Source organism: Amphiprion ocellaris, chromosome 7, assembly GCF_022539595.1.
Source record: "Amphiprion ocellaris isolate individual 3 ecotype Okinawa chromosome 7, ASM2253959v1, whole genome shotgun sequence".
Lineage (NCBI taxonomy): Eukaryota > Metazoa > Chordata > Actinopteri > Pomacentridae > Amphiprion > Amphiprion ocellaris.
The window spans coordinates 19,285,662-19,397,263 of NC_072772.1; the positions used below are offsets into that span (position 1 = coordinate 19,285,662).

At 39.5% G+C, this 111,602-nt stretch overlaps 2 protein-coding genes, 1 long non-coding RNA gene and 1 other non-coding gene across 9 annotated transcripts in view; 1 reads left to right on the plus strand and 3 right to left on the minus strand.

Annotated features, from left to right (window-relative positions):
- LOC129349259 (uncharacterized) overlaps positions 1–137 on the plus strand; it is a 1,543-nt gene extending 1,406 nt beyond the window's left edge. Inside the window, exon 3 of the long non-coding RNA XR_008602191.1 lies at positions 1–137. This exon is cut by the window's left edge and continues 495 nt beyond it. This is a non-coding gene — a long non-coding RNA (uncharacterized LOC129349259).
- A 20,895-nt stretch (positions 138–21,032) lies between these two features.
- Positions 21,033–69,215, minus strand: LOC111582346 (SPRY domain-containing SOCS box protein 4). Of its 6 annotated transcripts, none has more exons than XM_055012426.1 (5): positions 68,921–69,215; positions 56,476–56,569; positions 50,267–50,544; positions 37,441–38,327; positions 21,033–22,435 (listed from the first exon to the last, which is right to left on the minus strand). In XM_055012426.1, the coding sequence occupies exons 4-5, from the start codon at positions 38,147–38,149 to the stop codon at positions 22,308–22,310; spliced, it is 837 nt and encodes a 278-aa protein (XP_054868401.1). In that variant the 5' UTR covers positions 38,150–38,327; positions 50,267–50,544; positions 56,476–56,569; positions 68,921–69,215; the 3' UTR covers positions 21,033–22,307. The 6 variants fall into 6 exon arrangements, with proteins under 6 accessions (XP_054868401.1, XP_054868400.1, XP_054868399.1 ...); XM_055012425.1 differs by having other exon boundaries at positions 68,916–69,215; XM_055012424.1 differs by having other exon boundaries at positions 68,911–69,215.
- A 12,437-nt stretch (positions 69,216–81,652) lies between these two features.
- On the minus strand, positions 81,653–100,673 carry LOC111582348 (solute carrier family 25 member 36-A). The gene is made up of 7 exons (XM_023290975.3): positions 100,227–100,673; positions 97,557–97,721; positions 94,523–94,600; positions 90,998–91,098; positions 88,135–88,201; positions 86,701–86,990; positions 81,653–84,860 (listed from the first exon to the last, which is right to left on the minus strand). The coding sequence occupies exons 1-7, from the start codon at positions 100,265–100,267 to the stop codon at positions 84,667–84,669; spliced, it is 936 nt and encodes a 311-aa protein (XP_023146743.1). The 5' UTR covers positions 100,268–100,673; the 3' UTR covers positions 81,653–84,666.
- A 343-nt stretch (positions 100,674–101,016) lies between these two features.
- trnak-uuu (transfer RNA lysine (anticodon UUU)) lies at positions 101,017–101,089 on the minus strand. Its single transcript has one exon. It is a non-coding gene; the product is annotated as a tRNA-Lys (tRNA).
- Positions 101,090–111,602: the final 10,513 nt, after the last annotated feature.

Sequence of the window (111,602 nt, forward strand, 5' to 3'; positions counted from 1 at the left end):
AATCGTTTAAATATTCCTTTAAACAATCCTTTTAGGTCTACATTTCCTTCACACTGACTTCTTGGTATATGTACAAGTATTTTGGGTGGAATATACCATTAAGCCCAATGTTCAAGGGTTCTTCTGGGAATATACCATTAAACCAAACTTTTAGGTAACTGTTCCAGGATGTTGGGTAGAATATACCATCAGATAAACCTTTTAGGTCTACATTGGAAGATTTTAGAGTAGAATATTACTCCAAACCATCCTTTAGGTCTACATTTAAGGTGGAATACTCCTTTACACCAAGATTTTTTTGGTCTCCATTGAAGGATTTTAGGTGGAATATTCCTTTGAACGAACTTTTTAAGTTTATGTTCAAGGATGTTGGGTGGAATATACCATCAGACCAACCTCCAAGGTCTACAGTAGTGAATTTTAGGTGGAATATACAATTAAACTCACCTTTTAGGTCTACATTGGAGGATTTTAGGTGGAACTTTCTTCCAAACCGTCTTTTAGTCTACATGTAAGGATGTTTAGGATGGTATATTCTTCCAAACCAACTTCTCAGGTCTACATTTCAGGTGGAATATTCCTCCATACTAACTTTTTTGGTCTGCATTGAAGGATTTTTTCTAAACCACCCTTTCGGGTCTATATTTGGGGTTTTAGGTGGAATATTCCTTTTAACCAGCCCCTCAGGTCTCTTTGACGGTTTTGGATGGAATACTTGGTTAAACCAACATTTTAGGTGCATGTCCAAGGAATTTTGGTGGAATGTTCCTTTAAAGTCGATGTCTGAGGACCTTGTAGGTGGAATACTCCCTGAAACCAACCTTTTAGGTCAACATTCAAAGATTTAAGGTGGAATATTCCTTTAAACCAACCTAAATTTCATGTTTTGATCATTACCAAGTGGGAAACCTCAATCCAGACTCCTCATAATGACGTTTGAGATTTATGCTGCTGTTATTTGTTTAGTCCAGACTAAATGACAGAATCCACAACTGTAATTTTATTTCAGGACTCGGATATTAAATGTCAAAACAATCCATGTGACTCTAAAAACTCAACAGCTTTACAAACTCTAAGATTAAACTTTCCACAAGGATCCAAAACAAGTTGGACTTCTATATGAGAGCTTTAATTATTCTTCATCTACTTCCTGAAAAGTTTGGTCAATAAAAAAGACAAAAACTAGTATTTTCAGCTGAACTAAAGACAGACTTTGTGATTTTTCTGCTCACATGTGTTGTTGTAAACTTCCTCTTTCAAATAAATAGCTGCCTAACCCCCTGGAAACCAGCGTTTGTCCTGTTTTTGTGTTGCTCCTCGGCGACCCTAGACAGCCGGGTCGTAATGTTTTTTGAGCAACACACCATACTATGACGTTTTTACAATGATGGTTCTACTATGAAGCCAGTTTGACATGTTCAGGCGTTCTTTGTGTGAAAACTCAGAGATTTCAGGTATCAGAAGGTGGTTTTCAACTTTCTTTGTTAACTTTCTGCTTCAACTTTAAACTAAATTTCCTTCACTAAGCCAGCCCTCTGGACTTCCAGTAAGCTGTGTTCCTATTGGCTGTCCAGGTGGCTGTGTTCCTATTGGCTGTCTAGGTGTCTGCTTGGTGTTATCAGGAACACCTGAGCAGCTCAGTGTCTTCCTGCTTTATTTAGCTGCAGACAAACATTTCCTCTGCTTCTCTTCACCAGTGAACCGGGTTTGGCTTCGTTGTTTTAGTTTGTTCTTTAGGCGTTGGCTTGCAGCTTCCAGCAGTAAAATCATCTTTAATGTGTTTCTTGGTGTGTTTTAGGGCTTTGTACTGGATAGTTGTCTTGGTAAATGTGGTTCTTTAGCCACAATTAGTACCTGGTGCTAATGTGTGCAGTGATTAGTGGGTTTGGTGCAGCTGAGTTGTGTCTTTATCTTGGCTGTAGTGAGTCTTTAGAGGTTTTTGGTCAGACACATTCTGTATTCTTGTTTGAGAACCAACGTTGGTTGTCCAGAAGGTAAGAGTTCCTGTCCTGATTCTCTGTTCTCAGAGGTTCTCTGGTAGGCTGCAGGAGACTTTAGCATTTGGGTTGTGCTAGTTTGGTTTTTGTACGGTTTCATTTGGACGACTATCTTGAGGCCCCTCCATGTGGTTTAGTGAGGTTTTCTACAACAGTTCTACAAAGCAACCTGCAGCAGAAGAGACTTTGAGAGTTTTTAAGAAGTTCTGGAGACCAGACTTTAGAGCAGCAGAAACATTTGTCAGCAGTTTGAGCAGGAGAACGTGAGGTTCAGAGTAGAAATGAGACGGAAACCTTCTTGACCCGTGTGGTGAGGTCCTGTACCAAGAGTTTGAGCAGGTTGTGAAGAGTCTGTAGTTCTTTGGTCTGAAGCACAAGAATTGACTCATTAAAGGAGAAAACAGGAGATATTGTTGGTTCTTCTGTCGCTCTGCTGTTTCCTTAGACTGAATATCAAGTTTATATTTTAAATGATTTCCCATGTGAGCCCAAGAAGGCTTCAATAAACTCCCTCCATCCCCTGGACACAACAGATTTTATTACGATGTTAAATTTTTTATTTTTTTTTTAAATATGTTTTTTAGTTTTAATCATAGTTTTAGCATAGTTTTTTCTCTTTGCTTGTTTAGTTTTGTCATCTGTGTAAAAGGTGCTAAACAAATAAAGCTGAATTGATAAACTGAATAATTGACTAACTCATGATTGTGACAACAGAAGTATTTTTATTGTGATTTAAGGGTTTGTTTCATTTCTAAGGTTGAGGTTAAAATCTTGACAGAAAAAAAGATTAAAGAAATAAACTACATTTTAAAAAAGCAATTAAATCAAAGGAAAAAAACATTTAATACAACAAAACTTTTAAAAAGAAAATTAAACATTAAATACAATTAAATTATATTAAACAAAGTATTTAATTAAATAATTAAACAGAAGATACAAAACATGTAATTATTAACTTAAACAAATTTATTAAACAAAAATATGAAACATTAAAGATTAAATATTTTAGATAAACATTCAAAAAATAAAATTAAACAAGAATATTAAACATTTTTAAAAAATACAAAACATTAAATTAGATTATTAAACCTTTAAAAATACAACACATTGAATTAAAAATTAAATGTTTAATTGGAAAATTAAATCTTAAAGACAATAAAACTTTAAATAGGAATTAAACAGAAAATACAATGAAGCATTTAAAAAGAAAATTAAACACTGAAAGGTGGTAAAACATTTAAAAAGAAAAACCTTAAAGATTTAATCGAAAAATTAAACACGGGGAAAGAAAAGGAAATTTTTCAAACAAGCTGATAAAACATTTGAAAAAACAAACATTAAAAAGACAAAACATTTGGAAATCAAATCAGACATTAGAAAAGAATAAAAGGTGAGAAAAGAGCAAAACTAAACATTTAAGAAGAATCAAACTAAAGACAAAACATTTGAAAAGACACCAGTTAAACTTTAGAAGATCAAATTAAACAGAAGAAACAATAAAATGATCAAAAGAGCAAAAACAGATAAAGGTCTTGAAGTGTTTTCTAGTCTGAAATGAAAACATCAAGTTGTTTCTTCAAACATTTCCTCTTTCTATGTTCTTGGTTTGATTGTGGAAAGATTTACTAAGAACTCATTCAAGAAAACTGCTTTCCAGATAAAGTCTACTAGTAGTTGAAGGCATTTATCAAACTAATGTTACCTTCTGATCTCCACAAACTTTACTGTTCAGTGAAGAGAATCAAAGTTTGTTGAAGATTTCTGAAAAACCCACAGGTGAAGGTCTGAGAAGAACTCAGATTGATGGTCTAAATGTGAAATCAAGACTCATGGTCACAAGTTTTAAGGCTTCTGTTAACCAGAAAGTTCAAACTAACAGAGAAGTACTGAGAAACTTTTAAAATTTCAGTCCTCAGACTGTCTAAAGGTTCAAACTAACAGATAACTACTCAAGAACTTTTAGGATTTCAGTCCTCGGACTGTGGAAAGGTTCAAACTAACAGAGAACTACTCAGGAACTTAGAAGATATCAGTCCTTGGACTGTCTGAAAGTCAAATTTAACAGAGAACTACTGTGGGACTCAGAAGATATCAGTCCTTGGACTGTCTGAAAGTTCAATCTAACAGAGAACTACTGTGGGACTTAGAAAATGTCAGCTCTCAGACTGTGTGAAAGCTCAGGTCCTGAGGACTCGGGAGGTGTGGAGGCTTTGGAAAGTCTTGGAACTGAGGGTTCAACCCTCCAGCACAAAGGCTGAAGTCCAACCTCCTGAGAAAAACGGTCGAGACTCGAGTTAAAAAAAACAAAAACTCAAAAACGGCAAAAAATAGATGATAAATGCGCAAAAAAAAGAAGAATTAGTATCTGAGCGAGTAGCTCAGGAGGATAAGAAGAGGACTACCAACTGGAAGGTCGCAGGTTCAAGACCCGCCACCGGCAGTTTTCTTTGTTTGTCTTTGTCAGGATTTTGATAAAACTTAAGAAGGGTCTGGTCTTGAACCAGCGACCTGCAGCTCCATAGGCAAATCCTTAACTCACTGAGCTACAGATCAGATAAAAAGAAATAATTTCGTCGTCCCTTTGGCATCGTAGTTCCTCAAGTGACCACATGGGTGGAGCTGAGGCGGAGTCTGGGTGGAGTCTGGGCGGAGAGTAGGCGGGGAGGTGGGTGGCGGCCTCCCCCCTCTACTCCCCCACCTCCCCACACCGCCCACCACACCTTCCCCCGCCTGACGAGTTCTTCGAGTCTCCACGAGTTCTTCGAGTCTCCATGGGTTTTCCCCAGTTTCTGGAGTTTCCACCAGGTCGGAGGCAGAACAAGTTGTCATGAAGAGGTGTTGATGTCGGCCAGGATGGAGTGACTTTTTACAGCAACTAGAAGGAAGACGACTAGAAGAGCAGGTCTTTAACCACCATCCATAAAAACTATGGAGTCGGCTCCAGAGAAATGAAGGAAGGTCAATTTTTATCAACCTCCATCCAGATGTTCAACTTTATATCTTTACTTTGACATTTTTAGCACCACAAACCTTTAGTATCACACTTTATTATCATTTATTAGGACTTTAATGGAATCCACCAGCAGATTTAGTTTTTGTTGAGAAACTTTATTCTTGTCGTCGCAGGACTGCAGTATTTAAAACTGTTCCTTCTATTTGACCTCATGTTTATTAGTTTTAGTGGAGAAAGTTATTTTAGTTGTCGATTAGTCTCTTAAAAACCAAATAATAAATTGGATTAGTCAAGAGGTTTAAATTTCTTACTTTGTCATATTTTAAATATGACAGAAAATGGAAAAATAAAGTGTCTTGAGACAATTTGACTTGTAATTGGCGTTATATAAATAAAATTGAATTCAAATTGTATGTATCTTGTAATGTTGGAGTAATTCAGCCATATATGTTGAGAAAACACATTTTCTTTGACCATTAATCTGTTGATTGTTTTCTCCAGTAATTCATTTCTTGTTTTGGTTTATAAAATGTCAAACCCAAATATATTCAGTTTACTGTCATAAAAACCAAAAAGATTTACATTCATGATGCAGAAATCAGGCAGTTTTTCACTTTTTATCTTAGTTTAGTCAGAAAGATAGTTGATAATGGGTGAATTGTTGCAGCTTGTGAGCCGTAAAAGGTTTTAATCTTTGGGGCTGAGTGTCAAAAAACATTCAGAAACCAACATCAACAAAACACTCAAAGATTTGAACATCATTTGCATGACAGTGTCAAATTAAAGGACATTTATTTCCAACGTAAATGTGTGATATTCATCCTCTGGAGCTTTCTCTTCACATCGTCTTCCACCTGGACTGGTTTGGTCAGGAGCATGTGCAACAAACATTTGAAAAACTGCACTTTAACATCAATGAATGACACTGAAGTTTAATTTCTACATAAATGAGAGTGAGTCTGGATGTGCTGCTCTGTCATTAACTCCTAAGTTTAGGGAAAGTTAAAACAAAAGAAGACAGTTCAGATAAGACATGAGAATGAGCTTATTTTGAGCAAACATCTCAGACTTTCTGAGCTTCAGCAAATCGAGCAAGATATTTTAACAACAAGCAACTCAAGAGATCCAGAAGTTGGAGAGAGTTAGATTTAGCTGAGCCAAAGAACATGTGGGATGCTAACCTAGCAAACATTTCAGACTTTTCTCTGTGAATTCTGAGAAATAATTTACTATTTAATGACAGAGCTACACATCTTAACTCAGTCTCATGAAAACAGACTCTAATTCAGTGTCATCCATCCATATTAAAGTGCAGTTACCCAAAATGTTTGTTGCATGAGCTCCAACAAAACCTGTCCAGGTAGAAGGCCACTTTGACAAACAGGAAGTGGAAGATTCCAAGCCGATTTATAGAAGGGGGAAGCGGACTGTACTAAGTGTGGTTGAGTATAGAGGGGTGTTTTGTGGGTTTTTAAGGCTGATAATGATTATTACTGAGACATTTGGAGTTGATATTCATTTGCAGTAAATGAAAGTATTTAAAATCTTGGAGTTAAACGTAGAAGAACACAAACTCTAACAGGAAAGTTTGTTGATACGTTTTTGTTTTGTTTCCAGATGTTAAGTTAAAGGAGTTTTATTCGTGACGTATAACCAATCAAATCACTCCAGAAGACAGAGCGACCACAGGTAGATTAAGGTTCAGAGCCAAAGTAGCACCATTTTTAAATGTATTTATTACCGTAAATCAGTAAAAAATAAAATACTGATAATCAGTAAATCAGTCAGCCCACAATTACTACAATTCTACAATGTATGTCTCTTTCCTTTGACTTGTTATTTGTACAATATACAATGTATATGATGGTGTTTTTTCATACCAAAGGCTATACTATGATGTTTTCAAAGAGACATACGATGCTACTCTGGTTGTTCTGGCCCTGGGCCGATGCACTCCTCCTCTGTTTTCTAGATTATACTCAGCTGCATGCCTTCGTCCACCCGGCCTCCGTTGACTCGTCCCGCCTGCCGTCTCTGGAGCTGAAGCTGGATTGGAACAGACCAAAGTACAGTCCAATCACGATGCCAGCTGCCTCTCAAAAGGCTCCTTCATCTGGCAGGTGGCAGCACTTCTTCTGAGGGGAAGCTGAGCTGGCCCAGCAGAACTTTGGAGATGTGTTCCAGTGGTTGGTGGATGTGTAGGGAGATAGAGAGGCACCTTTGAATTGTTCAGAAAGGAAAACAGGGAACCCATTGGTAGTTTTAGTTTAGTGTGCTACTGCGGTGTGTTTTTGGGCTTGAAGAGGTGAACAGGAAGAGTTTTTTTTCGTATTGATTATCTTTTACTTTGTTCCTGGTTGGAATGCCCATCAATGTCAACATGAAGTTCACTTTTAGTTCTGTTTATTTATTTTTATTTTACAAACACCCATTTGCTTTTAACCCCCTTACATGTTGTGTTGTTGTAAATTTCCTCTTTCAAATAAATACTCATCTAACCCTCTGGAAACCAGTGTTTGGACTGTTTTGGTGTTGCTCCTCACCTACTTCAGACAGCCAGGACAAAACAACGTTTTGTGGACCAAAGGCTATACTATGATGTTTTTAGAGCGACATGCTATACTATGACATTTTCAGAGAGACATGCTAAACTATGATGTTCTTTGGACGACATGCTATACTATGACGTTTTTTGGACCAAAGGCTATACTATGACGTTTTTAGAGTGACATGCTATACTATGACGTTTTTAGAGCGACATGCTATGTTGTGACGTTTTTTGGGCGACATGCTATACTATGATGTTTTAAGTGTGACATGCTATACTATGACGTTTTTTGGGCGACATGCTATACTATGACGTTTTTTGAGCGACATATTGTACTATGACATTTTAAGAGCGACATGCTATAGTATGACGTTTCAAGAGCAACGTGCTATACTATGATGTTCTTTGGATGAAATGCTAAACTATGACGTATTTTGAGCCACATGCTATACCATGACGTTTTTTGGGCGACATGCTATATTATGAAGTTTTTAGAGCGACATGCTAAACTATGACGTTTTTAGAGTGACAAGCTATACTTTGACATTTTTAGAGCGACATGCTATACTCTGACGTTTTTAGAGCGACATGCTATACTCTGACGTTTTTAGAGCAACATGCTATACGATGACGTTTTTAGAGCGACATGCTATACTATGACGTTTTTAGAGCGACATGCTATACTCTGACGTTTTTAGAGCAACATGCTATACGATGACGTTTTTAGAGCAACATGCTATACCATGACGTTTTTAGAGCGACATGCTGTATCATCATGTTTTTAGAGCGACATGCTATACCATGATGTTTTTAGAGCGACATGCTATACCATGACGTTTTTAGAGCGACATGCTATACTATGACGTTTTTTGGACGACATGCTATACAATGACGTTTTTTGGATGACATGCTATACTATGACATTTTTAGAGCAACATGCTATACTATGATGTTTTTTGGACGACATGCTATACTATGACGTTTTTTGGGCGACATGCTATACTATGACGTTTTTTGAGCCACATGCTATACTATGACATTTTTAGAGCGACATGCTATACTATGACGTTTTTAGAGCGACATGCTATACTATGACGTTTTTAGAGTGACATGCTATACGATGACGTTTTTTGGGCGACATGCTATACTACGACGTTTTTAGAGCGACATGCTATACTATGACGTTTCTAGAGCGACATGCTATACTACGACGTTTTTAGAGCGACATGCTATACTATGACGTTTCTAGAGCGACATGCTATACTATGACGTTTTTAGAGCGACATGCTATTGTATGATGTTTTTAGAGCGACATGCTATTGTATGATGTTTTTAGAGTGACATGCTATGCTATGACGTTTTTTGGACGACATGCTGTACTCTGACATTTTTAGATGGACGCTATACTATGACGTTTCAAGAGTAACACGCCATACGATGACGTTTTTTGGACGACACGCCGTACTATGACGTTTTTTGAGCGACATGCTGTACTATGACGTTTACAGAGCGACATGCTGTACTATGATGTTTTGAGAGCGACATGCTATACTATGATGTTCTTTGGACGACATGCTAAACTATGACGTATTTTGAGCCACATGGTATACCATGACGTTTTTTGGGCGACATGCTATACTCTGACATTTTTAGAGCAGCATGCTATACGATGACGTTTTTAGAGCAACATGCTATACTATGACGTTTCAAGAGTGACATGCTATACGATGACGTTTTTTGGGTGACATGCTATACTATGATGTTTTTAGAGCGACATGCTATACTGTGACTTTTCAAGAGCGACATGGTATACTATGACGTTTTTTGGACGACACGCTGTTTACATGAAACTCAACACATTAGCTTGATGCTACGTTAGCTTTAATCAGGCTATGACTGAGCAGCTAGCTCGGTTAGCATCGCTAACATTAAAGCTAATATTTACTATGCTAACTTTCTTCTCTGGTCAACACACAGTGAAACAAACTCCACCAACATCTGGAGTGCATGGCACACATTATATCTGACACTAAAGCTGCATATAAAGTGCATTAAAAGCGGCACCGATACGAAAATAAACATTTACTTACCAATCTATTAGAGTCCTTTCAGCATCTGCTGGTAGAATCAGCCGAAGGTAGAAAACTGGTTAAAACAAGCCAACGGGCAGGAAAACTGTCTGTGGAAAATGTTGTGCTGCTGCACCGATAAATAAACCAACAGTTATTATATCAGAATTAATCCAAATGAGGAGAGCAGTCTCTGCTGCCTCCTCCATCGGACCTATCAATCATTCCAGACCGGACTGTCAATCAAGTAGTCCCGCCCCCTGGCTTCGCAAAACTGTAACGCTCTATAAAAAAAAATCAATATTGATTTATTTTAAGATCTGCCACCTGATCTCTCATTTTGACCATGACAACTCACGAAAAAAAATGTATGTACAGTTTATGCACCGTACTCTGTTTGGCTCCACACTTGCTGATGACCACTTCCGGTCTTAGAAAATGAAAAAACTGACCTTTTTCGTTTCTGTCTCTTACTGATTTTACTTTCTTGTTATTCTAAATATAAAACGAAAAGCATTTTTTTTAAAAATCGTATATCCCTTTTTGATCATGAAAAGGAAAAAATTTTAATTTTTGTATTTTAAAACGAAAATCAAATAACCACTCGTTTTTTGTTTTTCAATGCCCATTTCAGAACGGAAAATCCAATTACCAGACCCGTACACGGACCCAGGTCCTTTATTCTATCATTGCAGTTTTTTCAAGAATTGTCATTTTTCTTCAAGACTTGATATCATGGTTTACTGCATCTCTATAAGGTAGTGCTTTTTAAAAAAAATACCAATGTCTTAAGGTTCTAGCGGACCCCAGTCAAAAGCAGCAAATTCAGTCTATTTACTGTAGTTGTAATAGATTTACTGGGTTGATGTTTGCTGATTTAAAGCTCTCTGTCATTTTAAAGTAGACAGACACAGGTGTGTTGTCTTTATTTAAATTCTATTTTTATTTATTTATTTATTTGATAGGGACATTGCACATTAATGAACGTCTATTTAGACAGCAATAGACGTACATATGCCAGATTATAGCAACAATGCTAATTTGCATCTGCAGTCCCTAGGCAGAAAAAAACCCCCAGAAAAAAACAGAACAGTGAAACATAGGACAATAGGTCACAATAAAAATGCATTACAAAAAGTACACAAAGAAAACATAAGAGTGAAACATACAATGAAACATAGGACAATAGGCCACAATAAAAGGACAATAGGTGGGTCAGTATATAATTGCAAGACTTTTTGTGTCATTGTTGATACTTTTGCTGTTTTCAAGTCTAAAATCAGTATGGCCGCCTATAACCAAACACCACATGGTATTTTTAGAGAAAGATTCTTCTAAATATTATATATACAATTTAGTAAACTGAAATTAAAAGTTATTTATAAATATATTGTAGTAAACCTGTTGACATGCGATAAATCCTCATTTGACTCACACACTACTTTATATTAAATAACTCAGAAAGCCTTGGAGTCTTGCCAGTCTTTTCTTCAGGAGGAAGTGACATCATGTGGAGCAGGTCATGTGATCTAGAATTAACTACACTTCCTTGAGAGTTGTTTTTGTCATGTGTAACTCAGTTGAAAGTGATTTCTTGGACACAGATACAATTTGTTATTTTCCATATAAAATTTAATATTGAGCCAAAAAATAAACATCTGTCATGATTATCTCAACAAAAAGAACACAATCAAAACTATTTTTGAATGAGCTCATTTCATTATTGTGTAGCTAATTAGAAGGTGATTGTTAAATTCAGACAGTTACTTAGTTGACATTTTAGTGATATCCAGTCATTTTTTTTATTAATAAATGATTGTTTCCATAGTAAATAATTATGGAATTTGTAAAGACATGATCATAATGAACATAAACACATTCGGTTTTTTTTGTTTTTGTTTTTTTTTAACTTTTAATAAAAATGTATGCAAGATATATCCCATGGACTTCAAAAGTCCCTCATTTATATATTGACCCAGGTCACAATAAAAGCACATTACAAAAAGTACACAAAGAAGTTAAGGGTCAGTGGTTACAAGACTGGTTCACTTTCAGCCACAGTTTAAGGTGAGTTCATAACAGACAAATTTAAAGTTTATGTTCTGTTACACAGGATAAGACAAAAGAAATTGGGTATCATGCAGTCGGAGCATGATCAGGACATGGTGTGAATGAAGGAAAAAAACACAATTGTGGTTGCTGAGGGGGGGAGTGAGAAGGAAGAGTATTTGCTTTTCAGAGCGCCACGATGTTTACCTAAAAAAATCTAGAATATATCTCTATAATAAAGTTTTGGATGCGATAAGTGTTGGATTTTAGGCAACAGCAAGCAAATCAAGACTGGAAATTAAATTATTCATAAGAAAGGGGTGTGAGAATCAACAGATGGTAAATACAATTTTAGGAATTAATGGGAATGGTACTTTAGATAAAAACTGCAATTTGCATTAAGACATTTTCCTTTTTTACAGTATTTAAATTAACGTTCCTAAAACAACAGAATTATTTTGGGGATGACATCAATCACATCACTTATAATGTTTAAAAAATAAATAAGCTAACATTTTGTTATGGTGGTTATTTCACATGGATGTGGGGAAAACCAACATCCATGTGATGAGTTTCAGGTACAGGGCAAAGCATTACCTGGAAAAATATAGTCCATATAATACATGACCATGACCACCAAGGAACGCGACGGAGTTATGTGACGATTGGCGTATATTTGTCGGTCTGTTTGTCTGTCTGTTAGCAACATTACTCAAAAACAGACCAATGGATTTGAATGAAATTTTCAGGGAAGGTCAGAAATGACACAAGGACCAAGTGATTAGATTTTGGCAGTGATGCAGCTTATAGTCTGGATCCATGGATTTGTTAAAGATTTCTGTATCATTGCGAGATAGCGGCACGGTGTCGCTGTAACTATGACAACAAGTGAACACTACGTCAGCTGCCTGCTGTTTTGGTCTCCATCACCTATATTTACAGTATGCTGAGGCTCTTTAGCTGCTAAATACCCACCAGCTTGTCGTTAATGATCACGATTGCGATCCTACTACAAATCCATCACTGTGGACTTATCAGGACTTATCTATCGGAAATCATACAATGACTGAGCAGCCTTGGGGGAGTACTGCACTCGCTGAGTGCTTTTCTTGTTTAATAAAGTATCCTGGGAGCATTTACTGTATTAATGTGCAGACTAAATTGGGATGGTGGGAAAAGGTGATGCAGCAACATACAGCCTGAGAAATCATGCTTTTTTTTAAAACATAAAAGCACATTAACATATTCTAATACATTCCATATTTCAAATTATAAACTTGTACATGCCCATCAGATGGTCTCTTAAGACATCCGTAGCTTGATTCCAGATGAGGACCCCTGATCACAGTTCCAAAAATACAGTCTGATGTCAAAAATGCTGCCGAAGTTAGTGTAACATTTCTTCATCAGCTGAAATGTTGCAGAGTTCAAGGCTGCTAATAATAGCGAGAAGATGTACTCTGATGATATGACTAAATAAAACAGTAAGGGGTCAACATGCTCTCAATGAAATGGATTGTATATGAGTGCCTTTGAGGAAAATCATTCAACAATGTGCTTTGTTGCCACTCAGAAGATAATAACAGTTTTATTTCATCACACTGCTGGACACCATTTCATATGAGAATACTACTTCTCTATGTTGCCAAAGTTAAACCTTAATTTTTCTCACCTGAAAAATTGAGGAGTCTTTCTTTAATATTTCTGAACAATACTCAAGACATCAAAACTATGAAAAAACATGTATTAATAAAATATGTCATATTTGTGTACCTTAGAACTGCCAATTAACAACGCCTTAAATAAGAGAACATATCAGTGTTTCTCAGAGTTTAAGTAGCAAACACATCTTAAGTAACTTTAACTGTAGGGAGGAGACTGTGCTAATTCGGTCTCTATGGTTTAAGTAAAGCAAAGAAACCACTAGTAAGAGGAATCAATTAACTTCTTCGGCCAAGGAATACAAGGAATGGACTCAGACGTGCAAGCCTGTGACTTTAGTGTGAGTTAAAATCTGAGATTCTTGGTTCCTTCTGCAGTGTCTTGCTGTGTGGTTCCCACTGTGAAGGATGGATACCATAATCAGCAGTCTACACCCAGCTGAGATGTCTGGGATGAGTTGGACTGCAGAGGGATTGAACAGCAGTCAACAAGTGCTCAACATATGAGGGAAATCCTTCAAGGCTGCTGGAAAATCTCCAGGTGACGACTATGCAGCTGGCTGGGAGAATAAGGAGTGTGCAAAGCTGTTATCAAAGTATGTAATGACTACTCTAAGGATTCCAAAATATTAAACATACACTACCATTCCAAAGTTTGGAGTCATTTAGAAATATACTTATTTTTGAAAGAAAAGCTTTTTTTCTCAATGAATATACATGAATCATAAATCCAGTCTATACATTGTTAATGTAGTAAATGACTTTTCTAGCTGGAAACAGCTCATTTTTAATGGAATATCTCCATAGGAGTACAGAGGAACATTTCCAGCAACCATCACTCCTGTGTTCTAATGCTACATTGTGTTAGCTAATGATGTTGAAAGGCTAATTGATGATTAGAAAACCCTTGTGCAATTATGTTAGCACATAAATAAAAATGTGAGTTTTCATGGAAAACATTATATTGTCTGGGTGACCCCAAACTTTTGAACGGTAGTGTAGGTTTTAAAAAAATACATTTATGTATATTACATAATTCCATATTGTATGACTAATGTTTTCAGGGAGGTTCTACTGTATAAAAAACAGTAAAATTAAACATTATGTGAAAATTTTTGCCTGGCACTGTCGATTCATTTTTAATTAAGCCAGTATTTGGTGCGGTGACTGTCATTGACGGACCTCTGCAGAAAGATGAAAGAGGAGATCAATCCTATAGCAGTCTCTTGTAATGTGTGGACATCATTTGCAGTGTACATAAAAAGTTGATTTCACTGGGGTGTGTGTTGAATTCTGAGCTTCTCTGTTCTATGTTGTGCAGCCAGTCCGACTGAAGCCATTGGAGAAAGACTGAAAGTGTCCAATCTCTGTGCTCCCTAGCAATTTTTCTGATAAGCATTGCTGATCAGTGCTTTTCTTAGATCTACGCAGCTGTTTAGTCCCAATTCCTTGAGTTTATTCCGCATTGTGCATGTGGAAATGCTTTTACTATCACTACTAAACATAGCCTTGAATTCTGCTGTTGACTTCCTACGATCATCCAAGAGTTTGTTCCGACCACATTTGTTCCTCGAAGATGATGGTTCACCATTATCTTTCAGTTTTTAATAATGCGTCGGACGGTTCTTAACCTGATTTTAGCAGTTTCAGAAATCTCCTTAGTTGTTTTCTTTGCTTGAAGCAGGACAATAATGTCACCCTTCTGAAACAGATTAACATCCTTTCCATGACCACAGGATTTGTCTTCCAAAATGGTTGTTTTATAAATGAGAAGCTCCTCACTGCATCAGCTAGGGTTAAATAAGTTGTTGCAGCTGAAACATATTCATCACTGCAGTAATTATCCAATGGAAGGCTCTTAACTATTTGCTTAGTTAAAGCCAAGTGACGATTTATTTTTGGACAGGCAGTGTATTTTACATTGTTAGTGTGAGCTGGAGAATGTTTTGCTGGGTCTCGTGTGCACAACGTTTCAGGTTGTGAATGAAAATGAATAGAGGGTATCGAATGGCCAATGTGCCGATTTGTTTTGGTCTGAGATGCTCGTGCTTTAGCAACATCCAGTATATCAGAATGTTGCATATATAAGCTTTAAGAAAAGCTAGAGTTGAAAATAATAAATTAAGTAATCTGTTGAGGTCCCTACAGAGCATTAAGAGTTTATAGATAATGGATGGAGCAAACAATCTAATATCCAGTTAGTTGGACACAAGAGCTATTTAAATGTTTAAACTTGGGCTTTGGAAGCTAGTAGTGTCTATTGCCCTCCAGTTTCTGACTATTTATCAACCAAAAAAGTTACTGATTAACTGAGGAAATAAATGAGCTATAGAGTTTATGTTTATTACAGCATCTTTCTACTGACTGTGTTGTTGCTTGTGAAGATGGCATCGGCCTACGTGTTGCCTTCACTTCATTAATTCTGTGTCCGTAGGATAGATTTGTGGGGGTGGAGAGGTTGGATAGCTGTCCATCTTTTTAAGACATCATTGTGAGCCATTCTGAAATCCTACCCTCAGTGGTTTAAAGTTCTATTAAATTTTACCCTTTAACAGCAACTATTTCTTGCAACGAGACACGGAAGAGTCTAACCTCCATGTTCAGTCATTTTCTTCATGTTCAGCTGAGTCGGAAACTACAAACCAGAACTCCAGAAAACTGGAACGGATAACGCATCTTTGATGTTGGTGCTGAACATTGATTGGACATAAATGTCATACAGTCCAATCCTTCTCATCTGTGGCTGTAAAAGCCCCCAAGTAGGTCAAAGAAACTTCATTTCTACTTTGAGGAATTATGTCCTCTGAAGATATCTCCATATGTGGTCTAGCGGAGGGAAACAGCAGAAATAACAAAATGTTAGCTTTTACATGACTTACCAAGCAAAGAAGACACAGGATTTTTGCCTCCATAAATTATGGATCTCTGCCGGTTTCTGTAGCAGACACCGGCCTTCAACCATCCATCTCCTCCTCAGCTCGCTCTGTCACTCTCTGTATATGCATATGTATAACATGTATGCCTAGATACATGCAGCCTTTCCCTCCCGGCAAAAGGAAAGGGATGAGGAAGAGCGCTTCATCACAGACACTTCTCATGGTTAAAAATCATTTTACTTACATTCAGTCAAAGCAGGTGAGGCAGAATAAAGCTCTGTGATGGAAACTGTGCTTTTGAGCAAAGAAAACAACGATGAGAGGATTTAAATAGCCCGAGCAGCGCAGTGAGACAGAAGAGGAGATGGCAGAATGTGGTGGAGGCAGAGGAAAAGACAGCGAGATGAATTGAAATGAAACCTCACTGTCAGGAAGCAGCTAAATATGGATCCAGCAAAGCCAAGTCAGTTCTAACCAGATCAAACAAGTCATCAGCTTTAACTTTCAGGCTTGTTCAATAATCCTTTAAAGGGTCTGCCCTTGCATTATTGAACAGCACTATATGCTGAGCCAGACACATGCTACAGTTTGGAATCAATTGCAGACAGGAGCTTATGGCTGGTGTCTGCCCCGACGTTCATTTTAGCATTTTATCTTTGTGTTTTGATGTGTTAATAAGCATGTTCTTGTGCTCTTTGTTCAGCCAGTTATCGCCACAGTTGAACCAGACAGTTTTGTCATCATTATTAAAGCATTAAATATCCACATCCATCAGTTGTCTTGCATTGGTGTTGGCCATCCCCCTCTCAGATGCAGCTAAAAGCAGAGGGAGTGATGCCTCTCAGTGCGATTATGATGTTATCAACACAGACTGCTCTCTGCTGTACAACATTAATGGATTTTCTGCTGCCAGTGCCAGGAAAAGCCACACAGAGCTGAAGTTTGATCACACAACCGGCTTTGTTCTGCTGTTCAAAGCCTGTCCTGGGACGGGGAATCCTGTTTAGAGCCAGCTCATCTCAACTCTACACCAAAACCAGCATCTGGGCTTTTGACAGCAGCGAAGACCTTTGTAGTAACTACACGTTTTCCAAAGCTTGATCGGGTGTAATTTGTATTACTGGCATTCTGAGTGCTGATAAATTAGCATCTACTCTCTGAGAATAAATTAAAACAGAAAAAAGTGACCATTTGTTTGGCCGCGTCCCCCCGAGTCATGTCTGTGAAGCCTTCCGATCTTAAATATTACTTATACACTCTACCAATGACCAAAAATCACAGTAACCTTTGAAATAATTAGTCTTCACATAGAAGCAAACAAAGCAAGATTTATGATTAAAGGGCTGAACATGGAAACTGATTATTAAAATAGGACTGGGCAAGCTTGTGCAAAACAATGCTTAAAATCTAAGAATCCAGTCAAATGATGTTAATATGCACTACCGGTCAAAAGTTTTAGAAGGCCCCAATTTTTCCAGTTTTTTATTGAATTTCAAGTAGTTCAAGTCCAATGAATAGCTTGAAATGGTACAAGGGAAGTGGTGAACTGCCAGAGGTTAAAACAAAAGGTAAGGTTACCACAACTGAAAAATAATGGACATTTCAGAATTATACAAAAAGGCCTTTTTCAGGTAATAACAAAAGTTAACAACTTAACCCTCATCAGTACACCTGGGGTCCATGTGGAGCCCAGGGGTATAAAACTTGTCATATTTTTTTATTTGTAAGTTGGATTTTTCAGTCTCTTTAGGTAGCTGTCACCCACATAGTTGCCATCACATAAATCAAAGCTTATTTGATTCCAACCAGGTTTGTGGTGTATATATTAAAAAAATCATCTGGGGTACATGGGGACCCCCGCCAGCCCCAGCCGGACTGTGCATCTTTTATTTATGTATGTTTGTGTTATGTTGCTCTTCTGGTGACTGCTTCAGTTGCATTGTGTTTCATTTCAATTCAGGAGTTCTCATACCAATATAGTAAGCAATACAAGTCAGCAATCATCAATAGTAATTTCATGGTTTCTTTCATATTTGTATCTACAGACGACACACGTTTTAGGAAAATATGTATTGAGAGGACATGGACAGGTACAGAAATGTGAAACAGATGAAATACTACAGGGGTCCAGCTGGACCCCAATTGTGCGGATGAAGTAGGTTTTGCCACATGTACTGATGAGGGTTAAAGCTGTTTCTGCAGCAATGGAGGTTGATCAAGCCTTGAAAGTTGGTGCTACCAAATCCGACAGGTGTCCCAACTTTTCTAGATTACTTACAACCTCCTCTGTCTGCATAAAAGTAGTGTTGGAACACACCGTGGCACCAGACCCTCCAGAGCATTATTTGAACAATATTGTACTGCAGAAAGTAGTGTGCTGCTATAAGAATGGCAAGGAAAAGACAATTAACAACAGAAGAGAGACAGACCATCATAACACTTAAAAATGTAGGTCTTTCCTACAGAGAAATTGTGAAGAAAGTCAAGGTGTCAGTGAGTACAGTTTTCTTCACCATCAAAAGGCTCAGAAACTGGAGGAAACTCTGACAGGAAGAAGTCTGGAAGACCCAAAGCCACAACAGAATCAGAAGACAAGTTTCTGAGAGTCAGCAGCTTGGTGATAGGAGGCTCACAGGACAACAGTTTCAATCACAGCTTAATAGTGGTCATAGAAAGAAGTCTCAGTTTCAACTATGAAGAGAAGGAGTTGCAGGTTTGATAGGTGGAGTTGCAGCAGAAAGCCATTGCTAAGACGTCAGAATAAGAAAAAGAGGCTTGCCTGGGCCATGAAACACCACCAATGGACTACTGAAGACTGGAAGAAGTTATTATGGACTGATTAATCAAAATTTAAAATCTGTGGATCATCACTCAGGATTTTTGTACACCGTGGAGTAGGAGAAAGGATGGCTCCTCATTATGTACTACAAGTGCCACACATTTATGGGAACTTCTGCACCAGTTTGGAAAAACTTTCTCAAGAACATTTGATTTCCATTGTGGAAAGAATTCCATGAGTGTGTTCCCAAATTGATTATTTTTCTAAAACTTCATTTATTTGTTCTGCTTTCATTTCAGAGTACAATTAGACATCAACATGAATAATTTCCAATAAAAACTGGAGAAATTGGGATGTTCTAAAACTTTTGACTGGTATTGTACACTTGATGGCTACATAATTCATATCATGTTATAAGACTGAGCATAAAGCTACACATCCAGGCAACACTAGCATCTTCACAAGCTGATGATCCTTGTTGCAAATGATGAACTTTGACTTTAAATGCACGATACTGGATTTTTCTATCTCATTCTAGCCAATAAAAACATATGCACATATTTTTTCACCTTATTGCAGAGAACATCATCTCTCCTGTAGTTGAATTAGCATTATTATGCCAACTGTCTTTGTGAAGCACAGGTGCACACATAAAATACAGCGCTTTTCAAACATGCACACTCACTGGGCAGAATGAGAAAAGTACTTCAGATTACATGGTAAACTTCCAATCTTTATTTTTAAGTGACATTTTCAAACAAAATAGTGAACTTCTAGTGTGACAGGAGTTTACCGTCAATGCCCATATTTCATTTTAGAGATTTTATCACGTGATACCAATGATGATGGTAATATGTGTACATCCCTACTGTGTACTGCTCCATAAAGCTAGTTAGCTCTAGTCATGTGTCTGAACTTAACTGATCGATTTAGCAACACAATGCCTGCAAATGCAAGTTTAGCTACAGACACTGGGGTACTTCCATCATTACTCTGAACCAACAAAGGACTGATTTGTCAAACGTCTATTTGTAAAACGTGAAAAAGTTTACTTAAAAGTGGAGTCCCTCAAATATTTTCAGTTTAGCACCCTGTCTAAAATATCTCCATAAATCAAAATTGTGTGCTGCTGTAAAATTCAGCTGCACACAATTTTTAAAGGCGGTTTTCCTCAACAGTGCAGATAATAGAAATACCATTAATTGAGTTAAAGACTCGTATAGTCAAAACATGCACCATTATTCTTCTTTGGAGTTGGTTTTTAACTTAAAACCAACTTCATGGCTGAATTACTCTTGCCAATGTTTAGCACAGAGTTGTTTAACAGTATTTGAAGAGTCATGGGTGAGCTGGTGTGCTCAAGTTGCAGTGAGTGTGGAGTTGTGGGCTGGGAAAGAGGCAGTCACTTCATAGATCTGCACAGTCTACAGGATGTCCCTAAAGTCTGGACAAATAGGAAATCTCAAACTATAATTGTTTTTGCCTCCACCAATTAAATATGGCTTTGTCAAAAGAAGAAAGAGCTGACCTGGTACTTCTCAGTGGATGTGAAGGATGGACATATGGAAAGATAGGGTTAGGGAAGTGATTATTTTGGGGCTACCATGAATTTTAGCCATGACCAATTCTTTAGTTTGGGCTGATACATTTGGTCATCCAGAACGGGGTTTGTCCATGACACTGCCCATTTCTTTAAACTTTTTAACCACCTTCACCACCGTGGAAAAGCAAAGTGGAATCCTCCTTGGATGACGTCCATTAAATTCATCTGGTATCTTTTGATATATCCATCTTTCATGTCCACTGAGAAGTACCAGTTCAGCTCTTTCCTTTTTTGACAAAGCCATATTTAATCTGTGGAGGCAAAAAAAATGATAGTTAATAAGATTTCCTGTGTCCAGACTCAACAGTGTAGTTGCATCTAAGCCATTTTAAGGCAAGAAAGAATAATTTTCAGTGAAAAATGTTCTAAATAAGTAACTTTGATAGACAGAGATGAGTTTTTATAGGTTTAATGTATAGGGACTTAAAGTCAGCACAACTTTGAGGTAAAACAACTGTTCTGAACTTGACACTCAAAGAGCAGACAGCGAGACAGGGTTAGTTTAGCTGAGTTTATTCTTATTCACATTTAAAAGATTTTCATGGCAGCACATTCTTCCACCTATTCATGCGAGACATCCTGTCCCGCAGACAAATCTCAAAATCCATAAAAAAAAAAGAGAAAACATTAAAGGAAATCTCATCATAAGACCATCATTTTCAAAAGTAAATCGGGGATAAAAACCGACGGTATGACGTTGGAAGAAAAAGACAGAAAAGCAGCATTTAAAACTTTGGGGGAGGAAAGAAGTGTCTTCTGATATGACAGAAGTGTTGTGTGCTTTTTATCTTTTCCTGTGTGCGCTGTAGCAGAGCAGGCACATTAGCAGTTGAAGACACAGCTTCACCTTCGGATCAATCTCTATCAGCATTACAGGAGCTGGAGGGCCGACGAACAGCGGCCGCAGCCCTTTCAGTTCACTAAGCCTGATGGAGGCTTAAATCAAACTGGAGCGAGTGATCGAGAGAGAGGAGCCGGATGCAGAGAGGAGGAGGGTTTTAAACTAGGCTGGAGATGCTCTGTTTCCAAGTCTGTATGTGCTAGCTGCCTGCTTTTCAGTGAGTTGTCTTCTTGCTGCAGACAGCGCAGACTTTGTTTCTATACAGTCATAACACAGGCATCCGCTGTATATATATGTGATCCATGTGTGCTGCAGTTTGTACACACCAACAAAAATAGAACTCCCTCTCTCTCATTGCCTACTCACTCGGTCTCTCTCTTTCTCCTGTGGCTTTCAGGGATTGTTGTGTCTCCACAGAGCCTGCTGTGCTGTTGGGAATATAAATATAAATACCAACATGTTTCCGAGAGGCTTCCACAGAGTCTGTGCGGAACAGATGTCTGGGTAAACTGTTGCCCAAAAAAAACCACAGCATTTAAGGCCTTCCTAACTCAGGACATGTGCTCTGACTCCGTCTATGTGATTAGCAGGAAACCGGATCGAAACATGCTCTTGCAAATCTCTCACTCTCTTCATTTCATTAATTAGCTCCGCTAGTCATCTGTCCAGGAGAAAGGCAGAAGTCAGCAATAAGAACAAAAGGGAAAAAAAAAAAGCTAAAAACCAGAAAATAAAAACATCCTAAATGGAAAAACCCCAACTGGTGTAAACAAAACCCTTTGCAGCACCATCTAAACCACCTGTTCATAGTCAATGTCATCGCCTGCATCCTCAGCGGATGTCTGGTGGTGGTGATGAAGCTGTGAGGCTGGGTATCATTACAGCAAATGGGCCTCAATTTAATTCTTTCTTTCTCTGCGTGTGTGTGTGGTCACTGGTACTGGAGGTAGTTCTTGAGAGTCTGCGGCAGTGGGAGTGTGTCGATGTGATGGATGCGCTCTCTACCCAGAGCCAGTCGAGCTACTCGTCTGCACAGGTCCATGAGGGGGAGTGGCTCCGCTGTGAGGGATTAGAGAGAGGAGAGGCATGGTTAGAGTCCAAACAGAGTCCAAGCTGGCCCTCTCAATCTTATCTAAGCCCCTTTTCCCACACGGAATACACATCATTTCTTGCTTTGTGTATTTACACATACTGTTTAATGTCCTTTAGTTTCATTCAGAAATCACAGCATATTTACAGATTGAGCAATATCGTGCAATATTTGGTACCCACTGTGAGACAAGGGTTAGTTAACTTTTTTTAGCTGCATCACTGATGGATGTTAAAACCCAGTCTGCAGTTGAAGCCTTAATGACTATCATGAGCCTGTGGGAGTGAACCTACTGATAGATTTTACATAAGTTTCATCATAAGCAGTGCTAAAGCAGTAAACAAGTTCATTTTTTAGCAGCGGATTTAATTCACAGCTACTTTAGTTACATAGCCATATACACACATGTGAGCGCAACGAGACGCTGCAGCTAACAATGTTAAAATATTGACAATATGTACACGTCATCACTCTTGGCAATGTGTGCCAGCAGAACGTGCCGACATTCCCTCCCACCAATTTTGAAAGGCAAGTGATGTCTGTGTATGTCAGACAGACAGAGTCTTAACTGCTGCCCCTTTACGGATGTCAAGCTGCTCCACCTGGAAGCACCATCTGCTGGAGCAGAATTCCTGCTGCTCCGAGTCCACTTACACACTGTGTGAAGGACACGAGGAGAGGCTTTCACACTTGCATACAAACATAATAATACACACCCTAGATGACAGGATGAAGAGTGAAAAGAAAAGTTTCTCCTACTTTCTGTGAACTAGCCTGACCTGCAGGGTAGTGCTGCACTGTATATCAATTAGGGTGTTGATGAGTAACTTAACTGAATAAAAATGCATTATGTAATAAGGTAGAAGACAAGGGGAACACATGCCAGAGAGTGTATTGTATATTAGTTGTAGTACTAGTTTCAGCTACTGGTGGAGTAGTTTAGTGTTTAATGAGATGGAAGACTGTAGTTTGTGTTTAACATGGGCTGTTCCATATCACACAGAGAGCATTGTGGGAGATTCAGCTAGCAAGAGGCCACCATGACAAAGACTTCTGCAGTGGTTACATGCTCAAGAGTAATCACAGCCTACTAGGACAGTGTTCTCAGCTGAGTGGCCAATGTAACTGAGCCACTTCTGCAGCAAATGTCTCATCACCATGGTTAACATTAGGTCTACTGGCATGTGGAATAATGCCTACTGAACTTTATTCCTTCATCAATTGATCAATTATTTATTGACAGAGCCTTTGACTTTCTGTAAAGAAAAGCGTTTAAAATCTGCATCCCTAATACTGATTCTAGAAAGGTATTGCCACATCCTGCCGTTTAAAATGATACCATTTCTTATTAGTAGGAAGTTATGTGATGATCGGCGTATGTTTGTCTGTCTGTCTGTTCATCTGTTAGCCACATTACTCAAAAACGGATTAACGGATATGAATTAAATTTTCAGGGAAGCTCAGAAATGTCATAAGGACCATGTGATTAGCTTTAGCCAGTGATGCAGCTTATAGTCAGCATCTACAGCGTCACTGTAACTATGACAACAAGCGAACACTACCTCGGCTGTTTGCTGATGATCACATGATTGCGTTCCTACTACAAATCCACCGCTGCGGACTTATCCTTCGGAAATCATACCAAGAACGATGGATTAAATTGTGGGGGTGTTTCTGAGTCCCATCAATTCCCGCTGCCCGCTACATATTTAGATCACGCAATTCAGTATCTGTACATAAAGTACACATGCATAACATGCCTGTGCTCAGCACAAGGTCATTTTTTATTAAAGGTTTCATCCGTCGCAAATGATACGACTGAGCAGCCTTGGCGGAGTACTGCGCTCTATGAGTGCTTATTTCATTAGTACTGATACTCACAGAATGAAAGTGTTCTAATAGAACATATATTTCTTGTGAGTGACCTCTATGTGAAACAGCAGGACAGTCAAAGCTCTGCTTCTCTGCTCTACAGCTATATAGTGACAAATCAAACTTTTTCCCTCTCATTAGCATACTGCACCCTTCATGGTGATAAAAGAAAATTCTGGCTTCAAATATTATTATACTATATTATTTTGCCTACAGCGAGAAGGGAGAGATAGTCACCACAAACCTCAACTGCAAAAGACGTTTTATGGGTACAGACCAAGGGAGCTAACATGTCCAATTTAGCAGAGCATGCTCCCATCAGATAAGCTGATTTGTTTCAAGGATTCAAAGGGCAAAGAAGTTAACATTTTTCACTATCAGACTTTGATGGAGCACAAGTATACAGATCAACAGCAGAAGTTATAAACGAACTGAAGTAGTGTTGCATGAATATCTGCAAGGATATCTTCAATAAGCAGGAGTTTGGCATGTGAAGGTAGAGAGATGTAAATGTCTAAAGTGCTAATCCTAATAAAGAGCTCGTCTAGTTATGCAGATGGTTTGTTACACAAAGGAGGTTGTTCTTGGAAGCGGTTTGAGGAAGGGCAGGCATTTTCAATAAACACTTTGCAACCATCTGTCTATCAATGTCTATTACAGGCTGTAGCTAGTAGATTCTCATAGGATGCTGATTGAACCACAAGTACAGCAAAATGACTTCCCTTGTGATCGTGATCTTGTGAATCCCAGAAGAGTCCAGCTGCATCGCAAGGTAAACACTTGCAGCTTTGGTGCGAAAGTTCACTGACAGAGTGAACATGTTCACAATAAAGACACACACTGGGCCCCTGAAACTCTAGTATCATTAAATTATGTTATCATGGCTATAAATGTGTGATTCTGCATCTGTTCCATTGGCTCTCAGCTGCTCTTCTACAGTGTCGTGTGGCCCCCGATGTGCCTCTGAGTCTTCTTTGTAAACGTGCTTCAAAACTTCAATATCAGTAAAAATATTGTTCCAGCCCATAAGTTGAACAAACTATGTTTCTGACTGCAGGGGAAGGAGTTGTTTACAACACAAGTCTCACACTTCTATATACACACACATACACACAAATCCAAACAAGTCTCTTCTGTGACTGATAGAGCTGTTTCTATTAAAAGTCCACCACAATACCACAAACTGTGACCCCCCACCAAACAAATATGAAGTGAATTCGTGTCATCTAGTCTGAAGAGTGTTCATAGAACCAGAGGAGACCAACCCTGTCAACACACCTCAGGCATTCCTCTAGGCCTGAACTGCTGCCCTTATGCTGCATGACCACCGACTGATGAGCACAGCTAAAGGGAAACTGGAGCTCGTCTGAAGCGAGAATCAGACAAGAATCAGATAAAAATTGACCAAGATTCTAATTAAAAGCAGATTGCCGCACTTAAATTGTCTGTTAGAATTAAAGAGGATGAACTTCCTAACAGTAAATGTTTTCATGTTTCCCTTTGTTATGTTATTTGCAAGAAATTGTGAACTTTTGAAACAGCACTAAAGGGAAATGATGAAATCCAGCAGTGAACGGGGTGTACAGGAATGGAGTACAGCTATCTGGATCTTTTTGCCTGTCATGGGCTTAATGAAAAGTCTTTGAAAGAGCGCCTTGGGGACATGTAGCAGAGTGTGGATTCATTTGCAGCCAAATAAACATGCTCAAATCACAAAGACAAGGTGAATGAACTCTGAATATAGACAATGTGCAGTGATGTGTGCAATGAGACTGTACAGCTGATAATCCTTCATAGCAGCTAGAGAAATATTTGGCAGGACAATCACATCACATCCCTCCAACATCTTATTAACCTCCGTCTGCAAACGCAGGCCCATGCTTTAGCGCACCAGCTTACGAGATTACAAACTAAGACTGATATCACGTCCCGATTCAGCCTGCACCTTGTGACCGAATGAACTCCGCTCTGGTAAACAAGGGACCTTAAGATCACACAGAGCATGTGGAGCCTCTGTGGTAGCAACAATCAGAGATGGATGCACACTCTATTTGGCCTCACACCACCTATCAATCAGTCTACCATCACCAGCATAGGCCCAGTATATGGACAGTTTCCATAGTAACTAGCTCTTCACATTACCGATGTGTGGCACTGGGAGTGTATAGTCACAGATGCACATGTGCTACATGCACTGTATTGTGTTTTATAACTACCGCCTGTCTTGCTGCCAATTTAAGTGTTTAACAAAATCCTGCTGTTTAGTATGAAATGGGACAGACTGCTTTATCGCAGGAGATCCATTAATGGAGGAGAGAGCTGTACATTCCTCTAAGTTAGAGCCAAAATAACACAGCTTTAATTGAAACAGAAACAATCTACAAAATTGTGCACGATGTGCATGTTTACCGTATCTTAATGTACATCAATATTATACTTATTTTCTCCAACTGCGCTGCCGCATATGTCTGGATTATTAACAAGAAAAAAGTAAATTATCATTTAAAGTACAATGCTTTCATTAGGAGTGAAACACTTGTGTAATGCTGCCACAGACAGTAGCGTTACTCTCTGTCAGCGCTCTCCTCAGGGAGGTGGTGACGTGATTATTCTACAAACTTGCTGAAAACCAGCCAATCGCTGCTGGTACAAGCCGGTCTCCATGGTAAGGGTTGCCTGGGGCGACAAACGGTCCTGTCAGACGCTGCTGATGAGCACCAACAGGAGGTACACACTGTCCGTCAAATGGTGCAATTGACTTCATCACTGATAAATGTTCCGGGTTGTGGTTAAAAGGCGAGTTCAGGCGAGTTCTGTTCATACGTAAACATAGTAAGAACAAGCTGTTAACTGAAACTTTACTGCAATTCCATTGCATCCAAGCTCACATCTGATGTGCAGACATTGGTTATTAGTTTGTTCAATATTTGCCAACAAATTCATAATAAAATTAACAGGTGCAAAGTTTATCTCATTACAGTAGTGGTTAAAAAAATGTCTGAAATTATCTTATTTGTTCATATTCCATAGGAGTATTTTTGTCTTTCCAAGATAACTCTACCAAGCTGACATACAATCAATGGAAAAGATTATGGCCATCCTCTCACCAATGCCTCCAATGCCACCCATGTGCATTTTTAATATATATATATATATTTTGAAAATTATTTATTGCATGTACTGAATTATGATTTTATCAATAACTTCCAGAAGATGCTGTAATTATTCAACTACTACGATCAAATGTACACAAGATTCTTAATGTTGAAGACCTGCTGTGCAGACTTTGTGAACAAAATAACAGGTGGTCTAACAATTATTTACAAAGCTGTTTCTCTCTTTCAAAGTGACATCATTTCTGTTTCTTGTTGCTTGGGTTTCTACTATCTTCTCCCACTCCTTTTGTCTCTTATTTGTTCTCTTTATGTTTATGCATGTCTGGGTCTGGGCATGGCCACGTGTTCTATGCAAGCAATCACCTGATACATCTGAGAATCATACACTAATCACCAGCTGCAGGACTCAAACCCCAGCTCATCACTTCACTCCTTTCCAGATTGTTCTGCCTGCTCCCGTGGTAGTATCATTAGGCAGAGCCTGCTTACTGAATGTGCTTCCTATTGTTGAGCTCCTAGTTTAATCTTCCTTGTGCCTCCCAATACCAAGCTCCAGCCTGCAACTCACTGCATCAGACGCCACGTTTACCAACACCATCTCTAGATGACCAGTCACTCAACCACCATGCCACGCTCAGAGTCATCATCCATCAAGTATTCCAAGAGTCCCACAATGGCCACTCACCAGCAACAAGCTCCTCCTATCTTGATTCTCTCCTCAGTCTTCTTTCCACACCAAAATCTTTTAAACTGGGCGACAAAGTCTGTGTTCCACATTTGGGTCCAGAAAAACCATTGGCCTTAACAATTTCATCATATTTAAATTATATGTTCTTTCAAGTCTATATTATGACAAATGTTGAAAGTGAAGCTCGCGTGCCTATTTAGAGCAGCCTGCATGTCATCCTTCATGTCAAAACCCTGATTAACTCAGAATTAACAGACAGGTTTAATAATTAATCCACGCCAATTACTCGCAAACATTTCAGTCAGGTGACGAATGAAGCTTCTTGCACATTCTTCATCTCTCCTCCTCCCTTCAATCTGTCATGTACCTGTCTATATACGCCCTTTTCTTTTTTCTCTCAAGCACTCGTGTCTTTCTTGTAATGGCCAGAGACCAGTTCCTGACAGATTTATGGTGCACTAAAGAGGATATGGAGTGTGGGAAAGTGTGGCTAAGGAAGACCAAGTGCCTGATGCACCGCTGGACTACAGAGGCCTGCCAGGCTGGCAGACGTGCACACCTACCTAACACTTCATCGAGAACAAAGTGGAGGAAGGGGAGGTAAGTTTTAGGATGACGATGCGTCAGTTTGTCTGCCCTCACCGAGGTGAGACGGCTTATAAGCAACTGGTGATAGTTTCTCCAGCCTCTTGCACCTTCACGCCTGCAGCCCAGTGTATTTGTGTGGATATGAGTGCACTGCACAACTATCAGACCACTTTGAGAGACAACACGGCCCAGTTATGTCCTACTTAGGAATAAGGGGCAGGACCGGTTCATCTTTTTGGCACGTGTTCCAATTTACTGTGTCTTTACCTCCTCCTCGTCCTTCAGTATGAAAGATGTGCTGCAGTAACAGGCGTGGGTGTAGACTTCGAGCCATGCTTATCTCATAGTTTTGCATAAAACTATTGGGGCTGTCTGCCCTAGATTTGGGATGATGGGTGTATGTGTCTATGTGCATTACCCATAAGGTGTGGACACATCTCCAGACCCAAAATGTTGTTCACCGGCAGGTCAAAGGGGAAAACATGGAGGAGAAGAATATATTTAGGAATGGACAGAATCAGATCAGTGGTGCAGGAGATGGGAAAAAACTGGAGCAGAACAGTGAGGTGAGCAGGAGGGCGGGTACAATGGTGCAAACAGTCGCTCCATACCTAATTGGAAAGCAAGTGTTCAAATTGAATAATCCACTCAGAGCGGAAACCAATTGCTCGCTGAACTAGTCAGATACTGTCAGCGGAAGAATTCCCATCGGCTTCTGACTTCCTATTGCCTCAAACAGACAGTGAGCTCCAGACAGAAGCATGGACTGCCATCAATTTGATTTCCTCCTGGTGCCTCCTCACTCTACTCTGGAAATGGCAGCTAAACAGACAAGGTCATTAAGAGGACCACTGAAATACTGGAATGAGTTTATAAACAGCATACACACAGATTATACACATAAGCATACATACCCCATGTGACCATATGTACATATAAATGCTGGTGATGAGGAAATGATCGTTCCTTGGCTGGAGTTCAAGTTTTTAAAAGAAACTGAGTTCTGAATTGACTAATTTCATGAAAAATGAATATTAATGATTTTCCTTTCAGTTTTACTCTTGTTTTCCCAGCTCAACTACTTCCTAGTGGTTTATCTGGTCTTAAACTGTCTTACTTAGTAAAACACACTCACTGCCGTTTAGTCACACTGGGCATGTTGTTCAAAGAAATTTCATGATTTTTGTTCACTGGTTAATTCTGGAACAAAATCAACCCGGAGTACTTCATTACACTGCGACACACTGTACAAAATAAATGCAACAAGTCTTAAAAAATAAGCAGAAAAATGGTATAATCTTGCCAATGACAAACTAGACCTTCTTTCAATCACTGTTTTTCATGAGCTGCCTGGCACTGGACTTTAATCACCAATGTACCAAAACCAAACCTGTTCAGAAAAGGTTAGATGGTGAGATTGAGTACATCAAAACAGATGAAATTCTGACAGGAAATGGATGAATCATCAGCCCTTGTTCAGACAACAGACAGCTCTCATTGAACAGCAGCACAGCCAAATGAGCACAAATGAAGACTGGCTGCCCTGATAAACAACAGGTGGAACATCACATGTTTACCCAACAGTTTTTACTGGAAGTTAAATGATTACACAAATGAAACTCTGGCTACTGTTCTTTGTAGGTGGATAGCCAAGTTAGCCGCTTTGAATTCGTGTTTAAATCGAATGTTTCAGTTCTTCACAGGTAACTTATAATTCACCTGGTTGATTTTGCTGTTAGAGCAACAGATCAAATTCGCAAGCCTAACCCCGCAAAAGTGAAGGTTTACTTGCAATTAGCTACACAGGGTGAATTTCTTACAAGTCACTTAGCTGCACAAAATGCTGATATGTCATTATTGAATGCAGATAAAATAAAATAAAGGTTTATAACCGTTTAGGGATCAATACAGGCAGAAAAAAACAATTTTCATTCTAATATTATGGTTAAAGATTTGTCATTCGAGCATTAAACTACATGAAATATACCTGCAGCATAAGTCTATGTTTAGACTGAGACAGTTACCAGAACAAAAAATTGGAAACACAATCATGTTCACTCTACAAAGGAATTTGGAAGCAATCTGTTAGCCCACTGATTACAGCACATGCCACATATCCACAAAGTTCAATCCAGAAAGTGATGAATTTTGCATGTCAATATCATTTTAAATCTTTTTTGGTATGGTTCTATTTTCTAGCAAGGATATTTGTAAGGTAGGAAGAACGTGGGTGACGGGTTTACTGCAGACAGTACTACAGTGGCTGCATGCATTCATGTTGGGCAGAACCCATAGACTGTGTATAAAGATGGATAACATGAAAGCTCCCCAGAGGTGAAGTCATAATATTGCAGTAATAGGCACTACTATCTTGACATTTATGCTTCATGTGTGTACAGTGGGAAGTAGTGGTGATAACTACTTGTATTCAAGACCAGTGTCTTTGTAATCATAGTCACATGACAGGAGCGTGATGACTCATGGGGGGACAAGGAAAGACAGTTAAGATCAAACAGAAAAATAAAATGCATTATTGTTTCCATAAGTCTTCCTTGGAATTCTCCTAAAATGCTGAAGTAGTGCAGACATTCGACAAACACAGCAGAAGCTGTGCAGTTTAAATTGAAAACACATTAGTGTGGACGTAGCCTCGGATAAACATGAGTGCAGACCAAGGACTCCAATCATGTTTTTTTTAACTTTAAAAATAATGCCAAGAGAGCTGGATGAGACTGAACAGGATCATTGTAACCTGTTATTTGATCATAATGGGCCATTTCAGTCACTAATAATAATAATAATAATAATGAATTAGATTTATATAGCGCTTTTCAAGGCACTCAAAGCGCTTCACAATGAATCCATTATTCATTCACTCACATTCTCACTCTGGTGGTGGCAAACTACATATGTAGCCACAGCTGCCCTGGGGCAGACTGACGGAAGCGTGGCTGACAATCCATGCCTACGGCCTCCAACCACCATTCATACTCCAGTGTGAGCAGCAGCACTGGAGGCAAGGTGGGTAAAGTGTCTTGCCCAAGGACACAACGGCACATGACTAGGACAGAGCAGGAATCAAACCGCCGACCCTTTGATCATTGGACGAACCACTCTAACACCTGAGCCACAGCCGCCCCCACTAAGACAGATAAACTGATAATAAAATGTTCTACCAAAACATGGCGTAATTTCTAACAACCATAACAACACTGACTAAGTGATTTTTCATCCAAACTAGAAATCTGTAAAGCAGTGGATCAGTTCAACCTTAATTAATGCAAGGTCTAAGATTAAGTTACAGCTTGCATCTGTGCTGTGAATATTGCTAACAGCTCTGAACTGCAGACAGACAGGAGGAAGCCATCTCATTTACATAGGGCAAGCCCTTGGCCAACAAACTAGTGAGCAAGCTTCCTAGTCAACAATTAACCACCCACCTAGTCACAAAAAAAGTCAGCTAAATTGTTTCCACAGCAACCTGCCATCACAATTGGGTGTGTAAATACTGAAAGAAAGGATTAGTGCTGAAAAGGAAGAGAAGGAAAAGAAGAAAGACTGTAAAAAAAAAAAGAAGAGCGGGGGGGAGGTGACGAAACAATGCGAGTTGGAGTCAAATAGGGTTCATTTGCAAAAGGGGAGGGCAAGCATGTCAGTAGTGTGTGTGAAACACTTCCTCTTCTCTGGTGTAAATGAGGGTTGCTCAGCTCGTTGCCGTTAAACTGGTCGGGGCCACTGTGGCATCATAAGACCTGCTGCGGTAGAAAGAAAAAGATGGCTTTCCAAGAATCGAAGAACGAGGACGGTGGGATCCAGCAACCCCGTTGTTTTGTACTTAAAGATGATAGCAAGACAGAAGTATGAAAACTGATGAAGAGCATGTCTCAGTCGGGTTGGCTTTGAAGTATCTCTATGACTGAAGGCCAAAGGACTGAAGCGTTGAGTGGAACACAGCATGGATGAGAAACCTGAATTAATGTGGGATATTAAGGGACAATACAGACAGGAGAGAAGCATATAAGGATGCTTATCTCTTCTCACTTCCCAGGGAGTAAGAGATGGAGAATAAAGGAGCCTAAGCAGGAGGAGGAAAAAAAATAAAAGAACGTGAATGGACTACAAGACAAGGGAAAGACCAAGAATCCAGGAAGTGAACAAAAAGTGAATCCTCTTCAAGACTGGGGAATAGGGGAGCACTGCCATCTCCAAGCATACATATTGAAGCTGTCATTGTTCTGTATATCACATAGAGATGTGTCTTATGCCTGATATCATACACACTGATCTCTCATGTGCATTCTGTCAGAACACTAGTCCTTCTGAACATTTTTGACTTCCAAACTCAACTGATGTCATATACATTGCGCTAGGCAGGCATAAATGTATGAGTAAAGAAAAGATGAGAATAATGTTGATTGATTCATCAGTAGTCTGATGAAAAGGTATAAAAACAAATCAAAAATAAGTTGTGTGAGTTCAAGCTCATAGATTAGCACCATAAGCCATTTCCATTAGGAAAATGTTTTCCCATCTCCAAGCTTCATTAGTTTTGTAAAAACAGACTGATCGTGCTACACATGGAGCTTACCGACAGCACAGAATTATGTGTTAAGTGACGAAACAGTGCAGACTGTGTTTACATGCTGTACTGTAATAAACTATGAGGAAATGGTCCTAAGCAAGACAAGCAAACTGTCATTCAGTGTGTGACATGAAGACAAGTAGGCTGCTACAGTATGACTTCCTGCTGGATCCTGGCCAGGATAGATCCATTCTCCATGTTTTTTGGGGATAGTTTATCATCTCAATTTGATAAATAAATATGGTTACTGCCGCTGTCGTTTCAACAAATGTGAACTGCTGTCTGATGCTGCAGGTATTTAATCAGCTCAGAGATAATAGTTCTAAACAGCTGGAAGCAACAAATTTAGCTCCTAATAACATCTTGTGGGGGTAAAAAACACTTGGATTACTTTCATTGTTGGCGAGTATCATTCTAACCTGTAAGGGCCTGTTTTCATGGCAGTAAAGTTTTATTGTTATGGACATTTCATTTATTTGTAGCCTAACAGATTTGAAATTGTACAGTGAGAAAAATGTGTTGTGATTTTGACACACAAAAAGTGATCTCAGATGTTTCTGGACAAATATTGTATCATGAATAATCAGACAAGTCTGTCGGCATATACTGTACAATTAAAGGCCATTATCAAACATTTTGAGGGGAAAAGAATGTCTTAACCATGGTATGTTATAGGTTGAGTTACAATTTTCTAATATATTTTTCTAAAAATATTAGAAAATGTGAACCAGGGCACAAACTGAGCAACATTTCCTTCAATTCTCACCAAGATGCAGCCATCAACAGTTTTATATGTCATACATCTATAAAAGCAGCAGGGAACAGCATAGTGGATGCTGATTCCCAGTGTTATAAGTAGTACAAACTATCCAACTACTTAAAAGTGCTTTAATTGAATGTCAATATAAAAATATTGCTTGGTGCAAGTTTAAACGAACTGAAAAAAATGCCACAGTCATTACAGATGCCCCTAAATTAGTACCTTAATATATTTTGCATACTGGGTAAATCTTAGAATCACAGAAATGCTTAATTTATACTTCGCCACTGAATCTATGCGATAGCCTGAAGGTGCATCCTCCCCAGAAATGTAATGACATGTTAGGTCGATGTAGACTGCAACAACTGTCTGGTCCACTCAGTAGTAAAGTGCAAAGGATACACAAAGATAATTCCTTGGTAAAATGAAATGTAATATGCATTTGTGTCCGGCCTGCTCATAATGCATAAAGCAATGGCCTGTACTCTACTAATATAGCAACATACTTAGTTTTCATAGCTCTACCAATTCTTGTACACAATGAATCTGTTCCGACGTCCTCTCTTTCATTATTTTTGGTAAAAGTAACTTTTGCTTAGCTTTCATTAGTTCCAGCTCCAACACGATCCGCTCTATTTCAGATGCCATTGTTTGGAATACACAAAAAAACTCAGCATAGCATCATAGACTGCAGATTGCCACTGAAACATGAGTGTACAAGTACAAATGCTCCCAATGGTGGGGGTCTGCATTAAGTCAACAAAAGAGGTTAAATTAGGCTAAGGAGATGAAAAAAATTACATATAACACAAGGAACAATTATGAGCATCTGATCATTTGTACTGTATTATGTGTTTGTAGAAAGTGACTACAAGTGTTCTAGATCATGTGTACATGAGCTGCTTCAACACGTATACTCACACACCCTAACCTGAGGTTTCCCACTATGCAAGGCCAGACGCTGAGCTCAGAGGCACACTGGGACATCGTCCAAAACTCCCCCTTAACAGTCTGCTGTCCACAAGCACACATGGCTTGCAGCCATGGACACGGTGTCCACGCCACACTGTCGGCAACGCCTCCAGCCTGCTTTGGGTCTTTGTGCAACAAGCAGGCTAGAGCTGGAGGGACAACTGAAGGCTATTACACAATCTGAGACGACTCCTTGAGTTGGAGTGGTGACATTTAACAGAAAAGAACAACAAGGCATTGAAAAAACATTGAGAAAGGCAAGTTAAGACACACAGACACACACAAAGATCTTTATGGTGACTTTGGGACAGTGCTGAAACTAATTATGCTCTTTCATCAGAATCGGATGCAGTTTTCTTGTTTTACTCTGCATGAGTGAAAATTTGAGGACAACTGAATGCTTGAGAGAGGTCTACAAAGTGATAGAAGGAAGCGGAGTAGCAACAGTACATGTTAGTAGGGAGAGCATGTTAAAGCCGTTTCCTATTGGTAAACAAAGCAGCAGTCCCTCTCATTGTGGGCTTTTTATAGATCAGCGCAGACGAATGTACACAGCGTTTCCATCCTCCGTGCTCTCTGAAGAACAGAAAAACATGTGAAATTACAAATCTGCAATGAAAGCCTTCTCAGTCTTGCATCAAACTTTATATCCTGACATTTATAGAGAGCCAACACCAAATATTTGGAAAATATCGACATCATCACTATTCCAGGATGCACTTGTTGAAATTGTAAAAATCCTCCATATTTCACACATATTACACGGTAAAGAAGTACTTCAGCCACACTAAGGATTGCATGAGTGACTTCTCCAGAGAGTTAGCAGTTTGGTGAAGGCTGCCAAAATGACTCAGTTGCCTGATACAGACTCCTCTGTCTATCTTCAAAACAAGTGCACTTTGTGTACAACTAGTCACACGACTCGTCACAGCTCATACCTAATGTCATACCACTGGCTACACTTTACTTTTCAAGAACCAACATTGCCTCTCTCTTTCTCCTCTCCCCTGTGGTTCCACCACTGGACTCCAAAGCACAGCACAAAACACACCCCCGGGCCATTGCAGCCTTAAGGAGCAGGTCTTAATTTAAGTCCATCTTGAACTTAAGCCACAAACAAAACAATTTCACACCGTGAAAAGCTACTTTCCACATCTCCACATGTATGCAGTGACAGAAATGCAAATAGGAAGACTTAAATAGGGAATAGTATTCATATCTGAAAGATGATTCAGCGAACAGAGAGCTACAGAAATGGGGTTTACTGCCAGGATGGTCAAGCTAGTGTCCTCTCCTCCTGTCACCACAATCTCCCACAGTACTTCTTTTCTCATTTCCACCTCACCTCCCTTAATTTCCATTATATTTGCAGTACACTTCCCTATGCAGTGCAAGTTAATACATTTATATATAAATTTGTGTGTGCATGTTTACTGCAAATCAAGTTCAAGTAGGTATCACCACAGGGCAGTACATGAACACACCCTAAAAAGCAGCATGACAGGTTCTAATAACAAGGGGGGTGCTAAACTTAAACAGGGATTAGCCTGAAAAGTTATGGGATAAACAAAGTTTTGATATCAGGTGCAGGCAAGAAAGTCTAAGCATAAAAATGTCTTGAAGACATTGTACCATCAGAATAAATTTCCTGTACCATCAGGAAGAAACACTCTGACTTTGGAAAATGCTGCTCTAAATGTTGCCAATTAACGCGTCTTGATAAATTATACAGCGCCAATCGTCCACACTATGTCAGCAAACAAACAGCAGAAGGGAATAGCAGGTGTTTGAGCTGACATGTAAAGGCAGTGAAGGAAATGCAAACAAATGTGACAGAAGTTGTACTTTAAAATCATACAACATAATGGTGCTAATCTTTTGTGCCATTTAGCTAATAAACATAATTTAAGAGCATGAAAGGTAGTGAAAAACAAACAAACAAAAAACCCAACAAATTTACAGGCTGCACAGTGGTGCCTCACAGCTAGAAGATCCCTGGTTCACATCCCAGTCTGGGCCTGGGACCTTTCTGTATGCAGTTTGCATGTTCTCCCTGTTCATGTGTGGGTTTTCTCCAGGTACTCTGGCTTCCTTCCAGTCCAAAAACATGCTCAGGTTAACTGGTGATTCTAAATTGTCTGTAGGTGTGAATGTGAGTGTGACTGTCAGTCTCTATGTGTGGCCCTGTGACAGACTGGTGACCTGTCCAGGTGTCCCCTGCCTTCACTCTAAGTCAGCTGGGATAGACTCCAGCCCCCACGGGACCCTAATGAGGATAAAGCGGTGCATAGATAATGGACGGATGGAAACCAAATTCACACAACCCCTTACGGTTGCTTTATAAGTATTATACTTTAACTTCTTGCTAGAATGTATGTGGTCAGTGTTGCACTTACGATCTAGTCCGTTGACGTAGCGAATAGACACTTCACAGTGGCCCCACACAGCACTGACGATGGGATAAAGTCTCTTGCCCTTTAGGCCCCTAAAAGCCACTCCCAGGTACTGTCCATCTACCATGAAGCTCAGTGTCCCTTCGTCCATATCCAGTATTACTGTCAGACAGTCTGGAAGCACAAATGATTCATCTGGCTCCAGGAAACAGGGGTATGTAGGTGCTGATGATGAAACAGGACGATTCTTTCCATCGTGGTAGAGTCTGTTTCGGCCCAGGTCCCAGCCCCAGGACTCAGAATCTGAGCCCACCAGGGCTGTGTAGCCCACTGAATGTAAAGGTGCTTCAGCAGTGGCCACCCCCACAACAGCATGGGTGCCTCTTTGTCTGGCCGGCCAGTGAATCCTCCACACATGGAGGCCCCTGGTGTAGCCCACCTTGCCCCGGATACAGTCTGTACTCTGTGCTACGGGATGTCGGTGAAATGTCAGCTTGTCGTCCTCTTTAACAAAGACATTGAGTGATCGGTCATCGGGGTTCCAGGCATGGCGAAGTTGAGTCTCAGTGCTGGCTGGAGGCATGTCCAGCAGTAAGTCCAGCCTGGGGGGCCGACAGAAATCTGGGCCCCGTAGTTCACGGCGCACCGGCCGGTATGACGGCTCCCCACGTACATCCACTGACTTGATGCTGCCCGAGATCTTCTGGCCCATGGCTGGGTGGCTCCAAGGGAGGAAGGGGCAGTGGGGAGGGAAAAGGATGGACCGAGGGTGGTAATGAGGGGCTGGTAGATCCTGACGTTACCTCATGGGCACAATGAAAATGCTGTGAGTCCTGGATGGAGAGATGCTGATGGACACAAACTGTCTTCAACCAGAGGGAGCCACACTCCTGAAATGCACAAAAAGACAACATTATGGCTCTCAAGGCTTGCATTTCAAAACAAAAACAGGATATTTTGTTTAATTTGTCCAAACCTAACAACAAGGCAATGTTAAATTAAGTATAGTATGACAGTCAGAAACCCAAACTTTATAAACTAAAAAATAAAATACACATCACATTTTAAGGCCGTTACATTTTGTCCATTGACTGATTAGTCAATTGCCAGAAAATTATTATGCAAGTTTTTCAAGCAAAAATGCCAGATATTTGATGTTTCCAGCTTCTCACATTGACAGAATTTTTTATGTTACAAAGACATACCACAGACATTTGTTCAAACAACTTGGATGTTTACTTAAATACCACCGTAACTATTTAAGTAAACTGAATGTCAACAAATTTTACACTGCTCATTAAACAAAACAAGACATTTAATGATGTTATCTGGGACTCTCTGGAACAAATTACACTCACAACTAATTATTAATACATTTTTGGAGAAAACAACAGGTAATTATTGATCTTACACTTTCTATTTCAAATTTCCAGCCTGTTCTGAAGATTTTTCAGACCATATTTGACATCTGAGTACAATTAGCTAGAGGTTTCTTAAATGAATAAATGGTTTTAAAATCCATCTCTTAACATGTATGTTACATTCCAACTGTGCATGCTCCAATGTTGCCAATATTCGCAAGAAAATCTAAGCTCTAGGTACAGTTCAAACAAATCAATTACCAAACCCAGTGAACTTTAACACAAAGCTGCAATGCAAACACAGTAAACAACAAAGGACAGCAACAACATCTCTGCCAAAAGAGGAATTCTGCTACGGAACTTGTATTATTTTCCCTTAGCATACTGAACAAATGTAGTTAAATGCAAATATCTATGCCTGCAAAGACTCAGAAATGTAGGGAAAACTTTGAAGGGGCTTAATAGGTGAGCACCCAAAAATATGATAGTATTACCACTTCAGTGTCTGACCAAATGCAAAATATGGTCACAATATTTGCAGAACATTATGATGCCAAAGTGAAATACTATCACTTGAATAATTTATAGATATGTGTGAAATTTTGTTAGGGTCAAAAATGTGTTTTGTGAAGTCACAGTGAACTCTGAACACCAAAATCTAATCCTCAAGTCCAAATGAACATTTCTGCCAAATGTGAAGAACTTCTTTCATGGCATTCCTGAGGTATTGCAATAATGACAATGGGGCAGATGAATGGACAACCTGAAAACATAAAGCATCTGGATTGAAGGAAATGTTTCCATACTTTCCTTTCTTTTTTCCATACTTCACCAGACCTGCAGATTGCCTAAATCATAATACATACTTGTCTATACTGTGTGGGAACCCTGGAAAATTGTTAGCTGCAGTTCTGCTTGGCTTGGCTTATAAAACTTGATAAGAAAAAGACTTGTTTTTTTCCATCAGACAAACACGCTGCCAGAAACAGAAGCACAAATATGGCATCAACGGTGCTGGCTTCCAGTCAGAGCTGCAGAATGAAAGGGAAAATGACAAAGAAGGAATAATGAAAACTGAACTTCTCTATACTTCGAACCTTCCTCAAAAACTTTTTCCCCTCTTCACTTGCCAATTTCAAGTATGAACAAACATCTGGTTTCTCCTTGTGGGAATAGTATCAGTTTGCCACTTCATACATTAACTGCTATTTGGAAACTAAACAAAGATTGCAGTGAATTAGACATGTAAGTTTTCTTTCTTTAGTCTGAACGCTGATGGTCAACAGGCTGAGATGATGACACAGTCCAACAGCAGCCAGTCAAAACGGTCGGTTGAAATCATTGGTTCATAGACCACCTCACCAGCTCAGTGTTTGGTTACTGCAAAGATTACTCACTACCCCCTGAGAAAAGAGTGTAAATAGTACACTGTGCACTCAATAACAATTTCAAGAGCTTTGTGTCTTTTTGATGAAATTCATGACAAATCCTCCAATGACTAATAGGAGGATCTACTGAAATTTACTGCTGACTTCCTGTAAAGGCATGCAGTAACTACTCACTGTTAGTCACTCCCCTCTTCACCGAGCAAACAAATATGATGCAATTCATATTTTATAAGTCTATAAGAAAATGCAACATGCTGAGCTTTCCCAGCAAGCAGGCTGAAAGCCTCGAGCTGCTTCCAAACACAGGTGCAGAGTTTCCCTGTATGACCGAGCTGTTCCGGATCTGCTGCACTTACATTACTCTTTGTCCTCTATCACTCTTTCCTGTATGCAATCTCTCCAATGTTTTTCACACTCCCCTATAGTTTCTTGGGAAACAACTCTGCGTGATTTTTCCAGGGAAAGTACAGAACAATAACTCGTACTGACCCACCAGAGGAGGCAGATACAGATGCTGTGTGTGTACAACGGGTTGAAACACGTTAAACGATTAAAGGATCAGAAGAGGACGACATAATTTGAGGCTACTTCAACTTGATAATTTTGTGCAGCCATGCACAGAGCTCACCAAGTCTGTTCAACAGGAAACAGTGCTGCCTACTTATAAAGCAAAACTGCCAGATAGATGCTTTGTTATGTTTGAGATTATTGGTGTAATTGTACACTAAATCGATGATTTGCTTTGTACACAAAATGTAGGGTTACAGTTAATTTTTGGTACAGAAGGAATTTTGTGCTGAAGTTCAGAGTAGGCTTCACATTGTAGCTGGTCCACTGACTGGTACGGCATGAACAGAGAAGCTACATACTGCTGGTGAACATAACTCACAAAATTAAAGAAAATGGCACGTTGTCTGCCCAAGTTTAAAGGCTAACCCCACTGGCATTCTGTAGCCGATAACTGATGACAATTTGTGCACTGCTAAAAGTTTATGAAAGTCACAATCTAGAAGCTTCACGAGTGAGAGTACATGAACATCAAGACTATTGTGACAACTACTATTTGGATCTAAGTGCGTACTGAACCCAGGAAGTCTCTTATCAAGCGTAATGTACAATTACACCCCTATTAGAGACAGGTTTACATTTCACACATTGAGCGCTCCACACTTAGAAAGCCATCAGCCACATTTTCCTAACTGACAAAAGGCAGACCTAAATTAGTTTGGCCTCTGATCATGATGCACGGCAGCTAAGCCATTTTCACAGGTTATGGTGTTGCATTTCTTGTTTCCATTTAAATGCCACAAAGTAAATACAGAGTGAATTGTGGAGAAGTGAAAGTGGAAGCAAGAAAAAATGTCAGACCACAACATGATGAATGGGCAACAGCTCTGACAACAACACACAAGACTGAATACTCTCAACATGAAGCACTTACTGACAGACAAAATCATTTGCAGAACAATACCTCATGACTACAGCCCATGAAGACAGACAAGCTCTCCATTTCCATTTTAATTAATTTATACCTCGAAAGATGACGCATGGAGCCATTTCAGGATAGATGAGGGGTCCCATTATCATACAGCATAATGCATTCACAGACAAAGAGATTGTAGTCACAGAGGCTATCGATCATTCAATTGACATTTATGAATCTGTAACATAGATGCAAAATAAAAGTTCCGAGTGCTCATACACGCACAGATTTTGCTGGAATATACTCAGGCATTCACAGTCAGTGTGGAAATACTGGAGAAAACAATAAGAGAGAAAAAGTGAGTGGGAAACGTGATTCGTGGGGATCAAGAGAAGCAGAGGAGAAAAGTGTGATGAGAAAAAATTGTTTTAGATTTAATTATGTTCCAGATAACATTCACAGATTCACAGTGACCAATTAATCTCTAACACATAGAATGACATAAACACATGCACACTCAGTTCTAAATGTGTAATCAGTCAATACTGCACTTCCAAGTCTATTATTACATGATTACGTGAGAGTTTTTAAGCATGGTGCTGAGAACAGGACATGTTTGAAGTCCCCTGTTGCTCATTTAGATTGATAATGCAATAATATTTTACTAGAAATTAAAAAGCAATTAACAAAGGAAAATGTATTTGCAGGTGTTGTCTGCTGTGCACAGCCTACAAAATAGTATAAAACTGATTTTAAAAAATGTCAAAATCTACATTGTGATAGATTATAGCCATATCAACAATGCAGGAATCCAACCAGAGGGTTTTCTGGACAGAGAGGAAAGTGGTCCCATCAGTCTCTCTATAAAAACCCTTTGGGGATATTTGATGTCATGCACATTGAGCTGCTGACATCAGAGCGGCACTTCCAGCTGGTGAATATCAAACTTCAAATTAACTTTACCCCCAGTGCTTGAATGGCAGCACTGCCTGTGCCCTCCTGTGTAGAAAGCTGCTCCTCTTTCTGTCGTGCACACACATGCGTAACTGATTAAGCTCTTTATCAATAACACATGCAGTAAAAAACACAAACATGGTAGCCATACAAACTAGAGCTGTTTTCACCCTGACATTGCGACATACTGGTTAATAACTGGAAGATGAACTAAGAGACCATTCCAACACTGTCATCTGCTACCAAGCGGCCAACAAATCCTGACAGTACAGGAGGTATAGCTTCACATATTCAATGTACGACCTAAATCCCTAATTATATTATTGTTAAAATACAGGCAGTCCTCAGCTATTCAACAGCCGTGAAAGGCCTACACATAAAGAGCAGTTATAAAAGGAAAAATAGTTTTTTTTAATCTAAGAAATGTAAGAAAATAGTCAAACATTTCAGTTACAATTTTCTAAAGCCAAAAGTGTAGGAGTGGGTAATCATATGATCTTTTAGGGTAGAATCACAAGCTCAATCCCAATTTTCCCCACATGATTTCTTGCGCATATGGCTACTTGAGTACAAAGCATGCCAATTTAACTCAAGGCGAATTTCACAAATCTCCAAATCTTTGCATCCTGTTCCTCTCCGATTCGGTTTCTGAATGTTCTTACTGGATTTGATGAGTTGCATCAGCACTGCTTTGTCAGTTGCTAAACTTTTACCCATTAGAACTAGTTGGATAATCAATATCGGCCGCTACAGAGCGCACAGAATCACCAAATAATGTGCAGCTTCTGCACTCAAAGGGACTTCAACATGAATCCAGATGCTACAGACACATGGTAGTGGTAGTTTCAGAAGTTTAAAACTCATCAGTGGAAGATGAGAGTTGCCCCCTGAGGTGCCAAACTCTGACAATGTACTGCAAGATGTTTTTAAGTTACTATTTCAAATGTGCAGCCCCAATTAACCCTATACAGCACAACAATGACACCCCTAGCAGGAAGAACATCATAAAACGCACTATGTTGTAGATGAAGCTACATTACTTATCAAATTTATTAATGTAGGAAGCAAAAGCAACTTCAAAAATAAAATATAGCAAGAAAACAGCTTAAATATGACAGAGAAACTTACATTGCCTCTGACTTCTGCGGCGTAATGAATCAATTAAGGGATTAATAGAATGCCGATGAAGACAAAGCTCATGCAATTAACTTATACAATTAGTGTAAACTGTAACACACTATATTCACAGTCTTCACAGTATCAGATAAGAAGGATACCCAACAATGCTTCTTTCAGGCTGCTATTCTTCATTTTTTGGTTTCTATAAAATAAAAACAAAGCAAGTTACACCTCCAAGATGCGTAGCGTGTCCTGGTCGTCCTAGTTGTGTCACAGCCAATCATGACTTTGCTTAGTTCACATGGAGTAAGACCATTTGGACACTGCGGTTATTTATCTATTTAATGATGCGATCTGTACGTATCCTCTAAAAAGCTGATCTAATGCTAAATTGGGATTGTCATAAGATAACGTACGATCATCACATCACCCTCCCCTACAAAAAGTGACTTCTCAAATGTGTGCCCAGCCTACTGTCCCAAATTTCAAAATATTCACTTTTCATTGATGTAAACCTAATTAAAACCAGAGGATATCCACACTGCAGAAGCTGAAAAAACAAAGTGTTTGGTACTTTTGTGTGAAAAATGTCAAATGATTTCTTACTTGCATTTGAAAATAATTGCCAGTTACTTTGTATCATTCAACAAAATCAACTGAGTGCTTCAGCTCTAAATTAAAGAAGTGGCCACGTCCTTACACCAGCAGCAACAAAAAAGTGACCGAGAGTCATTAATTGTAAATGAGCTCTCGGAGATAGAGATATTTGGGGCATCAGGAGTCAAGGTCATGGTGTGGCAAAAAGAGGACATGACACTGCTGTCACATTTAAAATGTCAGAGTCATAAAATGGTAGTCTAATGTTAAAAAAAAAAAAACTAAAGCGTTTTCAAACACGTAATACACATTACCAAATATGAGCATGTGGAAATCTTTTCCAGAAAAAACAGACTGTCACCAGCTCAGGTATGACAATGTTTGAGCAGGAAGAGGAAAACAGCCTTTGCTTTTTAAAGTACAGCACACTCTGTAGATAAAAAATTGCCAAAGCAGAAGCAATAGGTTTAACATTAACATGGCAGGAGGGATGAAAAGCAGGAAAAGTAAACAAAAGAAGGTCAGGGTTGATGAAGAGTATCGGTGAAGAGATGAGAGCTAAGGACAAGTAAAGGAGGAACATGGAGGAGAGATGAGAGGACTTATGACAGAGGAGAGAAACACCGATAGGGCAAGTGAGTGATGGGTGATGATGGGAAACCTGAGAGGAAAAAAGAAAGTCCAAGAATGAAGTCATAAGATGTGACATATGATTCATGTGATTAAGAGATCTGAAGGTAGTGAAAGAACTTATCAAGTACTAAATACAGCTGCTACAAACCAAGAACAATCTCTGCTTCATCTCCCCCATGTTTGACTTCAGTTTCCATCTCCTCCACTTCTTTAAAAAGCAGATCTAGATATCAGCTCAGTTATTTTCCTCAGCTCTGAGCACAGAGATTGGATGCAAGGAAGAACTGGCATTATTAAAGATGCAGCTGGACCAGAATCCATGGTACAAACTTGTTATCTCTCGCGAGGGAGGCAGTGACGTGAAGGTGGTTGGTAGCATGACAACTATTGTTAGCATATCAAACACAAGCAGCCAATCTTAATGCAAGCAACCCCCACCATAACACACAAGCAGATATATACACATACATCTTAAAGGCACCTTAATGCAGACTACTAATGCAGGGACTTTGAAGTAGCACTAACTCAAACACACAAACAGTGTGCTATCTGCACCCCAGCATCAGAGCACCAATTGCTGGCAATGACTACATGGGTCTGAGCATTCACGTATGTGCACAAACAAATGATAACCTGAGATCTGTCATCTTAATATGTGTTACAGGGATGAATAAAATGGTTTGCTGCAGGCAGGGCCATATGGATAAAAACTCGACTGCAAGTTTGGCATTCACACTTTTACTGAGTGTGATTGCATTATCATCTGCACAGACTGAAGATTACACTAAAACATACTATATTGACATCGATTTTTAATTATTAGTAATATTGATTCAATGACAAAAGACTAGACAAGCCAAGAGAAAGACAAACAGAGGTTTAACTTGCTGTCTGACAGTCAACAAGGATAACAAGGGTTTAGAGATAGCTGTAAAGCAAACAGTGGTGTGAAAGGATGACCAAAGTCAGCCACACTATAATCCAGAGAATAAGACAGTGGTTAAATCCTGACGTGAACATATGCACTGCATTCCAATGTATGTTTCTCAGAGTTCTCCCTCTTTTTTTTCCTTCTACAAGAAGAAAAGCTGACAACACCCATGCAAAGCTAAACAAAAACAGCTCGAGTGTCAGTTGCAACTTTTTATCAACCACATTTCGAATCCATATTCTGAGCATGTAACAAGATGGTTGTGTCATTATGGATTCAAAGTTTGGTGAAAGTGTTTGTTTTTCTGCAATGTTGAGTCTGCCTTTGAGTTACTACTAATTTAGACTACTAACTAGATTTAGAACTTGACCAGAATGGACATGGTAAACAGGCTGGAGCTTTTGAGTGCAATTTTTAACACAGGAGGAGGGGTTCTGTGAAAAGACGTTGCATTTTTCAGCCCTTGTCTGCTTTAGTTATTTTAGAGGCTTCAGATGGTTGAAAGCATTGGGAATTCATGGGTTTTCAGTCAAGATCTGTGTTTTTTAATTACTTTTTATTCATTTAAGTTGGCATATATTTTTAGTCTACTTGTTAAGCTTGCAATATGCAACATTTTTTCCACAAATAAACCATTGATATAGCAGCAAACAACTATCTGTATGTAAAGACAAAGGAGAGCAATGGCATCTTCAGCATCCTGAAGTCATACTCCTTTTGTATGTGTTGTTATCTGAGATTCTCTGTTCTATGTTTGGGAAGCCAAATGCATGCATGCGAGTCCCTTTATTACTCCACCAAGGAACATGGCGGAGTTATGTGACAATCGGCGCACGTTCGTCTGTGAATCTGTCTGTCTGTCCGTGTGAAACATTACTCAAAAACGGACTAACGGATTTGGATGAAATTTTCAGGGAAAGTCAGAACTGACACAAGGACCCACTCATTAAATTTTGGCAGTGATGTGGCTTGTAGTCTGGATCCACAGCTTGGTTAAGGATTTCCCATTGGGAGATATAGCTGCCGGCACGGCGTCGCTGTAACCACAACGTGAACACTGTGTCAGTTACCTGCTGACGATCACATGATTGTGATCCTACAACAAACTGACTGTGATTTATCAGTTGGAAATCATACAAGTAACAATTGGTTAAAATGTGGGCTGTTTCTGAGTCCCATCAATTCCTGCCGCCTGCTACATATTTAGGTCACGCAATGTAGCAAACCCCAGCCAGACAATGATGAAGCTCTTGATGTTTCACAAAGCCTTTATTAACGCTCATCCGTCAGCCTTATTTTGAAAACAAATTCACCTTTCTGTCCTTCACTCCTTTTTTCAGGAAACACCATAGGAGCTTGTCCCCATTCCAGCTAGGTGCTTTTAAGTTTAGACACATCCTTTGCTAGACAGGAACAGCGTGGAACTGTTTTCTTTCATCTTTATGTGAATTTTCGGACTTTTCGGCAGCGTCTTGGTCATGTCAAGAAACCGCTTCTTAGATAAACACTTCCTGTGCTGCTGGAATGGTTACAAAATAAAAGCCTGTACCATTACAAATACGCCTCCAAAATACGAGCCTGGAGGGAACGGTTATTTTAACACTAGCAAAACAAAGGCTGGCCAAAAGTGATGAACTAGTAATTTACATGTGATTCGATGTAAATACATAACATGCACATGCGTAACACATGCCTGTGCTCAGCACAAGGTGATCTTTTATTAAAGATTTCATCCATCGGAAATGATACATTAAGTGAGCAGCCTTGGCGGAGTACTGCGCTCTCTGAGTGTTTTTCTTCTTTGAAACTGTGGGCTCTCCTGGCACTTATTAACAGGATGACAGTGGTCACCAACACCACATAAAAAGTGCAGCCCAGCATTTAGCCAGTATCCCTCAATATCAAAGCAGCATTTTACTTGTGTATCCAGTTTGCTCCAGTTGCTTGTGGAAACAGACATACATGGACTGGAACAGACTCAAGTGGAGTGACAGGGAGAGGTAAAGATAACAATACCTGAGTTAAGAAGTCACTAAAATCATACAATGTATTTTAGAATGCTAGTGTGAGCTTATGGGTGAGGCTTGTGTACACAACCTTTGTGGTTGTAAATGAAAGTGAAGAGAGAGGGAAGGTGTGGCCCGAAACGCCAATTCATTATGCTGTGATGCTCTAGCAATATCCAGTGGTTCTGAATGTTGCACACAGGACCTTTACAGTACTGTACTTAATTTTTTTTTGTTTTACTGTGTTCCTTTACAGACTTGACAAAAAAGTTTGCAAAGTGAGATATAAATATAGGTAGTTGTTATTTTGACAATTCCACAGAAGGCCAATTTAGAGCTTCTGCTTCCAAAGACGGACAAAACAGAAACTCAGGACCTGCTGCTCCATCCACATTTCCGACCCAGCCAAATAGTACCCGCAGAACCGACTGGCGAGCTAACACAATGCCACAGCTAAAGACATTAACCTCATTTTGCCAAATCAGCATTTCCTGGTGCCCGCTTTTGTTCCCTTCCTCCCCAGCCCAACACTTCTCACAATCTCTTCCTCTGTTGAGGATTTGTGGTGCATGAAAGTGGCAGATCTGTGGCCACAGCTTGTTTACTGTTTGAGACATTTTCCAAACACGAGAGCAAGGCAGGTGAATGATGCAAGATGATCACGTTTGACTTTTTCATATCAAACAGTCTGCATTAGATTACGTACTATCGCATCTCACATAATGTGACATGCAGTGAAATTGGATGATTGCTTTTGATTGCAAAGAGCAGGTTCTCTTAGTATATCACGCCTGTGAAACATCATCAGGAAGAAAAGGCAAGAAGAGATTGTGTGACTTCCAAATCAAATAGAGAGTGCTACAAGTGGACAAGTTAAAGTTTAGTTGAAGATGAAAAACAGCAGGGGACCTAATTTCCTCTGACTGAATCGTATTCCAGTTGTTATAATGTTTTGATCATTTGGTTTCCTGACACTTGACAAGTACCAGTGAGCTACCCCAAGCTTCGGAAAAACCATAATTAACATTGCAAAGTACAGACTGATGATAATGTTTAAAAGAGTTTCATCTCGTGGTTGAATTGCTTTGGAAACCCCTGAACGCCCACACCCCTCTGACACAGGAATTAGGAGGGTGTCTGTGACCAATCTTTTCTGTTCTTTTCAAACCCAATAATCCAACATTCTCACTTTGCCTTAAAATGAAGTGAGAAATAAGTAAGGCTTTAAGTTAGGTTATTTTATCAGCAGTTCTTTCAGACCCAAAAACTTCAAATACAGAAGGAATTGTCAGATTTTTAACTATCCGGCTCCTTAAACTGATGAGATGTGAAGTGCAGTTCTCTTCAGTGATATTTCTGTAACAATCACTTTGCAAAGAATAAACATGATTTTTAATAAAAATATCCCAATTTTATATGTCATTTAAAAATCAGCCAAGCATAAACCATGCACACTAACTTAATTCTATACAAAACTAAAAAGTCTGCACTTCTCAGCGCAAACAAGAAGTTATTAGTGTCCCTGCTGCATTTCTTATTCAGCTGAACTGGGCTGAATATATTGCAGTAAACAGAATAAGACAACAGTGAGTAAAAACAAAACGTGGCGGGAGCAAATTGTCCAGAAACAGCATGGGGTTCCGCACTTTAATCGACACTGCAACTCCATGCTACTTAAGATGAGTGGATTTTCACTCTGCCTTTTGAGAACAGCTGCTCTGTATTGAGACTGTTTTAAATTGTGTTGGACAACATGTCATATGTATCATGTCTTATCTAGTATAACCCGATGCTTAGGCCTACTCGGCTCAGCCTGCCAGGTTAGGTACAGTGTTGTTTGCAGTGTAAGACGATGCAGAAAATCCACTATCATGTGCCACTGTCCCACCGCTCAGCCACTCACATGTATGAAACACTACACTGAGGGTCCAATGCAACAGCCATGCTGAGAAGGACAGGATGAACAAATACAGTCCTTGCTGTTTTACATTCATAAATAAAAATTTCTAGTCAACAATGAAATAAAACAGAAAAAGTGACTTGAGTTCAATATAATTATTCAAAGTTTTATTCATAGAAGTAGTTTAATACACGAGTCATCTTAAAATAGAAACGAATAACACGAACAGCTACATAACTTTTCAACACACAACTACAGGAATTAGTGCCACATTGAATTTCATTTGAGACATGCCACAAGTTTGACATTTCATTTCATTCAGACACTTCCTCTGGGACAAGCGGACGCCCCGAGAATGCGTTAGCACACAGTCAAGAAGACTTCTGGAAACTGTCAGCGTGAAATAAGCCCCACAGCAGAGTTACTAAGAAAGATAAGGGATACCGAGAAAATATCATGGACACAACAAGAGGTCAAGAGACAAGAGTGGCCCAAGAGAAGAGAAGAGACATCTTACCATGAAAGCATTTCTACCAACAGTCAGGCGGCTCTCACACAGCAATGTGAAGGCGCAATCACAGCAGCCAAGCAGAAGATTGGGAATACTTGCTCCTCAGTCTGTAGTCCAAAATGAGGTCCGCACACAGTCAACAGCCAGACGAGTGTGGGACAGGGCAGAGACAGACAAAAAGAGTGTGTGTTTGTGTATGTCGGTAAGTCGGTGAGTTCCTGCTTGTGACGCGAGGATGGGGAAAAACAGCTTGGCTCCAGTTCCCAGCTAAGACAGGAAAACAGCTGCTGGAGGGAGGAGAGAAGGGAGAGAAAGATAGAGAGGGAGGACGAAGGGGAGGGCTTAGCGTGGAGCACACTCAAAGTCTTTCCCAAGCAGTGCAAAACCACCCACTCTCTCACAGATGCACTGACTGTGCTCCTCTAGAAGAGGAGACTGTGGAAAGAAATGTGGGCGCACGCACACTTCTCCCATCTTTGCAGATTAACAGCTCATATCCACTTGGCTCTGCTCAACTGGACAATGGACACTAAGCCAGTCAAAGCGGAGTGTTGAAGAAAGTGCCAGACCCTAGATATGTGCTGTATTAAATCCATCAATTGCATCTCAGTCTAAAGTCTAGCAAAGGAATCTGCTGACTGTCATAGCATTGCATCAACAGTGTCAGCAGCAAGCTAACTGTTGTCATTTCATTTAAGGGTTTTGCCCCACTTATATTCGGATAATTAACAAGAAATGCAGTCAAATAAGGTAACAGAGACCCATTGCCTGTATTGTGCGCAGACCAATCATGCTTACTCATCCCCTCAAGGCCCATTGTGAGACAGGAAAAACCCTGCTTTGTTTACCATCTGTCTTCACTGTAACTTCAAGGCAGAAGTCCATTCCAAAAGCAAGTCGCTTTCAGGGAGTTTATTTCTCATTTCTGTCTCTAGAGTGCTTTGGCAGCTCCTGGACTCCCAACCAGCTGACATTATATGCATTTTTTGTGACATCAAGCAGACTTCTTATTAAAGTTCAGAAAGACTGATGTCTAACTTTCCTATAGTCACATTCTACCTATTTTCTTCTCGACATGGACTTTTTCTAATAACTAGTACAGATCTAACTAGCACAGATCTTCAGCTGTTTTCACTTTGTCTTCATGTGTGTTCATTTCACTTCCCACTAGCACATAGCACTGCGTCGATTCACCATGTTTATTTTGGAACTTGGGGTGTATGTAGCATTTTCTATTAATCTTAAGGAGGACATTCACATTTATGTATTTGTTTTAAACAATTCTGATTTATTTTATGTCACCGCAACATGCTTTTTTTCCCACTGTAAAATACAGAAAAATCAACAAGGAATGTGGGCTTACACTAACTGGCAACAGTGGTTTTTGCCAGTTTATGCTGAATGCGGATAAACTTTTTTTAATAAACTATCCTGTGTTTGCGTTTTAGTGGTCTCACTAAAACTAATAACTGTTACATGTCTGATGCATTCTGTTTTTTTCTTTGCCACTGTGTAGGGCTTGTCACATTTTTTTGTGCCTTATAAAAGGTGTTTTGATTTAGGTTTCAAGAAAAATTCTGTGGCATTCCAGTATGTAAGATGTATTTATACTATAAGCTCAGTTATGACAAGGTACTCCACCCAATCCTTTTTTCCTCTTCCTCTCTCCTTGGTTTTGACACCATCCCCTGCTCTTTACCTATGTATCCATGCTTCTCTCGCTCTCATCTTTCTCCCCTGGGAGACAAGAAAGCCCTCTTCTCACTTGTTACCTCCTCCCTCCTTAGCAAACGCACAACAGCATTCCTCTCTGCCTGCTTGCACTCTCCAGTCTTACCAGGGTTTATGCTGAGTTCTGCATACATTAACGCACTACGCAAGAAAAATCACACTGGAGCTTTCACTGTACAAAAAAAAAAAATGCCCACTCACTATATTCATAACAGATTCAACAGCATCCACGCTGAAGGTTACCGCTGCTCGCCGCAGGACTACCTTGCTTTGACGTGTCCTGGTGTATTGACAGTGAAGCAAGATGCTGACAGACCTCAAGCAGAGATCAAAAAAGGTTGGTCAGAAATACACTCGATAGACATCTGTGTTTTGTCGGTTTGTATGCTCATTTCGAGGCACATATGATTAGAAAAAGTGAAATGGACATTTTAGTTGTCTTATTAACTGCAACACCAAGAATCAAGAAAAGACAGACACAAAAAAATTTAAACGTGCAAAAGAAATAAGGTGGTGAACATCAGCCAAGTTAAAGTACTGTAATACCAAGGTGGAAAAAAACAGAATAAAACAAACTGCATCATGATGGTACACATTAAAACCATTCTCCTTTCATCCATCATGAAGTAGATGGATGACTTTACAATGTGCAGATCAAAGAGTCCCGTCTGCCAAGGTAGTGAGTCAATAATAGGCCCATTTGTCAAAATGACTTCCTCTTCCTCAGACAAAGACACGCCCAACAGCCAAGGTTGAGTAGCAGTTTGCTGTCTCCATGTCTGCGTTTACCCAAGAGAAAAATCTGTTGGCAACCACGTGTTGGAAGCAGCAGCCAAAGTTAACTCTCTCTGAGAAAGCAGTTCTTTGTGTCCACACACACTCAATCACAATCCAAACACCACAGACATAAAAGGTAAACCTGCCTCCATGGTTCATCCCAAGAGCACAGGAGAGTCATTTTATGGCTAAGATTCATCACAAGATTAGTAGAGCAGTTTTGACTTTTTTAACCTCAAAGTGGCAAGAAAATGATTTTCATTACAACAAAGAAATCATGGATACAAACTGTGCATAAGTCACTGCATAGCTATCTCTATCATCAATGTAAAGAGATAGAATATATTTAAAATTAAGCATCTCAGCACTGATTATTGGCTTTGATGCTAAGTGGTTAGCATTTTCATCAGCACCACATCGGCACACAATCATTGTGTCTACATGGATGTTTTTAGACTACTTAGGTCTCCACGCACAATGTAATACCAAAATGAGCAGTAAACTCTGAATTCCCGATGTGCAGTATACCTATGTGTTAGCCCTGCGACAGATTGGTATTAAAATACTGGTGGTTTGTCCATCCCTGCCTTTAGACCTGTGCAGACTGAGATAACCTGCAGTCTCCCAATGGAAAATAAGCAGGAATGGGCAGACTGAGAGTATAAATATTTTTGCTCTGTTCAAAACTGTATTTTGGACATGGTTCACAATGCTTACCTATCATAATCTCATAGGTCTGATAATTCTTGCACAGTGCACTAATGTGTAGTCTACTGAGTCTCTGAGAACAGATTATTAACGTGATTATTATGCTCAAGTAGGAAGAGACATTCATTGCTCATTTCAGAGCATGAATGGAAAACAGTTGGAGAATGAATTAAAAAAAGACAATCAACATTAGAGCTCACTGTGAATGACTAGTTGATCATTCGATGGACAAAACCAATAAGCAATTATTTTTATATAGAAAAACTATTGAACATCTGATAGTTCCTGGTTCACAAATATGGCAAATTGTTGCTTTTCTTTCTGTACATCACAGAAAATTAAACATTTGGGGGTTATGAACTATTAATCAGACATAACATTACAACTCATGGGCTCTGGGATAGTATGGCAGACAATTTTACTGTATTCTGATGATTTATGGACAGTAGCCTTAAATTTTAGATTAAAAAAATTACTGATTCATTAATAATCAAAACAATCAGTTAATCTTTCAGCATTATTCCCCTGCTGACATCTGCAGTTGCAATTAAGGTATAGAGGGAAAACTTTTAGACTGGTGAAGCTATAAAGGTCTTCTGTTTAAACATAGCTGTGGAGTGAGACTGGAAACCTGGCAGGATGAGCTACTGGTTACTTCAGCTATGACTTGCATCTTTGTCATGCTTTCATCAGCCTGCACATGCACATACACACCCAGATCACAAACAGCCCCTTCACAAGTTAATGTGATTAGAAAATAGGCTGCACACATATTACAAGTGGGACTGCATAAAGCCTGCTGTCATTGTCTGACAGTCCACTTCCAACTACCGTATATTGGACAAAGTCTGGTGCTACTTTGGTTAGAATGATAGCGGAGGGATCTATTGTGAGCACTTCTGTCAATTAATGTGGAAAATAGGGAGAATGACTAGGTAGAGGGGGTCACCGGGTTCACTTTAACTGACTTTATCCTGATGGGGAAATTCCAGTTGCATTGCTGTCCCATTCTCTGTAAGGACACAAAGACAAGACTTGCTGGTGCTGAATGGTAGTTCTGGGTGCTGAAACTTCAGAAGTTTAATGTAGCCAAACGAAATCAACACAGTAGAAACACGTCTGCCATAGTGCATTGCAAGAACTGCTAATTGTTTAAGTTATCTCCACTGAAAATTAGATATTTTTCTAGTTGCGTTGGACTCAAAAACAAATAAACAATAAAGTGGCTGTCTATGATAGTGCCGGTTCAGAGTGCACCCTTCAGCTCCAAGTATAACTGCCTAAATGAGCTTGAGACTCCAACAAACCTCGACAACAGCTGCCTTGAGAGAGCTGCTATGCCTCTAAGACAACATCTGAGTAAAGCTAATTAGCTATGAGCCAGGGTACAGTAAAGATGCTTAGCAGGGTTCGGTCTCCCAGATAGTTGAGAAAAGATACACTAGCTTATGGGCGTTAACTTGAATGCATGAGTTTTGGACAATTTTGTGCAGACGTGTACTAGGTATTTGTGAATTCCAAACTAATTCTATTCTGTGGGGAAAAGCCGACAACAACAGGTCCTCCTGCACATGTTTTGATTGAGAGTGTGCATAGAGGGGAGGAGTTGTAGGAAGACAAGTGTGTTGTGTGTGTTCACACAGAGATGCACAGCTCTACAGTAAAATTGGATTTTAGCCATTTTAAGTAGTAAGAAAAAAAAGTCAATATGTGGCGGTCAGTGTTGATATTGTGACAGGCTGCCACAAATAAATAAATGTATGACTCTTTTTCAAATAGTGTTGAACACCTCCATCAAATATATCAGCAATCACCACTTGGAAAAATTCAGCCCTAGAAACAACACAAAATTTCTAAACATCATTTCCAAAGTTCAGACAAAAACATTTGTTAAAATTATTCACATATTGGACTGCTTTACAGTATACAGGGAATTGTGTTTTTCTCTTCAAACACATTTTTGTCACTCGAGAAGTGGTTTTGGTAAACTGATCTGGTGTATGCGACACATAGATTGATCTTACACCTTCAACATAACATTATTCAGTCGGCATTCAGCACAAACAAAGATTCCACTTGGTTTCACATTTCACTTAATGCTTTGAAACAATTCTTCTGTATTTTTCGTGTAGTTTTTAAAAGCTCTTCTGGTAAAATACAGTTTCTGGCTATAGGATTCGCTCATTTCTTTTCTACATGGTATTACATATTGTCATGGCAACCTTAGCCTTGTTGATTTGTTGTTCTGCAGTGCTTTGACATCTTTCTGTAATATTCATAAAGTGGTGTGTTTTTCTTATTTGCCTGATACACTTCCATTAGAAATGTTAAGATGTCCCTCTCCAAAGTCTGATATACTTCTTTTGAATAAAAATAATAATGACATTTGACATTGGCAAGAGAAAGATCAGAACAATGGTAATTTTTTCCAGAGTAACATGATACTTTCTGTAACTTCATATGCTGCACCTGTGCCATGTTGTCTCACAATTCTAAAGTATGCTTTAACAATTACGTTAGTGATGTAGGCTTCCGCAGGTTGAAACCTGAGCCAAAACTCTCCAAGTCTGCAGTGCCTATCAGCTGCTTCTGGGTTCAGACCTGTTGAAAAATTTAGCAGCCGGCTTGGCTCAGTTTCCCTGCGCCTACAGGTAAGTCCAGACCGCTGTGATCGGGTTTCCACAGCTGGGTTATGGAATGTGAGGCAGAACATTGAAATCAGTCAGTATGTCTTCACATCACTAACAATCAGCCACCTCCCATCAGCAGTGGGATACTTTGCCACTATCAAACAAAGGCATATCACTTGCTAGAGTCAGCATGTATTCAGGCTTTGCTGAATGGAAAGAAAGTCATCTTTCCATCAGCACTAATATCACCTAACACAAGGAAAGGCTTTGACTGGCTTTGAAGTTTGAAAATAGATAAAAAAAAACAACAGACAGTGCTGCAGTGTGTAATGAAGGTAGATGAGCAGAGTTGTAGGACTGGAAACAAACCTCTTAATCCATCTGAGTGCAGGGATCTTGAGAGAAGTGCATCTTTCCCAGGTCAACAGGGAGCGGGTCACACAGTCAAAGCCCGGGCTGGTTCCTGTTGAGAAAAGGCCCAATGGTTTGATCAAGGTGCCACAATGAGCTACATAACACACATTTGTCTTGCGGGTCACCACATGCCACTCCATTTACAGCAGCGCAGGAGATGATGCTATTAATCTGGCAAACGATACTTGGCAGAACATGTTAATAAGCTCAAAAACCGAACACTCGACAGAACAATTAGAGGCAATGGTCTGACACAATGTTTTGCATTATACATTCAAGAGCCACTAAAGTGCTGCTAGGTGTTCTCCTGAGAAAACCAGTGTTTGTTTGGCTCCTGCTAAAATTCAGGCCAAGATGAAGCAATTTCAAATAATAGGATGGTGACAAAGAGGGATAAGAAAGGAAAGAATAAAAAATGGAGGGGGGGGGGCTTGTTGTTCTGATTATTCATGAGCCTGTGCAATCTTAATGTTCATCAAATTTTTAAGACGACTCCTCTTCAAACATTAAAAAGAAAGGGGGTGTTGTGTAAAAGTATCCTGTGGATACGTTAGACCTCCAATGGCACTATAGAGCCATTTATATATGAGTGGGCTTCTGTTTTCTTTGCCATGCCCAGGGATGTGCACACATTTCTACCAACGGCTTTACACTATTCCAGTGATCAATAGCAGGAATAGACCAAGACATGCAGCAATACACCAGCATAGGCAGGACAGACGACTACTGACAGCTGGTAGACACTGATGTAGACAATGCAGTTGTTAAACGATCAAAATAGCTTCAAAGATCGTATATGAGGAAGGAAATACATTTATCACTCTAAGACGCCAAGAAGACATTTAGGTAGGTGGCACTGATGGTTGACATAACTTTCATTTAAGTGCAACTATGGTTCAACAGTGTATCAAAGTGGTCAATTATCAACATGCATTCAATATTCATTTTTTTTTTAACTGCAAACACACATTGCTTCCAAATATCAGTTATAAGTCTAGTTGAATCTAACATATCAGTCAATCCCTGGCTGCAGATACTAATTATTCATTTATTGCTCAGTCTATAAAATATTAAAAGAAAAATATAAATCACAACTTTGCAGTGCCAAAGTTGAGATCTTGAAGCATCTGGGTTTATTTGACCAAAAGTTCAAATACTTATAAATACAGTTTACAATCAAAAGGTGTAATTTCTAAAGCTGGAATCAAACAATATTTAGCTTTGTAACAACATTTTGGTTGAAAAATTACTGAAACAATGAACTGATTTTCACAATAGGAGTAGGTGTAGCTATCAAATTGATAAATGTGCAGTCTATACAAGATAAACCTGCATTTTTATAGTGCGATAAACGTTATGAATGTGGTTTTATTAATGAGTCAGTGCAGCCCAGAGAGTGGTGACAGGCAGGGGGGTGCACTGCGGTAGCTTCAACACCAACTTTACTCCCTGTGGTCAAGCACTGCTGCTTTACTCCACTAAAATTCCATCTGTTAAATAAAGCACTTAAAGTGCTGACTGCTCTTCCTTAACGAGTGTTGCGACACTAGAGTAATAATTCTGTCTGCTGAGTGTTCAAGTGCTGCCTAGCAAAACTTGGGACACTTGTACAGATTAGCAGCAATCAGTGCACGTATAGGTACTTAAACCAAAAGTATTTTTAGCCTTTGACAGAGGCACAATTTCTGAAAGATGTAAATGAGAATAAATTTCGTCGATCAGGGTAAGTGATTAAAAGAATAACAGATTTTTATTTCCATCATCCTATGCCCATGTTAATGCAGCCAAAAAGACCCTTTCACTGATTAATATGGACAGCCAGTCTAGAATCCTGATTCACTCCTTTCATGGAAACGCACTTTGGCAAAGGGTGTTGTCTTGACAATTATGCATTTAAATGAGCAACAGCAGAATGTTTGGCAATCAAAGTAGTGCTGGATTTTTGCACGGTGTGTTTGGAAAGCAGCAAACTTGTAAAATCAATCTATCAGTGGAGTCTTGTGGCTTCTCGCACTGATAAAAATGATTAAATGAACTACAGTGCATCAAAGCATAGTATCAAAATTTCTCTATAATCCTGTGAGAACCTATGACAACAATCTGCATTTTAGTGTCTTTTAAAGCTACATTACAGATATAACCATTTCAAAAATGTATTGTGGCAGGAAGGTGCATTTCTACCAAATTTCTCAATCCAATTGAGAAAAACAAGTAAACAAATGCATGCACACATACACACATCGAGCTGATCCAGGCCGTTATAGTCTGTGGTCTGATCAAACAGCACGTCGCTTACAGGGCTTACACAGCAGCCTTCTTTCCAATGACCCTCACACCTCACCACCTGTTTCCTCCTACTCTGGCTGCACACAGCTCCAGTAACATTCACTGAGCTGGTGCAGCCTGCCAGTGTGTGGAAACTAAAGTCAAGGTGATCTGAATGATTGATAAAGAAATATTCATCAGCAAAGAAATATAACCCTTGATGAAGCTCTGTGAAGCTTTCTTTACATTAAACACATTTATATTTTCAATTCGATATGATAAATGGCAATATAAGACACAGATAGGATTTTTGTAAGATGAGAACACCTCTAATTCAAGTCTTAACCTAAATTAACTCAATGTCAAGGTGGCAGCATACTCGATCAGCCCTGCTTACCAAGTGATTGAATAGTTTTGAAAACTCCCACTTTCACTCCTTTACAGTCCTGATCCATAGCGTGTGTACAACTATTCTGATAATATTGTGAAACATAAAACATTCATATCGACCTCATTCAGTCACTGAGGAGCTTTGTGGAGGTGAGAAATTGGCCAGGGTTTGAAATTCCCTCTATTAATGTGTCTCCCATTGTTTTTATATATTTAACCCTCTGAACCCAAAGCAGTTTCTGGATATTTTTTGCCACTGTTAAACCACTGACCATGTGCTCACTTTTCACTGTAATAGTCCTGGAGCTCTATAGAAACAGCACAATCATGACTAGAAGTACAGCAACTACAAAAATGTCTTCTGTGTAGTATGACGGAGTTATAATGTCATAAACACCAACTAATGTAAATTGAATGTCACCTTTATTTGATTACTTATATTTCAAAAATAGCAAATACCTGGAATTAAAATGTACAACAATTTTCCAAGTGTCCCCAGTGGCAGGTCTATTATATGATAGATATTTTACTAATTAAATTATTTTTACAATCTCTACAAATGAGCTAATTTTCACACCACTCTGCACAAGATATATCCACCATGCTGAATGTATCCTCTAACAATGTGCTCTTCTGTATAGTATCTGAGTTATGCTGCATTCATTTTATTTCTGGTGAAGTATGTTTTATTTTGGTCTCAGTCTTTCTAATTTATGTCCCTATTCATCTCCTATCTGCTCGGCGTAAACACATCCTGCAGTTCAGCTGAATAGTCCGCCAATTCATTTATTTTTAATCATGTGAGTTTTTGAATGAGATATTTACAATAAAGTAGTTGATGAAACTTTGATTTGTCTTATTTTTCCACAACAAAGCAGCATGGCAAACGTGATGAGTTCAATGACCAATGGAGAACTGAAAGTCTGCCCTCCCTGCCCTCTGTGACTGACAGCCTTTCACACTCCCTTCAACTGTGGCCATTCTGAACAGCTGTAAACACCTCTACCTTCTACCACAGTAAAGACATGTTACACAGGAGAGTTATTTTTGAGCAAAACCTGACTCCAATGCCCTCATTTCAAGAACACACTGCCCTTGATCAATGCCCCAAACCACAAAAGGCATCTTTTTAACTAGTGCACAGGTGTTTACGAGCATCTGCTTTACTGTTAGTACAGTTCTGCCTCGTCGTTGCCATTTTATCATCAACTGATAATTAACGGGACAATCAGTTTGCAGCAATTGAGGCACAATTCCAATTTGGCTCACTAACACTTGGGAATGCAATTTAACACGCTCCACAAGACAAAAGAAGAGGCCAGGAGATGTCTCTCATCAGGAAACAGGGTGGTGATTATGGAGAACTGCAGCTTTTAATGATTTGACATTTTTAATGATGGCTGCAGGGAAGACGGGGTGAACTATTTATCAGTAAAATGCCCCTGGGAGACCATGGCCTGTGATCGTTCCCAACTCTGTGTGCTTCAGTTCAAAACATTCTCAAGCGACAAATCACAACTATTGTCCGAGTCAGAGTTGTGCATGGGCTTAGGCTGAAATAGCAACTTTCAAAGAAGCCATTAAATACCACAATAAAAGTGCATGCAGGTGTGAATGTGGAGTGAAGATGAATAACCTTGTTAGGAGCCCTAAGGTGCTTCCCCACCCCCCATCCTTGTCATGCTGAATGTAACTGACTGCTGAGCTACCATAAATAGATCCCCACACACCCAACATCAAGTACAACCCCACCTCAGCCTGAAGATTGCTTAAATTATGAACCCAAAAACTCCCAGAACATTATTTCGACCCCTTAGTGCAACTGGCAGCTAATAAAAAAGGCTGCACTGAGAATGAAAATAGCACAATTAACTGCTGAAATAAAAAGCAAGGAGAAAGAAGTTCATATCGACCAATGGTAGCATGAGGCTGTTGTTGAGCTGTCTCCTTGTTCTGTGCTACTACCAACCTTATGAAAGTGTAAGGCATTTCAGAATTACCACAACTGAAGATGTCAATAAAGTGAATGATCACCACGTGAAATTTCAGAAAGGCTGTATAATTTGTTCAGTATTTGTTCAACTGCAGTGAGCCATCAGAAACAACATGCAATCAGCACATCCATGTAGCTCACTGCTTTTAAAACAGCAGCAGTGATCCTGAGTTGTAAATGTTCTGCTTTTCTTGTCCGAGTTTGCTGCTGTGTTGCTGTGGCTAAAGAGAGTGCAACTTATCATGAGAAAAAAACAATTACTTTATTCTTTGGAACGAAAAAACAGAAAAAGCAAGAAAATATATAGATAGACACCGACCAGCTCCAACATTAAATCCACCAAAAGGTGAAGGGAAGAACATTGATCATCTCATTATTTATTACAAAGCTATGTTCTGCTTGGAAACCTTTCATCCAGGCATTCATGTGGATACTACTTTGACACATAACACCCACGTAGGCTTGAGTGATAAAACAATATAGATATCAGGGAACAGACACCTCATCAATAGCAATAAAAAAAATAATTGTTCAACAGAACATTCAGCCGTTTGACCTGAATGCATTGGATGCAATCCACCATGAAAACACAACAAAAACAGTTCAGGTTTCTTGAGAAAATTCCACACATGTTCCCTCCTTTCGCTCATAAACAGCCTATAATATCCCTTGACAATGGAGTGTGCTAGTGTGTCGGTCTCTCCACGGCTTCCATGAAAGTCTCCTGAGTCACACAAGTCTGTTGCCACTGCCTGGGCCTCTAGTCACCCCTGTATGCACCCGCAGGGATTGTACCCAAGTGAGATGATTCCTTTTTTTTTTTTTTTTTTTTTACTGTGTGGTGTTCAGTGCCGTGTTACCATTTAACTTACCTGTGTGACTTTGTAAAGTGATCAAATGCAGTAAGTTAGTTAAATTCATAACAAAGCTTTTTTGACTAGTCTTTATCAAAAAAAAATATCAATACTTATCTAGACTCACTGATATTAACCATTATACAGTGGCACCTTTCAGCTACATCACTAAGCCCTATACCCATGCAAACACTGTTCCAGACCAAACACAGCGCAGGTCAGAGCTTTTTTTGGTAACACAGAGGGGTGTTACACAATATTAACCTGGTGCTTTTAATATTGTAGCTGATAATGTTCTATATATATATATATATACACATATCTGTGCCTATTTTTCTGTTATCAGTGATGAGAACTATGCTCATTCCTTATTCCAACATAAACACATACCAGGTCTCTCACTCATTCCCAATAGGGGCACACTATAAAGTTATAACAAAGGGACAAATTTGCAGAAAGCACCAGCACACCCAACTACAAATCTTTGTCACCCGTCTCAAGAATTGGCACAAAAATGAAAACTAAAAGTTGACAGTGTAAAGCCCTGCATTTGGTACCTGCAGAGCAAGGAGGACAGAAAGTGCCTGATTCCTTGACATACTTCTCCCACTGAAACAGCCGGTGATGTGCATATTTTAACTGCATAACTGGCCATGCTTAAAAATGACTTGACACGCACTGCATGTAGGCCACGGGATGGTCCTGATGACATGGAGCTTAACTAGGAGGCATGTTAGCAGATCAAAAGTGCCATGTCATTCTAGCTGCTAAATTGCATCAATCTGCCATAGTTGTGCTTGTGGCTTCATCTGCCCCTGAGAAAATAAGTCATTAGCTACAGTCAAACATTGTGTGACTTTACTGGAATAATTAATGGCGTGCTGTGCTCAAGGACTTGACTGAGTTCTAATTAAAAATGTATAACAAAATTTGGAAAACGGGGAGGAGGGGGCAGTGGTGCAAAAAGTGTCTGATCCATTTTTGTGTTGCTTTGATCTAACCCATTTCTTTCCCAGAGCTCCAGAAACATGCAGCCTCAAAGACATTCATTTGTCCTAAACTCAAGAGAACTCAGCAATGAAGCATTGTGCCAAGTTACTTTATCCAAACAACTAAGTAATTAGTCATGAAATAAGTCTACAAGTCAACATTTCTAAATAACTCATTTAAACATTTGCTATCTTTTGTAGTACATTTTGCTTTACACACACTCTGAACAGAATACATGACCTACATAACCTTTACCTATTCATGCAAAAGTACATTATAAGAGTTCTTTAGATGGAACCTACTGCTGTGAACAAAGATCCTGGTTTCTTGCAAGGAACGCAGCAGGCAACAAAGATGCTGAATGTCAGCAAAGCCACAGGATCCCTGCGGTTTACATCTACAAGCACACAGGACAACTCAATTATTCATGTCAATTGCAGTATGGCTAAACAATTGCTGAGCTCATGGGGTGGTTGAATCTAGAGGTATGTTTAAGTCACATCAAAATAACAGGAGGAACCACTGAGTTTGAAAAATGGGTACCAAAAACAAATATCAAGAGCTATTTTTACAATGTGTTGAAAGTTCTTAAGTATACTGTGCAAAGCTGCAAAGGGGACGGAGTGTATCCCAGCATGCATTGAGTAAAGGCTAAAGGCATAGTCTGGACAGGTTCAATCACCAGTTCATTTTACTTCATGTCTTTAGAAAAAAATCCAAATCTGTACATGCCAAGGTAAGCAGCATTGCAGTAATAAAAGCAGAAAGGAAGACTGTAAGGTGGTAAACAAAGATGTAAACAATGGAGAATTTTAAAAACTAGAAAATAATGCTTATTTTATGTGGAAGGAAATGCCTTGAACACATTTGTTAGAACTCAGTTTTACAATGTAGTCCCGGTGCACAACTCTGAATGTAAACATAACAACCATGTATTTATGGATCTCTGGTTAAAAACTAATACCTAATGGTAATTCAAGACTTATTTTTTAAAAACACGATATCCCCTTACCACTACACTTACAACACAAATACAGTTGCACCTAAAAAAAAACTGGAACAATAATGCTGTACTGTATTACAATGTAAAGCATTTCACTCTTGGTTTACTAACACACTTCCTATCACATAAGTCTACTTTTTAGTGTGCTGACGTGCATGCACGATTCTCCCGTTATCTCCCATTTCTGTTTCATTACACTAACAGGAGGCTGCCATGTGTGACTGCATTTTTCCACAAACATATATACACTGGTGCATAACCTGAGGTTACCTGAGGTGATTCACTACAGTTGTGTGTATGTGGTCTCTGCCCTCACACTGACCCAGTGGTTTAAGAACACTGTTTTGCATGGCTGATTGCTGTGGCAGGAAAACAGATGAGGACAAAGGAGAGAAGGCATACAGAGAGTAGGCAGTCAAATTTTTTTCCTACACGAGCTGTACGTTGCCAAAGACATGCCATGGGCTACGTTAGAGAAAATCTCGATGGCAGATCTGTGTCATTGCTATTAAGGTTGGAAATTATAGTATCATGCAAGGCCACGCTGAGTGGCAGTAGTGTATTTAATGAATACAAGGAGGACAAAACCTCTGTCAAGAGTAATTTTCATTCATAAGAGTTTGTCGCTCAATGCAGCATATAAAGCAGAGCTTCAGTGTACCATTATAGAAACATGTGGGTGGAAGCTTCTTCCAGGAGGAGCGCTTTATACCACATCCTTCTCAGATGTGAAAGATAAACAGCCCCAGTAACTTGTCTCTCTGTACCGCTGGGAGGAACATCCATCATCTGCCTGAAGAGCTGAGTGACAATCTGATTCTCAGCAGCAACGGGCAACACTGGCTGACAAGGGCAGCAACCTACTCTGTTCTAATCAAGCACACACTGCCTGAAGGAGGGAAACTATGAGAGGTACTGGCTTCAAATGGGTGAGCATATTAGAGAAACCCTTTTGCTGGAAAAAGGGTCTCATGTCCTATCTAATAAATACTGACAGTCAGAAGCCAGTGGCACGGTGTTACCATCAGTGACTTGCCAATGACGGGGTGGGAAGTTAGAGCTTAGCCTTTCCCATGATCCCTTCCAGCAGACAAAGCCCACAAAGTGACCCATCTGCTAGCCACTGGTACCCACGACTGAACCTGGTGGGAAATGCTGATGCACTGCATACATTCCCTGCTGTTAAACAGACCTTATCAGGACAGGGCAATGAAAACGACTGGTGGATATTCTTCTTGCACACACAAACACACAACAATGGCAAAAGCGTTTGGCCAAAACCATTTAGCATGTAGCCCTGTACCTCTTAAAACAATTATTCTCCATCATTAACACTTGCACAAAATCATTTAAATTGCATTTAAGAGCAACTAAACATGAGTGGCAGCAATTTAAAACAGCAGCTCAATTGAGTGTGAGCCACTCAAGTGATTAGACTCCATTACACAGTGCAAACACAAGGCCACTGCTGGCCTTTTAAAATGACCTGCTGTCCCGTAAAGCCCAAGCCTGGCCCTGCTCAGCACCGGATTGCTCTTAATGGGATTTCACAACATTAACATTCTACTGAGTCAGCATCAGACACACTGGCTACAGTCCCCTTCTGCTGAAACAGCCCGGACTCTGAGGCTCAACTACTGCTGGGGTGTGTGTGTGTGTGTGTGTGTGTGTGTGTGTGTGTGTGTGTGTGTGTGTGTGTGTGTGTGTGTGTGTGTGTGTGTGTGTGTGTGTGTGTGTGTGTGTGTGTGTGTGTGTGTGTGTGTGTGTGTGTGTGTGTGTGTACAACCACAAGCATCTACGTTGGAGCGAGTGTGGGATGAAGGGAATTGACTGGAGTGTGGAAGGGGTGGGTATTTATCCGACGTGATCTGATTACAGCAGAATCCCTCCATTAGTTAACTATAATATGTAGATCCTCTGATAGACACAGTATGGAATAAAAACGTCTCCTGACATGATGCAGCTAACTGAAATTGTAAGTATCGTGACCCCTGCTTTTGTATTTGTATCTGAGTACAGTGCTTTTTGTGCAAACCTTTTCTGAACACATTTGATTCACATGGTGAACTGAAAGACATTATTATGGGGATTTTATGGACCAAATTATAGCATAATTGTTTAAATAAAGCAACAGCAGCTAAATGTAATAAATGATTAAGAATTTCCACAATGGGGGTGTAGATTTTAAAGAAAAACTCAACCTACAGCCATGTTAACAATAATCAATTAAATTTCACTTCAATTACTGAAAAGCAGCAGCTGCTTCTCCATATGCTGACAAAACCATTGAACCACTGACATTTGCAGAAAAGTCTGCTTGCTTATATTAGAAAGTTAAGAAACTGGGAAACACCATGTTACTTAAATTATATATTAAATAGCAAAAAGCTGAACGTTAGTAACGTCTGTGCAAAAACACTCAGCTCCCAGGCAGTCGGTGTTTAAAAATCCTAGCTTTGTGTAAGGATCTATACCAAGCGGTTTCCAGAAACCATTTTCACACCTTGTTGCTTCACAGTTCTTCTACACAACTGCCACATTTAGCAGTTAGACAGCAGAGAGGTGCGCTTCTTTTATGCAGCAAACACACCTCTGACTCCATCTCATTAAACAGCAAGAGGCTCCAACAGCAAACCTACAAGAAATTTTCAGTAAGAAATTGCATGCCCCTTATTTTCTGCTTAATTGTTTAATATATTTGAACCAGTTAAATTATGAATAGCAATGATCAATTAAGAAATAATCATTAGAATCTCCAATTCCGTAAGGTTTAGCCCTTATTGGACAATTACATCAGTATCAGTCTCAAATATCCAGCATCGTTCAGTCTATGGCACAGATAAGTCAGAAGCACCAAAGCCCCATGTCATGACTGCCTATGTGTTTCTGCTCTGGGTAGTTATTGATGAGAGAATGTGGAGAGGACATGGATCCAGCCTGGGTCTGCTATATCATTTCTGCTTCTCCATGTCAATAAGTGAATGATGGTTGCCGTCTAAAGACAGAACATGGAGGCTACAGTGAAGAAGGTTGAGCTGTTGCAGGTGCTAATCTAGTTATCAGGATTAATGTTTTCCATGCGACCACCTTCCAGAACATTACTAAAACAAGTGAGGTCCGGAGCTGAAACTATTTGTTGTGGGTATTTACATCATATTCAAGTACCTCACAACACAACCAGTGAGATTCCTAAATGGCAATCTGCATCCAAGATCACATTCTTCTGAAAATTGATCGCGTCAGACCCACATCCAACACTAGTCATTAAGGAGGATCGACTGACACAGGTTCGATTCACAGTCTGAATGGGGTTTCCATGTGTTACCACACACACTCACAAGAGATGCATGCACAAAAAACATCAGCCCCTTAGCTGGAATCTTGTGTAAATTGCACAAGCTTGGAAAAATCCAGCTATTAGGAGTGACCCGCGTCCTATTATTTGCTTCTTGTTACTTTCTGGGTGAAATAAACACGATAACGGACGCCACTGTTGGCCTCTGAATGCCACGGGCCAGGTCACATTTATGCCACCCACCCACTCGCATGGTAACAGGGAGGTCAACTGATGTCACAATGACCACAGGGTCAAAACCCAGATGGTTGGAAGAGGAGTGTAGGGGTCAACAGCCTCTCTGTGATGACAAGATATGAGCTGGCTCCCACAGCATTGCCGGGCTAATTAACAGTCAGACCATATATCACACCGACTATGATAGAGTCGTCATCGAGAAACTTCTTACATGCTGAAAGATTCCGGTTTTTGTTTACTGCGCTAGCCACAGCTGAAGATGAGACCAACAACCACAACAGTTAGCCTAGCCACCACATCAACCAGCTATGTTCTCCATCTCACCATCTGCTGTGGTCCACCCACACAAATCTCTCATAACACTTGATCTGGACAGTAGCCTGCAAATTGCCCGGGAGGGCAAAGCAGATGGTGTGGTTACAGGCAAAGCATTTAGCCTTGAATAGCAGGAAGACTTCAGATCTAATGGGCACGGAATGAAGTCAAACAGCCCTATTCCTAGTGCATCTAAGGGATTAGGCTACCTTGTTTGCTCACCTGGAATCATGTCAGCCTTTATTTAATCAAAGCAAAAAAGGGGGGGAAACTCGTCTCTGCTGCTGTCCTGATTAGTTTAAAACTCTGCAAAACACAAGCAACAGAGCCACGCACTTTCCCAGAACATTGCCAGAGATGGATTCCAAGGAAAACTCTCACTTGATTTATGGTTGAACGAGGCACAGATAAAGAAATCACTGAAGGCAGCCAACTGCTTTGCAACAGCACGCACCTCTCTTCAATGGAGAAAAACAGTGAGACAGAGTCTATATTCAAATTCCGATAGTTTAATGTTGACATTATCCACACACGTTGCATCATTACAACACAGGGTGAGTCAATTAATTCAGCACTAATGCCTTTTTAATGTCTCTGCTAACGAACGACTTCAGTAAACAAAGGCAGTTTTAATTGACTCGCACCTATTGCGGCAACACCAGTCCTAGCTGTTCAACAAGTTAGACCGTTTTAAACAAATATCATAACCGACTCCATGCAATAATACCGTGCCGAAGTTTTGAGGCAATACCAAACACTCGAAAAATACCCCTAGTTTAGGTACTTTCGGTGTGTTTGTTCGTCACGGAGCAGTGACGCACTAAATCGGCACAATATCGAGTAGACTTTGGGAAACGCTCTCGTCTACTGGCTCTACGTGAAAGGAATGTTTCGCTGTTTTCGTCGCCTCAGAAAACACAGGGAAAAAGTTTGAGAGCTCTTCTGTTTCCCTGCAGTGAAAAGCGACGAGTGACCACAGTCTGGCTGCTCTTGCGCTTGTTTTCGACACTATAACTACCGCGTACCCGGGGAAGAAAAATCAACTTACCTTACCCTACCTTCCAGAGAGCGCATCCGAGGCAGGAAGGTATCAAGGACGACCCGACGGAAGCTCTCACGACGACAAGTTTCCCTTTTCCTCAACGAAAACAGCCAGAAGAACTTAACCCGCAGAGTGACATTTAGCAGCTACGGGGAAGTCTTTCTCCCACTGAGGACAAATACCCAGATGAAGTGGGTATTTGTCGGTGTTCGCGAAGTGGAAGGACGCTGGAGCGGCAGCGGGCGGCTTTCTTTGTTCCTCCGGGCTGCAGGCTGCTCCGTGGATGTTATCGCCGTTCATGTGTCCCTGACAGCCGCTGATTGGCTGCAGGGCTGGGATCAAGGAAAGGTGACTCCCGTCAAGGTAGACACAATAACACCGCGTTTTCCCACCGCGACGTCCACAAGGAAACACACTCCTAAAAACACTGTTCTGCATTAGGCGAATTTGCATCTCATCTTCGCCTGTTTGGTTGTATTTCAACTTAATTAGCCGTGTTTTAGAGTGTTTTGTGTGTCTTTTTTTTGTGACTGAAATCTAATTTTGGTTCACCGTGGTTGAATCCCGTGCTTTTATTTTGTATGTATCATTGCTAGATTTTCCGGTAAATTCTGGGTCTTGACAGTGAGGCAGGGTGGAGGCCACTTCATGCCTTACATAGTTTTATACTGAGCATAATCACGATCTGTCTGTTGCACTTTATTTACTTGCACTTGAAGTATAAACACACACACACACACACACACACACACACACACACACACACACACACACACACACACACACACACACACACACACACACAATTTTTATTTTATTTAATTAAAAAAATAAATAACCCAAACTAATGGATTGGGGAGCCAGTTTTCCTCCATCTAATGTCACTCATCACAAAAAAAGCATTTGTTTTGCCTGTTTGCTCAGAGCTGTGACCCCACCTACAGTACAATGTAAACAGTTGCACAATTGAACACTGAGTCTTACTCAGAAAGCAGAATGGCGCTCTAATGAACAGCATGTGTCAATATTAAATCCCCCTTCAACATCCCAGTCCAATTACATGTATCTCACCTACACCAGTATCAACAGCAGATTTGAACAAGAGCGTGCAGGCTCAGTCACTAATAAAGGCCTGGATGAAATTAGGCTCATTGTGAAAAGTAGACCACTGGCTCCCTGAGCAGCTGGCCTCAAATCAATTCCAAAGAGAAGCAGAGAATTGAAGTTGATGGGTTTAACACAGCAGAGATCACTTGCTGTCAGTCTAAGGAACACAGTTGATTTTCCTCATTTCTTTTCAGTTAGTCAGGTGGGAATAGTGCAAGATTTTTTGCTAAATACACTTCAGTGTCTTACTGAAAGTTAGATGAAGAGCTCAATAAAAACTCTCTTGTCTTTCCAATAAATATAAAGCCAGGAGATTGTTAACTTAACTTAGCATATCTATCTATCTATAGGCTGTCACCCCAGACAGTAAAATGTCTGTTAGTCAGAAAGTTAGAAAGCTGATGTCAGTGAGGCAGCTTCAACTGAACATGACTCAGAGCTCCCATGCAGTGTGTGTGCATGCAGTGAATTTCTGCTGTTGTGTAAGAGCCAGCCTCGTGCACACCTATTGTCTGTGAATGAAGCTGTGAGAGTTGCCTGCTTCCCTTTCAGAGCTGACTTCAGAGAAAGCTGCCATGGCTGTTCTCACCAGCCTGCACTCAGTCCTCGCCAAGTCCTCCGACAGACACTCTGCATCAGATGTTTTCATTCTCTGCCTTTAATTATGTCATCTCTCCCACCACCCTCTGCATCCTCCAACCCCTTCCTTTTCTTTGTCCCACCATTCACCCAGCTGTCAGTCTCCATCCAGTCCTCAAGTGTCACGGCTTCGTCCTGTGGCTCTTTCTCTGTGTGGACTGGTTGTGGATCCCGTCATAATTGGATGGTGTACTGACAGTCAAGCAGTGTCACTGAATCACCGCAAGGAGTTCTGCTTGTTAGAAAATAAAGGAGAGTACGTTGTTTAGACTTGGCTGAACTTCCCTTCACTTTGCATTCACATATGGAGTGATGTGTGTGTTTCAGACCGAGATGTTTCTGAATTCACCCAATTCTATCAGCTTTTTTTAGTCCCCAGGCTGATGTACAGGTTATATTTGGTCTGCCAGTAGGAAATCAATGGTGCACCATGTATTTACAGTAGCGCCACTGGCAATGTCAGCCCACCACTTTGGTGCAGACTAAAGTAATAAGTAATAACTATTTGGAAATGAAACTGTACGGCCCAGAGGATGGATCCTATATTGATTTTGGTGATCCACTGACCTTTTCACCACTGGCAAGCCAAAGATTTTACTTCACTCTAAAATATGTCAACATCTGCTATGTTGGGCTGGCACAAAATTGCGATTCCCAGACAGTAACTCATTATTTTCCCTCTCTCACCACCTTCGGGCTGATATTTGGATTCTTAAGCAAAAAATCTCAGTAATTATTTAGACATTTTCTGCTCATCCATAGCAAGGGTTTACCCTCTAGTCTGACATTGCTGGGTGGAATCTGGAGGGTCTTGGGGTGGCAGGAATGGGAAGGTTGTCGTAATTTGGATAGAAATTCCATCTAATTAACAATTAATTTTGTGAGGAGGCACAGTGTAGAGCTGGACACTGTTTTTCACTATAAGTAAAACTTTCTGAATGAAGCAATACTGGAAGCATTGAAGAAAAAAAAAGCAGAGAACTGACCGCTGCAAACCAAGGGTGTAAGTTTACGGTAGAAATGTGTTTATGTTAAGAAACCCCAAAATTCAGACACAATGAGTAAAACATTACAGTGTCATTTCAAAATAAAAGTGCTTTGTTTTTAATGGGCCAGGGACCAGTCCATGCAACAGTGCATACAATGTGTTGGTCAAGCTTTCAGTTCATGAAATTTAATAACCAAATACCTTCAAGACTAATGAAACTATGATTAGTCTCATCTGTGTTTTGACCTTTAGGACATTAGCATGCTAAACTAAGATGCATTAACTGTGCATAAAAGATGGCCGTGGCCACTGTGACAGTATCCACTGGTTGATGGACTACCATTTTGAACCCTCAAGTTTGGTATTTATCCTTCACCATCTCTGTTTTTGAAACCATATGCAGCAATTAGGAATTGATCTGATTAACAATTTGAGGACATTACACATACTTGGTAGTAATTTGGAAATAATTAGGAAGCCACACAATAAAACATACCCTGCTTTATTATCTGTTGTCTGTCTAAAAGGCACCATAATGAACACAATGCTGTGTTGAAGAAGTTTTTAAACCAGCGTTTGACACCATACACACATTACGAAAATGACAGATAAAATGAGAATTAAGGCCATATTTCATAGACTTCTATATATTCAAACTTCTTCTAGAACCAGAGGAGTCGCCTCCTGCTGGCTGTTAGTAACAATGCAAGTTGCCTTTACTTTTTTTTAGACCCAGTATAGTAACATCCATATTAGGACAGTCATTATTATCATAGTTGACATTAACTTCAGTGTTGATGTAAAACTCGCCTTACCTTGACTTAAATAAGCAACACTGTGGCTGAGCTTTTCTACACTGGAACTGCAGTGTGGTGTTTACAGTGTCAAAATATAGATTCAGGCTTTCAGGTTTTCATTCATTAAAAAAAAAACCTAAAGAACCAATCCTGTCATTCTACAGGATGAGATTTTCTTTATCATGATCCTGCTTTAAAATCAGTTTCTGGTTAGAACATGTATAGTTAAATTATTGTAAAATTACAAAACGCCACTGTATAGCATAGAGTAGTGTTACACCGTATGAGTAGAGTCGTAGGTGAGCTGCTGTGCTCGAGCTGCAGTCAGTGGCAAGTAATGAGTAAGAGGAGGGATTATTTTCATGGAAAAATTTCCATGGAAATTGAATTATGATATGATATGGGCAGAACTGAAAGAAAAAGGAAAAACTGCCAATTATTGTGGCTTGTGGGCGTTCATGGTCAGCCCAAATGGTAGTCATGCAGTCACACCAGATGAACAGTTGAAATACCTTTTAAATATTTTCTTTTACTGTTACAAGCTGAATTTGAATTAGCTAAATCAACTGTGTTGGGTTTAATATGGGTTTACATTTAAATTTTGTGTCTTTGCAGCTATGTTACTAGTACTCCTTTGACACATTACACAGTAGAAAACCCAGATATCTCCCATTTGGAATAGCAGTTTTGAAGTTGACATGAATGTTTTTTTTCCCACTCATACGGCTCAGAATTCAGAGCTGTATGCACATTCTATAACATGAATGCAGCATATGTGCAGCCTAACAGCTTAGAGCTCCATTGCAGCTTTCCTACCCCATGCAGGTGATTATAGTAAAAATAAATGAGGGAATGAAAAGCAAGAGAAGATTAAGCTTTAGGTCCTACATCACGAATAAAGAAAACCACAACTAAGATGGAGAAAAAGCTACATATTAGTTTGGAAGGCTTAGCTGTGTCCCTTAGATCTCAGAACAAATAAGAATTAAGTACTCAGAGAAGAACAAGAGCTCAAATAGAGGCAGATTGAATGCTTTCTCTTTTTAATCCATGCACACAATGCGGTGTGTATAATGCCCCGTGCATGTCAGCCATATGCTGCAGCTGAGGTTTCTACTTCAACAGTGTGGGCTGCAGCAGATATCTGAAGCAGAAAGGGGGAGGATTGTGTGTCTGAATGTGGAACCTTGCTGCTCATGAATCCGAGCTACTGACTGCTTCACCCTCGGCTACAGCTGCAGAAGACAGACAGCTGTGTGCTGCTGCACTGTTCTGGCCTGAGCTGAACTTCATGGAGAAATCGTCTGTAGAACCACAGAGAGCCTCCAGTTACTGGACTGTCGGGGTTACACTGGGGCAATGCAAGCGAGAACAGGGACAGAAGAAGAGATTTAATGATTTAATAAAAAAAATATGCACTTTTAATGCAGTCTAGATCAAACTACGATTGTAAGATCCTGCTGTAAGACAATAAAGAGACACTACCAGTGAAAACTTTGGACACACCTTCTCATTTAATGGTTTTACTTTATTTCCACAACTATTTACATTGTAGATTCTCACTGAAGGCATCAAAACTATGAATGAACGCATGTGGAATTATGTAGTAAACAAAAAAGTGTAGTAAAAGTCAAAACATGCTTTATATTTTAGATTCTTCAAAATAGCCACCCTTTGCTTTGATGACAGCTTTTCACACTCTTGGCCTTCTCTCAATAAGCTTCATGAGGTAGTCACCTAAAATGGTTTTCACTTCACCGGTGTGCCTTGTCAAGGGTAGTTTGTGGAATTTCTTGTCTTCTTAATGGGGTTGGGACCATCAGCTGTGTTGTGCAGCAGTCAGGTTGGTACACAGCTGACCTATTTGACAACTGTTAGAATCCATGTTATGGCAAAAACCAATCAGCAAAGAGAAACGACAGTTCATCATTACTTTAAGAACTGAAGGTCAGTCAGCTCAGAAAATTGCAAAAACCCTGAATGTATCCCCAAGTACAGTCGCAAAAAACATCGAGCAATTTTGTTAATCTACATAACAGCATTAATCCTTTGAACTCTAAACTGTTTGCAGGTGTCTATTGCTCCTGTCACATTTTTACTCACAGTGGGCTCATTTTTCACTGCAACATAAAGTCCTGCACTTCTGTGGAAACAGCACAACCTTGGCTAGAAGTAGAGGCAAATCTAAACATTGCAAGGAATACAAAAAAGACTAATACCAAAGTTGACTTTCTTTGATATCCTTTACAAAAATGGAAAAAAATAAAACCGGAATCAACATGTATGACATTTCCGAGAGCAAACAAGCGTTACCTGTACTGGACAAAATATGGGCTCCACATCCTATAGATAGGCCATTTATATAGGCCAATTTCCATTTTTACAATCATTAAAGTCTGGGTGTTTTTCACACTGCTTCAATTGAATTTGGTTGTATTGTATTTCATTTATATAGCACCAATTCACAACATGTGTCATGTTATAGGATTTAACATAGTAAGGTGAAGATGTCACACATTTTAAACAGAGAATCCAACAATCCAAAGATCCTACTGGATTCCCTATGAGCAAGCCGATGAGAAGGAACTACTCTACTCATCAACCAGAGACAGATGTTGTACCATGCAGGACGTACCTTCCAACATCTTGCCTTTGTGTACCATCTTAGTCATGCTGCCTTTATTTTATTGATCAGTTAAATTTTATTACTGTATGTATGTTGGTTTTCCTCTTAATCTATGTTGTTGTCTCCTCTTTGCTCTGTGCAGCTTAGTCAAAAAGTCTCAGATTTTGTCCTGGTTGCAGCTGAGTCACTCACAGTTCCTCAGTTGTGCTGAGAAAGTTCTTTGTTTTTTTACAGGATCTGGCACAAGCAGATAATCTAACAAATTTTGGTTATTTTTCTTGACAGAACCATGATATGTTTAGGTACCATTGGAAAGTTAAGACTGTCTGTACAGTTTCCTGTGTGATTTTTGTTTTGGAACTTAAAGGATTAATCATGATGGTGGGCTTAAAGTAGTACTTTCACACATGAAAATCTGTTTTGTTCTGTCACAATAAGTGTCATATATATCTCCTTCTTCTGTAGTGTTTCAAAGCAAGACATTATTCTATGCTTTAAACAAAGAAACAACACCTTCTTCCTGTTACATATTTATACGACAAATTCAGAAGCAATAGATGGCATCAATACACTGAGAAGTTTTGCTGCCACAGCCTTAATTAGTCTGGGACTACTGCAAATGTTTATATGGAGGATGTCCCGATCAAGTTTTTTGCCCTTGATCCAATCCAAGTTATTTAACATATACTGTAGTGTCAAATGTGTTTGCTCTAAATCACATTTGAATTAATGCAGATGCCACTGAGCTGAACATCAGCAATGTCTCAGGTTTTACAGAAAAAAGGATGGATTTTAATAGAACACTAAACAAAATTTTACTTTTGAATATTTCCGCATGTATTAGGGAGTAAATCAACAAGTAACTCAAGAACATGTATTTTAATGTGGATTTAAAGGCCCCATATGCTGACTATCCATTTATTATTGTGTTTAGTGGTTGCTGTGAACTCAGAGATGTAAAATAAAAAGCCCCCTAATGTATTGATAGGCTAATTCCTCATGGTGGTGTTCATGAATGCTTCACACTCACACACTAATGGTTTGAGTGACGCGTTCTTGCATATCTGCACAATACATGAATTGTGAAATAAAATTACACTGAAGCTGAGTCTGAGGTATATATTGTTGTTGTTCTACATATCACATATGGAGGATGTATGATTCAATGGAATGGCTATTAATGGGAAAGCCTTGAATAAATTTATGAGCATGTTCCTGCCTAATAATAAAAAAAAACATATAAATTAAGCAAAATGCCACATAAATGTGCAGTGATTAAATGTTCTAATTCTGGAAAAGGACTGTCATTCCTGTGCCCATAACACCCAGAAAGGTATCTGTAACTTTTCTATGATAGGCCTATTATATAATATACAACATATGTATATTATATAAAATCCTGGTGATGAGTTGTTGTTTCAAATGTGGCTTGAAATTTCAAATTTTAGAACAGAAAGCCTCTATTTTAATTTCAGTTTATCAAAGTGTCCAAATAGCTAATAGCGTAGTTCATTTATGATAACTAATACTTATAAACTGTGACTGTATGTGACAGCTGTAAACAGCTGGAAGCAACAAACTGAACTTAAACTCTCATTAATGCTTTGTGGGAAAAAAAAAGATTACATTTATTATTGAGTTTATTCAATCTGTTGGAATTTCTGTCTTCGTCACAGAAAAGTTTTTATTTTTATGAACAATTCAGTTTGAGGGCTGCACAGTGGCTCGGTGGTTAGTACCATCGCCTTGCAGCTGCAAGATCCCTGGTTCGCATCCTGATCTTTCTGTATGGAGTTTGCATGTTCTCCCTGTTCATGTGTGGGTTTTCTCCAGGTACTCTGCCTTCCTTCCACAGTCCAAAAACATGCTGAAGTTAATTGGTGATTCTAAATTGTCTGTAGGTGTGAATGTAAGTGTGATTGTTTGTCTCTATGTGTAGCCCTGTGATAGACTGGTGACCTGTCCAGGATGTCCCCTGCCTTCACCCTAAGTCACTCTAAGTCCAGCCCCCCTGAGACCCCAATGGGGATTAAGCAGTGTATAGATGATGGATGGATAGATTTCAGGTGGAAATACAATTTCACTTAGCAGACATTTTTATCCAAAGCGACATATATCTGAGAGTAGATACAACACAAGCAAGGACTTAGTCAAAAGAAAACAACCTGGATAAGAGCCATAAAACAAGTTCAAATTTGATAATAGGACCATGGTGCCTACAGGCAGTGCAGACAGAAATAGATGTGAAACTGTGGAGGAAAGTGAATGAGATAAGGGTTTAGTAATTTTGGCACCAACTATGTCTTGCACTGGGCTGCACAGTGGATCAGTGGTTAGCACCGTCGCCTCACAGCTACAAGATCCTGGCCTGGGATCTTTCTGCATGGAGTTTGCATGTTCTGCCTTTGCATGCGTGGGTTTCTCTGTGTCCAAAAACATGCTGAGGTTAATTGATGATTCTAAATCGTGTGTTTGTTTCTATGTGTAGCCCTGTGATAGACTGGTGACCTGTCCAGGGTGTCCCCTGCCTTCACCCTAAGTCAACTAGGATAGACTGCAGTGACCCTATTATGGACTAAGTGGTGTTTAGACAATAGATGGATAGGTCTTTCAATGCTTTTAGATCACTATTGGTGCTGAAATGTGGACACACTCTTCCCCAGATTGCTTCACGTTGCCTGTGCATGACAGCCTGTTAATGTGACTGCCTGTATTTTGGACTTGTGAAAATGGTGCTCATTCACACATGAAGCTGACACAGCCAGATGCTGTCAGATCAGCAGAAAAGAGTCCATGTCTGGGGTTAGAAAAGGGGTTTTGGTTGCATTGTGGGCAATGAAGCGTTCTGTGTTTTGGAGCCAGGATATCTCGACCTCAGCTGCATCAGAGCTGACTCTTCTGTTTTTAATCTCTCACTTGCAAATCAGTGTGAAAACTTAAATCACTGGGGTGGCCCTTTAAGGTCAGATGCATCCTTCCTCTCTCAGCAGGACCTCAGAGATGAGGAATCACTTCAGTGGAAGAGAAAATTGGAATGCATGTGCCAGACCAATGGGCTCCAAAAAGAGGTCAGAGCAAGAAGATGAAAAGCTTGATACATACGTAAAGACTGAAAAAGGACTTTCATCTTTACATGAATGCCAAATACAGATTGGTACTGGATTCCCTGTTTTTTTCAGGATTAAGTCAGACAACAGAACGGAGCCCAGGGCCTCTCAGAGACGGTGGAAATGGAAAGCAACATTTGCCTGACTATTTCTCTGCTCTGCTTTTCCTTCCACTCCAGTTCAGAGGTAAACAAGGTGCCACTCATAACACTCTACTGGCTCCATCAGGTCTTTTTTTTGTTTTTTGCTGTTGTTTCACAGTGAGTCCCCAATGCTCACTTTACAAGTGAGGCGCAACCAACACCCCCAAGGCACTTTGTACTATTCCAAGAACGCTGGCGTTGCTGGCAGATTGTGGTGCATGTTTTGGGAGGGCGCTCCTCCCTTTCAGTCTGACACAAAATAAATACATGTGGTGTGTGAGTCAGGCTGGTCCTGGCTGCTGGAGCTAATGTGATGATGTGCTGCTGTTGTTCAGGCCAGGAAATGAGCTGTGAATTAGGTAAGTGTGTTTTTCAGCGAGGAGCTATGCAATCACGCAGTTGGCATCTTTCTTGTCATTCATCGTGTATTTTAATCCCTTCATGCTCTGTTTTAATTGGCAAAATTCACATGTTGATTTCATCTGAAGTGTTAAATGAGGTGCTGCAGTTAAAAATGCGCTGTTTTCTTTCCCTCTCATGTGTTGGATTGAAGAATGAGGCAGCAGCAGGCTGTCATCTCTCAGTATCTGCTCCGTTGAGCTGATGGTCTGCTGGAAGAGGCAGCAGAAGGGAGCTGAGCAGGACAACAGTGCCACCTGCTGGATGGAAATGCACCTACAGTCTTCTGCCCAAAGTCGAGATTGCTTGTCCAAAAAAAAAAAAAAGAAAAAGAAAAAACAGTCGCCACCTGGATTTAACTAAGCAAATAGGTAAGAGCCTTCCATTGGATAATTACTGCAGTGATGAATATGTTTCAGCTGCAACAACTTATTTAACCCTAGTTGATGCTGTGAGGAGCTTCTCATTTCTTAAACAACCATGTTGGAAGACATATCCTTTGGTCATGGAAAGGATGTTAATCTGTTTCAGAAAGGTGACATTATTGTCCTGCTTCAAGCAAAGAAAACAACTGAGGAGATTTCTGAAACTACTAAAATCGGGTTAAGAACTGTCCAGCACATTATTAAAACCTGAAGGAACATGGTGAAGCATCATCTTTGGGGAGTAAATGTGGTCGGAACAAACTCTTGGCTGATCGTAGAAAATCAACTGTTGAACTTACGGCCATGTTCAGTAGTGAAAATAGGAGCATTTCCACACTCACAATGTGAAGTGAACTCAAGGGATTCAGACTAAACAGCTGTGTAGCTCTAAGAAAACTGCTGATCAGTGAGGCTTATCAGAAAAAAAAAAGACTTCAATTTGCTAGGTAGCATAAAGATTGGACTCTGGAGTAAAGGAAGAAGGTCATGTGATCTGATGAGTCCAGATTTACCCTGTTCCAAAGTGATGGGAGCATCAGGGTAAGAAGAGAGGTGGATGAAGTGATGCACTCATCATAGCTAGTTCCTACAAGCCTGTGGAGGTTAGAGTTATGATCTGGGGTTGGTCAGGTTCAGCAATGATATGTTCCCAAAGAATGACATGGATTGTCCTCCACAGAGTCCAGACCTCAGCCCCACTGAGAATCTTTGGGATGTTCTGGACAAGACTTTGCGGTCTGACTCTCCTATTATCAATATAAGATTTTGGTAGAAAATTATTTAACTCTGGAGAGAAATAAATGCTGCGACATTACAGAAGCTTACTGAAATGATGCCATGGCGAATGTGTGTCGTTCTCAGAACTACAGGTGGTCCAGTGAAATATTATAGGGTGCAACTTTTTTTTTGGATGGGCAGTGTATTTTACAATTTTTTATTTAAGATTAAGCGTTTTGCTGCCAACAATAAAATCAGGTTTGAAGAATGCTAAAGCTGAGGCAATAAAGTACCGGTATGACACTAAAACTGTTTCTCTGTGTCACTTCTCATTGAGAAATATTAGACTGTATGGTGAAGTGATGGTTCCAGACGGATCAGCTTCCTTATCACCTGTATGTGTTCACAAATTGTATGCAGTGGTTTTCTTTTCATCTCAAGTATTCTGTATTTTTTGTTTTTTGGAAGGAATTCTTAGAATCCCTGAGAGGTCAAACTAACAGGCATTTCTCTTATTTTAAAGTTTTGAGGAAGTGCAAGTATCCAGTAGCCTACCATTCAGACATACGTTGCGGACTGTCAATAATTATAGAGATCTGTGGAGATGAAAATACCCGGTGTTAACTTTACAAAAGAATCTTTCTGTAGTTTGATTTTAAGGGTTGACTTAAAAATATGTAGTGCTTTACTTTTAAGATTTTTAGGTGTTAGCAGGTGAAAATATCCAGTACTTTACTTATTTAAAGGACTTCAGAGATCTGAAGAAGTAACAATATCTAGTATTTTGCTTTTTTGAGGGACAATGTCCAATATATTACTGAAGAACTTCAAAGATCTATGATGAAAATACCCAGTGTTTTAAGATAAGATAAAGTGGCTTAACAGAAAAAATAAAAATAAAAATAAAGTTTAAAAGTGCAAAGATGTGCAGTGCAAGAATGTCAGTGCAAATTTTATGGTTTGGGGTGGTAATGATATAGTCCAGTTTATGTTAACATCAGCCAGTGATGCTGATGTTGTAAAGTCTTATATCAGATGGGATGAAGGACCTGTGATAGCGTTCCTTCTTGCAGGGTGGATGTCTCAGTCTGCTGCTGAAGGAGCTGCTTAAAGACCCCACAGTGTCATGCAGTGGGTGAGAGGGATTGTCCATGATGGATGTGAGCTTTGCCAACATCCTCCTCTCACCTACCTCCTCTATGGAGTCCAGGGAACAGTCCAGGACAGAACCGGCCCTCCTTACTTGTTTAAAGGGTTTTTAGATGTCTGAAGAAGTGAAAATATCCAGCAGCTTACTTACATTACTGTTCAAAAGTTTGGGGTCACTTACAAATGTCCTTATTTTTAAAAGAAAAGCAGTTCCAGAAATCCAGTCTAGACATTGTTTGAGTGGAAAATGACTATTCTAGCAGGAAACGGCTGATTTTTAATGGAATATCTACATAGAGGTACAGAGGAACATTTCCAGCAACCATCACTCCTGTGTTCTAATGCTACATTGTGTTAGCTAATGGTGTTGAAAGGCTAGTTGATGATTAGAAAACCCTTGTGCAATTATGTTAGCACATGAATAAAAGTGTGAGTTTTCATGGAAAATATGAAATTGTCTGGGTGACCCCAAACTTTTGAACAGTGGTGTACATTAAGGACTTTTTAGAGACCCTGCAAAGTAAAAGTCCAGTATTTAATTGAGAAAAAAAACAAAACAAAAACGTAAAGTACCAGTACACCAATCTATGTAAATCAGGTCTAAACTGCATTTCAAGCACACAGTAAAAAAGGATTTCTGACAGCAGAAAAGACTTGCACTCCTTCCATTTTATTGACATTTTGTTTTACAAAAACAGGTATGAGAGAATGCATAGAGCGAGCCACACTTCAGTCGGCTCATCAATGAGAACACGGAAAAACACAGAGGATGTCAGGAAAAGGCAACAATCTGTCTTAAAAGATAAAAACAAAAAAAACAAAACACTGTTTGCAGGTATTCAACTGAGTGCATACATACTCCGATGGTGTCGTACATAAAAGACACAACAGAATGGCATACAAGTCTCATTTAAGCAAGCACACACAAAACACACACATACACTCACTGGCACGCAACGCAAACATGTGGGTGCAACAGAATAACAAAGAGATGCGGGAGAGAATGTACCATCCGACAAAAAACTGATAGAAGTGGAGAGATGCATAGAAATTTACAGTTCCATTTTCCTCGCTCACCTTCGCCATTTTAATCTCCATGTTTTGAGCAATTAGCTGCCACGTCAACACTGAGTTTGTACTGAGGTGACGGCAGGAATCTGACAAGATTGTCCTCAAAACCTGGGAAATAAAACCAAAACTCTCTGCATGATTCCACAAAAGTTAAGAGAAGATGTTTAGATGTTGAAGATGTTTTTCCGTTTTTATTATATGGGTGAAATGACCCTTTAATCACATTGGGCACAGCCAACTCACAGTACCTGTCCTGCTTTACAAGCCACGGGAGTGAAGCCAGCACCATGATACAGAACCGCCCAATCACAACTAGCAGCAACAGGGGTCACCCATGGACTCACTACATCAATAGTGTGTGTTGATGGTGCTGTAAGCAAGTATTACTGCACCTCCAATACCATGAGACTAAACTGTCCTTGATGTGTTCTGTAAAACTGAACGAAAAATCTACATTTACATAGATGACTGCCTCAAGCAACTGTCTATGAAGCAGTTTCTGCCATTGAGAGCACAACAGCACTGAGAAAATGAGCCTATTATTTCAAAAACACCCTTACTGCTGCACTCAGCGTCTGATCTGCCAAGCAGGTAAGTGTTTGGATAAGTTATCAATGCAAGTTAAAACACAATGGAGGACAACTGCAACAGCTCAAGGTGAGAATTTGTGTTAGCATTGTGGGATAAGTCCTTTAAAAGTTCCCCATTTATGATGAAAATGCACACGTTATGAACAGGCTAGGTTGAAGTGGCATTGTGATAACAGGATGAGAGTTACTTCTGTGGTAACTAGGATAAGTAAGGTTGCAGTAAAACAGTTTCTGTAATTTGAAACATGACCAAAAAATGCTAAAAACAAATGCATAGAGCAAGCACCTTTCCATTCCATGGCAAAGACATCCACATACATAAAACACTGACCGGAAAAAAAGTTTCATTTTTAACAAGTTGAAATGCAACAATTTTGTTTTCTGTCACAACAACTCAACAAGGGGAAGGAATCGACAGAATGATTTTTTTTTTCTGACTGGTCTGCATTTAATTAATGTGCACTTATGATGAACATGTTCCCGACCACTTCCTCCACACGCTGGCTAAACTGTACAACACGTTTTCCAGTGTAAACTCAAGAGGATTGTCCTCACTTGCAAAAACAAGCCTGGATTCTCCAAGTGAGAAAAAAATATCAATGAGATGAGCATTCTAGAGAAAGAAAAGTGCTAGAAGAACAATACCTTGTATTTCTGAGATAAAGGTAACAGGAAAATCCCCTCTACTCTTAAGAAAATGCACTGAATGTCAGCATTTGGCCCAAACTGAGCTGACAAATGCAAAACAATCACGTTAGGTTGGTATTTCATATATATATATCAATATCAGAATTTGTTAAAATTCGTTAATTATATTTATTTTTACTTCACAGCATGGGTAAGTGTGTAACTTCCTTGCCTTCAGTAAGGTTATTCTCTTGTGTATTTACATTCCAGTAGTTAGAATGGTGGACTATATTCTGGTTTAGTTTGGTGACTTTGAACCTTCTGTCTAACCTTAGCAGCTACAATCGACCACACATGGTAAACACAAACACGTACAGGTTCTGAGGTCCGTATCATTAAGAAGACCTCACTTAAAATAAGTCAGCAGTTTTCAATCATGTAGGTATTTAGTGTAAAAAGCTGGAAATAAGGATGTCACAACCAATACTGTGGACGTTGAAAACCTTTAGGTGATTGTGTCTGTGATCCTGGTATGTCAAACTTTCACTAAGGGGACCTGAACTCACACAATAACCAGTGTATGACTTTCCATTTCTACATTTTATTGTGACGGGTCAGCCAGAGCTCTGCGTCCACCTACAGCTCCTGTGCATCTCAGTCTACTTCACATCTGCATGCAAGGCACATCTTCCATTTGCCTCCCTCCCCCCTTTCTACCCTCTGTTCCTCTGTTCATCCCACCTCTACAAGCCTCAAGCACCGATTCCTCCTTGTTCTTGCTGACTTTAGAACCTTTGTCATATACTAAGATGATGCATGGCAGCTGGCGTCTTTATATTCGGGCCTCCTGTGGTACTCTGAGGGATGCAGAGAATACTGCGTGCTACAAGTATAGTATTTTAAAAACTGCTTATCAGTATTAGAACAAAGCCTAGTGCTGAAGAGGGTCCTATATCCACTAGATATTAAGGATCTTCTCTTCATTATTAGTAATGTTAGAGGCAGAATATACTCTAACTCAGGTTCTTTCTTCAGCGCTCTGAATCTGAGTTTGCACAAGCAACGTATATATCCGAAGGGAAAAGGGGATGGAGTAAAAATGAAAATAGGGCAACCGTTTCTTTGCCACCATTAAACCAAGATCCCCAAATCAATGCAAGGATCCTTTTGGTTCTCCTCCTTGTGCCATACCCTTTGGCTATAAAACAAAACTCACAACTTTTTTTTAAACAACCACTTGTGTCACTGAGACAAATGTCAAGGTGCCGTCTCTGCCCAAGCAGGTTGTTAGCTGTGCTAGCTGATGTGCAGGTGCTCTCTTTTCTTCATCTCTGAACAGGGGCAGGGTTACAGAAACTGTCTAAGAAGGGGAAGACTTTAACCATTCAGGAGGTAGACCACTAACTCGTAGGTGCACATCATGATGGCGGTGTTGGGGATCTGGCGTACCAGGTGGGTGGTGAGGCCGCGGTACAGGGCACGGTAACCCTCCTCTTTGGGCACTGTTGTTAGAGTCTGGAAAAAGGAGCGGTACTTGGTGCCCTCTTCACGTAGCCGGGTGCGGATCACTTCTGCAAAGTCAAGAGAAGAGGAAGGGGTTAAAGAAGAATCAAAAAGGCATCTGATGACATTAACTGGCTGCTTATAAGGCAAGGCAGCTTTATTTGTATAGCACATTTCATACGCCAGGGCAACTCAATGTGCTATACATTAAAACATTAAGAGCATTGGAACCATTCAGACAAGCATAAAAGAGCACAATAAAAATGACAAATACAATAAAATATAGAAAAGAAAAGGAAAATTAGGAATATATTAAAAACTAAAACTACAATTTGCATTTAAAACAAGTTAAAATAAGCTATAATAGGAAAGCAGTGACTAACAGAAAAGTCTTGAGCTTTGATTTAAAAGAAGTGAGTTGGAGTGGACCTACAGCTTTCAGGGAGTTTGTCCCCCATATGAGACCGATTCTGCTCAAGGTTTCTTCCCGTTAAAAGGCATTTTTTTTCTTGCCACTGTTGCCTTAGGGCTTGCTCTGGGGGTTCAGGCATATGGGTTCTGTAAACGGTCTTGAGACAATTTGAATTGTAATTGGTGCTATATAAATAAAATTGAATTGAACTGAATTGTTCCAGATATGTGGAGCATAATGAGTAAACGCTGCTTCACCATGTTTAGTTCTAACTCTAGGGACTGAAAGCAGAGCAGTACCTGATGACCTCAGAGGTCAAGATGGTTGATAAAGTGACAGCAGATCAGCTACGTATTTTGGGCCTAAACCAGGGGTGTCAAACGCATTTTAGCTCAGGGGCCACATTCAGCCCAGTGTGATCTCAAGTGGGTCGGACCAGTTTTTACTATATGAGCAAAAAGACAAAAGTCAGATTTAAAAAAAAAAAAAAGACAAAAAAAACAACAAAAATAAGACAAGAATATTACGAAAATGAGACACAAAACGTCAAAAAAATTAGACAAATGACACGAAATAAACCAAAAAAAGAGACAAAAAAATTTACAAGCAACATAAAAATGGATAAACGCCAAAAAAGATACAAAAAAACCACACGCAAAACGAATCAAGCAAAACACAAAATGACAAAAATGACAAAAAACACAAACGAGACAAAAAGGAAACGCAAAACGACAAAAACGAGACGAACGACAAGTCAGAAAAAAAAACAAAAACAAGACAAAATATTACAAAAATGAGACGCAAAATGCCAAAAACAAGACACAAAACTACCAAAAAATTTGACAAGCAACACGAAACAAAACAAAAAAAGACAAAACATTCAACAAAAAAAGTTACAAAGCGACAAAAAAATGGACAAACCACAAACATGAGACAAAAAAAACAAAATGACAAAAATGACACACAAAACAATGAATAAAGCAAAACACAAACTGACAAAAATAAGACAAAAACCACAAGCGAGATGAAAAGGAAACACAAAACGACAAAAACGAGAAACAAAATGACAAAAACATGAGACAAAAGTCAGACAAAAAAAGACTAAAAAATAAAAAGACAAAATATTACAAAAATGAGACACAAAATGACAAAAGAACAATGAGCAATGTAGTATTTTACTTTAGGATCAAAACAATTTGTCATGGTCTGGAAATTATTTTAAATTTTTAGCTTAACAAAAATTACAATCTGCACTTAATGTCTTCTCTGGAATTATTACACTATGAGGGCCAGACTGGACTCTGGAGGGCCGCTTTTGGCCCGCGGGCCGCATGTTTGACACCCCTGGCCTAAACCATTCAGTGCTTTATAAACCATCAGCGGGTTTTTAAAATCTATATTCTGGCAGACAGGAAGCCAGCGTAGAGATCTAAGAACCGGACAGATGTGACTCGAGCAGCAGCGTTGTGTATGAGCTGCAGTCGTCTGCTTCTTACCATGAGGATAAGCAATAGATGTGGCACAAGTCTTGGAGGTGGCAGCAGCAAGCATCATCCCAACAAAGTCTGAAGCATCTTTCGATGTGTCCTCTTCCTCGTCCATGTTCTGTGGTGCCTTGGCCTCCAAGAGGCGCCGCTTAATGTTTTCATAGATCACAAAGTGGATCACAGTCTCTGAGATACCGGCGTAAGACGCTGACATTCCCCTGTAGAAGCCTCGCAAGCCATCTGCCTGATACACCCGCCGCACACACTCAAATGCACTCATCCGTCGCTCACCTCGATTCCTGAGAAAAGACAAAAAAAAGATACATTACAATCTGTACAGCAAAAGGAATTCTCTGACAATTCCGATAAGAAAAACCTCCCAAAAAAACTGAAAGGTGGAAATAAATGGAAGAAACTTCAAGAAGGGCAACTGAGGAAGAGTTGTGTGTACAGAATACATCAACAAATTAAATTCACAGTATGAACATATATTATGTCTATAAACACAGAATACAAGTACAATACAGTGGATGCACCTGAGCCATAGACCTGACCTACATGAACTCCTTCAAGTCAAAGTTTTCCTTCATCCAACTAACATTGAATGATAACAACAAGACTATTTCTTTACAGAATAAAAACATGAAGTCATGCACAGACAAACTCCTCAACAACTCATTGACTAATTTAAAAAAGTATCTAAAGATTAAACGATAATGAAAATAAGTACTAGTTGCAACCCTACTTAGCAATGCAAATAACAAACATGAGTCTGCGTTTTTAGTTTTGTGTTGGCTAGTGTTGTCATTTTGGACTTGTTGCATAAGCTTAAGAGTACAATGAGCCCCAAGGGACTATATTATCAAAGACAGGAAACACTAACTGTGGAGCAACAGAAGAAGACACTTATTTATGACTTGATTTAGTTAATAGAAAAACAGAACAATCTCTGCAAAAAAATGACTTTAGTAAATGTTTGCTTTAAGTTTTATATTGCTCCCAAGTCCGATTTGTAGGTGGAACAGAGCATTGTGCATGGCTGTCTGCCACTAGGAACCTACAGAGCTGGAAAATTTCTAATTCTACAAACAGGACCTTCATAAAGCTGCTGGGCATTGAAAATAAGGTAATATAAACTTCCTAGTTATACAAGATAAACCCCACCATGGTAGCAAGGGGGTTTAACATACAGGTGTGAAAGTATTTCTCACAGCTCCAAACAAAAGCAGCAATGTTTCTGGTTTTAACTGTAAATGGAGACACTACAAGAAAATGGAGGAGTGTCTCTTTACAATGGTATAAAGTTTTAACTTTGTGAAAATGCTTGGTACGGTAGGATGACAAGTATCTGCACTGAAGCTAAAACAACATTTTAAATGTTCGTACCTCCACTTGACAGCTGACATATATACAGCTCATACCACAGTACAGTGTCACGTTTACCTTGCATCAAGCTGTAGACGAGTCTTTATGAGCCATATTGGATTGGTTGCTGTGATGGCTGTAAAACCTAAGGAGGGAAAAAAACAACGGATTACACTTCCAGAAAGTAAACCACATGCTAACATCCAGCTAATGTGTAAATGATTTTTAAGCTGCATTCATGTTGGTAATGGAACAAACAAAAACAATGTAAACATGTTGTTTTGATAAAATAAAGTCACAAAAGGAGCTTAGAGAGGGAAAACGAGCCCCTTTACAGACTATCGTGTGTGCAACTGCATGTTCTAAAAATTGTATGTTGTGATAACAGCTGTAAAAAGAAAAAAAAGGCTCCATCTTATCCAATAACTTACATGAGAAGGGAGTAGAAGATGGAAATAAGGAGAGAGAAAGAGAAGAACCAGATATAAAAAGAAGCACAGATCTGTGGTGAGTACTCACGCAGACCAAAGTAACTCCTCACAGATGCAGCTAGAGACCCCTGGTGGTGTGGGGGTCTCATGCCCTTGCGAGAGGAGAGCTACGGTAGAGTAAAAGCCTAAAACAGACACAGGCTTGTGTGTAGCAAAATGACCGGCATGCAACCATTTAACTTCCCATTCCCACCATCATCCCACAGGATTTAACCCACCATTATCCACAACCTCACCCACACACCCTGACACAGCAGACCGGACATGGTGGAAGAGTACAGAGGAGTCCGTGTTCATCAAAACAAATGCCTTGACTTAAAAAAACTGGTATGTATAAGTGACGATTAAACACGCTAATGAAAGACCTATACAGGAGTTTAAAGGTGAATCTCCACACTCGAGGATTTAATTGAGTACATTTTTAGTAAGCAAGTACAGTACAGAATAATTTTGAGGCACTTGTACTTTCATTTTATGCTACTTCACCCTTTTACTTTACTACAGATTTCTCACCCTGTGCTCAGATTATCCACTCGTCCACTAACTCACTTGCCAGCTATATAGTGTTTGCCATATAGAACACTGCTACAAAATTTTGCTCCAGATATTCGTATTCATTTCTGTTGCATAAATAAACATCTGCACCACATTTGAGGCCATGATTTCACAATGTTGCTATTTTTAGATGGGTACGCTTTGTAATTTCATAACACTCTCTGTCCCCAAGGTTCGCACTGTCTTTGGCCGGACTTCCTTACACTTTGCTGCAGCGATCGATTGGAATTCCCTCCAAAAATCTCAAACTGTCACCACTTCCATCACTTTACATCTTTAAGCAGAAGCTGCAGCAGACCCTAGCTGACCACTGTGCATGCTGACTATTTTCACTGAATTGCTAGCATTAAATTAGGGTATTTGTAATCTCTGTTAAAACACTTGTGTCCTTTTTTTTGTATATGTATTGTCAATTTGTTATCTTTCTCCCTGCTGGGGCCTCTTGCCAGGTCATCATTGTAAATGAGAAATTGTTCTCAACTCATCTTACCTGGTAAAATAAAGAATAAAAACAAAAAAAAGGCATATCGCTCACACTACAGATTTTGAAATTGGAATGAATCATACACATATGGAGAAACTTCACAGAATTTCCTCTCTCTAATCTTAGTCCTGCACATGCCACAAGACTTGAAAATAATGGTGTATTGCACACTACAGGTTATTATTAAGATTATTGTGCCAGCGGGAGCAGTCAAGGAGCAGTGCACCTCCTCAAGTGATCGTTTGGGGAAGCAAAATGGAGACTGTGGAGCAACTTCTACGTTTCTATCGTGGGCAAGTGGGTAATCTGAACACAGACTATGTTTGTTTCTAACCTTGTTCTTGTGACCACTTGAGGTTCATGTATCATTCCTGATAATCTACTGTCAATAACATTTGTTGTACCACTGGATATCTATAATTACATCTGGGATAACAAAAAAAAATCATTTTTGGCACAACTCAAGCAAATTTTATAATGCAGAGGTTATGTGAATAAAACTAGCCTGAAAATATATTAGTAAGGCTCTAAAATTAACATCCGCACTTCCTAATTTCAGCTTGCCATTAGCCTTGACAGAAGACAGCTCTAAACTCAGCTGTATATTTCATGTGTTGGCAAATTAATCGTCAGACTGTCGACACCTCATCACATGTCAGCTGGGCTCAAGCAGCTCTCGCACCAAAGAACATGGGGTTTGCCACTGGAGGGAGATGTACTAACAAATGCTGACCTTGACTGGCTCGTTGAAAGGTCTAAGTCATGGTGAGCTAAAAGTGGCACTTCCGTGGACCTGTCATTCACCCATATGCGCACAGAAGCTCACTGTAGCTGGCCCTCTGACTGACTGACCTACATCATACTGGTTCGCCATCCCAGACTGGAACAGAGGCACAGAGGATCAGATAACCTACCCTTGACATGCAAAGCATCAGAGAAGAATAGTAAGGTATTTAAATCTGACCTCAACACATTTTTAATTAAGCTGTTCTAAGGCAGCGAAGCTGGCAGCACATTTGGGGAAAAGGTTAAAAAAAACAAAACAGGATAAGCTTGTTTTTGAATAAACAGAGTCCTCGAGAGAATGTGGACTGTCAAACTTTGTTTTATTTAAATCCTATAAATCTAACACAACCCAAACTAGTTCTGCCACCCTTTGTTCTCTACAGAGGGACCAATGTAAAAGCAAAGGCTGACAGCAGCAATACAGCACCTACATGACTCAAGCCTGATCTTAAATCTTACACCGCTATTTGTCAAAGCTTACCAGCACTGAACCAGACACGGCCCATTTGCTCAGAACTCCTGACAAGAATGCTGTAAACGTTCCCCAGGTTACAGCATTTGAAGAAAAAAAAAAAAACAGCACATGGTGGTGCATGGCAGTCTGCTACCTCAGATATATCATTACCTGCCAATCCAGCCGACACCATGTGCACTTGTGTGGAGTCAGGTTCCATCACGCTGTTCAGTTTCTCTTTGGCAGTGGAGTAAGCAGCAAAGTAGATTGCTCTGTCGGAAACAAAGGGCAAAAAGGGTCAGCTTTTGTTACAGTAGGATGAAGCAAAACAAGTAATAAATGCCATGCTTTTGTGTTTCAGCATGGACCTAATTAGTCTCTGCCACTGCCTCCAGTAGCAATGCAGCTTATCAATTAGACTACATTAGCAAGTAAAACTGCCCCCACGTCAGGTTCGGTTTAATGAGCTTTAAAGATTCATGAGGTGTAAAGCCAAGAGCAGAACTAATATTCTGAGTGTATCAGCAGAGTTGGACAAATGAGTTATTCAGTGGAAAAAGTACAGGCTTTCAATATATATTTTTAATAACCTTTACTTGATTTGACCAATTAAAACAGTCAGAATGATTATGTTCATACTTGTCTCTACATACGAGTGTTTGTCTTGCTTTTTCCCCTAGTAATAGCATTGTGCAGTCCGGTTCATTTGTTAAAATGTTAGTCAAATTTGCCTAGTCAGATCATTAATGACACTTGAAACTCTTCTGTCACTGAGACAGTGTTTGTGCACTCATTTTGAAATCAGCTGAGGAGACCCTCCCTTCTGCTACATCAGCATTCAATCATGTGAGATGTTAACAAAACACTCCACATGTGCGTAGCACTGGCACCTGTTTGCTGCCATTAGCCACCACTTCGCTCCACTCATATCACTCAGAGCAGTCAATGATAATGACACGTAACCGCAGTCAGGTACAATGTCTCCCAGACATAGACCCAACGCTGTTTTCAAAATGCTGCTGCTGTTGTTGCCAGGTTTCTAAAGAAACCTATCACTATGCAGCAAGCGGTGCAGAAACAGTTGAGAAAGTCCTGAAGACGAATGGCACCTTAACGACCATGGACCCCGAATGTCTCTTTGTCACCAAGTAACCTCAAGGAATTCTGTCATGGTTGCACAATACCACTGTTTGTCACAGCCACACATACAGTACAAGTAAGTACACTCAACATGGAAACTGGACTTTTTTTGAAATACTTGACTACAGAAACACAGGATCCTCTATGAAACGGTGCCTTTTAATAAGGGTGATAAACTTAAAGAAATGACAGTTTGAAACTGGTGAAACTGACATTTTGGATTAATTTTCATATTTTAAATAAAACAGGTATTTATGCCACTTTCAAATCCATCCAACTCAACTCAGGAGTGCCAGATTAAGTGTCAAAGATTAGAGTCTCTTTGGAAAGCAGTAGCTGGAACAAAATTTACTCAAGTTTCAAATGGTCTACATAAAGGTACACAGTATTTTTCTAGACAATGTTTAACCTTATTCTTACACTATCCTGAATTTTGAGTGTTGAGCTCTCAATTCTTCTTAATTTTAGACTAGTTGACTTGTCTACATTTAAATTTCCATTTAATCAATGGGAAATTAGTTGTTAGGAACAACCCTAGCATTGAGCAGAACTTTTGGACTACTGTGCTCTGGACAGACAAATTTAAGAGAAAGTTGTTTAGCCACAGTAACGTGTTTGGCAGCTTTTCAGGGGAAGAATTTCATACCAACTGCGTAGCATTGTGGTGGAAATGTTATGGTTTGGGGTTGCGTCACTGCCGCAGGGACTGGGCTGCTTTCAGTCATTGATTCAACTGTGAAAGAGTGCTTAAAGACAATACAAGGCTGTCGGTCTCAAAACTAAAGTTGAAACTGAAGTGTAACAGAATAATGATCCAAAATATACTGCAAATCTACCAAGGAATGGCCCCCCAAAAAATGTTAGGCTTGTAGAATGGTCTAGTCAAGAAAAAAAGCCCACTGAAATGTTGTAGGGAATTTAGAGTCAAAAATTTTTAAAAGTTAATGTCAGAGACTGGTGGACTATTATACATAACGCATACATGAAGTTATTTCTGTTACAGAGGGAAAAATAACCTTTTGATACCAATGATGTACTTACTTGTGGTTTCCTTGTGTTTTTATGCATACTATCTTTATTTGGAGGGATTGCACTGCAGAAGTTCAAAACTTTTCCTGTCTAAATATGTTAAAAAAGCCAATAATTTTTACTCATTTTCACCTATTCACTTTTTTATATATATATACAACTCTACCCATGTCTCTGAATCCATGCACCACCACTGAATGATAACAGTTGATATTAAAGAAATGTTTAGGCCAGATTAGACAAACAGATTTGTTTAGTATTAAGTTAGATTCCAATGTTGACTCACATAAATGTACACTACCTAGAGGTCAACTGTCAGTCAGTATCAGCTCATTGTAATTAGGCAGGTAGATTAAGCATTGGCAAACAGGTCAGCCAATAAATGATAAAAAAAAGAGTCAAGTACAGAAATGCCAAAGATTTTTATTTGAACTGTCGCACCATTTAAAGAAGTCTGTTTATTTTTTAACTGTAAAATGGGCTGCCCATTACGTTTATCTGTAGCGATTGTTTAAAAAAAGAAAAAAACTACATGGAAAACTATCTATTGTATTATATGTTGTGAAAAGAAAATGAATATCAGTAGATTTATCATTATCAAATCTGTCTATCTAAAGATGCTCATCTGTATCCACAGGGCTATAAAAATGCATCAACACCTATTTATTTATGTATACATTCATATAAACATAATTTTACATTGTGACATTTAAAGGTCTGATATGTCATTTGATCCAGTAGCCACTGCAACTGTCTTTTAAGAAGATCTGTTGATTACTAAAAGTATCTCAGCAGCAACTGGTTTATTAGTTAACTTAGCAGTGGTAGGGAGGTGGGTTGGACTATCATTTGAAAAACTGCTGCAAGCACCAAGTGTCAACATGCCGATATTTGATAGTTAACACGTGTTAAAACGGTAACTGTAGACATGTTAGCTAAATGTTTGCATTCATCGAGAAGCACAGCCTTGACTGAGTACAGCGGACGTTGTTCAGGAACAGTGCAGACTGATGACATTTGCAGTTAAGACTAAATATGTAAATTCTGACACTGATTAAGGGCTGAGACTTTATATAACAACATGGCCTTCCCTTATTTTTCTTTATTTGTTTAAACAATGTTGGTTTCAAGCATATAACAAGGATTACAGCCTCTCAAAGCTGCTGGAGTGGCTTTAGACTTTTTCTCTTGTTTAATTAGGGAAATGAACAGTTAGTTGTGAATCATTACTGGAACATCAGTGTAGGTACTTTTCTGTCATTAAAATCTTTCCTCTGATCTGGTTCTCAAACCATTAATGGTTGAAAAGCACTGAAAAAATATTCTAAATGATCACAACAGTGGCTGGATGTTTGGTCGTTTGCTTGAAACCTGACAAATAAATGATGAGATTTTCAGTAATAAATAAATATCCAACCTGTCAAACCTGGCTAGTGCTCGACAAACTTTCTTTTGTTGAGTACTAAATGTTCATTTCATACTCAAAGGGGGTACACATTACTAACAATATGATTGCATTAGGCTTACCTGGAAGGTGCCACACCCACTAAGTTTGGCCCCAAACCCCTGAAGAGAGAGCGAGGTCCTTCTTTCTCCAATATCAATCTGAGTAAACACATAGAAAAACACGCACAATAAAGGGTACTGTTTCATGTCAATGGATGCACAGGTTTCTATGAATGTTGTCCAGTCTACAGTAATGCTGTGTAGAGGTGTACAAAACCCAAAACCAGTGAAGTTGGCACGTTGTGTAAATCGTAAATAAAAACAGAATACAATGATTTGCAAATCCTTTTCAATTTTTATTCAACTGAATACACTGCAAAGACAAGATATTTAATGTTCAAACTGAGAAACTTTTTTTTTTTTGCAAATAATCATTAACTTAGAATTTAATGGCAGCAACACATGGCAAAAAAGTTGGCACAGGGGCATTATTACCACTGTGTTACATCACCTTTCCTTTTAATAACACTCAGTAAACGTTTGGGAACTGAGGAGACCAATTTTTGAAGCTTTTCAGGTGGAATTCTTTCCCATTCTTGCTCGATGTACAGCTTAAGTTGGTCAACAGTCCGGGGTCTCCGTTGTCGTATTTTACGCTTCATAATGCGCCACACGTTTTCAATGGGAGACAGGTCTGGACTACAGGCAGGCCAGTCTAGTACCCGCACTCTTTTACTACAAATCCACGCTGTTGTAACACGTGCAGAATGTGGCTTGGCGTTGTCTTGCTGAAATAAGCAGGGGCGTCCATGAAAAAGACGTTGCTTGGATGGCAGCATATGTTGCTCCAAAACCTGTATGTACCTTTCAGCAATCAATGGTGCCTTCACAGATGTGTAAGTTACCCATGCCTTGGGCACTAATACACCCCTATACCATCACAGATGCTGGCTTTTGAACTTTGCGCCTATAATTTGAACAATTTGAAATGTGGACTCGTCAGACCACAGAACACTTTTCCACTTTGCATCAGTCCATCTTAGATGAGCTCGGGCCCAGCGAACCTGGCGGCGTTTCTGGGTGTTGTTGATAAATGGCTTTTTCTTTGCATAGTAGAGTTTTAACTTGCACTTACAGATGTAGCGACGAACTGTAGTTACTGACAGTGGTTTTTTTGAAGTGTTCCTGAGCCCATGTGGTGATATCCTTTATACACTGATGTCGGTTTTTGATGCAGTACCGCCTGAGGGATCGAAGGTCACGGGCATTCAATGTTGGTTTTCGGCCTTGCCGCTTACGTGCAGTGATTTCTCCTGATTCTCTGAACCTTTTGATGATATTACGGACCGTAGATGATGAAATCCCTAAATTCCTTGCAATAGCTCGTTGAGAAATGTGGTGACCCTCGCCCCATCCTTGTTTGTGAATGACTGAGCATTTCAGGGAAGCTGCTTTTATACCCAATCATGGCACCCACCTGTTCCCAATCAGCCTGTTAACCTGTGGGATGTTCCAAATAAGTGTTTGATGAGCATTCCTCAACTTTCTCAGTCTTTTTTGCCACTTGTGCCAGCTTTTTTGAAACATGTTGCAGGCATCAAATTCCAAATGAGCTAATATTTGCAAAAAATAGCAAAGTTTACCAGTTCGAACGTTAAGTATCTTGTCTTTGCAGTATATTCAACTGATTATAGGTTGAAAGGGATTTGCAAATCATTGTATTCTGTTTTTATTTACAATTTACACAACGTGCCAACTTCACTGGTTTTGGGTTTTGTAATATAAATTAAAAATTGTGAACTTATCTGATACCAGTTTAAGTTTTTTTTTCCCCCAAACTCACGAGGGTGCTGATGACAGTCAAGCAGTCAATCCAAAACAAGACCAAAATATATTACTAGAGGTCCAGTTGTTTTTAGGGCTTGTATCGATATAGGGCCACCATCACGTCAAAGTTGAAAACTCTCTACAAGTGTCAGGAGAACCTTTAGCCTACATTCAAAGCCTTTAAACCAGCAGGGGATCTAAGAATAGAAAAACTGTCCAACAACACTCTGGGATTGTTAAGTGTAATGAACGCTACAGGTTCCAGGGACACATAAGAACACTTACATAAAGATGTATCAGTTAGTTTTTTCATCATAAGCTGCTTTCCAAGCAAGCAGTATAATTTAACTTATGGCCTAAAAAGCAGTCTCTCACTTCTTTCTTGTTTGTGAACAGATCACAAAAAGCTAATGAGTTTCAGTCTTCTTAGTCATGTGTCATAAATACTGCTGTGTCACTATTGCCTTAATTAGTTGCAAAGTGCCCAGAACTGGCAAGAAAACCTTGTTGAAATTTTCATACAGCCTCACCCACCACACCCTATTACCCACTGCTGGTATTGCATCAGTCATACCTGTATTCAACAGCAGCTGAAGAACATGCCAAAATGTAATTAGTTAGGGATACACTGCTTGCCTACAGGGCAAGGTTGCAACTGTTGTAGTGACTGGCAGTGCATGATTTAGCTCAGTGAATCTCAAAGGTGGCATGTTGCCATCAAACATTTTTCCAGAGGCTCAGAGCAGCCCTGTCTTTTTTAGGAAAAAAAACACAGCCATTCTCTTCATTGTGGACTGGCTCTAATTTTCCTTAACATCATAACTGGCAATCTACCCCAGTCTAAAGTGGTACTTCAGTAATGGGACATAAAATAGAAAAAGGCCTGTGATAACAGACACATTGAGTCCAGATATAAGACACATTTATGAAGATCCTGCTAAATAAATACATAATAAACAAGGGATTTGTGAAGAAATTTCCTGTTTGGCTAAAGATGTATGCTCCTGCGTGTAGTTTGCCAAAGGGTGAGGTTGTGGAGCTGTGTTTTGGGGATGGGTTAGTCTTGCCAGGGGGGCATCGGCCAGATTGCACAACAGCAACAGCGAGCTGCCTGTTGAGGAAAGAACCATGACTCTGCAGCCAGACCTCTCTGGGAGAGCACAGACCATAGCTCTACTTGTTTTCGTTACAGCTCAAATAATGACAATACGGAAAATATTATTTAGGATGTTATCACAATATATATTCTCAATGTATGACAAAATGACAGAAGTTGTTGAGTACCCACTTGAGACAGTGCAGGGGGCCTGGTGGGGACATACGGGCCACGCTGGCCCCGTTGACAGTACTGAGCTGAACCTCAGACACATAGAGGGTGATGGAGGATGACTGCAGACGGGTCTTCACTACTTCCAGTGGACAAGTCAATATGGCTCCGACCGTGCCCCCACATCTGGCACCAGGACAGAGATGGAAAAAGTGGAAGTGAGACAGCGAACAATGTCCACATCCAGCTGACAAAAAAGACAAACTGAGAATTCCTTATTTTCATTCGCAAAAGGTGTGCAAAGCGTTGCATAACTGAATTAGCTGATGACGTTGTTTATGGAATCCTAAAGATTCCTGGCATGCAGACAAGAAAAAGTGCAGTGTGGCAACAGAGAGCCAGTCAGGAATGTTTTGTGTTTCTTGTGGACAGAAAGCTTCTGTCCAGTGCCACACCATTTCCAAACTCACAGATTTATACGTTTTCATATAGCAGCGAACAATATACAAATCAAATAAAAGGGAAACAATTTTGCTTTTAAGCAGGTTTGAGAGTTGGGCCTTCCTCAGGCCACTGTACCTTTAATACAATCAGGTAATCAACAATTGCTCTAAAACTTCAGAAGACTTTTCCAAAATTCTTCTTAGCACTTGTACTGTCCTTAACGATTCTCTAAGCCAACTAGATAAAACATTATCCCATCTCATGTTGGGAAAACTGGTTCATGACATGATTCCTAAGTTATCAACCAGTTTCTATATCAAAACAAACATGGCAGCCCGCCAGCTACCTGGATAGGAAACAAAGCTGCATATTGGTTAAGTTAATTTAATTTTTAATCAAACATTAGTACTTCCAATCAGCATGTGAGAGGTATACAAAATGTCAGGAATGTCATAATACAAACAGAGCTACTTTCCTCCTACATGTTCAGTGCGTATGTCCCATGGTACTGCCTTTTCACAAAGACATACTAAGAACCTTGAAGACTGCTTCAAACAAGCGGTAGCACATTCCCCAAAACTGTGCCACCAAAGTTTTAGCTGGAAGTAAGGAGTTTTATTGTAGGAGTTTATACGATAACTGAAATAGTTTTGCACAACAGAGGGCAGGAAGTGATTTTAACTCTTGACAGACACAATTTCTCTTAATTCGAAGAAGCCAAATCTGGCACAGTTTTTTTTTGTTGCTTACACTGAGAATGTAGCTACTGAGAGCAGGAAGGGATACTAGTTAACTGAATATGTTGTGTTTGTTTGGATTTATGAACAGAGTAACCATTTTAAAAATAAAACCCTTCTATTATAGACAGAATACTTTTTTCATTTGGATGGTTAGTGGCTTAAATGTATTCAAGCAACCTGGTCTTTTCCAATATTATCAGTTAATTATCTCGTAGAGAAACCGATGGATACCAGAATATTCAAAATGGGTATTATTTCACTACCAACTTAGATAGTTTCTGTGGCAGTCACCTGTACAGGTACCAAATGTAGGAAAGACTGTTAAAGTGACAGCACAAAAACATTATCTACAAGAACTGTATAAATAAATTTAACCAAACAGGGTTGTGCTGGGCAGGGCCAGGCCGGGCTAGCGGATATCAAAAGCAAGACTGACAGCAGTTATCTATAGTTAGGGTTAATTTTCAATCATGACCAATGCAAAGACATAGAGAAAAAGTCCTGTCAACACAGTTTCTGGCAGAGGTAAGCTAATGTGGGACAGGCAGCTACTGTGCACAGAGAAAACACAAAACTAGAATAGTCACAGGAAGCATGGGAGTCATATTCACTCTTACATAGGCCTGACCTTGATATGCAAGTAATGTAATATCCCTAAATGGTACAAAACACATTTACGCAAAACTATCGGCATTCATAATTGTAATACACTGTTGGTAATCTCTCTGTCAGTGTAGCCACATGCTCATTTCTACAAAAAGGAAATCTGTACTTGTACTGTACTTGCTCATTACCTGGAAACTGCCTGAGGAAAGAAGGCATGATTGTAAAGAATTTACTTTTGCAATCCACACAGGTAAATGTTGATTCAGTCATTTTCTAAGGCTGTGTGCACAGTCTAAAAGATATTGCTACATGCTTCCTGCACCAGTTTAAGTGAAATCATCTTTATCGGTACACCAAAAGAGCATAGACTTCCCCACAGCTTAGATGTTTCATCATGAATATTTAAATATGCATATTTGTCTCTGGTTTTTTAACACTATTCTGTGGGTGACCTTTAATGGCTCCCTGCCCACGTTTGTTTTGATACACATGACATCGATACACTGATCGGAATCTAGAAACCAGTACTATCCTATATATAGCTAATGTTGAGGTCTATTTAGAAAGATATAATATAGAATTTCTGCTACGACGACTTATAGTGAACACGCGTTCACAAACCAGCCATTTCATTCATACAATGAAATGTCATTGAAATGTCAACTCCTACGGGTGCACATGCATGGACAAGATTGGCCAACTGACATATGACTCGCCGATGCCGACACAAATCTCCAGGTTAACATTATGACATTAACTGAACCCCAACTGCACGAAAACACTAACAAAAATATCATAGTATGGTCAGCTATACCCGGCTAGCAAAGGCGGTTAGCCCGGAGCGTGCAGCTAGCTAGCTCGGCTCTTGCGTGTATGTGACATAAGGGAAGAAAATACTCACCCTCCTGCAAACAGATGAACTAAGGTGTCTCTTTGACTCATTATGTATCATATTCGGAAACCGTCCACGGGGCAGCACACGGGGACAACGGGAGCGGACGTGAGGAGGCTGGGGAGTAACGACCCCGACGTTGCGAGCGAATGATACTCAGTGCGTCTGTGTTGTGGTGGAGGTCAGCTGCATGTAGAAAACGAGGGTATGTAAGAGCTAACTCGGCTAGCTCGCGTTAGCTGCTAAAGCTAACGGCTTTGTGGCGGTAAAGGTAGAAGTCAGAGCGGCAGGCTGTCGTCTCCTCCTTTTGGAAAAGAATAATGCTTCACCATAGTGTGCGTGTGTTCAATGTTGGCGAGTAATTCCAGTCTTGTAGTAATAAGAGCGACTCGACACGGCCTCCCTCACTTTGACGTGCTCTTCCCCTCTGAAGGCTCTGCGGATCAATGTTTATCGTCGAATGGGAAGCCGCAAAACAGAGACGCTGATTGGCCGAGGAGCCCCCCGAGCCCGCCCCGTCACTACTGCTTCATGTGATATGACTTTTATTTAATATTTAGACGGAGGAACAATCAGTTAAACAACTGATGCAACTCCGAAGAGACACGTGACTGACTCATTTACGTTCGCTTGTGTTGGTTACAAAACAAAATGAGCACTCACATATAATATAGTCACGAACGGCTACAGGTACATATGCGCTAACATTAGACTGCTCTCCAACTGCAGACATGAACAATCGTTTTCAAATCACGCATGTTTTTGTCCAACGAGACAAATTTACTTTTAAAAGCATTGTCGCCCGAACAGGGACTTGAACCCTGGACCCTCAGATTAAAAGTCTGATGCTCTACCGACTGAGCTATCCGGGCTCTGAAGTTACCGTAATGATTGTAATATTTTGAGCAATCCATTATTGTGTGTGGTGAAATATATGTTCTTTAAAAAAAATGAAACACGTCTAAAAATCCCAATTCATAAAGAATTAGTTGCACAAAAGCATTTTTTAATTTTTATTTTTTTGTGGTTGAAGGTGTCACGTCTGTAAAACTGTTGACAGGACACTTCCACCTGCAAAGTCAGTCTGCTTTTGTACTGGGTTTTCTGCTTTTGAAAATTCAAGTGAGACTTTTATAGGGGAAAGTGTGTTTTTTGGTTCGCAGGGCTTTTCGTGTTGTAATACCAAGACTGACCACTGAGGGGAAAAAGTAGTTCGTCAGCTTAGTGGTGCTCCACTTCTGAATCCCTGATAAGAGGATGTAACACTATACTACAGAAGAAGATTAGGGCCACTGCAAATTTTCAGGTGGGAACTATTTTATTCCTTTGATTATTTTATATTTTCAGAATTCTGAGCTTGAAGCCTAAAGAATTGTAAGAAGTAACAATACATTTTTTAACATTTCCCTCCTTAGTTCAGAGGTTGAACTCTCAAAAATTCCAAATTATGAAGTCTGAGTCCATAAGAAAACTCAGAATTCAAAGCTGAAAGTCTGAACTCGGAAAAGCTACAATTCTGAGGGGAAAAACTTTTTCTGCAGATATTCTGAAAGGTCCAAATTCTAAAAAGTCAAAATTCTGAGTATAAAGTCTGAAATTTGAATCTGAACTATACATTTTGGGGAGGAAATGTGGAAATATACTAATGAAGAGGATAGAAATGTGAGAAGGAGTCCAGGTAGAGTGTCACCAGAAGATATTGACTAGAATACCTGTGTTTGTGGTAATATATACATTTCACAAATATATCTTTGGTATGTAAAACACAAGATTCAGAAAATGGATGAATAAGAATAACAGCATATTTTACCACGTTAGGTGGAAATCCATTGGTAAAGTTGGAAAGTACAAGTATCTTTTACTTCTGCCATTTCTCGTCCAAATAGAGGAACAGTTCTAACAACAACAAAAAAATTGAACTGTTTTTCTTTGCTCTGTCAATCACAGAGGCAGAGAGAGTCTTCTTCCTGAAGGGAAGGAATGTTACTCTACATATGTATTTCCTGCAGTGGCCCTGATTCACTGCTGCACCACACATTCTTCATCTCATTACAATTAAATCACAGTATCAGAAGAAAAAATCCAAATTGTCACCTTAAACTTAGACTTTTTGAAAAACTCAAGTGTTTTACAGTGGCCCTGTCCTCCTCCGTACTAGACTTTCTTCATTTCATTGCATTGAAATCACAATGCAAGTTTACATAAACCTGTAAATACCTCTTTTAGATTTGCATAAGTCAGACCAGATGCTTTTTAAAGTATCATACACTAGAGTAAGGAAGGACCGTCACCTGACCTGCATTAATAGGAAGAAGTTGAATACAACGTGCAAATCGGCATTCCAGCTGTTTAATATCTACCTCATCGTCACGCCTGCCGCTACAGGAAATACTAGTTTGTGTATGTCACATGGTCTACTCGTAGTATTGTCTGGTATACTGGAACTCAGTAGTGTAGACAGTACAAATACAACAACTGTGTAGTAGCTATAATTATGTAACTGCACTGGGATAAATCCTAAACTTTTCATAAGAAAGGGCCAATTGTGTGCAGCTTATGTATGGCATACATGTTGTGATGAATTCAGACACTAGGGAAAATGTTGCTATCCGTTGCACAGACTGGTCTGACCTTAGTAAATGTGAGCTAAACATTTCAGACAGAGGTTCTTTATATTTACTATGGGTAACTACGCGCATGTGAAGGAAAAAGAAAGAGGGAGTTGATCATAGACTGGAGACTCGTGTACACAGAGAATGAGGTTTTCCAATTTGAGCAGCAGAATAAAATCCATACGCCACTTCATTTCATAATTACAGATGCAGCTGAAAAGGCCACATCATGCGCTGCAATTTCTCATGTAATCATATTACTGCCTGACCATACCAAAGGTGAAAAGGACCTGGAGAGTCTCTTATCTGGCATGTCAAGACATTCTCCGGACACAATCTGAGTCCTTGTTCAGAAAAAGTTGCAGTAGTACTTTAATAGCATCTTTGTGAGCCATCTTATCCAAAGTGGATGAGTAGGAAAACCAATAACAATGACAAGAGCTACTAATCCCCAAACAGACTTTATATACTTCTAGACAGCAGAGCATTTTTAACAGCTGTCTTGACAAAAAATCTAAACCCAAATATTACAGTAACCCTTGAAAGAAAAACTGCAACTGACTGTCTTTGAATCCATTGGTTGCAGAAGTATTATATTCTATTGTGTTCTGCATGTTTTTACTGTGTAATGAATGGCATATTTATTTTAGATCTAGGCTGTAAGGAAAGTAAAACTGTGTTTTCAGATACCTGTAAAGCAAATTTAAAGCAAACTTTTTAAATGCTTATAAAAATGCTAATAAAAATATCAAAAAAATGTTTGTTTATTTATTTATTTTTTAAAATGCGACAGTTTGTATTAATGTACATTTGCACGTAAATACGAGAGATTGTAGCCATACGGCTAATTTCCGTCTCGAGTCCCACTGGCGGATCAAAGATAAAGAAATTACAAATCACATAAAACCAAAACTGAACAAAGGCATACAAAACAGAAAAACAAACAACAAATGATAACACGTAGTGCACATAACAGACAACAGCTGGGGGACCAAGGCAGCTACCAAGCAGTAATTAATTAACATTTATACATGATTATATTGCAAATATCTCTTTGTTGCTATTGCACATATCCCTCTATCATTATTGCACTTTGCGATACTATACTTATCCCTCTGTCACTATAACATAAGATTCCACTATATATATTCCTCTGACACTATTACATATAATTGTATGGCACATTTCCCATTGTCACTATTGCACATGATAATATTGCACATTTCTCTTAATCACTATTGCACATATCCCTGTCTACATTATATATAATTACTTTATACATGTCCCTTCTAACACTATTGCACATATCCCATTATCACTATCGCTCATGATCCTTAAACATGATTACACATGACTATATTGCACGAAGTCCACATCTACACATTTAAAACAAATTACACAGAGTCCTCAAGAACAAGCCCCATCAACGGGCAAACAAATTTACAGTGCTATGATCACAGATCTGGTTTTCCAATAGCCATGCTTTGAGGTATTTAGTAAATGAGTTAAGATGTGGTTGTTCACGAATATGGAGCTGCAAATTAGGTTTTCTTCCATAAGTGAATAAAGTAAGCTGCATAGTGTTGTCAGAAAGTGACAGTATGGACAATATTATGTGTGGCTTATTATAGGTCAAACTTCTTTGCAAGGTCAAGGAAGTTCAGGAAGGACTGGTAACCCATCTGCTTGTCTGTGGAGAACATGATGATGTTGAAGTCGAAGCCGCATGTTCTGACAGCAGAAGTGGTGTTGAGTAGGGCCAGCTGTTTACCAGTCGAAGTCAGTTTACAGGTTCATCACACTTTGAAGTTATTCAACTCTATTGTTATGGAGAATGACGTATTCGTGTTGTGTAAACTTTGGTGGGGATTAGTTGTATTTGCAGTTATGATATTCACACTTAGAAGATAAAATAAGATTTAGAAAAAATGTCATTGACCTGTTTATGAACTTCATTTATAACTAAAAACATTATTTTCTTCTCTTAAAAATGTATAAGATGTAAAATAAGATGGCTGTAATAAACAGAGTAGAGGAAGAAACAAACAAAGCTTTGGCTATCTACAAGGAAAAAATAGTAAGAAGTCTTCAGGTTTTCAATCAGGAAAGCTGTGATTATTCTTTACTGTTAGTATGGACCGTGAGGCAAAGACAGTCAAAGAAGAAGAAACAACTGATCAGTCATGTGGGTTTAATGTTCACTATGTCAGAGCTTATTCAAAAAGAAATTGTTTCTAATATTTCATTAACACTTTTTTTAAAAAAAAAGTCAAAACATCCAGCAAGTTTTATTTTTTATTTTTGCTAAATTAAGGCAGTTTTTAAACATCTTGCCATTTCCGCTATCTTTTTGCAATGGAATATCAATAATACATTAGGGAAACATGACATGATACTGTCATTGTGCTGTAATGTCGTTGTTGATTACTTACTTTTAAAAATTATTATCCTTCCTCAGAACACAGAGTTTCATCTTTATCTGGCGAACGAGAGCTCATTCTTAAGCCTTCTTGATTTTTCCACCATAGTCTCCACAATACTTCTAGCTGCAGTAAAATACTCTGTCTCCGTCACTACAGTCGCTCCATCCATCAGCAATGGCAAACCAATCATCGCTGATGGACAGCAAAAGCATTGCTACTGGTGCAGCAGCACAGACAACACAGCTATAATCTTCAATAAAGAGGGATTTACCTGGAGCTGTTAGGTTTAATGAGCATAGTCTTGGCTTGTGTTGTCTTGAATGTAACAGACATTTATTTATATGTAAAAGTCCAGCTTTTATCAAAAGGGGATATGATTCCGAATTAGACACCGGTCAGTTCAATTGTTATGGGGTTTGCTGAAATTGCATGGATGCACCATCTTGCCATTTACATAGACAAAACAAGAAAAGCATTCAGAGAGCGCAGTACTCCGCCAAGGCTGCTCAGTCATTGTATCATTTCTGACGGCTGCCATCTTAATAAAATTGTGGCAAAAATCACAGCACTATAGAACTTGGCTGTTTACAGTTTTTCTCAGTCGCTTTGGTACATTTCTCAGATCAGAATTGAAATTCTCAAAACTACTTGTTCAATCTTCACATCATTGTGTCACATCAAAAAAGCAGTTTCTCATTTCGTTGAATAAGTTGCAAATGCTTTGGTACATCCATGCAACAGATTATGTACAATTCTCTGCATTATAAATTGCTTATGTCATGTTGATCAAAATGTATTGTAATGGGTCTCTGTTGAATAGTCTCACCCCCCACAACATTTAGGCATTAGTTCATTGCATAAGTCTTTACATGCAAAATGGTTGAACAAGTTGTCATAATATGTCAAGGATATTTCTATACATTTCCATTAGACTTTTTTTCTAACTCTGTCCTGAATTGGTAAATGGCTCCTGGGTGAATCTTGAATTTCTATACGAAGGGAAATGTGTGAAGGGTTTGGGTTTTCTGAAATCTCTCAAAGACACAAGAGAAGATATTTATGATGTGGATGAGAATTTGTGACCCAACAGACAGGAACATCAGGAGGTATAAGAAGACTGCACTGTAATTCCTACAGCACTGCATGTTCAGTTTTCCCTAAGGAGATTGTCCTATGTTCATATTTCTACTTTTGTTTTCTTCTTTGTGCTATATGCACTGTTTTCCTTTCTGTATCGCAGTAACGTGATCTGTCAACAGATTACAATACAAACAGTAAAAGCATTAATGTGAATCTTGTCCAGTCTCTTGCAATCAATCTCCCACATACACTAAGGTGTAACTTACAATTTACAATAGTTGTCATCAAAACTTTAGCCATAGTTTACATCAGAACATCCCTCCAGAGTCCACTGTTATAATGACAACATGACTAAGCAATCTGACTATGTTATCCACACAATGACACAAGGACTTGTCATTCTGATGGCACTGACATGTTCATTGACACAGATATTTACTTTTGAGAGATGAACTAAGGATTTTGAGCAAGAGACTGGCTTTTGCAGGCAATCCATGGTGTTTTGCTATTTGTACAAATTGTTTTGAGAAATACACTTACTGTTTTGTAAATGTCGAGGATGATTCCAGAAATGTACCAAAGCGACTGAAAAAAACTGTAATATAGATGTACCAACAAACAAAATGACCTTGCGCTGAGCACAAGCGTGTGTTATGCATGTGTATATTATGTACGGATACCAAATCGCGTGACCTAAATATGTAGCAGGCAGCGGGAATTGATGGGACTCAGAAACACCCCTACAATTTAATCAGTTGTTCTTTGTATCATTTCAACAGATAAATTCCGATAAGTCTGCAGTGGTGGATTTGTAGTAGGATTGCAATCATGTGATCATCAGCAGGCAGCTCATGTAGCGTTCACTTGTTGGCATAGTTACAGTGATGCTGTGCCGCTATCTCGCAGTTGATGCAGAAATCTTTAACAAATCTGTGGATCCAGACTATAAGACGCATCACTGCCAAAATCTAATCAGGTGGTCCTTGTGTCATTCCTGACCTTCCTTGAAAAATTCATCCAAATCCATTATTCCGGTTTGAGTAATTCTGCTAACAGACGGACAGACAGACAGACAGACGCCAGTCATCACACAAACTAACTAACTGTACCGATCCCATGGGTGTAATATACAGCTGTCGCTAACTTTGCTGCAACTTGTTCCCACAGACCACCATTTTTCACAGCCTGCTTCCAACTGTGAACAAGGTTTTTCCACATATTTATGCCATGAGTTTTTAATTTGTGAAGTTTTCTTACTTCCATAGCATCTAGAAAAGTTTGTCAATTTCATGACATCATCACAATGTAAAGTCTATAGGTGTGTGTTTTCCCTCTAGCTGCTGCCACACAACACAAGAGCAAACACAGAAGCTAAAACACTTTCTTAATCATGTGCCAGGTGAGCAATTTGTATTCAAATGAGTAAACACCATGTTTCCATCATCCACGGCTGCTCCATAGGTGGAAATATGGGCCTGTTTCTGTAGCTGGAGGAAAAATCAGGGTCAGTAGAATTTATCCTTTTTGGACCTTGAGTGACTGTAGAAAAAATCCTTTGCAATTCATGGCAAGTTTTTAAGCTATTTCAGTGTTGATTAAGGAACTATCTGACCTACACTGTTCTCCATGGAGGCATCCAGATCCGGTGGCTAAAATCCTCCTTCTTGTTAGCTATAATCTCCTCGACCTCATGCTCCCCGGATAGCGTGCAAACCAGTGATGAGCCAGTCAATCCAATATCCTCTGAACACTTCCTCAACCATCCAGTGTACAGTCCCTCCTCTAATGATGCTAATATTACACATCAAGGGAGTTAAACTGTGATTCTCCCCATGTGGGTGCTTATTACTCCCCTTATGTAATCTGTGCTACTCTCAGAGGCTGGTTCTTTATCTGGAGATCTGAAAAATTGCCTGGAGCACTGGAAATAAGAGAAAGGCTTATTTAGGATTGTATCCAAAAAGCATCGACTTTTTCTCTCGTTTCTGGTTGTGGGCTGATAAAATGTCTCTGACATTCTTAAATATAGGTAGGACGATTCAAAACAAGAAAGATTTATATATATATATATATTTAGCAAAGCAGTTGGGATTTGTTATGTTGTTTCTACCGTGATCTTTTACCTGGTAGAGAATCCGGGTTTCCAAATCTGTTTATGTACCTCTTACTTTTCACTCTGCAAATCTGTGGTTATCAAGCCCCTGAAAGTGGACAGTTTAAACCCCAGCAAGCCAAGTATAGAATTTGCAACACTGAGAGCTCCTTTTTTGCATGAGATAAATGACAACATGAATACTGGGTGCAGGAGCTGTGAGTGGCAGTTGGTGAGGAAAATGTATTTCGGTGTGTTTATTTTGGCTGTCAATGCAGAGGCCAACATCTTGGTGTCTTCCATGCAAAGTCTGTCTGTAAATAATCAATAAAATGTTAGTCTGAACTTTGACAGCAAACAGTCTTTCTGGCTGTTGGTTGGCCTCTGAGAACAAACACGATCACAGCTCAAATCAAAGCATGTTTTGTGCACAGAAAATAATGTGCAGCACGTGTAAAGTTAACTGGAGGCCAGATAGTTACTGTATACACTGACTGAGCATGTAAACATACTGCACGTTTTTGGATGTTTATTTCTCTTTTTTTGTCCTTTCGGGGATAGAACCAGACTGAGTAGTTTTCTGCAGATACCAGGAGTCAAATTTCTCAGAATGATACATTCAATTCAGTTCAATTCAATTTTATTTATATAGTGCCAATTACAGGTCAAATTATCTCAAGATGCTTTACAGAACCCATATGCCTGAACCTGATAAATCAGGCATATCAGCTGATATTCTTAATGCATATACAGTGTTAGCATTATACTGAAAATGATAGAGTCATTGTTTATTAACTCACCATGAGGACCCCTTCGACTCCACACTACTGAAAGTTCACTTGCAGCGCATACTCTGCTACATGCGCTGCACACTGCGAGTTAGTTAAAACCCTACTGTGTTTGCCATGTGGCGCTAGAAATTGCAGTAAACATGCATTATGTTGCTGTATATCATGTGCAGAATACACCCTGTAAATATCATTTAAAGCTAACAATGAACAATGGGTATTGGAGTTACAAAAACTTCCATTTTCATGGCTAAACATCAAAATTTTTCATGCCACCAGGGCATCGGTGTTCAAAGAAAATTTGCAATTTTGATAAATTTACAAGTTTGCAATTGGTTTGTTAAAATACAAGGGCTGCAAATGGCAAAAATTGCTTGCAAATTGGCACAGTAAATTCAAAATGAGTGACTACCTGTTAGGGTTTAGAGTATGGCTTTTTCATAAGTCTGGACATGAGTCACATGCCTACTAAATTTGGTACATGTAGGTGAAGCCTAATGTGTTGGCTGCAAATGTCTTATAGTTTCCTAATTTTTGAAGCACCTTCAGCTCCTCAAAAAAACACAGTTCATTTAGAATAGTCACAATGATCCTTACAGATATAGAAGGACCTTTACACCATTTAGTACTCGGGCCCTAATAACACATTCTTCCTTGCGATAAAAAGCACCTTTGCACTACAGATTGTCTTGAACTGGAACTGGTTTGTTACATTGGCTAATGCCATCAAACTTAAGCTAACTATTCTCTTATAATGAACATTACTGGTTCTGTTTACACTCTGTATGACTCTGTGCTACTAATTTCACAGTAGGTTTAAACATTTACCATAATGTAACCACAGTGGATCTCTATAGTGTGGCTTTCAACTCATTTGCTGTGCATCATTGTCAGCGGTGCAGAACCAGTCATCATCTTCTTTAATTACTTGTGGGTGTACACTGTTAAGGACATGGATTTATAGATCTGATATCTGTCAGTTTAAAATAAATTCATCAAAGAAGTGGCCACCTCAAGTTTCAACCGTCACAGATTTGTTACAACAGCTAAAAGGGTGAGTGGCCCTTTGAGTCAGACAGAAGTTTCCGTCCTCTATATTAGGGAGAAGCGGTGAATGTGCTGCTGTGTGGAAACCATATTAGGGTGCTACCTTATAAAGGGCATTGATTTGGGGGAATCCCTCTGTGAAGTAACCCCTTGCAACGTCTTGCCACCATATTAGGAGGTTACTTTATATACCCTGTATTCAAGCAGGTTATTAGAAGATGCGTCTGCCAATAATATATAAACATTACACTTTTTCTGCCATCATGACTAAGGAGCCTCAGTGAATGAAACTGAACAGATACAATTATTTTTCATTGTTGACATATGGATTAGAAAATCACATTAATGGAGCAATATACAATTTTTTCATTCGACAAAATTTTTACCCTTATGTTTAACTTCTAATTACTGATTCTGCTTGTGGACTGTTTGGCTGGAAATACCAAAAAAGGACACATCTTCCACACCATTACTCTTCTAAAAACATTTGTGGAACATCTGTAGTCGGTCAACAACGTGTCAATGATCAACCACTGTTTGACCATCTGGGCTACTGAACTTTTACTTTGTTAACGAAAGCTAATTCCCCAACAAAGCTCTTATTTCATATGCAGGTTGCACTTTTCCAGCAACGCATATCAAAGGCATTATATGGTCTATAGATGATTAGTGTTTTGTTTTGGAGAGATAAGATACAAGCTCTCTTTTATCTGCACAAGTTAAGTATATTAGGGAAATACCAGTTAAAGTTTAACTATTTCCAGGGCACTGAGTTTATGCCAGTAACCCATGTGACAATGTAGCAGTCAGTCATTACAGAGGTACCCATGCTGTGCTCACATGCTCTCCGGCATCCTGGACATATTCCAGAACGTCTGCGGACTTGGATGCCCTTCTATACATATTACTAATTGATATATCTGAACACACCCTCCACACATGCGCACAAGAAAATCTGACCTCCTGACAGGAAAAACAACTTCCCTGTGTTGGGTTTGGCTGAACATGTAGAAGTTAATAAAAAGAAAAACAAACACTCAACATGAGCAGTTTACTCCTCTGTTACAGGCAAGTTTTTGGCTGCATGTAGACATCCACACAGACGGATGTGGGCGTAGGAAGAAAATGTTGTCAAGCAGACCCTTGCAAACATTCATGCTTTTATTCACTGAGATACATTCACTGATTGTATGCAAGAAAACTAAACAAATTGTGCTTAGAAATTGTGAGATCAACATTAAGATACATGCTTTTCAAGTTTTGATTCGAACATGCACCAAGTCATTGCCAAGTTCAAGCTCAGGCTCTGGACTCCCACACAGTAGCAGAACCGAGACAAAGTG

Bases quoted from the DNA above. Each gene is read 5' to 3' on its own strand.
- LOC111582346 (XM_023290973.3), bottom strand. From the start codon at position 38,149: ATGGGCCAGAAGATCTCGGGCAGCATCAAGTCAGTGGATGTACGTGGG. The intron at 22,436-37,440 runs GTAAGTGCAACA...AATCCCTCACAG, and splicing joins CTACGTCAACGGACTAGATC to CGGAGCCACTCCCCCTCATG.
- LOC111582348 (XM_023290975.3), bottom strand. From the start codon at position 100,267: ATGAGTCAAAGAGACACCTTAGTTCATCTGTTTGCAGGAGG. The intron at 94,601-97,556 runs GTGGGTACTCAA...GTGTTTACTCAG, and splicing joins GGCCCCCTGCACTGTCTCAA to ATTGATATTGGAGAAAGAAG. The intron at 88,202-90,997 runs GTAATGATATAT...TTCCCTCCTTAG, and splicing joins GGTGTCGGCTGGATTGGCAG to GTTTTACAGCCATCACAGCA.